Below are 144,179 nucleotides of genomic sequence, written 5' to 3' on the forward strand. Positions count from 1 at the left end.
AACTGATGCTTTCATAAAACAAGTGATAATAGAAAAAGAAATCCAAATAATACTTGAAAACAAACTTTAATGTTTAAAGTGTCAGACAGACAGATTTTCCATTGTTTCTGTCTTCCTGTCTGTCTCTCTATGTGTGTGTGTGTGTGTGTGTGTGTGTGTGTAAATGATTACATGACTGGTTTGGGTTTGGTTTGTTTAAAGAGTGTATTTTTTTTCTTGTGGGACCCTCAACGCAGGCCATGAGAATACCAGGCCGACATTGTTCCTACCACCACAATCCAATAACAGCAACAGTGATGATAATGATAATAATCATTTTTAAAAAGTTCAATGTTTACTTCATGAGCACAGAAAAACAAACTACTGCATGCGTATTTAAGTCATTGCAAAGTGGTTTCATCCATATCCTTGAACTCAAACGCTCTCTTTTAAAGTCATTCCTCCTTTGCTTGTTAGTCACACAGAGATAGGTGCAGATCCTCTAAGGAGGGTAGAGACCTCGTCAAGTTCTCCGCCCTGTTTTCTCTTCTTCATGGCCAACAATGTGATCATGGCATGGCCCTGCCTCAACCAACTTTCTGGATCTAAATGTAACAAAAGAACTAATCACAGATTTCAGGAGCATCATGCAGGGCAGGAGGTACACATGGTCCTAACACATAAGTACTTAGACGTGGTGTTTGATGCAGAACTCTAATTATCAGGGAACACAGACTATATGGTAAAGCAGGGATATCAAAGAATGCACCTGCTTAGGGAGCCGACTTCTTTTGGTGTCTGAATCAACCACATAATCATATAGACCCAGAAATGATAGAAACATCACCAGCAGGCTGAGTTTTCCTTTAAGTCATCTGTCCTGAGGCAGACAAAAGCAGCACCAATACAGGGCTTAACCTGATACAAGCTTATCTCGTGAGGGTAACACCACTGCGACGTGATAATGTTAATAAAGCAGCTTAACAGACTCTCCTCTTTAGAACAACTTTTAGCTGTAAAGTTCCTGCAAAAGGCAAGTAATAATAAATATCAGAGGCAAAATGAAGTAGAACACCTGAAGTCTTCACAAAATAAGTGATGCTCCATCCCTTTTTCCTGGAGAACAAAAGGCTTCCTGTGTGTGGTCGTAGTTTCTTTTGTCCCGTCTGATTGACAGACAGTTGTTTATTCATACAGTTGCAGTAGATTCTAATGACATTACTCCACAGAGCATGGAGGCAATGGGACAAATAACCAAGAGACAACCACACCCAGATAAAACATCTCTGCCTTTACAGGCTTTGGTAACTATCAACCATGGAGATGCAGAGTGATGTGTTGCCACAAGTCTGATGAGATTCATGTCAAAGATTTTTGCCCTTTTGAAAACAATCCTGCAGCTGGACAGATGTTATCTCGGCCGACAATCCAAAGCTTTGGTTTGGTGGCGGCTGTGTCCCGCTGAGCCCCCCCTGGTGGTGGAAGCTGTGCGCTGCAATGCATTACAACAGGTTGCTCCATTCTAGCACCTTTCACTTGGTGCTAAGTGATTAGAGCTTTGACAATCTCTATATGCTAAAACTATTTTATCAGCCAAATGATCACACAACCATGTGCTTTTTGGGCCCAATGCAGAAACCTGAACCCGACAGACGATTTGTAGGTACGTTGTTCATCTTTTGCCAGTTGTCCATCATGTTCCCACTGGTTTTTCCCACTTTCTTGTCCTTTAGAGGACAACTGCCTAGCAACAAACTTCTTTCTTTACATGTTGGCCTGGGCCTGTATTTATCAAACTGGTGGAAGTTGAAGAAATGTAAAACAAATCATTCACTTCACAAAATTCTGAATAGAAGCTATTCTTTCTCTTTGTATTTTTACCTACATGTAAGACAGGCTTCTTAAAAAGGTCTCTTAAGAGTAGCATTCATCTCTATATGTCTATAAAAAATGTGAAGCAAAACACATCATTGAGAATTGTTTCCGATGTGTTGCATCGCTTTGAGCTGCCTGCTCTAACTAATCTGACCAATCTGGCTTACTGTTCACTTTTAGCAAACAACTTCTGAGTTGGCTCTTTGAGAGCATTCTCATGTGTAATTCTTAGACATTTGATAAATACAGGCCCAGGGACTTCTAAACGGACCCATTCGTTTCCAGCCCTGAGGCTGGACAGCCTCCATTAGGATGTGTACATTCAGGCAGGTCTACACATCACTCTTTCCACCATCCCTTCAGTGTCAGCTGACATGACGATGTCCAGTCAGTAAACTCCTTCTGGTGGCAGACAGTTCGTACTGGACTTCATATTACCAGTCCTGATGCCTTGCCGAGTCCAGTGACTCGTGAGCTCCCAAGAACCCAGTCCGCATCATGTAAAACGAAGGCATGTGTGTATGTCAAAGATGACTGTACACTTCATAAACTCAACCTGCTTCTCTTCTCTCACCCAGCAGAATGACTGGTAGCACTCAGATGTTTATGTCCCGCACATCTGTGGGGGTGGTTGAGAGGTCCTGTCCCTCACTGATGTTCTTAGTTTCCATGGTAACTGGATGTGGCTGTTGTTGTGCCTGTCGGAGGCTGGTTTCCAGCAGTGACTCGATTTGTTCCTGACACGCCCTGAGACAGTCCTGAAGAGTGACGAGTTCAGAAAACCAATGTCAGAGATGGTTTCAGTTCAGTCAGTGTGAATGGAATGTGTGCTAATCTAGTCGTGGACAGATGTACCCACCGGGTCACTCCTGATGGTCTGTGCCAGCTGCTCTGTCAGTTTCTGAGACATTGTGGCACTGCCAACCATTCTCATCTGCAGGCCCTCCACTGCTGCCACCATGCTGCCCGCTGCTACCATGGACGGGGGGCTGGCTATGAATTTAACATCTGCAGAGCATCATAGTGGAACTTTGTGTTAATATGACACTTTTCAAATAGTTGATGACAACAAAAAACACTTAACAGTAACCAAAACATTCAGAACTCAAACTGGGGAGAGTTGTTTAAGGTACTCATGAGACATGAAATACGATCTAGGAAGTCCAGTTGGAGTAACAACTTTTACGTTGAAAGATGCCTAAACACTGCACACCCATTTGTAATACTCAGACAGGATTTTACATGTTGGCACATCTCTGGTCACAACAAACACCAGGAAAGCATTCATCATCACGGCAGGAATGTGCATCTGCAAAGCTCTGAAGTAGTAACTATGATGCCTTTTAGTTGATTTTTCATGTACTTTTGTTCGTTTGGAGTCAGATCACTGCTTTTTTGCCCCCCCCCCCCCCCGGAATCCTTTCTCTATAGAGGATGGGCCACTCTGCACCGGTTAACGGCCACTGATCAATGGCGAGTAGAGCAGTTGGGACAGCTCACCTGTCATCAGATCGACCAACTGGTCAGTACATGTCCTCCTGTCGGGACTGCCATCCTCTTACTTTGAATTATCTATTAAAACTAACTTATCAAGTCAAGTATCAATTATTCTAGCTTCTCTCTGCTGCTGCAGTGTTTACTGGTCGGCCTGCTGTAGTGTGCAGTATACTGCAGAAACAATGAACACTGGTTTTAACAAGTGCCTCCGTTTAAGTGACACCACCAGAGACAAATTTCACCCCCTTAAATAAAAAGACCGAGGCATACCTGTGGCACACAGCGCCACAAAAGTCTGAGCGTGCTTCCTGAGTATGGGCCTGTTCTCTCTCCTGACAGGCAGCTGCGACAGGAAGTGGTCAATGAAGTCGAGGGGGGTTACTGAAGCCAGGTCCCACTTGAGCTTGTTCAGAACCAGCAGCTCCATTTGCTGTGAGTGGATGAGGACAGAGAGAGGAACAGAAGGTCAGGTTCAAGTGGGATTCAAACCAACAGATGCAGGGATCAGCAACCATGGAGATGGAGGTTTTCTGTCTACTTGTGGGGATTTTGGCTTTAAGGTGGCAGTGGAGTAAAGGTCAAGGGGTCATCACAACCGTCTAGAATCCTCGCCTGGGGACCAAACATGGCCACACTGAACTTCATGATAACGCGGTGATTTTTTTCCCCCCTCAAGATACTTAGTCATGGCAGAAGGTGTTGGTCAAGGGGGATTTTAGCCTTGTGATGGGGCTAGAGGAAAAGGTCAGGAGGTTACCTAAAGTATTAGTACTCATCATCAAGGGACCATAAAATCCATAGCAGTCTCGTCGGTAGCCGTTGAGATCTCAACAAAAGTGCTCAGACTGACAGACATGCAGGCCCGACGCCCAACTAAGACAAAACGTTTCACACATGTGACCTCAGATCATAGCATCCACACTGAGACTGGACCGACTGTATTCTCTTATTCTAACATATTTGGTTCAAAGTGACTGGTACGTACAAAAAGTTTTGTCATTTTTCCAGTAGATCACCTCAGCCAGCAGCTGCAGACTGGCTATAATGAGACTTTGGTTAGTTCAGATCCAACACAATATTTGTTGATCACTCTGTAACGCAATCACACGAACCAATTAAGGCAGTGGTACACCAGCAGCTCCTGTGTTCTGGAGGTCAAATGACTTTTAGTGAATGTAGTCTGGTGTGTGTGCTGTTTGTGGTTAAACCAAAAGGATCTTCCAGGTCTCTCTCTGTAGGGATCCTTTCCATGATGCTGTCACACACTTAGAATAACACTCTGAGCCTGTCAGTGGATCAAACAAGCTCTTTTAGTACATCCCGGAGGATGACATCGCACAAGATTTTTTTGTGCCTAGCAGTCATTTCGAACCCAAAACAACACAAAAAAATAAAAAATAAAACTAGGGCCCAGATTTAAAAATACCAAATGATCTTTTAATACGATGGTTACTACAGAATGACCAACCAGTAGCTGAGCAGGTGCGATGGAGTTGTCTGAGTAGATGCAGAGTTTCTCAGCAGTGAGTGGGATTGTCTCCTTCAGTTTGGATGCTAGGAACATACAGGCAGCTCCCAGGAGCTGCAGATGGTTCTTCTTAGTGGGTTCCACTGACAGGAAGCGGTCCATGTAGTTCATAGCCAGAGGGAAAACCTCCTCCTCACACTTCTGCTCCTCACACACCTGCACAGACAAAACCACACAATATTGTCATTAAAGCCATTTTTCCATCAATGTCATGAGAAAGCTCACTGTTAGCACTGACAGTGAGCGTGTGAGTGTGTTTACATGCACATTAGTATTCCAGTTTTGAGCCTTAATCTGGTTCTGATGTTTCCATGGAGCATGAGGAACGTGGTTACTGATGTCTGATGCACATGATTCAGCAGCTTCCAGGTTTCTGATCACCTGTGTGCAGCTGAGTCTTGGTTTCCTACATCATGTTCTGTACCAACAAAGAATGTTCACAGACCTGGACAAGGCATTTACATGCCTCACTATCCTGCTTTCCATTGGTTGCATGTCCAAGATGAGGCTTACTTGGCCAGACATAACCGGCTCATGCACTCTTGTGCATGTAAATGCAAGCAGTTATATTAGTTTAGATTGATGCCAACTCAGTCTGTAGTGCCACGGCCATCCCCTGCCTCGTGTCAACTTCACTGTGAGAATGATGTCAGTAACTGTAGTAAACACTGGAGTCACTTTCCGTAAATACCCAGAGTTCAGGTAGCAGAAAGGAGAGAGAAAGAGAGGAGAGACCAAAGGGTCAGCCGTGTGCATCCCAACCATCTGGTTTCCATTAAAAACACAGCAAGGACATGGATCCGTTTTACTGCCACATCCGTTTGTGAACTTTGAGAATGTTTTAGATATAGTTTGGTTTGACACGGATCTGATCTCAGCTCTGAGAAATGGCACCAATAGTAAACACAGCACATCTGACACACTTAGTCTGTCACGACAAAAAGAAATTAAAATATTAACTTGTAAGACAATGAGCAAAACACAGGGAAGGTGACCAAGTTGAGAAAATTCACATTATTCCAGTAGTAAACTGATTTCTTTAGTTCAGGTGCATCTGTTAGCAGATGAGGCCAAACCCCAGAAGGTGACCTGAGATGCAGCTCTCTTTTCCAGTGATGGGCAGCAGCACAACATGTGCACTACGGACCGGAGTCAAGCTCACTGAGAACCACGTTCTATCAAACTCAATCCGGCATGTTGCTCCTAACTCCTGAGAGAAGCCCGAGAGAGAAGCCCGGAGAGAAGCCCGAGAGAAGCCCGAGAGAGAAGCCCGAGAGAAGCCCGAGAGAAGCCCGGAGAGAAGCCGGAGAGAAGCCCGAGAGAGAAGCCCGAGAGAAGCCCGGAGAGAAGCCCGAGAGAGAAGCCCGAGAGAAGCCCGAGAGAGAAGCCCGAGAGAAGCCCGGAGATAAGCCCGAGAGAGAAGCCCGAGAGAAGCCCCGAGAGAAGCCGGAGAGAGAAGCCCGAGAGAAGCCCGAGAGAAGCCCGGAGAGAAGCCCGGAGAGAAGCCCGAGAGAAGCCCGGAGAGAAGCCCGAGAGAGAAGCCCGAGAGAAGCCCGAGAGAGAAGCCCGAGAGAAGCCCGGAGATAAGCCCGAGAGAGAAGCCCGAGAGAAGCCCCGAGAGAAGCCGGAGAGAAGCCCGAGAGAAGCCCGAGAGAAGCCGGAGAGAAGCCCGAGAGAAGCCCCGAGAGAAGCCGGAGAGAAGCCCGAGAGAAGCCCGAGAGAAGCCGGAGAGAAGCCCGAGAGAAGCCCCGAGAGAAGCCGGAGAGAAGCCCGAGAGAAGCCGGAGAGAAGCCCGAGAGAAGCCCCGAGAGAAGCCGGAGAGAAGCCCGAGAGAAGCCCGAGAGAAGCCCGAGAGAAGCCCGAGAGAAGTCCGGAGAGAAGCCCGAGAGAGAAGCCCGAGAGAAGCCCGAGAGAAGCCGGAGAGAAGCCCGACAGAAGCCCGGAGAGAAGCCCGGAGAGAAGCCCCGCTCACCGCCCGCCGGTCAGAGCTCACTACCGGACATGTGACTTGTCTAAGTTTGGACCTGCTGAGCCCAAAGAACTAGAACTTGAATTCGGCATCCATTTGGTTCACCTTGAACACTGTGTGGACGCCAGAGACCGTGTGACCCCCCCCCCCCCCCCTGTCCTGAATGGACTTCCACTCACCTCCAGCATCCAGGTGGCCACGATCCTCCTCATGTACGGAGCCACTTCTCTCTGGACGCACTTGAAGTAGTTGGGAGCGGGGAGGTACCGGTCCTCTGCCCGCAGCAGAGCGCGCAGGACCCGGTCAGTGAGCAGGTTGGAGTCCCGGTGGGCCCTGCGGACGGCAGGCCCCCCCTCACAGCACAGCAACTGCGGCTCCATCAGTCTCAGAGCCCCCGCGTCCCTTCAGCCGGTTCCTTCGTGTCACTGGGGAGGGACGAGCTTAAAACAGGCTTCGTCTTATCCGCTCCACATTCTGAGTACAAGAGCGACTCCCAGTGTCTGCCCCCCCCCCTTTAGCCACTGTAGCTAGAATAAATGAAGTGTCTCCGTGATGTTAAAGGGTTAGTTCACTCCTTCTCCGCCGGGTTATCGGTTACTTTCTTCTGTAGCACAGGACAGTGAGGGAAGGCAGGACAAGGGGGGGTCACCGCTCCATCTACACACCACTGCTGCCGCTCGCTCCTTTATATCAGAAGACCGCGTCAAGTTAGCCTGCGACACATAGGAACACTTCCGGCTCAAACTTTCAAAATAAAACAACAGAATTTTACTTTTCGTTTAGTTTCCAGCATGGGTTTGTTTGTTCCAGTTAATCATTGTTTTTTTTAAACGTTTTGCTTTAGTTTAGTTTTTATTAGTTTCAGTATTCGTTTTAGTGATTTTCTAATCGGGGGGGGGGGGGGGGGGGGTTTACTTGTCAGGGGCAGATTTAAGAAGCTCACAGTTGGTTTTTCCATTCAAACTCAACGGTCAGTGAAGGCGGCTGCCCCCCAGGCATGCAGGCCTCCTCAGGCTGCTCGTGTCCACACGTCTGACCAAGCTGACAGAGACTCAAACTAACTACTCTTACTGCACCTTTGCATTTCACATTAGTTAGTTTTGGGGGAAAAAACACTACATCCTCTCATCCTTTCAGCTGGGTTTAGTTTAGTTACACCATCTGTGGTTCACCCACGTTGTATGTAAATGTATGACAACTAGTGGTGAATATGACATGAACGTGATATGAAGAAGTTTTGTCTCTTCTGTACCTTTTGTTCATCGAACTACAACATTTGTGCCTTATTTCAAGACAGAAAGGGATTCACTTCCGGTATTAGCGCTAGGCTTGGCTAACTTGATTCTGAACACACACACACACACACACACACACACACACGAAACACGCATGAAAACTCCAATTCAAAAAGCAGTCTTAGATTTCTTTTAAAAAACATCAATATTCTGGGTCATATGGTGGTTTAAGGGGCAGAAACTGTCTTTTAAGGAAGAACGGGACTTCACTTCCACTTCTAATTGTCCCAACGGAAAATGCTGTGGTGTCTTAAAGGAATAATCTCAAAGATTTATGACTCTTCAGTTTATGACTCCCTGAAGCTGAACTGTGGGGGTGTGATTGGGGGGGTTAGTTCAACAGATTGGATCAAGATTTGAAATGTGATCTTCCCAAAATGCACTACAACTTCGATACATGAACAGATTTATTTTACACTGACGTGTCTCCAGAAAATGTTCAACAGCTCAAAGTTATAAATGTAAAACAGACAAAAGTGCATTTGTTTTGGCCTACATACTGTTTGGAAAGACGTTCACTCTGTGATCCAGTGGGTTACCAGTAAACTATTTACACTGACCTCCTTGTATTACCTGTTAAACCATACTTGGGGAAATCTTTTTGAAACAGACTTCAAAACTCTGTTAATAATTCTGCAGTGGTCCTCCCATGTGGACATCACACATTTCAGCTCTTCTTCCTTCCTTCTTCCTTCCTTACACAGACTGTGGTTCACTTGTCCCTGGAAGGCATTGGTCGATTTTCTTCCTTTTTTCCCATCAGTTAGTAGTAGTTGTTATTTATTTGCTGTCATAGTCTGGTACAGTCAAGGTATGTACAAATAATTCCATTTTTATATATCGGTAGCGGATAATACAAATAAAAAATAAACTTACCGGTTGACCAAAAGTCAGTGAGTAAAAGAACATAAAGATGAACTTAACTTAGCAGCTGACCGACTGTATACTCAGGACCAATGTGTTTTGTGTTAAATGTTGTCTCTACAAAAGGACTACTGCAAACCCTCACTTTCTCTGACACTTTTCCTAATTTACTTTACCCATTTTCTATGACCTCTGGTAATAAATAGAAAGACTTAATGATCCACCTAATTTGCAGAATAAAACAAAGCATGTTTTTTAAGTAGTGAAACTTCTGATACTTTGCTACATCTCCTCTGGCTCGCAGCACTGGAGAAGGAGCACATAAAGACATGTAAAGCATCACCCGGCCCATGAATGGGATTGTGACTGCCTGGCTGACTCAGCCATGGTGTCAGACGTGTTTTAAGTCTTGTAGCACATAAAAAACACCACATGGACATGTTAACAAGATTAAAAACTTTCGCTGGACAGGGCCTTTAAATTATGGATACATCATATTGTATAAGTTAATTATATGCTTTGTGTATAAAATCAAACTAGGAACAATCTGTCTATCAGAGGAAAGAGTCTTGTGTGTGTGTGTGTGTGTGTGTGTGTGTGTGTGTGTGTGTGTCTCTTCACTATGATGACTTTTCTACCTCCAGACCACAAGGAAAGACCACAAAGGAGCCTCAGACTTCTCCTACTGAATCTTCTTTTAACTATAAAGGAATGAGTTTCTGTGTGTGTGTGTGTGTGTGTGTGTGTGTGTGTGTGTGTGTGTGTGTGTGTGTGTGTGTGTGTGTGTGTTTGCAATGATTCCTTTCAGAACGGCCATGCGCTCCAAGCAGCCAGTCCCCGAACAGGCACCGCACTAGTATCTGTTAAATAGATAAAGGTAGCGCAGTAGAGTATAGAACAGCATATACTGGAAATAGGCTGCTCAGGTAAATAACAAGTGCAGTCCTTGATTAAATATACTCAGTTTACTTTCCAGGAGTTCTCATCAGTATCAAATTCAGCTGCAGTGACGGAATGGTTCTTGTCTTTATGTCCAAGGCTTGCACCTTCAACTTCTGATCGGCCTGGAGAGTTTCATGCCAGTCTAAGATGTAGAGGTCATTGTTTGCAGGAAAAATGAATGAACATTTATTTCTGCAACCAGAGGGATCCAAACTAATTCGCCACACTTCATAACTTTATAGGAACCAAAACAGAACAGGATCAGTATTGAAACATTGTTGGTTCTGGTCTTTTTGTGGGATTTGTTGACAAAAAGACAAATATAGAATATCACAGCTGTGTCCTGTAAATATTACATTTTAAGAACGACAAGAAGCAAAGATTTGTTTTGCATTAAATGTGAATGCACCTCAGAAATGAATGTAAATGTCTGCCTGCGTATGCTAGTCCTGGCCTGTATGGACAATTCCTCTCACCCAGTGCATGCTGGGATATGTTCCAGTGACCCATGATCCTAACAAAGCTAGAAAAGGATAGAAAATGTACCTACTTTTACAGAGAACTGATCGTGGCTCTGCAGCGTGCAATGTACTTTTTACAGTTTTACGGTAACATCACTACCACGTCCCACTCCTTGTCTCACACGGAGCCTCACGTGGCCGGTGGAGACAGATGAATTGATTTCGGGGTGTAGATGGTCTTGGGAGCAAGACGGAGACAGAGGTCTATGTAGCCGTGTCTCTCTGTCTGTGTGTGTGACCCTTAACCCCGGTTTCTCAGGGTGGCCGGGTCCAGGGTCATACTCTGGACACTGCATACAATAGCAGTCTATAGATTCTATTGATTCGTCGTGATTGATCCCTCTTACAATGGCGGCTGATCTGTGGTGATCGGCTTCGCTAGCCTTCTGCTGTCGTCCATTAATGTCGACAGACCTGCACTCGGTGAAGACATTAGGATGGTTCCACAAGTGCTGTCTTTAGGAAATGAGCATCCAGGAAACATTTCTGTTTCTACCATTGTTATAATACTGTGACTGCACACTCGCTGATGTCATTTTGAAATAATTGCTTCATGGCTGTATCAAAGTTATGTAAAACACAAAAAGCTTATCTGTGCCTCTGATCCAATAAATCTGAATGGTCTGTACCACATTCCTCCTATTGGCTAAATAAACAGACATTCACAGATTTGCAAAAAATGCACATTATCATCAGAACAGGTGGAGGATGGGAGAAGCAGAGCTTAAGAGTGTGTGAAACCAGTAATAATGCTGAAGATGAATGTGGTGGCAGCTATAGAGATCACACAGAGGTCTCCATGCTGAAGATTCTAACCTTACCATCTTTCACTGGAGATAAATGACAAGAAATGGACGTGACAGACAGAGAGAGAGAGAAAGGGAGAGTAATGGTGAACGTTAACAGGCAGTTACTCTGTCACTGCTGCTGGCTCTTTTGAAGTGAGGCTGCCAATTTACATTTCTTTTTTTTTCCTGCAGACAACCATTCTCATCAAATTCATATGATTTACTTGCAAACGATGACAAATATTCATAGTTCCTCCTTTAATCTCCTGAAAGTTCTTTGCTGAATAGGACACTAAAAGTCCGCTCAGCAAGGTGTAGTGTCTCGACACAAGGATCCAATAAATGAAATGACAAATACATTTACAGTTATTATTTCTGATGAAATGAAATCAGTGACTGGTGTAAAGGACATATCATTTCATGGCAGGCTTACATCATGTTTCTTTGGGGGTGTCAACAAGGAGCGTCCATGCCACTGGCAGACATCATTGACTAGCAAATGTCTACACACAACACAGTGACTGCTGGGCAGATGAAACTATATGCTTCCTTCATGAGAACTGACTGTGGAAGCAAACTTACAACAGTAAGTAAAGAAAGAAGAGCGAAAAGAAAACTGAAACAAAATACAAATCAGTCGTTTCAGCAACCGAAGCGATGTGTTCACATTCAGCTGTCAGAACACTTTGGTGGCTGTAGTACTGATGATCACAGTGTTCTTAATATAAGTGACTTTGGGCTTGTTTTTCTTTAAAGTAGTTAACAAATATTGGTACTTTGCCGGTTGTATTTCATTGGAGTCAGTTCAACTACAGAGTTAAAAAGAAAAAAAATTTAAATCACAAGTTACAGGATTTTTTAATTGGTCACTTCTTGGCAACACTCAATACATCAGGAGAAAAGCCAAGTGACATTATAGAGTCTCAAAGTGCACTGAAGGAGGTCAGGGTGGACGGATGGGCCAACAAAACATCAGACTTTGCAGTTCAATTCCCATTCCCTCGTTCGAGTCAGCATGGGTTTCTCTTTATCACCATGAGTTACTTTTCAAAAGTGATTAACAACAGTTTTAGAAGAAACTGACAATTGAAAAATTTGCTACAACAGACAGAGTTCCACACATCCTACTATGTGCGTGTGTGGGTGTGTGTGGGTGTTGAGGGAAGGGAGGACGCTACCAGCAGCTCTCAAGTGCGTCAGCACCTTTTAAATACTTGAATGGCCTGGCATGGCACGGCTATCAAGTCTGGACACCAGGACAGAGAAGAGACCAGGGCCTCTTCCTAAAGAATCTGCCCTTCATCCCTCAGCACCAGCCCCCATCTCCTGTCCTAGCTGGGGGGGATGGTACTGTGCTGTGTTTCCACTGGGGGTTTAAAACTGAACAATTTATTGTGACATGTTGAAGAACAATTGGAAGCATGAAAATTTTTTTGTGGGGTTTTTTGTGATTTGTGTATTCATTTAAAATCAGAGGCAGTACCATTGCTGTGTCTGTATTAGTATTAGTATTAATGTGTGTTGTAAAACCTTGCACCAACTACTAGTTATCCATGTTTTGCAGATTTCTGTGAGTCGAACAGCCCTTTACAATGTGAGACGAAATATGCCTTAGAATCTAAAGCAAGGCTGGGTGCTGACGTCATGCTTAATCATTATCTACTACTATGAACTTTTTCATCTTTATACAAAAATGCTCTGTAATATGCCCAACAGTGCTTTAGTAATATGTTCTATTAGGTTAGGTTATTTTGTTAGCAGTCAGCATGATGATGATTCACTATTTTCACCTTAGATGCATGTTGAGGCTTCATTCACCTATAGACTTTAATACGCTGACACTAATTGCCTTTCTACAAAACAAGAAACTGAACAAATTGTAACTCAAACAACTTTGGAGAATGTGAGAGATGTATTTGTCTGTGGATGTAGAAAACCAAAGATGTGCTAGTATGGCAGATGAGGGATGTATTCATTTCATTCTCCTATATGATCAAAAGTGCCTGGCAGAAAACAAGTATGTGAAATGTCTAATCATTTATGCATGCCTTTAACACACCACTAAATCTTGACAAGTCTGCCACTGACCCTGAACCTAAATCAGTATCATCCATGTTTGAAATGGTACAATGTGAATGTAGCCAAGAAGAAAGAGTTGAAAGAAGAGAAAGAGATGGTTTCTCCATAAAAGCTTTCTAAACCGAGGGTACAAATACAATAGACCATAATGAAAAGATGGATAGAGTAATTGTCCTGTTAAGTGATCCGAAAAGACAGGGTAAGGAGGGGGTGGAGTGGACGTTGTGTGTGTGTGTGTGTGTGTGTGTGTGTGTGTGTGTGTGTGTGTGTGTGTGTGACACAGCACACTGAGGCCAAGGGTGCTAACAAGAGGAAAACCCCAAGACAATACACTCTTCAATGGGTGCCCCACACTCTGTCTCTACCCCCCAAAAGGCATACAGAAGTGGGGTTTGGATACCAGGGTGAACTGGTTGGAAAACCAGAGGAGTCCAGCAATCTGTACCAATGAAGTAGTGACTGTCTATAGCAATGCAATCCAGAGCCAATCAACCATGATTTCTACCACCTAGAAAGATAATGATTTGACTGATCTTGTCAGAGATGTAGTAACCGTGTTTATCAGTAAGGTTGTGATCGCTGAGGTGTTGAACTACATTATTTTGGGAGGTATTTCTAATGTTTTACAAACCCCATTTAAAACCATAAGGGGAAAAGAATATTAGACACGTTTAGTGTAATACACATTCAGTAATATGTCCCCAGTAATAAACATATAGTTGAATGAGCACATCAAATAATAAACATTATAACCATTCGTATTTACCGTGTAAAGTATTGTAGTAATTGGTGGAATGTGGCAACCTCACTGAAAAGAAGCCTGACAGGTCTAGAAACACAAACGGTCAGATAAGAGGGTAAACTTAGACTGGGTATGTGTTGTAAGTATGAAACAATTTATTGTAAGCAGCTCTAGACAGCTGGGAAGACTTAGACGCATAGGACCGATTTCCTACTGTGTTACTATTAATCGCTGTCCCTGGTGATTTTGCCTGGCTGGAGGAGACAGCCACACACTGTCTACTGATAAATGGTGCGCTTCACATGGGGGTTCATCACAGTGACACATCTTTGGGAATTTTCATCGTGGTCTGGATGAGACTTAGAAAAAAATACAAAGTGCAAAGAAGAGGAATTAAAAACGAAAGTTCACTCCAAGCCACTGTCAAAGTTAGGGTACATATCAGATTAAATGCAGAGGAAATCATCCAGGAACTGCTGCAAGAAAAATAAGTTTCAAAGATAGAAGTTCTTGTTAAATAGAGCCTGAAAAGCCACTTACCAGTGTCATCAAAATATTCAAAATAAGCCAGAGTTTTCAAGATCTCCTCCAATTTCTCTCCTGAAAAGTCTTTGAATGACATCAGCAGATGAATGGTGAGCTTCAGACACTGTTAAGCTCTCAAAAGTGTGATTGAATGGTTCAGGCAGTGTATTGTACGTTAGTCTGAGGTCACACACAAATTCCTTGCTTTATATCCAAAGTTTGCCTCCCTTTGCTGTGTCTTCTTTGGTCTGCTGCACCATTTTCAACTCAATGAACTGAAACGTGGATGAGTAATGTATTCCTCATGATCCCCAGCTTCTGGAATGGAGATGCTGTTGCTTTGACAAACCTCTGTTTATGATTTGATATCAAAAACTTTCCTTGTTGAATATAGGAGAAGAGGACTGGTTTTTAGTTACTTTTTTTATAACGGATCGACAGTTCAGCATGACTCTTGAACTTGCTGGGCCTCATTCCAACAGATTGAGCTGCTGACTATCATTCAGGGCTCACATTCACTGTGTAGTATGATCAGTGACCAAATCACTGAACTGGACCGTTCCCCTGCAGTGAAAGGATCTGAGACAGACTTCAGCAACCGTTCTTTTCATATTGCAGGTTTTACCACACATTGTTAACTGAACTGAGATGAACAGATTGTTTCACAGAGTGATTTATTTCATTTCCCTCAAATGAAAGATTCATTCTTTTGAACAAATGATTTGCCCTGACAAATTACTGCTGAGAACTTTAGCAAACACTTTAATTACTATAACAATTACTATGACAACTGCTACTACTATTACTACTGCCAATTCCAATGCTAAATTCAAACACTAAATTCAGTTTTCACGTCTTGTGACAAACTTGCATCGCGATCACTCACCTCTATCATGGAACGGGAGCTCTTTGTCTACCCTTCAAACAGCGACCCTTTCAAAGATCAGCTAACTCCTGAAGTTTCAGAGTCTCCTCGGACCTTCGCCCAGCACACATGGGGAAGATCGTGACTTCGGCATCCAAGAGAGGTCGCTCACTCCAAGACGCCTCTCTCCACCCCACTTGAGATCCAGGCACTCGAACTATAGGCAAAGCCTCCTGGACCCAAATACACCTCGCCAACATTCCAATCGTCACTCAACTCCAAACATTTCCCAGTGTACCGTCGCTCACCTGATGCAAGCACTCAATTAGTGCAACATTCCTTTTCACTGCTCTGACAATGAGGCCAAACTCTTCAAACTTCTAAACTTCTATTGAAACAACACTCTTCCTATCCATTCATTTCAAGCAGTTCTTGGCAACGCCGGTGACATCATGGAGCATTCCACAGCCGAAGAAACCCTGCCCTCCACATCAGCCCTCTCTGATGGCCAGGTCGTATCAAACCCTGCACAAGCCCTCCCTGTTTAAGAGCTTCCTCATCCCTCTGTTTCCCCTCACCCTTCACCTACCACCTGAGCACATGCATTCCTCTATCCCATCTTCTTTGACCACTTCAGCTGTGATTCCAACTACCATACCAGCCTTCTCATCCGCACAGACTGCGCCCACTACATCAGCCAAAAGCAGTGCCATCAGCCAAAACCCTACGTTTCCTTATGTTTCTTTTTTCCCCCTCCCTTTCCCTACCCTTACACCCGTCCTCCCCCGTGACCCACACGTTATTAATGTTGCCCCTACTCCTTAAATGCACCCCTCTTTCCTACAAATGTACCCAGTCGTCATAGTAGCCATTCTTTGGGGGCACGAATGGTCAAAACAGATCATCGCCACATTATCAACAAGGGACAATCACATTGTCTAGACATAATGCAGTTTGTGCAGAGGTTCACCCTGGTTTCAGCCCAGCACCAGTTCATTATCTGAGCCTTCCACATCCCAGATCACAAAAACTCAATTGCTGATTCATTGTCCCGCTTCAGACAGATGGCACCAGCCGCCGACCTCTGTCTGACTCTGGTCCCACCGTTTTCATCCACCATCTTTAACTGACTCCATAGCTAGATCAATTCTCCACCAATTCGCCTCAAAGCTTCCCACAGCCTTTCGTTCCCTTCCTACATCCTAACCCTCACCAGCTTCATCATATTTGCCCATTCAATTCTCACGACTAAACCTTCCACTGTTCGGGTGTACATCACCGGAATCAACTTCTTCATAATACTGTAATCAGGTGCACCATGTCCAGTCTTGTCTCACAGCCATATCAGCATGTTAATCAAAGGTCTTCGTGAGGCCGAACCACATCCTGCACCAAAGCGTTTGCCCCTCACATCGGACCTCCTCTCCTCCTAGAATCCATGTTCCTCCTGGCTTTGTTTGGTTTCCTGTGCTGCTCAGAGTTCACAACCTCAACCCTCGGCTATGATCCATCTTATTGCTTTCCATAGTGATGTATTGGGAGCAGCTGTAAACGGCTCTTTATCAGGTGAGCTGAGGAAGTTCATTGGACATACACTTGCCAAAACAACCACTCTCAAACTGAAACATATTATCATAAAACACTTTTGATGAAGCTCAAACCCACCTTTTAAGTTTGTCTCTGGCTGAGAGGTGCAAGAACACCTCTCAAGTTTTCACCTCGCATAGTTACAATGAGTGTCTCCCAACAGCATCCTGACATTTAAAGTCAAGTCTCATAGTGGTATACAGCATCTCAGCTGCTGCAGTCCCATGGCAAGGTTTTAACTTTATTGGGTTGCAGGTAGTTCAGTAATGCTGTACAATGTTTTTTTTCCTCTCCATCCATCCATCCATCCATTTTCTTCAACTTATTTGTGGCAGCAGACTAACCTAGATATTCCAGGTGTCATTCTTCCAAGCCTTCCAAGCACAGATGAGGTATATAATCCCTCCAGTGAGTTCTGGGTCTGCCTCCCAGTTGGATGTGCCAGGAAAACCTCCAAGGGAAGGCATCCTATGTCCAAACCACTTTGACTTGCAGAGGCTCGGCTCCGAGCTCTCTCCGGATGTCTGAGCTCTGTCCTTTTTACAGCTGAGTCACTGGAGTTGCCTCATGTTATTTGCTTTGATTTACCCATTTCATTTTGCATTTTCCTGGTCTGTTGTTCATGTGCTTTCAGAATCCATGGATTCTTCATGGAAGATCTGTAATAATCTTCCTACTGACATTCAGACAGCCTGACTCTGTTTAGGCATTTAAATCCAAACATAAAACTTGGTCTTTAATTATATTTTGCGACTACCTGTTACCATTATTCATCCAGCAGGTCACTTTCAGTCTAAGCCTGTAACTTATTTTCCATCTTTACCCTGCTTTTGAGATTGCTGTTAACTTTCTGAAAACCATTGCATTTCTCTAACCTACTGTTTGCTTGAGTCTCACAAGTACAGCATTCATTCTCTTAGATAATGTAAGGTTTCTGGTTCTTTCATGAAAAGCCAAAAGTACAAACCTGTGGACATAATGAATTTAAGGAGAGGAGTCAGCTGCAACATTCAAGCCCTGTATACTAATGTGACATTGTGCTCATTGGGCTCATATTTTTAGTATTCATCCCAAATGAATAATGAGCTCTGACAGGGACTAGTGACACTTAAAAAAGAAGAAGTTTTAAAATGTAGAAGTGATTGGAGAAAATAATGACACAATGTGATTGAGTGCATTAAAATCACCATCTTATCAGATAAGAAGTTACTGTGTAGTTATGTCATTACATACATGATTGTGCAACAGTCCATATGCACATGCGCCTTATCCATAATCCTTAAATAAACAACTGGATATCCTCATGGGATTAGCACTGAACAACATATGGTTCATATCCTGCTGGCAGACACACACACACACACACACACACACACACACACACACACACACACACACACACTGACACAAAGTCCATAACTGGCGTTAAGCACAGCCCTATTTTCCTTAACACTGATTCAACAAGCAGATGACTGGTTCCTCTTGGCCCACTTACAGAACAATAGATAGGCTAAAGGTCACATACACAAGACTGTGGGAAGAGAAGAGAGGACAGGGAGATGGTGAAGGACGGAGGGATGAATGAAGTGGGTGGGGAGGTACAGGATGGGAAGAGATGGGGTGTGAACTCAGCAAGGGCAAGCTGGTCTCACCAAATGGTGTATGAATAGCACACCTGTGTCTTAAGTAATTTTGTGTGTTATTACAACACATTTTGCTGACCTGTATTGGGCAGAGACAGCATTTATTTTACACGCAATAAGTAGAGAAAACAACATGAATGTAATGGCAAAGTGCCCATAGGCCTATAGTGAGTAGGTCGAGGTGAGTGAATGAGTCGAACCTAAGACTTTCACACAAGACTGGGAGTCATTTCCCACGTTAAAAGCAAAAGTCAACATTGAGCTATTGTAACTGACGTAACTTGCATCATGTAAGTGCAACTTCAATTGCATAACTAACGTGCTTAAGCACAACCGTCACCTGAAATTGTTTGTCAAGCAAGCTTTATTTTGAAAGTACAACTGAGCATTGCATATATGTTATTGCACACTTGATGTGTAATGAGAACATATAGTTTTGACACTTAAGCAAGACAAACGGTGTTAAAGGCAGGGTCTTATTTTAGACTTTTTAGACTTTAAACTTATTTTAGAAACATTCTTTGCATATTTGTTGAAATTCTCAAAACATCCTTGACAGCAATCAATAAATGAGATGGCTTGACAAAAAAGAAAATGAATACAAATACAAAAAAACAAGTAAAATGTCTGAGGCTATCACGGACCTGTAATAAGACCTGCCTGTCGACCTGAGTGCCTTCTGCTTGTACACTGGAGCATGAGTCCATGACTGGAGCTTCCCACATGGCTAGGCAGACTTTTTGCTACTTTCAAAATCAAGTCAATCTTGGTAGTTTCTTCAATGTGACAAACCAGCCTTACATACACCATCCCTTGATGATGCTGATATCAGTCATAATTGTCTGTAGATATTAATGGTCCAAATGTTTTAGTGACACCTCTAATACCACCATCAGGGCCAAAATGTGTTTAAAGAATGCCTGCATTTCCACAAACGTTGGTGTTTCATTCTACCCAGAGGTAAATAAATGGGGACATATGTTGATTGTGTTACATGTGCTTTCACCCTGGTCCTAAATGAGTCATCCTGATGTGCATGTGTTATGGATCTTCCATTTAGACTCCGACTTAGCCATCAATATTATCAAATAGATGTACAGCTTTTGTTTGTCTTTAGTGCAGTTAGCTGTGTTTGTTTGTTTCTCATGGCCAACGTAAGATATCAGAGATCTGTGTATAAATTGGACTGGTACTCAGTAATACTCAAATTGTACAAAGTACTCCTTTCATTCAAAGACAACATCTGTTGTGGTTGTAACTATCTATTCCTGGAACACAATCCCAGCTCTTCCAGTACAGTTTCCCTGCCCCTACTGTAGGCTTTGTTCAGTTTTCCGCAAATTTGATTTGAAGTAAAACTGAAAGAGGGCAAGATGGGCAAGAAGAATATACGCGTATGAGTGTCAGAGTGGGAGAAACAATGAGTACAGTATGCCTCACACAGGAAAACTGTCAGCATGTGTGCTCTGAACTTGTTAACTGCTGTATGTAACCTCAGTTCATAAAACAGCACTGTTGAGTCACTGCAGCTAGGGTGGGTTTGGTGTGTGCATGTGTGTGTGGGATAGACAGACTGAAGTTTAAATAGCAAACACACCTTAAACCTGCTGGTTTCTTAAGGCCAAGTAGGCAATCCATGTATGGAGTTCCTTTGATGCTTTTTGGTATCCATTTCTCCTGCTTTTTAACAAATTCTTGACTGACAGAAAACATACATTTTAGCCACACACATGCACGTGTGTGTGTTCAGTGTGTGAAAGAATAGTCTCCTCCAACTCAGATTTCTCCTTTATGAAAGATGTGTGAATGAGGATATAATGTAAAAGTGCTTTGACTAGAAAGGCGCTATACAAATACAAACCATTTACCATTTACCATAGCTGAATAAATGAGTAGAATGCAAACTGCAAATGATTCCGAGTTTGATAAGTATGACAATGATGTGAATAGTACAATGGCCTTCACAGTCACCAAATCTCCCCCAGACTGAATGCCTGTATTAGACTGTAGACAGCACTCTCAATCACCATTATCAAAACACCAAAAGAGAAAACATGTTGTAGAAACAACACTCTCCATCCCACACTTGGAGAATTTATGACGAGCACTGACGCTGTTCTGGAGGCTCGTGGTGGAACAACATCTTACTAAGACATTGTGTATTGTGGTTTTACTTTTATGTGTAAAATGTTATATTCATGTCAACTTTTCAGAAACCTTTAACTGTTCAGACTATTGCACAGTCTCATTTATGGTACATAAACAGACGTTCAGACCCAAAGCAAGGCCACTGACTGTCCATTAGATTGTAGATTAGATTGTAGATAATTGTTGATTTGGATGGTTTTTACTTTTTCGGGATATTTGATTTTCATGCATAAAACCTGAGCTTTTTTAAACCAGCTGTTGTGACATTTGCAGGCTCTGTGGCAGTTAAGTCAAAGGACTGCCAGACAATGTAGTATTGTACTTCTATTGAGTAGTTTGACTCAAGAGAATACACAATGAATATTGTGACTTATTGTCCCTATTATGGGTCAAAAACTCCAAAAGCACTTTATCATACAAGCCCCATGCCGCAACTTAGCGGTGCCCAAAACCACAAACACTATTATACAACCACCTTCACAGGTTGAGTAGTCACCGTGAAGCAAACTGTGTCGAATCAGTGGAGAGTACCACTTTCTGTTGCCTCCAATGAATGCCTCTCTATGAGTTGAGTCTCATGTATGACGGACCCAAGATGTAATGAACCAGAATTGTCATTTAAGCATGTCACACAGCTGTTTAGTCTTGTGGAGCGGCTCAGTAGCTAATGATTGCAGTGTTTTCTTTGTTCACCTGTGTGTGCTCTGCTCTCATCTCTTTGTTGCAGTAACACAGACGTGTGGGCCCGTGGAGCAGCTGAACAGAGGACAGAGAAGAAAGAGCCCATCAGCCCTTCTCATCTCACCACAGCCAATGACAATGATGCCAGCTGATGCCAGCTGCCTGCCTGGCTTGTAACCAGCCTGGCTTGTGGCATGTAATTTGGAGGAGAAGAAGTTTTATACTTGTCCACTGAACCATAGCTGGGTTTGCCTTCCTGAACAGAAGGCTCACTGCCTGTTAAATAATTTGTGTAACGTGTGTGTGTGTGTGTGTGTGTGTGTGTGTGTATATATATTTATTTTGGTGTTCTGAGCAGATGATACTGAACATTAATCATATGAAACAGATCTAGAATACTTAGACTGTAAATGCTACTTGCAACATACAGTGTATACAGGATGTTACAAACCAGACCCAGTGGTCTGTGCAGAAACAGCAAGCGAGGGCCAATGAATGTGGGCCATAAAAAAGAAAATAAGGGGGGCCAGGGCTGAACTATCAACACTCTGCATTTTTTCAAAATTATTCAAAATTCAAATTAGGTGCATTGGCAAAATTTACAAACCTTCAGCTGTGTTCAATGAACAACTCAAACAAGAGCAATTCAACACATCTAATATTACAGGTGGTTTCCCCACATTCACCACAATATGCCACATTTAATGACTGCTGCTGTCTCAAAATTATTCAACCCCCTGAAAAGAATCCCTCATAAGAGAACTCATTTGCAAATCAGGTGTTGTCTCAAGTACATCTGATATAACTAATGAAGCCCTTGATTAGTTACATAGGGTAGAACACAGCAAATACCCCGACTGGCTAGGAGTTTGTTCACAGTGACATTTGGTTGCATGTTAGAAATAAGGGTAAGTCAAGAGAATTGTCCAAAAGGGGCCAGGTGACCAAAAACCCTTGAGTGACTGCAGTCATCCTCCTCCTACACCGAGCTCTCTCTCACCTGGAGAAGGCTGGAAGCACTGTGAGGATCACTTCTGAGGGGCAAGCTGGAGAACAGCATGGAACAAGCAGGGAACGGTACTGGCGCCATTCCTCTTCACCCTCCACACTGCAGACTTCTCTTACAACTTGCACACCTGCCACCTGCCAAGGTTCTCAGATGATTCTGCCATCATTGGTCTCATCACCGATGGAGATGACAGGGAGTACAGAGAACTAACGCAGGACTTTGTGGACTGGTGCCAGAGGAACCACCTCCAGATTAACAAAAACCAAACAGAAAAACAAAAGGTGGTGGTGGATTTTGCGACGCACACGCGCCCCCCAGCACAGATGAGCATCCAGGGAATGGACATCAAGATGGTGGCATCTTGTAAGTACCTGGGTGGTCACCTAAACAATAAACTGGATTGCACTGACAACTCAAATGTATTTTATAAGAAAGGGCAGAGCAGACTCTACCTGCTCAGGAGGTTGAGGTCTTTTGGAGTGCTTAAGACCTTCTACGACTCTGTTGTGGCATCAGCCATCTTATATGGAGTGGTCTGCTGGGGGGGGGGGGCAGCTTCATAGCTGTGGACAGGAAGAGACTGGACAAGCTCATCAAGAAGGCCAGCTCTGTCCTGGGTTGCTCCCTCGAGGAGCGAGGAGCGATAGCGCAGGTCCTTCCTTCTGGCAGCTGTCAGACTTTACAACCAGCACTGCTCCCAGTAGACCACACTGCACCTAAACTGACAATAACAGCACTATAATGTACACCAACTGTGCAATATATTTATTCAGAGCAACCTCACTATGTGCAATATATTCATTAATCTTTTTACTTCACTTCACAATGTACAATACCTTGTAACATCTCCCAATATCTCCCACTTGTATACTATATTGTTTCTTCCTCTACCGTAGCTGTATCTCCTTGTGTCTGCTGCTATAATTGATAATTATTAAAATGAATGGGACTTTGTGTAAAGTCCACCTTGATTGGAGCACCACCTCGACAAACGAGGAAAAAGATAGCCAGTTTCATTCAGTCTCATAAAATAACTGAGCTAGCAATTTGGTATTATGATTAATGTGTGTGTGTGTGTGTGTGTGTGTGTGTGTGTGTGTGTGTGTGTGTGTGTGTGTGTGTCAGGGGTGTGTAAGTGTGACTAGGCAAGAGGAATGTGAGATGGAGGACCATAAAAGATGGGAGAACCCAAATAATGATTGCCAGACCCCCTGGTGTGTGGGTCAGAGGCAGACAAAGGAAAGCTGAGTGCTGTAGCTGTTAGCTCAGCTTTGTCTGTATGTGTGAGTGTGTAGGATAAAGGTACCAGGTTAGGAGAGAATGGTTAGTCTGTAGACCCTGTGTCTGTGTGAGCAACTGACCTCCACTTAACCCTTTAACGCCAAATGTATCATATTTGATACATGAGTTTTTGAGACCATCAGATCATCAGTGTGATATTTTTTGTTTTTTTGTATCTTATCTGTGTTTTATATGTTTTTGTTTGTTTAAGATGACCAAACTGTGAGCAATAAATTGCACAAAAATGCAGGATGTAGCAAAAACAATACAAATTAAGACTTTTTAAACTTAATTTTTTTTTTTTGTAATTTGTCAGAAGGTTCAATAAACACTCCAGTTTCAAAGAAATTTGAATTTTCTGGCAAGTTTTTCATGGTTCAGGCATTAAAGACTGGAGTCAGGGCATGGTCAGCCTACCTTAGCATAAACACTGAGCAGAGGGAAACAACTAGCCTGTCCTTTGAGACACACCAACACCTCTGAAGTAATGATTGTTTTATAGAAATGTAAAAATAGCACTTTGTGGCTTTAGTTGCAATACTGTGTTGTATTGTACTATTCAATGATGCAAAACAAGTTATCCATCTGTTGACTATGTCTGTGCAGCATCTCCAGCTTTGGTACAGGTTGCCAGATATGGTTGGTGAGCACAAGTCAAATTTCGTTTATAACGCCCAAAATCACAGATTCCAATTGCCTTAGGGGCTTTACAATCACCCTCCTGTACAGGCATAATGGTACCAAATCTGGGCTCTTACTGTGACTAGACTTGGAGAAGCTGCACAGTCACTGCACCCATTTGTTGTTCACCTAGAAATAGTTCCAGTTCATAACTCCCCATTAAACTACAAACTACATCCTTGTTTGCGCATGACTTAAATAAGCAAGACACAATATTTTAACTTAGAACAGAGCCAGGCTAGCTGTTTTCCCTGCTTCCCACCTTTATGCTAAGCTAGGCCAAACCTGGGTCCAGCTCTGTACACAGACATGAGATTGATATCGATCTTTCAATCTGACCCTCAGAAAGAAAGTAAATTAGTGTCCAAAATGTTTTACGCTATTCCATAATCCATTATCATAATGGATAACTGTAGAACAATGCAGTAATATCATATAACCATACTGGTTATTACAAAGTACAGACACAAGTACAGTTGACACTGAGGGCAAACCTGTGATTGGGCTGGCAAACATAGAATAGTGCATCAGTGATGCACACCAACTGGGTCTCCACTCCCTGCTGCCCCACAGCAGGTGCTGCCTTTGTCTCTCCCCCAAAGATCCCATATAGTAGACCCCATGCCCTCATCAACCTCACTCTGAGTGTGTTTGTCCTTGACTGTATCTATGAATATATCTTTGTGGCCGTCTGTTCAACTATGCTCTGCCTGTCTCTGTGTAATGATGTACTGCTCATTTGAGTCGAGCCATATGCCTAACTCAATAGGGTCAAATCTGCACAGTCACTGAGCACATAAACAACACAGGTCTGAGGGACAGAGACTGCATTCAACACAGTCAACTCCCCTGACACCACTAGTCTCTACAGACACCGTCTAGAATTTTTGATACATTCAGGATGTATTGATCCTATATTGGCAGATATCTTTAAAAGCACAGGCACAGAGGTTTGTACATTCCTGTTCACAGAAGCGGGATCCAGATGCATACCTTTAGGTCAACCATATGGTTCAACATAGTTTATGATTGTTACCAGTACAGCCTGAAATACAGGCACACGTTCAAGATTGAAATTACATAAAGAGCAGGGGGTTTGAAGAAAGAAAATTAGCCAAAAAACTACCCACATACACACTCTGGGCAGGACCAGTGTGGGTAATGTAAAGAAGCTCGCCGCCAGAGACATGAATGCAATCCGAGTGGAGCTTTATGGTTAAGTACAGAGAAACCTGTCTTTGCAGTTACCACCTCCACAAAGACCCATTGTAGAGTGATGGAGTTCTGGCAGCACTCCTCTTCTTCTGGGGGGAAGGTTGATACACCTCCAATATAGGGTGAGACTGAGGCATACAAGACAGTAGCATTAGCTTTACTCTCTACTACATCAAACACACTCTTATTATAGCTCACCTGTAAGTGCACACCTGTAATATGGAATATCCCAGTCTGTAAATACCTTTAGACATCTCAAAGAGGCTTGGAGTAGGGGGGGAACGGAGTGATTTGATCCTGTGGGAAAGCCCTTGTCTCTAGGCAACTATAAACAACATTGGTCATGTGACCACACATTTTTGAAGTCATCCATTTTACTCACCCTGCGATGAATAAGTGGTAAGCAGATTTTTGCTCAAAAGACAGTTTTTGAGTGGTGTCTGCACAGTTACAGACAAGTCAGAAAAGATTCATACTTGTTAGTGCTTTAGGAAGTCACAACAGTTCATTTTGAATGTGATTTGGTTGTGTCAATTTTAAATAGGCCTTGTTAAAGAAAACGACGAGATGGAGATGAAGACTAAACTGCGACTAGTAGAGTTTATGGTCATCTTCTCATTGTTTTCAAATATCTAAGCTAGTAATAGATGCACATCAAATGAGGGCATAATTACTTGCTGTTTTGGGTTCTTCTGAACACTCCTTAAAACTTCCTCTGTGAGACCCAGTAGGTTTAACGTTTTTGGTGGTTTTAGCTAATATTAATATTTTTAGAAAATGAAAATCTCCCTCTTGTCTTTGTGTGGCTCAGACGATGTCCTTTGTTTATTTGGAGGAGATTAGATACTCCGCAACCCACTCATACTGTCAATTTCTTTGATCTGGAGTCCCTTTATTGATTGTGTTAGCTGATGAGGTAATGGGTAACAGGCGTGCAGGTGTGTGTGGGAGTCAGGTTACAAGGGGTGGTGGGAACACTGGGGTTAGTGCAGAACAGCTGGGAGTGGCTGCATCTAAGTTGGTGCTGGGTAAGGAAAAAGGCAGACATAGAAAAAGAATTAGCAGAAGGCTGACACTGTGGCACAGAATTGTAATGGAAATTGGATAGTGGTGTATTTGACCTGTCATTGATTATCAGCACTTTAAACTGTACCCTGATAGATGGTGGACCATTCGATGGACGTGCCTCAGAGGCAAAGGGGGTCAGGGTACTGTCCAGTAGTGGAGGTACAGTAAGGTTACTGAGCTCTTGAAAAGGTACCTGAGATACTAGAAAACCTCATTTGGCCTTAGAGTGCTTTGAGGAGAGGTGACGCACTGAAGATGGGAAGTATGGGCTCATTGTTAAAACTACACAATTAGACATTAGCCCTCTTTCTTATTAACTTAATAATAACTTTCTCAACATGTCATGTCATCATCTTTTATGTGGCGCAATATGAAAATACAACAAAATTAAACTATTTAGTAAGAAACGAAACTCACCAATTATTGTTATTGCAGGATTTTTATTTTTATTTTGGCTTCAGCTGCCATTTGTAGAGTGGAGGTCTGATACTACTACAGACTGCTGAAAGGAATGGATCTGAGGGTGGGCACTGAACACGCTACATAGCTAGCATCAAATTCAGTGCTTTATGTACATTTGAATGAAGGGCCTTTGTGTGCATGTGCTTGTGTGTGTGTGTGTGTGTGTGTGTGGAGGAAAGGCACGGGAAAAAAATCAGCAGTCTATCACAATGCTGGAGGACATGCTTGATGAGACAGATTAATTTTATATGTCATTATTCAGCTGGTTGTGAAGCAGGCCATGCCACCTGCTGAGGCTAAACAAGCAGCAGCATCCTCTGACGCCAAGCACTCTCTTCTCACTCTCCAGAACACTTCTCCTTCGACATCGCCGCCACCACTAGCATCATCATCATCATCATCATCATCATCATCATCATCATCATCAATGTCTACGTCCAAATTCAAAAGGGTTTTAAAAACCCTGTCACACCAGCATTTTATTGCAAAATCAGTTATCAGTGAAATGACTGTGATCAGTTCAGAGGCAAAGTTAACTTTCTCATAAAGTTTGTGCTGTTGACAAGCAATATGTCTTGACAGAACAGAGCTGGGCTCAATTTTGTCACTAACCCCCCTATGAGTCCATAGTGCACTATATAGTGCACTCAAAAATTAAAAGCAGTACAAATAAATATTGCCTGTGGTGCATGAACCAGTAAATTATTTTCATGCTTTTCAGCCTGAGTAAGCAGAAAGTGAGCTGGCCCAGGTGGCCCAGGTCTCTTGCATGCATGCTGTCTGGGATGCTCCGTGCTCTGTGAGCCCAAGGAAGCTGAAAAATGTTTCCAGCATATGTGAGCCGCCCTCACTGGGAGGAATGCCATTGGTTTGTTTTAACCACCATTAAAGTTTTTTTTTAATAACACCGACAAAAGTTTAAGAATTATTTTCTTTCTCTGGATTTCTCTGAAAATGTGTCCTTCCATTTGTACTTTATTATGCAGATATATTTCTTTGTATTCCTCAGCATGTCAGCACGCTCTTTCTGTGTCACTTTTCACCCATATGATGCCTCAAAACATCCAGCTCAAGCATTCTGGTTTTCACATACCCATCATCTTTCTTTTTTTCTCAGCCCATTACCCCATGGTGCAAGCCAAGCTGTGCTGTCTCTTTGTTTCCCCTACGCTTCGATCGATCTGACATGGCCTGGCCTCCAGCAGCATAATGGCCATCAAGATACACAGGAACTCAGCACACACTGACTGGCTTAAACAATGCCAGCAACAATACCATCACATAAGGACAATACAGGCCAGACAGATTTCACTGAACAATGGTGTATACCGCAATGTGTGTGCAATGCGCGTGCCACACACACACACACACACACACACACACACACACACACATACACACACACACACAAAATTCTGCAATGAAGTAGGCCAAATGATGCTTTGTTCATCAGATTATAGATATTTGCATTTCACACATCATGGCTCTAATAATTGATTTACAGCTGAATATCAAAGTTGGAAGTCTTAAAAAAGTTTAGAAAAAAATAGACTTTAGAAGTAAGATTGGACTTTGCTGCCTTCTGATTGATGGATTTCAGCATTGTGATAGACAGTTGGATGAAGCTTCACAAACAAGTGTTGGGCAGCTATTGTACTTGCAAATAATGGTGAATGTGAGGCTAAACTTGTCTGACACTGTAGATGGCTGTTGATGGATGGATGAACCTACATCTTGCTGGATATTTTGTATGTTTAGATGTTAGCTGTTAGATGGTATTGTTGATGGATTCAAAGCTCTATCTTTTTTCTGGTCATTATTGTGAGTATACTTTATATTGCCACACATCAGATTTGGATAATATCCCTGGATTAATATTACAACAGAGGGCATAAAGGATTGTGTGGGATTACATCACAATGGAGCATCCTCATTTGCAGAGGCAGCCAGCATTCAGCACTTTGTCAATTGGGTAAGGTTCTTACGGTGACATCTAATCAGTGTAACAAAAACCTTCTGCAACTTGTTGATCACCCACTTTTTTGCATACTTGATGCAGCAGCCCATGCCCTTCCCATCATGTAGTTTTTGTGGAAATTAGATGTAAGGTGATTGTTTAACCCAAGAGCTAAGGATTACACATTCTCTCTCCCACCTGAGCCTGTGTGATCAGGAGAGCAAAGTCAAATATTAATCATAATACTAAATTGATAGTTTAGTATTTTATGAGACTGAATCAGTTAAATTGTTAAATCTTATCAATCTTTATCAAGTTGGTGCCCCAATCGAGGTCCCATTAATATAATTATTAATTATTTTTAATAAAGATTAATTATTTCTGATAGCCAAATTTATTGGTGCCCCAGAGTACTGAGCACAACACCTCCATGCCAGAACTCGAAGACCTACACCACTACTGACCCCAAAGCACAAGACAAGTCGGCTCCAATATACTCAAATCATATAAATAAGCCACAGAAGTTTTGGGATTCTGTTCTGTGGAGCGATGAAACAAAACTGGAACTTTTCAGGTCTATAGATCAGCGGTATGTCTGGAGGAGGAAGACTGAGGCAGACACTGAAAAGAACACCCTGTCTACAGTGAAGCATGGCGGTGGCTCAGTGATGCTCTGAGGCTGCTTTGCTTCTTCTGGTACTGGAAACCTGCAGTAATCAGGTCAATCAAGATGGATTCAATCAGTATCAGGAAATCCAGGAGAAAACATCAGGCTGTCTATGAGGAAGCTGAAGCTTTGGCGTCATTGGACCTTCCAACAGGACAATGAACCAAAGCAAACTGCAAATTCCACCAAGACTTGGCTTCAGAAATAGTCCTGGAAGATACTAGAGTGGCCGTCACAGTCACCTGACTTGAATCAGTATTTGTGCAGAGCTGTGTTTGTGTCCACCAGAAGATTGTAAACCCAGTATTCACCCTCTTTTAGCTCTGTTTTAGTCTCCACCAACACCTGAGAAAAACTTCTGTCTCTTTAGCTGCTAAATGCTCCACCGTGTTTACCAGCTGGTGCTGTTTGCTGCTGAGCATGTCATATACAATGAGTTTTTACAGAGGTTTGCCACTAAAAATACCTGCTGATGGAAACAGGGCCCAGAAGAGCAGAGTGTGAGGGCCAGAAAACCAAAACAACGAGCTAAAACGAGCTCTATTCTATTCTGTATAGTTTCACTTTCACTTACTTTGCACACTTCACCTCACACACTGTGACACTTTTCACAAATTTGTACTTTTCAATCTGTACTTTTTGTTTTAAAAAGGGACAGACTATTTAATTTAATTGTATTTTATTGTGTCTAAGTTTCTGTTCAATTTTGTATTTCAATATTTTGTATTGTTGTGACTTGACCTCTGTACCGCACTCTGGCACAACAATTTCCTCCGGGATAAATAAAGTCATTCTTATTCTTATTCTTAAAAGAAGTTAAGGTCATATTACATACAGTCATTTAATCTATTACACTATAATGCCCAACTTTGCCACCTGCCATTTCTTCTTCTCAGTGTGCCCCTGATGGATGCGCAGTGGATGCGCAGCTAGACCAATATGAAGACCGAAGGTCATCATGTCGTACTATCATGAAACAACACACAAAAAGAGTTTGTGGAGTGGTGCTGTGTTTACATTAACTTACGTTAACCACGTTCTTGTGAGCTTTCAACAGTCATCTGATTCCTTACAAGTCATGTAAACGACAAACCTAGTTTATGTAATCAGGGGAGGGGATTAGAGTTGCTTGATTTCCCCAGCAGTAAGAGGATCACAGTGGAAATGAGTCAGTCGCTTTCATTGTGTAATTTAATCCTCAACAGTTTGTAAGTGTATGTGATAACTGTCTTCTGGTTAAGTAGTATTATGAGTATTGTATGACTAAATACGGGGTACCTATGGAATACTTAACAGGTATTTAACTAGGTTAAAACTCTGGAAGACAATTCTGTGGAATAGGAAAAGCGTACCCTGCTCCACAGCACCTCCCATCTGATGAGCATGGGCCAGCAGCACGCACTTCATATGTGCAGGAAAATTAAGTTGGCAGCTTCCAACGATAGTGTTTGTGATCCCAATGCCATTATACTGTATAATGGCTGTTTTCTTTGCAAACATGTGGACCTGTAAAGCTCTTTCAGATGATAAACTGTGATTTGAGGCTCTAACGTTAGCTAGCCTTAGCTACTTAAACATGAGCTGCAATTAGCTGCAGCCTTTGGCTGATTAGCTAAACTCATGGTATATCTACAGATACAACCTGACAAACCACTGCAATACATTGGGATTTCACAGGAAAACGAATTTAGCAGTTTCAGCCATCCCTGTCATAATTATGATTCCAATGTCTTCTTTCAATCTTTATTTATAGAGCGCCAATTCATAACAGCATTATCTCAAGACTTTCCATAAAGCGCAGGTCTAGACCAAACTCTAATTAGAGAGAGACCCAACGATTCATGAATTCAACATTAAGGATTCAAGAATCCCCACATGAGCAGCATCAGATATTAGATTAGGACACAGTGGAGGAAGAACTCCCCTTTAACAGGAAGAAACCTGGAACAGAACCAGGCTCAGAGGGGGGGGCTTTCTGTCAGGGTCCATGTTGGGTGGAGGTTGGACAGAGAGAGAGAGAGACAACACAAACAGCAACCAACATACTAACAGCGACTATAGCACTGACAGGAGAACCAGGACCAGGATCCACAGGAACCAGAGAGAAAAGCACAGAAAGGCACCGGGGAAGATAGCAAGTTAGTGGCAGACATTCAGCGGACAAGAGACATAATGATGGAGAGGAAGATGCCGTTATAAAAGGTTACAGAAACTAGCCGCAGCCTTGGCTAACGTTACTGTTTGCAAGAGGATATACTATAAGCAACAGTCAACACCGGCAATTATTGCTTGCTTTCATGTACACAACATATGGATGTATTATAAGAGGTTGTATAATACATCCATGACACAACCTAACGACACTGCGACACATTTACATATTACAGGATAGTAGTAGTTAGTAGCTTTGTTAAAATTTTCTCTCTACCTGTGAAACTCATTGCCAATCTTGCGATATTGCTCTTTGCATTTATAGTTAACCTCTATAAAACCCATCGTCCTTTGTTTGGGTTGTTGGGTTGCTCCAATGCTGGAATAGCAACTTTTTCCCAGAAGGGACGTGCAAACTCAGGTTCCTGTGGATCCTGGTCCTGGTTTTCCTGCTGTGGTTCTCTGGCTTCATGAATCACTGCTGTGGAGCGTCGGCCACCAACCCTTTTTACTGATATTAGTCCTGTTATTCGTCATGTATTTCAATGCTACAATATTGCTAATTTATTAGTCGCATTCCTATTGTCAGTGCTATAGTTGCTGTTAGTATATCGGTTGCTGTTTGGTTTCTTCCTGTTAAAAGGGAGTGCTTCCTGCCACTGTTTCCTAATATAATATGTGATGCTGCTCATGTGGGGATTCTTGATTCCTTCATTTTTAATTCCTGAATTGTTGGGTTTCTCTCTTAATTAAAGAGTTTGGTCTAGACCCGCTCAACGCTATATAAATAAAGATTGATTGATCGATTGATTGATTGATTGATTGAAACAACTTTGTGTTCGTAGAACAGCCAATAGGAACACTCTCTCTGAGAGGATCTATGATTGGTCAAAGTGGTCTGTCATGGGCTACATTTTCTAAAGCCTGAAAACAGAGCGACTACTTGAATTACAATATGCTGAAAAGGAGATAACAAATGTTTGGTTAGGTATAAAATCAATTACACAGAAAGTACTTTAATTACCCAGTGTTGAGTACAGACCATAGATACAGAAACACAGAGACCTCTTTGGCAGCTGTTATACGTAACCACTATGCGTCTACGTGTCCGCCATATCTGCCATATTGGGACAGCAAGATCCATTAGTATGTGTATTGAGAGATGCAGACACGTGAGAACCTGAATATGATGTTGGTTATATGTTGCAATTAAATTCAGTTCCTGGTGAACGATCTTATCAGCTTTTTGCCATTTCTTGTCCCCTTTAGGGCCTGCATCCTTTCTGTCCAGGCCTGCCAAGATGTTCATCCACAGCACCAGCAGCCGCATTACATAGATTAAAACGACTGAAGGCAAACTTAATTGAAACTAAAATAACTGAAATTCACTATGTGTGTATAATAAATAGATACTAAACTATACTGAATAAAATGAGAATGACATATAAAACAAAAGTTATGTGTCATCGTTTATCTGTTAGCCTATGTATGTCCCATGTGAATGTAATGAGCACAAGATCAAGAGAACTGAGGTGCTGTCAATGTAGAAAATCAGAGCAATAACAGTAGACACTGGATCCGAGAATAACTGTAATGACAAGATAAGAAAACACTTTCAATATCACAGTCACCCACACTGTTTGTAAAGGGGCAGCTGCAGAGCAAAGGGGCTGTTTTTAGTAAAATAGAAAAGTTCTGATAAAGTCACTAAACATGACCTGCTCAGCACCAAACAGCAGAAAACCACAGTTAGAGACTAGCTAATGACCATTTTTCAGCAACTTGTGCTATAAGGAGAGTGAGTACTGGACTTAGATAACAAAACTCCAAATGAATGCTAATGTCTCTGTTGCTTGTGTATGAAACTGATTGCTAACATGTTTGCCAAAGTTCTTAAACCAAAACTATGACAAAAAGTACTTGGGGGGAGGGGAGCTCGCCAGCAAGCGAACAACATGGAACTGCAACCCTGTGGGCTCACCACCTGCAGGGGCCACTGTGTGGAGAGCCGGGTGAGAGGCCAAGGCAGGGTCCTGGACATGCAGACCCCCGGCATGGTATACTGGCTCTAGGGACATGGAACGTCACCTCTCTGACGAGGAAGGAGCCTGAGCTGGTGCGGGAGGCTGAGCGCTACCAGCTAGATATAGTTGGGCTTGCCTCCATGCACAGTGTCGGCTCTGGAACCAAACTCCTGGAGAGGGCCTGGATCCTTTTCCAGAGTTTCTCAGGGTGAGAGGCGCCAGGTGGGTGTGGGGATACTCACGAGTCCCTGGCTGAGCGCTGCTGTGTTAGGCCAAAGATCTATGATTGACTTTGTGGTCGTGTCATCAGATCTGCGAAGACGAGAGGTGCAGAGCTGTCAACTGATCACCACCTGGTGGTGAGTTGGATCAGATGGCGGGGGAGGTTACTGGTCAGACCTGGTAAACCTAAAAGTGTAGTGAGGGTGTGCTGGGAATGTCTGGGGAGGCTCCTGTCCGGTAGGTAGTCCAGGAAGAGCTTCTCGTTCATCCCAGGGGAGGTTGGGGACATGGAATCCGGTGGTGGATACCAGCAGTGAGGGAGGTCGTCAAGCTGAAGAAGGAAGCTTTTCGGGCCTGGCTGGCTCGGGGGTCTCCTGAAGCAGCAGATCGGTATCGGGGGGCCAGAAAGTTTGCAGCTTCAGTGGTTGCTGAGGCAAAAACCCGGATGTGGGAGGAGTTCGGGGAATTTCGGGTGGCCTCAAGGAAGTTCTGGCAAACCATTTGGTGACTCGGGAAGGGAAAGCAGTGCTTGGCCCAGGCTGTATTCAGAGAAGGGTCAGGGAGAACTGCTGACCCAGACTGGGGATACCGTCGGGCGGTGGAAAGAGCACTTCGAGGAACTCCTGAACCTGATCAACACATCCTCTGTGGAGGAGGCAGATTCTGAAGACTCAGGGGAAGCCTCGTCCATATCCCTGGCAGAGGTCGCCAAGGTAGTTAAGAAGCTGGTGGTCGACCTGAGATGCTGAAGGCTCTGGACATTGTTGGGCTGACGTGGCTGACACGCCTCTTCAGTGTCGCGTGGAGGTCAGGGACAGTACCTGTGGATTGTCAGACCGGGATGGTGGTCCCCATTATCAAAAAAGGGGACCAGAGGGTGTGCTCCAATTATCGGGGTATCACACTACTCAGCCTGCCCAGGAAAGTCTACTCCAGGGTGCTGGAAAAGAGGCTCCGCCCGATTGTCGAACCTTAGATTCAAGAAGAACAATGCGGAGTCCGCCCAAAGCCTCATCTATGGTCATGAGCTCTGGGTAATGACCGAAAGAATGAGATTGTGGATGCAAGCACCAGTCAGCGGGGCAGACCCAGAACCCACTGGAGGGATTACATCTCTCGGCTAGCCTGGGAACGCCTCGAGATCCCCCAGGGGGAGCTGGAAAGAGTTGCTTGGGAGAAGGGCATCTGGAGTACCCTGCTTGACCTGCTGCCACCGCAACCCGACCTCGGATAAGTGGAAATAATGGATGGATGGATGGATACATAATATTGAACATAACGCCAAACCATGGATAAACTGCCACATCATGAAGAAATGAAAGCTTTGCCAAATACCGATGTTGAAGTTATACTATTGATGTAGTAGAAGAATATATAAAAAGAAAAGAAAACATACAAAATTATATTATAAAAGAAACATACATGAGTCACAGCCCTGTGTAATAACTCCAGTGTTTGTACCATTTTCTTCACAATCAGCTGTGGGAAGGTGGCAGAAATACAACTGTATAATAGTTTATTAATTTATTAATTATATTCATAGCTGTATGTATTCATGCAACTTTTATTTTGAAGGCGAGGTGGCTGTGTTTACAGCTCTTGACTTCCCTGTTGGATAATGGAACAAGCTGATGATGATGCTATGGTTGAATTGCATTGTGTGTCTTCATTCTTTTCATTCAACCTACAGATGAGAGAGATGCCCCCTTACATTTAATGACAGTCCCTCTAGTGCCTCCCTCTGGATAAGCTTCACATCTTCTTCCACTGGTCCCTCTGTCTCAGCTTTGGTCCTGTGTTCCTGCTTCATTATGTGTGTGATACAGAGTGTTGGTGGCTCTTCCTAAGTAAATGAATGTAGAGGAAAAATGCAGCTGCTTTATTAGTTTCAGATACAGTGAGATGACACAATTCCAATTTCAGGGAAGCACCTGCTGCTCTGTGTGCACCATGTGGACATCTGGTCCATTCACCAAACGAGGACAGTTTATTGTCCTGGTTTGGTCTGTTTTACATCTCAATGGAGATCTCTCTTGTGCTGTTACTGTATGATAAGACTAGGTAATACTGTGTCCATTTTATATTTGATAACCTTCTCAATTTTAAGGACAGTGAATTATTGACTTATAAAGATGAAATTAGGCCATAAAATGACATATGGTTTGAAGGTTATTCAGGTGACTCAAAACAAGTTTGAGATGTTGGCACCACTGTCTCTCAAGCGTGATATCAGTGCTGATATACTGATTTTAATTGTTTTAACTGCTGTTAGAGGCCAGTAGAGACACTCTCCCTCCCTCTATCTTATCGAGTGTGTATGTATGTGCATTCAAACTTTCTTCCTCTGATAGATAAAAATTACTAACAGATCAGCTTGACAGTTAAACACACTCTTACAATCACACACACACACGCACTATAGACACACACACAAATGATGTAACCGCTCCACCTCCCCCTGTCTGAAACAACAGTCCACCAGAGAACCCAGAACCAGGGAATAAAGGTGGATATTAACTTAAAGATACAACAATCCTTACAATAAAGGAGGGCTTCCCCTCCTCCAGTCCAGTCCTCAACACTGAATTGGTCTGAGGGTCTGAAGGGCCTGAGTCCTGTCTGCTGTCAGAGTGACAGAGCAGCACTGTCACACACAGCAGGATCAAGTGCCCTTCTTGTCTGGCATGAAGGGGGTGTTGAGTGTTTAGGGTAAATACAGCACATGTGCATTTTGCACATCCTGTTTAGAACACATTTGAAATCCACACTCCAATAATTAATACTGTCGCATCCTTCTTTTTGTTATAAACCCTATAATATACTTCATTGAAGAGAGAATTTTAAAATGTCTTTGATAGACTTTCCTCATCTGCTGCACTAATCCATCCTCACACTGTCACCACCAGCTTCACCAGCTGAGAGGGAAGTCTGTGGATGACAGATACTGGTGAGAATCAACTCTAAATCTCAGAGAGACAGAGTAGACTGTCAGATATTTCTAATATCTCAATATCTATATCATTTCAAGCCTTTGCGTGTTCCTATGTTGCAACCATAAATCAATGTATATCCATGATCCTGTAGTTAAAATGATCCTCTGAATGAATGTTTTCATTCCATAATTCAGTGAACATAACCTACTTTAATATCCTCAGAAGACACAGCTGGCAGGTGTGCAGGTATAAAATCCTGGAGCATGTTGTCTGTAAATGACCAGGCCTGCTGTCCTTCTGAAGGGAAATATGAGAGTGATGTAAACTCCAGCAGTCCCATCAACCTTCCACAGTCCTAATAATGAGTTTCACATAGTTCTCTCCGTACAGTATGTATATACAGAAATATATGATGTGCCTTTATCTGCTGTGATTGAATAAAAGTCAGGCCCTCCTCTTTCCCTGGGACATTACAGCCTGGTCTCAGTCAGTGTCTGTCTGAAACTCTGAAAGTGTGGGAACCACAGGTAGGCATGTTTTGCTATCTGTTCATGGAAAGTACACAAAAGAAACAGGCCTCTAGATATTGGTGTGTTCCAGCTATGTGTTTGGAGATGTGCACTATAACATTATGTAAGGCAGTGGAACCATGAGCAGAGAGGCGGGGCAGTGGCTAGGCGCGCTGCTAGTGGCATCATAGGAACCGCCGAGCTAGGAGGGAGTGCATGCTGGCTGAATGCTGACTGCTTGGCTGCGTGAGTTTTTCGGAGGCACCAAGGCTGCAGTTAACGTGAACGGATTGGGGGCCTGCCGGGATTTCAGGCTGCGAAGGAGGAGCGTTTGGGCCCGTGCAAGCTTATTTTGAGGTGTGCATGTAATTGTATGTCTGTAATACACTTTGCGGATTTATTGGTTGGATTACTGAGTACTGTTTGTTTGAATGTTTTAGGGGGAGTTGGAGACCTTTGGTGTCAAAGTTCATGAACATTGACCTCAACACAACGTTTGTACAAATTTACGTCATCCTCATTGATTTTGGGCAGGGGTGGATAGTGATGCATTACAAGTAACACACATGAGTAAAAGTACGTTTTTTCTAAGGAAAGAATACTTTTCATGTTCCTCTTTTAACTGTACTTCTGCTCTTTATATTGTTGAACCAGTAATGTAGATTTCACTCTGCTGCACTTGCCGTTTATACTTTCGGTACAACTAGTCTGCTCTGAATGCATCAATCAATCAATCTTTATTTATATAGCGCCAATTCATAACAGCTGCCCCCCCGAACCCAAACTGGAAGGAGGTTCCACAGGAGAGGAGCCTGATAGCTGAAAGCTCTGGCTCCATCACTACTTTAGAGGACTTTAGGAACCACCAGTAGGCCTGCAGTCTGGGAGCACAGTGCTCTAGTGGGGTAGTACGGTACTATGAGTTCTTTAAGATATGATGGAGCCTGAACATTAAGAACCTTGTAGGTGAGGAGAAGGATTTTAAACTCTATTCTAGATTTTACTGGAAGCCAATGAAGAGAAGCCAGTACAGGAGAAACATGGTCTCTTCTCTTAGTTCTCATCAGAACACGAGCAGCAGCGTTCTGGACCAGCTGGAGAGTCTTTAAGGACTTGTTGGGGCAGCCTGATAATAATGAGTTACAATAGTCCAACCTAGAAGTGACAAATGTGTGGACTCATTTTTCTGAATCATCTATAGACAGGATGGACCTGATTTTAGTAATATTATGTAGATGGAAAAAGGCAGTCCTGGAAATCTGTTTAATGTGGGAGTTAAAGGACAAATCTTGATCAAAGAAAATGAGAATGTTAGTTTTGTAAGTGTTGTACTTCACTATACAGTGAATAGCACATGGTGAAACCGCATGTTTCTTTGTCTGTAAAACTATTAGACTCCTTTCCCCAATATCCCCCAGTTTCACAGATAGGTGTGAAATCAACCCCGCACCCAGCTCCACTGTCACCATTGGCCGTAAGGGACACATGATTTTACGACCGCAGGCCAACAAAACCAGTTCACCCCCACTGAACTTTCTCTTTTCTGCTCCCTCTTTTCCGGACGTCTCTCCTGAAGAGGAGAGACCAGCTCTCCTGATATCTCCTGAAGAGGAGAGAAGCTCAATTCAGCTAAGCTCTGCCTCAGTGTGGTCTGTCCAGAACAGCCACCTCCTTCATGGTAGCGACACAAGGACCTGCCTGAAGTAAGCAGATCAGCGCCAGCAGGCACGACCCAGAGTCTGCCAGCTGATAACCAGAACCAACAACAGGAGCACACCAGCAAGTTAGCACAGAGCTGCTAACTAACAGGAACAAAGGAGCGACCGGATTCCTCCAGCCTGCAACCACACAGCAATGGACAAGAACCACACCTTTCCTCCAGCAACAGGCTGAGAAAGCAGCATCCTCAAGGACACTTCTTCTACCCCTTTAAGGACTGGTAACAAACTCTAACTGGGCATAATTAGCATAGCATTACTGCATACATGGTTTACCCCTGTTAATGTATTGACTTGCTTTAATGTTCATTGAGTTTGATCATTGTGATGTGTTGTAGTTACTGTGCAGCCATTAAGTTTAGTTGATGTTAGCTTGGTCACACAGACACAGGGTCTACAAACTAACCATCCTGTCTTAACCTGCACCTTTATCTCTCTCACACACACAGTCTGCAACAGGCCACTGAGGGACAAAGCTAAGCTAACAGCACTTAGCTTCCTTTGTCTCCTTTGCCCCACACCCCAGGGGGTCTGGCCATCACCATTTGGGCTCTCCCCCCACCTTTGTGGGCCCATCCCACATTCCTCAGCCTTATCACACACACACACACACACACACACACACACACACACACACACACACACACACACACTCTTATTATGTGTTAGTTTAGTCATAGAGACTTAGTTAGATTGTTTGATTGATTTTGTTTCTGTAACAGCAGATGTCTTTAATACCTACTCTGCTTCAGCTGTACTTACAACCAAAGTACAAGTCCTTCACCTTAATGAGTAACAAATGATGTCCCTGAATTTTGCTCTGTTTTAATAAATGTTTTAATACCTGCTGTCTCCTTTAATGTTGTACAAGGGTGAACACTGCCAACCTCTACACTGTCAAGAACTCCAAAATCCTTCAGCTAGCTATCAATGTGGTAATTTTGGTAGTAATTATTAAATTAATTCCAAATTGATAGTTTAGTACTTTTATGAGACTAAATCAATTAGAACGGCTGTCTTTTCCTCGTTTTTCGAGGTGGTGCTTCAATCGAGGTGGACTTTATTCAAAGTTCATTTATTTTAATAATTATTAATTATCTTTGATAATTATTAATTATTTCTGATGCCCAAATTGAACATTACCACTTGTCAAAGCACAACATAAGTGAAGGTACGTTATGTACATTGCGTAACTTAAGTTACATTACATATTTGATGTAATTTAGTAGGTTACAAAAGCTCAGTCTTGACTTTTGGTTTCACATGGGACACACACAGGGCTCTCCTGGCTGATACTGATGCACAGGGAATTAATTGATTGCACACATTTCAGACATCATATTCAAGGTGTCTTCACTTGGCAGGTGCAACATTCTGGGGGGGAGGGGGGGAGGACATTAAAAGAATTTCAGGAGAGGAGAGGGAGATAAAGCAAAGGTGACAGGGGAGGCAAAAAGAGAAAGAGAAAAAAGACCTACAGGTTCCAGGCAGCTGGTGTAATTACAGAGCGGCAAGCACACAGAGGTTCTGAAGGGAAAGAAAAAACTAAAAGTTGCAGAAGTTGTAGTGCTGGTCTCCACCTCTTCCCTGCCTCTGTTCAGCCCTCAGCACCTGTCTGCCAGCTGGACAACCTGCCCTGGGAAGGTTCCCACTTCACTGCACTTCTGGAAGTTTACTCCCATCATTCTCAGAGGCCTTAAGTGATCCCCTTGCTCACTCTGTATACTTCAAGTTTAGTTTATTTTGTTTATTCTGGATTAGTATGTATTCTTTTTTGGATGTAATAGCTATAAACTACAAATAGCAGTTGCCAGAATCTTTACTTTGATTGATCAGCCAATGGAAGTAAATACTTCAATTCATCTTGCAATTCCAAGAACTCGACTTGTCACTAAAGGTGAATGGGCCTTTGCTGTTCGGGCCCTTCAACTCTGGAACTTCCTGCCTCAGACAGGCAAACTCAGTATCCTCTTTTGAATCTCTTCTTGAGACTCAGCTTTTTTTTTAACTGTTGTTGTCTGTTGTGCTTTTATGTGTATGTGTATATGAATATAGGCATATATACATATATATATTGTGTGTATATACTCTGTGGCCCAGAAGAAGAAGAGCCAGTGTATCAGGCTTTGGGCACACACACAGCACTTATTGTTGGTTCCTCTCTGTTAGAAAGGAACACAGGACATGAGCTTAAGTAAGCAAAAAAATTAGTAGTAGGTAAACATATTTTTTGTTTTGTAGGACACAGTGTGCACATGCGGTCTGTAGCAGACCTAAGCAGTAGTCGGATAATAGAATGTACAAAGGTAGAGTGTACCCAGTTGTCATGTTGTTCCCCTAAACGGGAGAAGGATGAAGAGTCAGCACGCAGCGTGGATACACAGAGTTACCAAGACTAGTGTGTCTTGTTGTGCATCTAAATGAGATGTTTAATACATTTAACACCAGATTCCCAGTAGAAATATGAATGTAACACAGTCTTAAATGCCAGGCAAGGAGGTGAGTGATCTCTACGGCAGGACCACGAGCTCTCCAGCAGCTGCCATAAACATTTTCTGAGTTAGAGCCAGAAACTTTCACCGACATATCGACAAAACATGTATCTTACTCTCATATAAACCATGGGTATCATGAGGAAAACCATTACTGGTGTTCGGTCCTAAATGTACAGTACTTAACACCTGAACAGTAACAGGAGAAGTATGAGGAGTCTTCACTCGTCTACATTAGGTGAGGAAGAGGAGTGCGATCCTCCCACTGGAGGTTTTACCAGCAGCTCAACAAACAGCTGGCCCTATCAGACTACAATCTGCATCTGCATTCTTCTTTCTATCACCAGCTGCAGTCTTAACGATGATAGTTACTTATACATCAAGTTACACGTGTTGAATATAGAATACCAAACTAGAACAAGAATGAAATTAGCTTTTCAAATGTTATACTCTTAACTGAAAAATAACCACTCACGTCTGTCGCATACTTCATACAGTATCTAAGTGATGACAACACCAGTGAAAGTTGTGGTTATTTTAGTAGAAAATGGCCTTAAGTTTCCAGAGATGGTTTGTGTTTGTGGGACACAGCGGAGGGCATCATTACCACTGCTGCCTCACCTCATAGAAGAAGACAGTCACAGAGCTGCTTGTAGCCTGGAGGTGAAAGGATGTCTGGGAAAGTCTGCAGCAGGAAGTGGACAGGGGTCATTCTCCTCTGGACTGTCATGAGGCCAAGTATCTATGTAAAAAACTATAAATAAGAAAACAATAGGGCAATGGTGCTGGATAAATATGGAATGATTCATGCCTTGGCTTATATTTGATAATGATGATGTAGATGATGTAAACTGTAGAAAGGACTTGTGTCTGGTTGTTTTGGTGTACTGAACTCTGTAGCGCCTCCCAGAGGGGAGAAGTTGGAACAGGTTGTGTCTGACTCCTTCACCGATAGCTGGTATGCTGTTGTAGGTCCTCTGGGTCTCAGGTGATCTCACGTGATCCACTGTATCCTATAAAACAGGGATGGGCTGCTGCAGGTGGAGCTGCTACTGCCCCCGTTAACCTTCTGTGAGTAGATGAAAATCAAAGAACAAATCACTTCTGACGTGTTAAGACAGCAGCAGACAGCCAGAGGGCGAAGCTCAGACAAAGGAACTGTTACTTGGAAGAGCTGGGAGAGCACTGTGACCAGTCAGACACCTGAGGCCAGCGTGCTGATGCTCTGAAACCTTTGTGCTGCCGCTTTCATATTTTGTACGACATCATGTGTGAGCTAAGAAGAAGTTCAAACTTTGCCTCTTGGGATGCAGTGCTTCATGTGGCTCTGAAGACGTCAGTCTGTCAGTCTGTCCACCACTTTACGCTTTAGGTTCAGACTCAGGGAAATAAGAATTCGTCCAATACTTAACGACCAAATACCTCAGAACCAAAGACACCAGTGACACTTAGGACCTCTTCTACTTTTTAACATAAACGTACCTGTCCTTTGAAACCTTGTGTCTGTGTGCTAAAACACAGCTCTTTTCATTAGCACATTCTAAAACCTATTTTTACTGGTCTGTATGTATTTTTTTCCTTCAGTCTGGAACAAGGCCGGGTAATCCAGCTGCAGAGGACAGGAAATGTACATATGAATATGTGTGGCTACTAGTCCAACTCATGGTCCAATAGAGCCCATGTACAGTGTATATCCAGTACCAGGCACCCTCTGTGATAATGGCATGAGCTGATGCAGTGTAATGCGGATCAGACCAGACTGTGGAGGTAAGAAAGACCTGAACCTGAACACAAATCTTTCCACACCAGTTGATCAACATTACCCAGAGCTCTCCAGCTGAGCCATGCCATAAAACTAGTACACCTGCTCAGCTTTTAAACATGATCCCAAGAGCAATGAAAGACATTTCATTAACACTTTTCATGTTTTATTATTGATCCATTCGTGTCTTTCCCATTCTTAATCCTTCTAGGCAACATCCCATCATTCATTCCCTTTTTTCCTTCTTCCTAATCAAACTGGCGTCTGTGATCATCCATGCTAAAACACTGTGAGGGGACCCAGACCTGGAACAATGGCAGCTCTGTTCTCTGTTAAAAGGCCTACAAACACTGGCTGGATTGTGCCTCACACAACTCCTGCTAATTGGAATCATCTTTAACAACAGACAACTGCACTGTATGAGACGCAAACAAAATGACCCTAAAATAAAATAAAAGTACAAGGAATAAATGACATGATAATATTATAGCGAGGTTGAGTCACGTTATTTGGTCATATTATTTCTGTTTCTGCCACAAAGATAACACTAATGTAAGCTACAACCTCTTTTCCAATATTAGATAGATAGATAGATAGATAGATAGATAGATAGATAGATAGATAGATAGATAGATACATAGATAGATAGATAGATAGATAGATAGATAGATAGATAGATAGATAGATAGATAGATACATAGATAGATACATAGATAGATACATAGATAGATAGATAGATAGATAGATAGACGCCTTGACAGTGACAGTTCATGAGGAGGAGTCATTGCTGTATACTGTAAAGTGGACGCCATGAGGGATGTTCAACAAAAGGTGTCTGCATGTGGCTTTAATGGGCATTTTTATTTTACACAACACATCAGGTGTAATTCATGGACAAGTGGATCAGAGGGTGAATATCTACTATCACACACACATTGCCTCTCCCTCCTCTCCCTCTCCCTCCTCTCCCTCCTCTCCCCCTGCCTCCTCTCCCTCTCCCTCCTCTCCCTCTCCCTCTTCTCCCTCCTCTCCCTCTGCCTCCTCTCCCTCTACCTCTTCTGCCTCCTCTCCCTCTGCCTCCCCTGCCTCTGCCTCTGCCTCATCCTTTCCAGTGAACGGAGTTCAAAACCAGCATAGTGCGATTACTGAGACCCACCGGCAGAGGTCACCCTCACACCGGAAAGCAGAGCAGGTAGTGACGTGTGACACGTCACTACGTTTCTGCAAATTTGGTCACAGCGGCTCGTTGGTCTAGGGGTATGATTCTCGCTTTGGGTGCGAGAGGTCCCGGGTTCAAATCCCGGACGAGCCCTCTGGTTCTTTTTCTTTTGGCCCTTTAGGCTGAGTAACTCTGTCCTCTATTAAAAGAAATCATGTAACATTACTCTTCTCTCAGGCTTTTGGTGTGTGTGGCTTAATTTAAAATTCCTGAACCCTGCTCTAAAGTATTTTTACTGTTGTGAGTTGCTCCATCTCAGATACACTCCACTGTTCCTCCCCCTCAGGACTAACTGCAGCCATAAACATGAAAATACTCCCCCACATTAACCCTTTCATGCATGAATTATGATAACCTCAGTCAAGTGTTTTTATTCATCTTTAGGCATGAAAACCAAGGTTTGAACTTATATTATTAGAAAGATATATTTACATGTCCACTCATGTGGACAGAATGCATTTTTGTAGAAATCAATCAATCTTTATTTATAGAGCACCAATTCATACCAGTGTTATCTCAAGACTCTTTCCATGAAGAGCAGGTCTAGACCAAAAAATTAAATTTAAAGAAATACAAAATAATATAATGTATGCATGCATAACCAAAACACCATTGAGGAATTCACCCTCTTGTATAGATTCCCAAGTCTCTCGCTCACAATCCATCGACTGTCAGCCACAGTGAGGTGCACTGCCCCAGCACTGATGGCTGGCTTCATGGAATTCCTTGTAATTCCTCCACTATCTTGTAGGCCTGTCAATTACGCTCTGCTCCTGCTCCGCTCTACAAACTATAAAGATGTACAACAACTTCAAGTTCCATTTTAAACACATAAACAATAAACATATTTTCCAGATCATATTGTAGTTGAAATATAGCCAGTGATGCATGATGTACACTTCAGTGGACATGTGATTAATCATAATTTCCTCCCAATCTAAAATCAATACTTGGAAAATTTTGCAATTGCATGACTCCTTAGATGTTACTTGATGTCCCCATATTTTTCTCACCTGCATGGTCTCTTTTTATAGAAGGTTTGAGTTCACTTGCAGTGGCTTCCCACTGGGTAGCAGTGGATGAGATGATGCAGTAGCATCCACTGTAGTGGCTGATGTGCAACTATGCCATCAAAACTCATGCAAGCTTTTGAAGAGCTGTACACTGTAGTGACCTCTATGCAAATCTAAATGGCAAATCTATCAACTCTCTCATCACACACTTCTACTGGAAAAATAAAAAAGCAAAAATTAAACTAGCTACTCTACAAGAAAGCAAATCACATGGTGGACTAGGCGCACCAAACCTCCCGTTCTACTTCCCAGCAAATCAAATACAATGCATAGCAAAATGGATTCATCAAACTGAGACCAATATCCCATGGATGGAACAACTATATTCTCAAAACATCACACCGTCAGATTTAACTTTCCTCAACACAACCGTCAAATAACATCCCTGTTGTAAGAATACTGTAATCTCCTGGTGGCAAGCATCAAGACTTGTAACTCTGCACCAACACCTTGTAAATACACTCCTATTTGGCATCACCCACAAAGCCACCTCTTCACTATTACACATGGCACCAAAAGATAGCACACACCTTAACCACCTTTTCCACAACAGCCACTTCATAGACTTCTCAGATCTCATACAGAAGCACGGATTTGGGAGGCACCAATGTTTTAGAGAAATAAATAAGAATATTGTTGCTAAGACACCCAATACAACTTATTTCCACGCACTCTGGGCTCACCATCCGGTTCACTCTTTATGGAATTCAGTATCAGAACAACTCTCCGCCATCTTGGACTGCAGAATCCGTCCTTCCCCACAGCTCTGCTTGCCGGCTCAGAGGTAGAGTGGGTCATCTCTTAATTGGAAGGTCAGCGGTTCGGTCTCCAGCTCCTATGAGTCAGCATGCTTGAAGTGTCCTTGGGCAAGACACTGAACCTTCAGTGTGTGAATGAGGATGTAATGCTTTGAGTAGAAGAAATGACTAGAAAGGTGCTGTACAAATACGGACCATTTACTAGTATACCAAACAAAGAACAAGAACAGCTTGCTTATTTCTCTAACTGTTCCCAAGAAAACAATTCTTCTAAAGTGGAAACCCCAAAAAATCAATCAACATTATCCATCGATCTCAGAGTACATACAGTATGGATGGATTTCGTACTGCACTATTGGTTTCATTATCAATGAATCAGGTTATTGTCTTGATGGCTTGATGATTTGTTTGTGTTTCCTGCAGTTCAAGGTGACATTCTCAGGTGTGTTGTTTGGTCTGACTGGCAGGACTAGACACAACTAACACACACACACACACACTCCTCACGGTGACATGCACACACACACTTACGTACACACACACACACACACTAACTCATCTACATAAACACACACATTTCCACACATTCATTCTATTTATTTATTTTCTTCTAATTTTCATTTCACTGTGCCTTATTATCAATCCCTACATCACAAACAAATAAGTGACAGAATCAAGGAAGGTCAATACTCCCTGGACAAACTCCCTCCAACATGGACTGGAAGTGTTCCAGTGCACGGCTCAGGGTAAGATATCTTGATGAACAATGGAAAAATAAAAAATAATAATACTAATAATAATAATGTTGCTGGGGGCCAGTTGGGGGACCCTCTTGCTCGCCCCCTGGTCTGGCCTCAGTCCTCATTACTGAATGTGGCCTTATGTCAATTATTACACCAGTTGTTCATACTTGATTTAATTATTCAGTACACACATATAATTACTATATTGCTATCACATTGTTGCTGTCGTTGAAGATGATAACGGTAACGCCACATTGATCATACTCTTTATTGATCTTTTATAACACACCTTCATCTAACCTACTATAATAATATCTACTCTCTATATATACTGCAGCTGCTTTATGTTTTTGTCTACAAGTCTGTCTATTATATTTCTGATTATTCACTGTTTTGTTTTTGTCACGTCATTTCACCAATTAAAAGAAAAAAAAAGTGGCCATGGAAAAAATGGAACTGTGAGACATAAACTAGACTAACTGCTCCAGTGGATCCTGCACATGCAGTTATCCTGCAGTTTGTGCTGCTGCTACAGAACATGTTGGCTTGCTATAACAGGACAAGAACAGCTGCATTCCATTTAGTTTTAGGTGTTCTGGTTCTGGTACTGTCCATATTGGGTTTTCCCTCCAAAGACAAGTCAGACTGTCTGCTGTGATGAACAAGACGTTACTGTTATTTACCAAAGACTGAACTACTGCTACTACATCTTGTTTTGCTGTGGTTACTACTGCTGTTGACTAACTAGAACTACATTACTATGTTAGCTTTGAGTTCAGTGCGGAGGTCTCCTGTTTCCTGTACAAAGTTCTAACAGACAAAGTCTCCAAAAGTAGTGCAGGAGGCCTTCAGAGAATCTTCAGCTATCAGGCTCCTCTCCTGTGGAACCTCCTTCCAGTTTGGGTTCGGGGGGCAGACACCCTCTCTACATTTAAGAGTAGACTAAAAACCTTCCTTTTTGACAAAGCATATATTTAAGGGCTGGATCAGGCCTTAGACCAGACCCTAGTTATGCTGCTCCAGGCTCAGACTGCCGGGGGACTCCTATGGTGCACTGAGCTCCTCTATTCTCTCTCCTCCTCTTCCTCTCCATCGTTATGTCTCATGTCAGTCAAATGTCTGCCTCTAACTTGCTATCTTCCCCGGAGCGTTTCTGTACTTTCTCATCTCTCAGGTTCCTGTGGATCCTGTGAATCCTGTGGGTCCTGGACCCGGTCCCGCTGATGTGGTTCTCTGGTTCCTGTGGATCCTGGTCCTGGTTCTGCTGATGTGGTTCTCTGGTTCCTGTGGATCCTGGTCCTGGTTCTGCTGATGTGGTTCCCTGGTTCCCTGGTTCCTATGGATCCTGGTCCTGGTCCCGCTGATGTGGTTCTCCATCAGCCAATGGATGTGCGTCTGTCCAAGGCTACAGCCTGTCCGTCCTTGGGAGCTGGATCTCTCCTTCACTGTGGTGCTCCTGGAGGTTTCTCTTTTCCCACTGGGTTTTTTGAGTTTTTCCTTCCCGAAGAAGGAGGGTCATAAAGGGCAGGTGATGCCTCGGACTGATCCACCGGACTGATCCATTGGCCTCATCGACTGCTGGACTCTTTATTAGATTGTTTGTTCGCTTACACTTGTTTATTTCAGTGAACTTTGTAAAGCACTGTGAGACACTCTGTTGTGATATTGGGCTATACAAAATAAATTGAATTGAATTGAATTGAGACACAACGATATTCCTTAAAATAGAACCTTTATTATATAAAAATGCTTTTGATACAAAAAATGTCACAAGTGTAAATTACACAAAGCATTTTAGCTGAGACAACAGAGAGAGGGTTTTAGGGTAGTTTTACTGACGCAGTGGTTTGAGACGGGGCCTACAGCCCTTTGTAGAAATGCGCTGCGCTGCTCAGGGAGTTCCCACTTACACACGTAGACACTAGTACAGCTATGAAGTCCATCTCCAGACAGTCACCAGACATCAGCTGTAGTGTCACCTGACAGGGCACAGATTGATCAGGCAGCAGCAACAAGCTTACTGCTGGTTCCAAAGGTTCCCCACCTCCAAAAGTGCTGTTAAACTTTTCTATCAGGAAACTGCAGTGTTGTGTAACTAGGCAAACACAGTAGGCACGATGGCTCACACGGACTGTTCCAGAGCACATTCACCTCTGCTTGGTGCTCAGGGCACTGGGGCTCACTGACAGATGGCACACGTCCCTGTCTGACCTCCTGTCTGTCTTTGGGGACAAACATGGCAGCAAGGCCAGCTGAGAGGAAGCTTGGTGTGTTTTCTGTTATCAAAAACTTGTTCCAGAAGACGAAGTGACAGTGTGCGCCAGGATTCCCTCTGACCCTAACACCTTTTCCCACCTGCAGAGTGTGACCTACAGTAAGGCTGATTAACACTGCTGGAACTCCACAAGCAGGTGAAAAGCCAAACATTCTCCTTCAAAAACACTCATTTATTTAATGGAAAATAAGAAAGATTTCTTTTCTTTTCTCCTGTGATAATAGAATGATAATAATAAGTGCTGGATAAACACAGTCTGTGTCCACTAAGCAGGCTGAATATACCCTACAGGATGTTCAGCACACGCCACAATGCAAAAATTGGACAGAATAAACTGTTTTGAACATGCTGATGAACATGCTGGGGTGGGGATGTTGTGGCGAGGTGGTGCCACAAGGAATTGTGGGACGGCATTATCTCCTTTCCTTTCATAAAGGGTGGTCCAGTGAAACACCTTTCTTTAGCATTTGTCATGGCTGCCACTCAGATACTCCAGGCTCATTTCACTGTCAGGAAACCTTCCTCTGCTAAAAAAGATTATTTGAGTGCAGCACAGGACTATGCACAGAAGACTTCATAGAAACGTGTCCTGTAGTTGTTTAGAAGGTCAAAGGTGAAGTATTAGTCATGTGATCACGTCAAACCTTTGGGTTTGGCTTTGCAGGGTGGAGGTTTCTGCAGGATGCTCCCCCACACTGTCCAATTAGCAGCAGCTTTACCTGATGAAGGTCTAGGGACCAAAATATTGTATCTTTATTAAAGTTTATTGCAAGTTGCAGGACAGTGAGCGGGAGCTCTCTCTTCTCTGGCCTATGGACCTCCGCAGAAAGTGAACATGTGCTCCAGCATATGTTCACTTTCTTGAAGGGGAAGCATTCAGACTTCACAGCAGGGTTCGCTGGTCTGGTTCACTGTACTGGAGGTGAGCAACTGCACAACTCAAGACCTCAGTATGCTTCATAACACTGGACACTGTCTTATCAAGCACTCTCTATACAGTGACTGGCCAGGTGAACGGAGGTGTGAAAGTAGGCAGAGTCATCGTGTCGAGACGACAAAATCACACAAAAGACACAGAGTTCTTAGAGTTCTTTGATGGAGGAAGAGTCATGTGAAGCATACTGAGACCTTCAGCTGATTTCGGGACCAGCTCTAAAATGTCTCAGCGGGAACTCTGTCAGCCTTTCACTTCCTGTTTCCAAAAAGGCTCCTTCAAACCAAACATAGTGACCAACACAGAAACATACATAATGATCTACACACAAACAGAAATACAAATAACAAGAATTGCTATAAGAATAATTTGTTATTAAGTGTAAAATAGCTTCACGATCTATTGTCAGTATGATAATGGTAATTTGGGCTTTCTGTGTAATTTGAAGTCATGGTAACTGATATAGTATGTACACAATAGCAGCAAACATACTTTTGGTAAATGGGACGATGAGGACAAAGTATATGTGATAGAAGAGTTTCAGATTCACAATGAAAAGCATTCACTTCTCACAGCTCGGTCACTGGCTTCATCACACATCTGTACAATAGCTTTATATGTTGATAGTCATTTGGTATGTTGTTGTCACATGGTGATTTCATGGGATAAAGAAGGGACTGTTGGCTGACTTGTCTTTGTCTCTGCTGATTGGGGAAAGCTGGACTGCTTCCAAAGGCCCCACACTCAGCTACAAAGAATTCCCAATTTGAAATGTGAGGGACACAATAACAATGTACAAAAGATTTCACACTTTGATCTTGGCCTTATTCCATCAATCCACTCATTCGTTCATACTTCTACATCTTCATTCAGTCATCTTTGAAAGTTGATCTAATTCCACTCCAGCCAATCATCCATCCATCATTCACTCACGCATACATCCACTCGTTTATCTGTGTTTGGTTTTTCTGTGGAGCGGTGGATCAGCCAGCATGAATAAAATCCTCTCTAATTTATTTTTGTTCATATCATTTTAACACTATATACAGTCCTGCCGCTGGTCTGCCAACAAGGACGCTGTGAGGAAGGAGAAGACAGATGGTGTGAAGCTCAGGTGGTCAGAGCGGTGGTCCATGCCTTGGCTTCAGTCTTAATGCATCATCTGTGGCACTGGTCTCAAGGTTTTCACACAACATCAGCGCCCACTGGTAACTCTCTAAGTTAGTGAGTTCATTGCACACATGGAGTTCAGGGGAAGGCAGGAGCAGCGTAAGGTGAGCATTCAGGCTCACATTTGGACAGACAGAATTTGAAGTTTTGTGATAAAGAAGTGGCCCAGCAAAGGAAGTTTTCTTCTTTGGATGGAATGAAAATGAAAGAGGGAGCTGCTGGCTGTATTCACTCATCATCTCCTTTTTGTGCTCCACAGCAAGGTAGGGGGAGCCTAAAACCTTCAACTCACCAGGAGTGAGCGAGTGTTAGAGCAGGACACGTGGAAGACAAAGAACTGATCAGATGACGGTCACCCTGAGAGCTCCAGGATGACTGGAATGATGAAATGACAAACGTGGGACGTAGGGAACTTGAGCAAGGCACATGGGCCTGACCAGCTGATCTAGAGCAGCACGTGTGAGCCAGTCGGGGCTGGAAGTTGGGGTGTGAGTTCTCTCCCTGGTGAAGTGAGCCAGGTCTTGTTGCGAGTGGACTTCATCCCTTCCTTCCTCACAGGGCTCCTGGGCTGTTGGAGGGTCACGAGGAGTCGGTGCAGGGCGAGGGAGGGGGTGGGCACAGGTGGAAGTACGAGCGCTCGGTGGAAGGGGACGGGGGGCAGCTCTCCTCTGCTGACAGGTACTGGGAGCGGGGGGTGGGGGGTGGAGGGTAAGGGTCCGAGTCTGAGTTAAGGTCCATGTAGTACTTGTTGTGTTTGCCGTGGCTCGCGGCCTTCCAGCGGCCCGCTGACGACACCGGCCCAGCAGGCGGATGGTGGGGGGTGTAGTCGCTGTCACAGACGTCAGTGCTGCAGGGAGTAGTGGGTGGGGCAGCACCACGGACTGGGTGGTAGGGTCTGAGCAGGAGAAGACACAGAACTATGTTAAATCAGGGTCCAGGTTCATCATCATATCATATTTCATCTACATCAGTGTGGCTTTAGAGCCAATCACAGAACCCCCCCAGCTGTTCCACTAGTATTTAACCATGTGACTGTTGTAGACAGCAGGAAACATCTGGTTCTTTTATTAACTGTGTACTTGCTTTTTATGCTGTTGCTGCTTGTGTCTGGCAAGACAAAGATACAAAGACAAATTGTGACCCTGATGGACAAAAAACCTCTCTTTCTATTCTCCATCCATTATCTATACTGTTTGTCCGCCAGGGTCGTGGGGGGGCTGGAGCCAATCCCAGCTGACTTTGGTGGGGTACGAGCGGCAGGGTACACCCTGGACCGATTGCCTGTCAATCACAGGGCCAGCACACAGACAGACAACCACTCACACACACACTCACGGGCAATTTAGAGTCACCAGTTAACCTGCATGTCATGTGACTGCAGAAGTATGACAGCTAGAACCCACCCATTACCCAACGGTCTGCACAACAAGCATGAGGCGCTATGGATTTAAAGTCAGCTGATCTTCTATATTTGTTCTTCTTATCAAATCAACCAAATCAAACCATGTTCAGACTTAAACGAACACTGAATGTGTGTGCAGCAAAGCCTGATATATCGTCTTCCGTTGGTGTCCAGAGCCACGGTGTTGCATGACATGTTCCTTCATCGCCATGAACACACACACTGTAGTTTATTTTGACTCACACACACATACACACACACCATCCTGCTGCTCCAAATACTCACTAGATCACCACATGTGGATTCATCTGCCACTCAAAATAGTCCCTTACAATTTCTCCCATTTGTTTGATAAAGACTACAGTGTGCAGCTGTTTGAGGACATTACTTTTAAAACTTTCTAAAAGTGAAACTATTTTTGTGAGGTGTTTTTAAAGATGAACATGTTCAGTATGAACTAAAGGACTTGGAGCTAAGAGCCACACAGAGGAAGTCAGACAGTGTTGAGAGACAAACTATATACTATATAATATGTGATGCTGCTCATGTGGGGATTCTTGAATCCTTAACCAACGCTGTTGGTTTTGGTCTTCTCCTGGGAACTGTAGACAATAAGAAAATATAGCAGACCATTCTTATCTTCTAATTATCGATAATGTACCATACTTATATCTTTGTACTGCTATTTCAACTAAGTTCTGGTGTCTTTGCTGCACTTTGCTGCTGAATACCAGCGAGGAGAGGCTGCTTGGCCAAGAAATGTCAGTTTCTTTTAGTGAATCTGCTGTAGTCATGTGCAGCCATTCTATCCTAATCATCTGAATAAGATCTCAGTCTTCAACAACTGCTTATACAGATATTTTAATAACCTTAATGCTATCATTAAGGTTCTTAAAATCATCTTATTCCACAGTGTTGTTTGACAGAGGGGAGACACACAAAGGAACCCAGCTGGAGTCAAACCAGCAATGGCTGTGGTTGACCATGTGGTCACATGGCATACGTTATAAGCACTCCAAGGCTGTTTTGATGGCTGCACCACTCCATTAAATAAAAATACGCTTCATGTTTGTGCACTGGGCGGCATGGAGTTGTGGTGTACAGTGCTGTCGCCTCACAGTGAGAGGGTTCCAGGTACTCAAGCTCCATCCCTCAGTCCAGAGACAGACATGCAGGTTATGTGGTGACTCTAAAAGGCCAGTAGGTGTGAATCTGAGTGTGAATGGTTGTCTGTAGGTAATTGTCAGTCCTGTGACCGGCTGGCAACGTGTGCCCCATGCCACCTGGAATTGGCTCCAGCCACCCCCACAGCTCCTCCAAGGGTAAGAGTATAGATAATGGGCTTCATTGGACGGATTCATGTTTGTGCATCATTTTTGCCATATTTCCACAAAAGTCAGCCGCACATTTTTGGATCTTTGAAAAATGTAGAATCTCCACCAAAATGTAAAGCTGCCTGAAATAAAGCAAAGTTGGACTGAAAAGCCTGAGTTTACACTGAGTGACCCAGCAGCGTGGAATAAGAGGTTAATAAAAGCAGGGGGAATAAAAGCCAATGATGTCGCTTACCGTTTACTTGTGAGATGAATATGGTGTATGTGAGACACGCATTATTTATTTTATTTATTATTATTAATATTATTATTGTAAGACTCTGGACTCACCTGGTGCAGTAATTTACCTCTGTGTAATAATTTGTAATAATAATTTTTAATACATCATTTTTTATACATACTTTATATATTTATATTTTACTTTGTGTTTGAAGTTTATTCTTATTCTTTTGGAGCTGTGTGTAACAAAAAGCAATTTCCCCCTGGGGATTATTAAAGTAATTCTGATTCTGATTCTGATTCTGATTGAGTGGTCTTACCTGTATGATCTGGTGGTGGAGGGACTATTGGAGGAGTAGAAGATCTCTGTGTTGTAGAGAGAGCGGTCAGTAGCCGGGGACGGAGGAGGGTTCAGGATCTACAAGTAGAAAATGTCTGTGTGTAATTCGACGGTGAAGAAGAAATGGCAAACAGTGTGTGTGTGTGTGTGTGTGTGTGTGTGTGGACCTGAGGGTAGAAGGCCCCCTTAGTAGATGATGAACTGCTGGATGAGGCTCCAGTCACATGGTTCCTGTCATAGAGAGGAGCCCCACTGCTGCTGCTGCCCATCAGGCTGACTGAACTCATCATAGACTTCCCACAGGAAATGCCTGCACACAGCATCATACGTTTTACAAATCCTACTTCCACATGGCTGATGTAGCACCACTGCTTCAGCATGTCTCATCTTACCTTGGAAGGTGCCATGCTGCGAGCTGCTGGGGGCAATGAAATTGAGGGGTACATGGGGCGTACCACTGATGTACTCATGTGGAAAGGTCCCACTAGGGCCCTTGTAGCGTCGACACACCACACGCTGGCAGACAAAATAAGCTCCCCCAATCACAAAGACAAGCAGGATGATGGCAATGACTGGACCGATGGTGTTAGGCCCAGTGTTAGGGATGCCACTGGAGGGAGGAGACACATACTCTACACGTGGAAAAGACGTAAGAAAGGAAAAGAGGAGTCAGGGACATGTTAAGGAAAGTAAAGGGAAAAGTACATAACCAGGAAAAGTACAAGGGTATTTCCAGTTCATACCACAGGCAAGCTCATCTGATCCGTCAGGACAGTCAGAGTAATTGTCACACTGTTGTTTCTTAGTGATGCACTGGTTATTACCACAGCGGAACTGGTTAGGAGTGCAGATGGCTGGAGGAGAAACAGAGTGTTAAATGAAGAGATGGAGATCAGTGTCTTGCTAAAGGTCCTCTATGGCAACGGTGGGATTTAGCTTTTAGTGTCAAAAGTAAAAGTTTTATTAGATTCTTTTCACTGATGATAACTGGTATCTTAATCCTGTGCCCTATTTTTACATTTCTGTGTTCGAAACCACACTCCAGGAGCTGCTGGTCCGTCCCTGCCTTGCTCGGTTAGTCTCTTTGTGTTATTGTGTCACTGATGTTTTTAAGGGTTAGTTCGGATCTAATACAGACCTTGTAACACACAGTTCCACAAACACACCAACTGATTGAGGCATCGGTATACCAGCAACTCTGAGTCATCTATGGAGGTGGAGTGGGATTTCTTCTGTTTTGGTTCATGCATTTGTTTATCAACTCTCTGATTAACATAAACATATCAGTACAATTTCATGATGTTGAATTTCAGATGAATCTATACAGAGAAAACACCCACTGTTGCTACTTGTAATAATGGACACGTCAGCCAGTGGCAGCTTTGGTCCACAATAATCCATTTACTACTTTGTCTTAGGAATACTGAGCTAATTAAAAACTCCTGTCACAGAACTGCTCGGTGGGTAGTGTAGCTGCTAAAAGCTGCACGTCAACTAAACTAATGCTAAGCTAAGTGTTTAGTCTGTAAGTTAGTTTAAACCTACTTTCACAGTCCTCCTCATCAGATTGATCAGCGCAGTCGGGTTGACCATTGCAGCGCCTCTGGGCATCAATGCAGCCTCCTCTGTCACACTGGAACTGGAAGGATGAGCAAACAGGGCAGTTCTCCTCATCGCTACTGTCATCACATTCAGGGAAGCCGTCACAGCGCCAGGCCATAGGAATACAGTCGATATCGCCCGTGGAGCAGGTGAACTGCTCTGTGGAGCAGGTGGGAGGCTCTGAGAGACAGAGAGAGGGGAGGCAACACATGTTGACAGTGTGGAGGAGGGGAGGAAAAGGAGACAAAGAAGCAGTGAGACATGGAGCATTGAATGTAGATGAAAGGAGTGACCACTGGATTGCAGGCAGCCACGGAGATCAGAGTTGTTAATGCATGGCATACAACCTGATTCTATGTTGTCTGTCTTATTAGTGCCTGTAGTCAATGATAAGGCCCATCAATTGTCCAGCATAGAAAATTACAGACCAATTGTCCTGGCTAGAGGACTTTCTTAAGCATTAGATCAAATCCCCTCGACAGGCTTCAAGAACACATAACAACCACAGACAATACATTTGAGCCTTGAGCCTTGTGTGTGTGAGTCCAGCCAGAATGAAGTTCGCCTGGTGAAATTTACTTGCGTTTTGTGGCCAAAGGCAGGTGTGAGTGGGATTTTAAATATGAATTGCAGAGCTAGCATGGCTAGCACACTAACAACAGCAATCCACAAAGTTGTTTACAAAATATTGTTTTATCATTGACATTTTACTGTCAGTGACCTCTGCCACTGTCCTCATGCCTACTACAGCCAAATGGCATCTTCTTCTCTGCTGTTTGTATTATTTCACCATCAAACAAACATCAGAGGTCAATGCCACCCCCTCCCTTAAACTAGCTGGATATTGCAGTGCCAAAGGTCCATCAGGTTGAATTGTGTGAAGAGCAGAAGGAAGTGAATTTCAGTGTGACTGGGTGTGGTTTGTTGTTCACCTCCACAGTGCAGCAGGTCCTGCAGTAACACCAGGTGCATGGGACAGGAGCAGCGAGGTGTGCCGTCACCCTTAGCAATGCAGATGTGAGAACAGCCCCCATTGTCACGGGAACAAGGGTGGGATGCTGGAGACAAGGAAAACAGTCAATAATAAAAAGGCACACAAAAACCCCCCACCTCAACAAAGCCCTGTTAATACAGTCTGCTGCAATGAACTTCTCAGTCTGGCAGTGATTATGCTGAAAACCAGAGTGTAATTCTAATTGTTTATACTCCTTATGAATGTTACCAAAATGAGGATGAATATCTTGACAAGCTTGCTTTTATAAGTACTATTATTAAAGAAAGTACTTATACATGCATATTTGTTGTGGGTGATACGAACGAGCTAGTAACTTTCTGTTTGGTCAGCATTTGATACAATTTTGTCAAGATAGCAAGTTGGTTCTTCCCAGAAAAGTGCTGCTGCCAGGAGATATCTATACATATACCAGTGAAGCATGGCATATAACATCTTGGCTGGATCATTGTATCTGTACAACCGATGCTCATGATTGCATAGAGAAAGTTGAGATCTTGTATGGTCTGACTAACAGATCACACACCTGGATGAGAGTCTTCCTGATATGATCAGTTATGACAAATAGGGAAATTAGATTGGTCAAGGCTTTCAGAAGATGACTTATGGCATTATATTTCACTGACTGAAAAGTAGTATTGATATACCATTTGATGCTATTTTGTGTGGAAACATAAACTGCAAGCACCAAAACCATAATAGAGGTCTCTGTATAACGTATGATAAAACTGTGAGCTGTCTAAATAATGACAAGAAATGATTCTGGAAAAAAAGGACTAAACAACATAACATCAAGCCAGGATGGAATAAATATGTGGCTGAACTTCATGGAGAGGCCAAAGAAGCTTTTAAAAACTGGGTTTTAACAGGAAAATGTAGTCATGGCCCAGGGTAGGAATATAAAGACTAGACAAATGCTAGTTTTAGCTTTATTAAAAGAAATGAGCAGACCATGACGGCAAACTCTATGGCCAAAAAGCTTCAGCAGGATAATGCTCAGGAATTCTGGAAAGAAGTTAAGGTTATCACTACCAGTAGTTTAATTGTGGAGAAAGCGTTACATGGATATTTCTAATTGTCTTTAGACTGTTGAATTATATGTCAGAGATGTTCCTAACTATGATGGCGTGGTTATTAAACCTGATGAAGTGAACTATGTCTTTGAGAAATGGGCAGTAAACAAAGCATGTGGTCGTGACCAAATTATCGCAGAACATTTGAAGTTTGGTAGCCATAGTTTCACTTGCTATGTGTTTTACAGGATTGTTAATGCATGGCATACAACCTGATTCTATGTTTCCTGTCTTATTAGTGCCTGTAGTCAATGATAAGGCCCATCAATTGTCCAGCATAGAAAATTACAGACCAATTGTCCTGGCTAGAGGACTTTCTTAAGCATTAGATCAAATCCCCTCGACAGGCTTCAAGAACACATAACAACCACAGACAATACATTTGGTTTTAAAAATAAGCATGGTATTTTGGATCTGTGTATAGATGCACTGAAGGAAGTTGTTAACAAGTATAGAAGGCTTAAAACAATATTTATGTGGTTTCTAGATGCTTCCTTTGACCGAATAAATCATGGAAAATTGTTTGTTAAACTACAAGAGTGAAGGGTCCTCCATACTATCAGCATCATATCAACATCAAACCATGCAAGTTAGAGGGGGTACAAGTATATCTGCACCCTTCTAGTGACTAATGGGGTTCCACAAGGTGGAATTCTGTCCCGTTCTTTTCGAGCTGTACATGGATGATCTTTCTAATAAGTTAAAAGAATGTAGGACTGGATGTATGGTGGGGGGATTGTAGGATTGTTAGAACTAAAGAGGATCAGAGAAATGTGGTGGAAAAAGTCAGATATTTAGGTCACATTATCAGGAACGATCTATGTGATGACAACGATGTGCTGCACCAGTGTTGTAATCTATATGCGCAAGCCAATAAGCTGCCACGCAAATTTCACATGTGTACAGGTGAGGTCAAAACTGCTCTTTTCACAGCCTACTGTGCGCCACTACACAGCACACTTGTGGTGCAGTTACGGTAAAGCAAGAATGAAAAAGCTTCAGGTGGCATTTCAGGATGCTGCTCATGCTCCCGAAATTGACAAGAGCAAGTCATATGTTTGTGACTAATGGACTGGGAATGGTCCCACTTTTCATGTTGTGTTAAAGAATTTTATTTACAAGTTTATGTTTATGTCAGTTTATAGATTAAAATGTTTTAATAATAACGACCTTCACTATATATCTATCTGTCATACCAAACTCCTGGGGATCGATCTCCTCCACAGCGTGGATGGAGGTCAGGTATGATATCCGTCCCTGTATGCGTGTGCGTCCATCTCCAGTCAGTTTGTCCACCCTCTCTATCATCTGCTGCTGCCGGTCAATCCAGTACAGATGATCTCCTAGAACGGTCAACCCCATTGGCTGGAGAATGTTGGAATCCTGGAGGACAATGCGATTGGCTCCTGGGGGTGATGGAGTGAGGTCATAAGAAAAGGAAAATAGTATATATGATGATATTTGAAAGAAATTATACACTGAGGGCATTTTACATTTTAAGAATAATTGTCAGAGCTCCACTCGTAGAAGAAGCACTCGTAAAACAGAATGACTCTTATGTGGACACGTACGTAACAGTAGGGGAGTCATTTGAGCAAATCTGACTAAATGCAATAAATGCTACAATAAATACCAGTTCTTTCTGTAATATTTTCTGACTGACAAAAGTAACGGCTGTATTCTGTCAGAGCATTGATCTCTATTTGGATTCCTCTGGCTGTGGTTGGATCAGCAACAGATGTCATTGAAGAGCCCATACACTGCACTTAGTAATGGTTAAAAAAGCAACAGGCATCCTTCAGTTATCACGTTAATCCCCGGTAGCTGATCTGAATGGGAGTGAAAAATGGCTGTTTGGAGTCGGCTCAACCCATCTGACCAAAAAAAGACAAAATTGTACTTGCAGTATCTGTTTCCGTCTGTACTCTTTGGTCTCAGTTCAACACAGAATATTAATCTGTGTGTGGGACGGCTTCAGTAAATGTCTGTTTTTGGTCACGATTTGAGTGTGGTTGTATGTGGCTATAAATAAACCAGGGGAGTCTGCTCTTTAACAAGGCTCCAAATAAATGAGGACAGTGTTTGAAGTGTAACAGACAGCTGGTGCTGTCTCCCGCAGTTACAAACTGGGTTCATCAGACCTGCTCCAAAGGTTGTTCACTGAATTCTTGTTGTGTTCTAACTGTTAGTAATTGTTGACATTGACGCTCTTAAAAACCCTTTAACCCTCATCCTACCAACGCATTTAGTAGACTAGGTCAACTGATCAACTATCCCACGAATGAACGACCATCACAGGAAAATGTTAGGTATATTTCTTCTCAAAACATTATCAGTTATATAATTAATAATTAAACTGACTATTAAAGTAATAAAACCACTAAACCTATTGTGTTGTAATTTGTATTTTGTGTTAAACCAAAAGTCTATACTTTAAAAGAGGTAGCCTGTGTCTGCTGTCTGCCCTGACACCCCCCATAGTGTGGGACACTTTAAATCAGGACCCATGGCATACATGAACTCAATAAATAGATCCATCTATTAAAACTACAGAGGCAGAATAGGATGCTTTTGACTGGAGTCCCCCAGAACCCCAATGCGTTGGTATTTTTAACAGAAACAGAAAACAATGATATGAAGTCATCAGGAACAAATTGACTGACAAAGTCCTGAAAAAAATGGAACAATAGAATTAAGTGAATCCATCAATCCATCCACCCATTATCTATAGAGGCGGGGTACACCCTGGACTGGTCGCCAGCCAACCACAGGGCCAACACGTACAGACAAACAACCACTCACGCTCACACTATCTATCACTATCCATCCATCCATCTATCCATCTGCAGTGGATATAAAAAGTCTCCACAGCCCTGTTAAAATGCCAGGTTTTTGTGATGTAAAAAATGAGACCAAGATAAATCATTTCAGAACTTTTTCCACTTTTAATGTGACCTAGAATCTGTACAACTCAACTAAAAACAAACTGAAATCTTCTAGTTTCAGGTGTGACCCCGTATGACTACGGTTGGAGTGACGCGGTGTCCTGGGTGTACTGTATAGGGGTGCGTGACTGAAACTCCCTCAACAGCCGTAATCTTTTCATGTTTTCTTATTGCAATATGATTATTTCTTTATGTGTAACATTAGACAGCTGAGTCACCTGTCATTTCCTGTCATGTTCTGTGTATCATCCATGTTTTGCATGTTTTACTCTCAATTCATTTCATTAAAATGTGTATCTACATACAAAGTATTACATTTCTTAATCTAAATAATTTGCATATGTGATAACTCACCTGTCAGGTCACTGCTCTCAATGCGTTTGAGGTCAGCGTCGACCCAGAACAGTTTTCCCAGTTTATTGTCCAGAGCCAGAGCTACTGGTCTGATCAGACCGGTGGTGAACAGAGACTCTCTCTCCGTCCCATCCAGGCTGGCTCCTTCGATCTTAGCTGAGCCCTCCTGCACTGTGGTGAAGTACATGTACCTGCAACGTGGGACACACACACACTTATGTAAGACATTGAGATTGCCTGGGAGTCACTGGAATACCATAGTACGATGACAGCTACACAGTTCTGGTCACTCACTGGATGGACTCATTTCCTTCCTACATACAGTACATCACATCTCAGTATGTGTATTTTGTGGATCCAGCTGAGGCCACCAAAGTGAGCTCACCCTTTCTCAGCGTTGACCACGATGGCCCGTGGCTTGTCTGTGTCGTCCTTCAGCACGACGCCCACGGTGTGTCCGTCCATCCTCTGGACGTTGATGGTGTTGGTTGTCTCACAAGTCCAGTAAATGTGGCGGCTGTAGGGGTCCAGGCTCAGGTCATGAAGCTGGTTGTCCGCTGGCTGAGCACTGCTGCTCGCTATCATGGAAGACTGGAGGCAAGCACAACGAGGCCAGAAGGTCAACATACGAGTCATTTTGATATCATTTGATCCAAGAGAGATGAAAACCACCTGACTGCTTCTTTAGTTTTGGTCTCTGTGAATTGAATCCACTGTGTGGGAGGAGGATCAGCCTGCTAGCCTTTAGTCCTCTGAGGGACAGTCTTTGTAGGCTGTGTCCTTCAAAGAAGGCTGGGACATAGCTAGGATGTGTTACTGGCCTGCAGCACAACACTGTTATAACTGAAAGTTTAGCAAACAACTGAGCACAAGCTTTTACCATGGCTCCATCGTCTCTGGCCCTGCGTATGTTCTGTCGTCCGTCCAGCCAGTACACCAGCCGGTCCAGTGGGTCATAGTTGACAGCTCGCACATTCCTCAGGACGTGGATGGGCAGGATAATGTCAGGACTCTGCTCTCCCAGAACCATCCTGCTGATACTGGCCTTCTGACTGAAGAGCAGGAAACTAGAGGGAGCTGCAGACAGAGGGGCAGATAGGATGGGGGGTGGATAAAGGAATGGACAGAGGGAGTCAGCTTGCTGAGTGAACAAAGCATTCTCTCTGCTGGCGAAAGGAAGGCTGAAGTTTGCTCAACGCATATTGTGAAATACAAAGAAAAACATGCTGGGGTCAACACCTAGAACACCAACACCAACACACACACAGGGAGAGAGATGTTATGGACATTTGAATACAGCAGTACTGCATTTTACTGCCTTGTATAAAAACACCTGAACAGACTTTTTGAAGGAAGGGGTGTTACTTTACTTGTTTCTTTCTGAATCCCAGCGGCTCTGTACTTACAGCTGCAGTTCCGTCCATCAGGGTTCAAAGTGTAGTGGGAAGCACAGCGGCACTGGGCACCAGCAGGCGTGGCCAGGCAGAGGTGGGCACAGTTGCCATTGTTATGGGAGCACTCGTTGGTGCCATCCTGACGGGAGGAGTGGAACACCAGGATGTCCAGCATCAGCTCCAGCTGGCCCTGAGGACACAGTGATGGGACAGCAATAAGACTCAGTATCTATGGACTGAATACGTTGTGACTGATCAAATGAATTAAACTTCCAAACTATTTTTTAATCTCCCCAAAGTTTTGGTGAAAATCTGGTTCAATACCTGCAGCACCACAGTGCGGTTGAGTCCACTGCGTTTGTCAGCCCGCTCAATGCTGCGCAGGTTAAAATCTGTCCAGTAGATAAAATCCCGGTACTGAGTCAGACCGAAGGGGTGAGGGAGGTCGTCTACTATGATCTCCCTCTGAAGGCCTGTGGAAAATAGGACAGCATGTGTACACCTGTTCAAGGGCTCTTCATCTTGCCATCAGGTACAACAATATCATCATCCAAGCATCGCGTGAAGCTTCATCGTAGGTTTGTGTTCAGATAAATGTAGATTAGGTGTGTACATCTTCGGAACTGAAACCAGCAATTGATGGGAGTCAAAAACATTCATTAGAATAACAGGTGCTGTCGTTTAGAGTTTGGAGTACAGACGGCCTTTTACAAAGTTTACAACTATGGAGCCAGAGCCACTATTGAGACTTGGCCTGACGGTGGCACTACAGCAAGGATAATAAGATATCGAAAAAATCTATATGTTTCCAACAGTCAACAGGCAACGTGTTGGCATTCTTTAGATTAGCTGATTTTATATAGCCAGAAATTGCTTGCTATTTCTGTAAACTCTGGTAGATAGTGTGGGTATTTTCTGGACAATATGCCACAGTCAGCAACTACTCTGTGGTTGTATAATAAAAACAAGTCATTCAACAACCATTTACTTGAATGGATTGATGATTGATGAATGGATTTTTGTGTATCACATATAGCAAATAAAACAATTGAGCACTCTTGTTCTGACAAAACGATCTCAACTCAATAGTAAGTTCTTCTCCTGTGCCTTGAGTAACTGTACATTTATCTCTAGTGTTCATAGAAGCCCAGCGAGCACTGCTGTACTACAAGCGGCTCGTAAAGTTTATTATTTAGCTGTGTTACATCTACAAAGAAGTATTACTCAGATACAGAAACCTGACAGAGTGTTTTGTGTGTGTGTGTCCAAACCTTGCATGTTGGTGCTTTCAATCATACATGTGTCCAGGTCAGTCCAGTAGAGTCGATGGTCGACATAGTCAATGGTCAGTCCGTTGGCCCGGCCCACTTTGTCCACCAAGGTTGTGATTGTGCTGCCGTCCATGTAAGCTCTGGCTATACGAGGTCGACCACCCCACTCCGTCCAGTACATGTAGCTGTGGCAACAAAACAGTGTTTCAGGCTGAGACACCCAAGCTATCTATCTCCGTATGTTACGGAGTTACCCAGGCCTGCTGTTTTCTGAAACTTTTTTTTTTTTTTTTAAATTGGATGATCTGCTCCAGAAGGGGAACCTGTTTCCACTTTGAAACCTTTGTTTTGTTAAGTTCTATGAATGAAGACAACTTTGTTTTTATTGTCTTTATAAATGTGCAAGCACGGGTATGTGATCATAAAATGACATCAGACGCCTACAGACAAGCTCGCTGACAGCTCTGGGCCATGACATCATCAAGACATCACTAAGAAGTGACGTGTTAGTGAATTTGACACGCTGGCACAGGTGCTTTACACACACACACACACACAGAGTGGAGTGGAGGTGGTTTGGCCGGGGATGAACAGTGATAGTGTCGCCCTTGTTAACAAACAGATTTAATAGCACCATCATCTCTCTTTCTCTCTCTCAGCTGGAGGATGTTGGAAAAGAGGCGGGACGCTGGCTGAAGTGCCTACAGTGCATACCAACACAATGACATCGCTCCACTCTCACTACCTCATACAGAATACACACGCTACATGAAGTCATTGGCACTGGCTCACACCCCTCAGAGACATGGACCTCCAGCAGAATACAGGTGTCTGATCCACAATCCGTTTGCAGCCTCAGCTTTGTTATACCATATTTCACACACTTGTGCAAGAAGGAGGTAGACCATTAAGAGCATGTACAACATATGTGAAAGGAGTCGAGGACCAAGCTGTGGATTTTGCACAAATGCGCAAATTCAGTCAATATGTCAACCATATTTAAAATGGTGTAGATCCCATCCTTACCCATTGGCTGGGTCCAGTGCTAGCGATCGTGGGTTGTCCAGTGAACGCGGGTTGTCGAGATCCTTACAGACGAGAACCTGCCGGTATTGGCCATCCAGCCGGGCCACCTCAATACGGTTAGTTCCTGTATCAGCCCAGTAGATGTTACGACCCATCCAGTCAACTGCCATGCCTTCTGGATAGTCCAATCCAAACTCTATGACATGTTCTAAAGAGCTGCCATTCATATATGCTCTGCTGATGGTCTGAGAGAAGCAAAAGGGGGGAGAGGAGAGTGAGTAACAAGAAAACAGGAAGAAAGAATCTCCATTCAACTTCAGAAGAAAACTCCAAATTAAGGTGTGTGCAACTTTTTTAATTAAAAAAAAAAAAAAGTCAACTGCGTTGGTTTGAAAGCATGTTACGGCGAAATGAAAGTGTTATTCATTGCCATACATTACTAGTTATGCTTTTTTTGTTGAGTTGATGAACACACAAGTTGATGTGTGTGTTCTCATTCATAGCATTCATTTCCATGTCTCACTATGGGATGCACCTCACTGCGTATTCCTTAGAAGCAGTTATTTCATGATGCCAATACTGACTGTCTGATGATCATAACATCTGTGTCAGGCAGGTACACCCACCCTTAAATAGCTCACACCATGACGCATCATCTATTCTAACACCTCTTGAGTGGAGAACAGCCTCTCTACTGTAACATTAGTAGATGACGTTGTTATCCAAAACACTGTACAAGTTCTTTTCTTCACCCTGGGAGTTTGGTAAAGTGCTGCGGTGTAAGGTGGTCAGTGCTCCGCTCCACTAACACTAGTTAGTCTCTGGGTCAAATTACTTCACTTTCCCCTGGCAAAGCCAATTATGAAGGTACTGAATCCAAAATGATTAAGGATAAGCAATAAATAATAAATAACAAAAATACTCCGGCAAGTGCACACTGTACATCATCCAGGTGCTGCACTGTGCTCTTGTGGCTGAGTTCCACTTTTTTTTTTTTAAATCTCATAAATCAAATTGTATTTGTGTTAGTGTTTAACTCAATCTGACACAATTTAAGTTCAAACTTTAAAATACTTGCTCCAGCCCAGCTCACCTTGGCCTGTATGTCTGTCCAGTATATTCTTCGTTCAGACACATCGAAGTCGAGAGCGGAGGCCTCTTTAATTCCTGTAAGAGGAATGGCCACATCATTGCTGTTGGTACCCAGAGAGATACTCCTGATGTTGTCCCTGAGGAGAAAAATAGAATGAAACAATAATGCTGTATTTTTTTAAATCATTTTCACAACCTTAACTATTCCTGTTTGAAGTCATCAAAAGGCAGCACAGCTGAGACTCAGAGCAGTCCAAGCTAGAGCAGTTTAGAAAACCAGTCAGACCGAGTCGAATCCTAACCCTGAAACAAACTCAAGACTGAGATGGTAAAAATGACTTTTTTAATAGAAACATAGAGGGATTGCTGCGTTTGCTGTGATTATCACTCTAAGAAAAAAACTCTGACGTCTGATATCTTTCCACACATTTCTGGATGTCATGATGACACACTCTGGAACAGCACTGAAGTATTACCTGCAGCTGTAAACAACAGAGCAGAGCTATGAAGAACAGAGCTCTGGTCTACTGTGAGAGCAGCCAATGACACTGAGCAGGAAAAGCAGAAAAAAAAGTCAACTGCTCGACTACAGACTGTAACATGATGTCTACAAAGGCTGCGTAGCACGAGCAGCACCTTTAGTCCTCCATCTGTGTCTCGCTGTGGCACTGAGACAAACTACTGAACGGTGCTACAGAAGCTTGAGGACAAGCTGTAGTAGTTGGAACCACTGGCTCAGACAAAGATAAGTTTGAGTCAAACACCTGCTGGACCAGGTCAAGCCTAACGTGACAAAAGAACTTTTTACTTTTGGCACTTTAAGTATATTTTGAGGTTAATACTCATGCACTGTTACTTAAGTAAGAGCATGGATGCAGAACTTTTACACTAGAACAGTGTGGTATTGTTACTTTTACTTAAATGAAAGATCAGAGCATTTCTTCCACCACTGAAGGGCGCAGTACAGCCACCTATGTCATTCACGTGTTTTGTGTCCTTGACTTTGTTCTTGTTGTTTGTCCTTTACATACATCTTTTCACACGTATATGGACTGCATGCAGGAATATGCACCATTAGCAGGTAACAGTGACAGTGGCGTGGATTGGGGAGCAGGCATACCTGTTGGTGAAGAGCAGGAAGGCCTCAGGCACCACACAGGTCTGCAGGTCTGAGAGGAGCTCCATCCCCATGGGACAGGCACAGCTGACAGCTTGGCGACACCAGAAACACAGATGGCTGCATCCGCCGTTATCCACTGCGCAGCCATTAGTGCCTGGACGCAGATCAAAGGAGGGAAGGTTTTAACATTCATTTCAAACTGCATTTTACATCTTATTCTTGCTTTCATTTTAGCTCAGCGTACTCTACTGCTGGCATCAGCTGAACCCATCCTCCTTACCATACGTCTCTGTTACTTTAGTGGCTTTCAGACCCATTAAATCTGGCAGCTGATCGATTATTATCTCTCGTACAGCCGTGGTTTTGTGGACCCTCTCAATGCTGCGTCTCTGCCAGTCAGTCCAGTAGATATAATCACCCAGCAGAGTAAAACCAAAGATATGAGGCAGCTTGTCCTCCAGCAGAATCTGTCTGTTGCTGCCGTCCACGTTGATCACCTGTGAGGGGGGGGACAGGATGGCAAAGAGGACACAGGGAAACTTTCAGAGCTTTTCCTCGGCCAGAGGGCATGTTAAAACATGTATACACTGCTCGCTTTGGTAGAATATAATACTTCACAGTTAGATTTTACTACTGTATGGAGAAGAAAAAATGAACCTGGAAAGATAAAACACCTCCTCTAACGTCCCAAAAGATCTGTTGTAACTGCTTCACTCAAACGTCTTGGGGCAATGCATCAAATCAAACCATAACTGCTACTCTACAGTTGACCCTGACCTTTGATCTTCCAGGAATAAATAGAAGAGACTATATGATACAGGGGTTATGGGTAAAGAGGCCGGGTGACTGGTGGAAAGGGAAGACAGGAGTTGGGGGAAACAGGATGGTGGGAGATACTGACTGATGAGGGAAAAGACAGAAAACAGGGACATCCAGAGGAAGTTATGTGTCCAAACGTGTCTAAAAATAACGTCTACAAAGCAGGACAAAATAATGGAAACGCCAGCTGAACAGTGAATTTAAAGGGGAATTCCAGCCATTTCAACATTAACATATTTCTTTTTCTGCCACAAGAGCCTCAAAGTAATGAAAATTAGAAGCTAAGAACTGCCATTAAAAGCCAATTAAGACAAAACACCAAAAATAAGACAAATAAAAATTAATGTAAACTACTTTGATCATAAATGTATTGCTTATGTAATTTTTCAAGTGATTGTCAAACATTTAACAGTTCCGGCTTCTTAGATGTGAAAATCTACTGGTTTTCTTAAATGGACATCTAACACAACCCTGTAACTGATTAGTTACATGTTACAACTACATTTGTACTGAACAGGAAAACCAACAACCACTTCAAAAATAGAATGGCTGAGAGCACTTGTTGGGACAAATGAGAATGTCCAGGACTTCATCAGTATTTTTGTAGGAATGTTTGTGTAAGAGGTCACCCAGAAGTAGCTAGAGTCAGCCCTTAGAAGACAAAAGGTGGACCAGAGGATTTCTGGCAGAAATGGATACAACGCACATAAGATGCAACAAAAATAAGGGTCACAATGCACACGGTGGAGCAGATCGATCCAAAACATGCAAGAAAGTCAATAACAACATTAATGCCCCACAACCATAGCTTCACTCACATACCAAACAGCACATAACAATGTCACAGTCATAGTGAAATGACACAAGTGGAGTTGTTCTAGCTGTTGTTTTTTAAATTATACATATATGCAAGTCCCAAATTGTAAAATACAATGGAAGCACAAGGAAGAAATCCATCAAGTTTGGGGGATTTCTTGGGATTCAGGACAGGTACTTTCTGTTTTTGTTTCATAAAAATGTATTCTAGAGATTTTTGTTAAATGTAAAATTCCCATGCTGACCCACAGATTACAGTAATCACAGGCAAAGCACAGTGAAACACACAACAAATATACACATGAATGCAGTTTCTCACCACCAGTCTCTCTACTCTGTATGTTTGTGTGTGTCCTCATATCAGTCACAAGGCATCTATTACTAGGCACTTATAATAAGAAAAATAATGTAGGCACCCCTGCCAACAAATCCGCCGCTGTGTTAGTGTGTATGTATGTGTGTGTGTGCATGTGTGTGTGTGTGTAAGCCTGTTTCTACGTGCAGAAATTGAAAGCTGCAATAGACAAGGCTGCAATTAGAATTTGTGTCCAGCCCTCCTCCTCACCGCCTGTGCTATTACTGGGCTGGCGTCGACTGAAATAGACACATGCTTTTATTTTTGACACATTCCAGTCATCTGCACCCTGTGTTAGGATGAGGGTGTGTGTTTGTGTGTGTGTGTCTGTCACACGCTGCCTTAAGTGCTTCAGTGTGTTATGCCAGAGATTTCACAAATGGGAGGAATTCTGTGGGACAGTTGGACACTAAATGTGCACAAGAGATACATGAACTGATTGGCTGGAGACTGTTCAGTGCAGTGTTTAGGAAGCCTGCAAGCTTTGGTATGAGGGAGCCAGGATTAAGATGCTAACAGGCTATTTTCCTTGAGAAAAGGATTCCCACACAGGGTGAAATCACAGTTGAGTTTATGAAACATAACAGCTGGTAGTCTTTTCATCTGCGGTCTGGGTCATGTAGTACAACTACTGGAGGGTATGAGGCCTTCAGACTGTTCAGACTAACACTAACAGAGCGCAGATGCTCTGGCAGCTTATCTGCTGCATCACAACACAACATCATCCAGCAACACGCTGTGTTTGCCACTCCAGTGCTTCTAAGCACACATTTCCACTGTGTCATTCTACTGCTTATTTTGTGATCATCGAGACAGAGGATACTCTATCTATCTATCTATCTATCTATCTATCTATCTATCTATCTATCTATCTATCTATCTATCTATCTATCTATCTATCCATCCTACCATTGACTGATCCTCAGGTTGAAGAATCAATGGACCACTCAGACTTTTTTTTGTTGATCTAGCTAGCTACCTAGCTACATCACTGAAAAACAGAGAGAGTAAAATGGCTTTAATTTTGCAGCCATCTACATTTCAGAAATGTTTACGTCTGTGTGGTTCAAGTGGACTCATTTGAGGTGACCAAATAGTACTATAAACCACTGTTTTTGGTTGGTAAAGAAAAAAATTCTTTACCAGCAAACTATTGTAACTTTTTCAATAAATAGTTTTCCTGCTTGCAATTCGGATTCGTCAAATTTTCAGTGCAGTGCAGTCTTGCAAGTGCTGAGCTTTACACAGGTATTCCACTCTTTCCCCAGGTTCCACCCAAAGACTGTGAAGAAGCTTTGGGTCTAGAAAAATGAAAGCCAATGCAGAAGTGCGTTAAACCTGAATTCTTCCTAATGGCCATTAGAAGGGGGACTCCACTGGTTGCAAAAAGAAGTCCTATTGTGTGGCAGAAAATGAGCCGACTTCTCATTTGATGTATTAGCTCAGTAAACATTTTCCTAATGAGTTTTTGGTCTCAGTCGCTAGTTTACGGTCTTCTTTAACACAGCACGATGTTCATTTAGTAAATTATGGTCCCATTTAGAGGAAAATACGGCACAAAACAGCTGCTCACAAACCAATGGGTTAAGTCACAGTGGCTACGTCCACCTCTTAAATACAGTCTATGGTACCACCCCATGCTGGACAGAGATCCCTCACTAGCTTACCACTAGCATTGCTCAGTGACACACAAAACCAAACCACTGATACAGCTACAGAGAACATGGTGACTTTCTAATACCCCCTGGACACTAATGAAATACTTTAAATGAGCTAATGTTATATTTTACAGACAAGTGATTTGGACGAGAGATGAAATCAAGATTTCAATGTTAAAAAGAATATTATTTTGATATTGAAATATATATCAGAATAAATGTATGCAAAGTTTCCTAAAAAATAATCAAATGAAAGTTTAAGACGGTGAAACTGGTTCCTTTGTTTGTTCCTTTCCTAGATGTATGATATGATCTAATTTTCACAATATGATTCCATCAAATAACAATGTACATAATAATCTGGAGTCCAGCCCTAATCAGAGACCTTTTTAAAATAATAAAATCATTTCAAATTATTTCAAAAGTGTTTACATTATTTATCTCTACTTTGTGCATTGAGATAGTAATACTATAGACAAAACAGAAGACTGAAATGGAAAGTAAAAGTGAGTATAATATAAGAAGAAGTTTGGGAGGAAAGCAGGAGACAAGGGAAATAGGAACAAAAAAGGATATAAAGTCACAGTCATGCAGTCTCCACTATGAGGATACTATTACAGAGACCATTTTATCCTTCAAACCAGAGCAAAACACAACTCAAAATACACTCCAATGTACTTCCACAGAAAACAGAAGGTACTGACAGAAAGAAGGAGGAGTTTGGTAACAGGTGGAACCGCTCCAGTGACAACCTCACAAAACATTTGCTCATGTCCCAAATATTTTCAATTGTCATCAAGTTTTAACTCTGCAGCTCACAATGTCATCCTGCTATGACCCAGAGCATAATATTTACAACAAAAAAGGCAGAAGAAGAATCAGTCTTGTGGCTGTGATGAACAGCAGTCCAGCTATCTATCTAGTGAATACTCATTTAAATATCCATTCAAAGTGTGGGGGTGAGCAAACAGAAAAAATAAACCATTCAATTTGATGGGCCTCTGATCCAAGGGAGGTTCCTGACCCCTCCACAAAAAACCTATTCATTTATCACTGTGACATAATTAGACATGGCCATCCCAGTGAAAAGATGGCAGAGAGGAGTCCCTTTCTCCGCCCTCCTCCTCTCTCGCTCGCTCTCCACCGGCTTTTTCAGGAAGAATTATGCACTGGGAGTGTGATTTCCACCCCCCCCCCACCCCCCCCGTCTTTTCCCATTTTGGATGTGAGAACATCTCATTTGTTGATGGACACGGGGAAAAAAACCCAAAAAGACAGAAAGAGAGCAAACAGAAAAGTAACAAAGGTCTCATCGGACACGCAGGGAGAGGTCAGACCGTCATAGGACAGTTCACATACGTTCACACACACGAGTTTCTCTGATTAACAGAGTGAAACCCAAACTTCAGGAGGAATATTCCTGTAGTCATTTAATAAAGTACATCATTTCAAGCTCTGGGGGGCTTCCCAAGATTCTGCTTCAATCATACTACCGAGTCAGACATTTACTGATTCAGAAAATCTCATTTTCACCTAAAGGCAACAATGTAGCAAGTATTGTTTGAAACTTTTAAAAAGATTTTTAATGTTATATATGTGCATACACTGCTCAAAAAACTTAAGGGAACACTTAAATCACACATCAGATCTCAATGAATTAAATATTCAAGTTCAAAATCTTTACTGTACTTCGACTGAGGGCTGGATTCAAAATCACACCAAAAATCAAAGTAAATTGAAATCACAGGCTGTTCCAACTTGCATGGATTTCATCAAGGCAACTCAAAATGTGACTCAGTAGTGTGTATGGCCCCCACATGCCTGTATGCACTCCCTACAACGTCATGGCATGCCCCTGATGAGATGGCAGGTGGTGTCCTGGGGGATCTCCTCCCAGGCCTGGACCAGGGCATCAGTGGCTCCTGTGGTGTTATGTGGCTGCGTCGGATGGACCGATACATAACGTCCCAGAGGTTCTCAATTGAATTCAGGTCTGGGGAACACGGGGAGCACTAAATGGCATCAATGCCTTCGTCATCCAGGAATTACACACACTCTGGAGCCTACACACTCTGGCCACATGAGGCCGGGCATTGTCCTGCACCAGGGCCCACTGCACCAGCATAACGTCTGACAATGGCTCTGAGGATTTCATCCATGTTGGCTAGCACGTGGAGGTCTGTGCGACCCTCCAAGGATATGCCTCCCCAGACCATCACTGACCCACTGTCCAACTGGTTGAAGGCAGCATAACGTTCACCACGGCTTCTTTCATGTCTGTCAAATGAGCTCAGTGTGAACCTGCTCTTATCTGTGAGGAGAACGCAGCACCAATGGCAGACCTGCCAACTCTGGTGTTCTCTAGAGGACGTAGGGCCCTCATGCCACCCTCATGGAGTCTTCTTCTGACTGTTTGGTCAGAAACATGCACACCAGTAGCCCACTGGAGGTCATTTCGTAGGGCTCTTTCATTTGCACCAGAACAGGTGAAAATGATTCACAGTCACTTATGCTTCGTAACTGGACGGACTGATATCCCTGAAGTTTAATTGACTTGATATTGATTGATATACTGTGATGATTAAGTATTCCCTTGATTTTTTTGAGCAGTATATTTTGAGTTTGAGCCAGGTTGGAGTCAGTCTGATTAGCCTGAGCTTTGAGCTGTGTAATGACCACAACAATACTTCACGGTAAAATCCTGACCTCGGCTCATTTCTCAATCTGCTTTATATCATAAATCATGGTAAATGGTCTGTATTTGTATAGCACCTTTCTAGTTTAGATTATATCATAAACAACTAATGCTGAAGATGAACAGAATAGTCATGTAGCTCCACTTAACTCCAGTAATATGTAGTAAGTACATAATAAGTTCTCTAGTAATCAAAAAACTTTACTGCTTCCACTGTCTGGAACGTTTTCACTTTTTAGGACACTGGTGACACTCATGAGCATATGTGATACAATCAGGGTTTTTCCATGGCGACACTACCAAGTTATACAACAACATGAAAACAATATGAGGTAAGTACGAAGTCAAAGAAAACCCAACCACTCACTGCATTGATGCATAGACAATGTATTTGCATAAAGCTCTATACAGCTGATTTCTAGTTTACAGCTCTAGTAGGTTGACCCTGGAGAAACTACCCAAAAGACATTTGGTCTATATTTCGTGGTTGTCATTTACCCTTCATATCAAATTTGATCAGTCAGGTTTTAGAGCGAACCATAGCACAGAGACAGCACTGGTGAAGGTTACAAACGACCTCCTTATGGCATCAGACAGAGGACGTCTCTCTGTCCTGGTCTTGTTAGACCTGAGTGCTGCGTTTGACACCATTGACCATCACATCCTGTTACAGAGACTGGAAGACTTCATTGGCATAAAAGGAACCACATTAAGCTGGTTTATGTCTTATTTATTGGATCGATTTCAGTTTGTACATGTTAACAATGTCCTCTGTCCACACTAAAGTTAGACATGGAGTTCCACAAGGTTCAGTGCTCGGACCGATATTATTTATCTTATATATGCTTCCTCTGGGTAATATTATCAGGAAACACTCATTAATTTCCACTGTTATGCAGATGATACCCAATTATACTTATCAATGAAGCCAGATGAATCCAATCAGTTGACTAAACTCCAAGTCTGCCTTAAGGACATAAAGTCCTGGATGAGCAGCAATTTCCTGCTGATAAACTCATTCAAAACAGAAGTTATTCTGGTTGGCCCCAAACACCTTAGAGACACATTTTCTAATAATATAGCTGCTCTGGATGGCATTACTCTGGCCTCCAGCTCCACTGTGAGGAATCTGGGAGTTATCTTTGATCAGGATTTGTATTTTACCTCCCACATAAAACATATTTCCAGAACTGCCTTTTTCCATCTATGTAATATTGCTAAAATCAGGTCCATCCTGTCTATAGATAATGCAGAAAAATTAGTCCACACATTTGTCACACTAGGTTGGACTATTGCAACTCCTTATTATCAGGCTGCCCCAATAAGTTGTTAAAGACTCTCCAGCTGGTCCAGAACACTGCTGCTCGTGTTCTGACGAGAACTAAGAGAAGAGACCATATTTCTCCTGTACTGGCTTCTCTTCATTGGCTTCCAGTAAAATCTAGAATAGAGTTTAAAATCCTTCTCCTCACCTACAAGGTTCTTAATGGTCAGGCTCCATCATATAGTACCGTACTACCCCACTAGAGCACTGTGCTCCCAGACTGCAGGCCTACTGGTGGTTCCTAAAGTCCTCTAAAGTAGTGATGGAGCCAGAGCTTTCAGCTATCAGGCTCCTCTCCTGTGGAACCTCCTTCCAGTTTGGGTTCGGGGGGTAGACACCCTCTCTACATTTAAGAGTAGGCTAAAAACCTTCCTTTGTGATCAAGCCTATAGTTAAGGGCTGGCTCAGGCTTTGGACCAGCCCCTAATTATGCTGCTATAAGCTTAGACTGCGGGGGGACTCCCAGGGTCCTGAAAATAAAGGTGTAAAAATAGTGATTAAAATATATTTAAGCTAGAGGTAAGAAATCATTTTGTTATTAGTAAAAACATTTAAAGACATTTTAAGGTTTTTCAGCGTCTTCCAAAATCCATCCATGGGACAGAGCAGAAACAAACACAACAGCTGTAGGCAAGTAGCTGCTATTGCCTGCTCACCACAACAGTGCTTACATCAGACCACAATATTAACATTCTAATGGGATACATAAGATAAACCACAACACACACACACACACACACACACACAAACACACACACAGATGTGAGCCAATGGCAGAGCTCCCAGAGGAAATGAGACATACAGCTACTGTCACTGTGGTCAAAAGGGACGGAGGAGCACAGCCAGCAGAGAGTCAGACACAGGCAAACAGGATGGAGGAGAGAGAGCTGGCAGGACACGGTGGAAACTCGGAGCAACAACAGGTGTTCTTCTGTTATTTCTCTAACCTGAGGGCTAGTCACACTATGGGCTCGATCTACTTCTGGAAACATGCCAAAGCAGTGTCAGAGGTGTAATCAGTCAGCATTTCATGAACAGGAACAACTCAAACCCTGTAAATGATGATTATTCTATATGATATTGGACAGAATATGGCAAGATTATGATCAAATATGTGGTCTAATACTACACTGTCCTATATATGATGAAGTTTGTCATGTTCACACGATCTGTATCATATACTGCACTCTGATACAAACCCCTGCAATCAGTACCTGCTCAAGCTTTTAATGTTATATTTTGTTGTCAGTGTCATCCTTACCTGCCGAAGGATGTTTTAAGTGTTACATAGGATAATATACCACCACATCAGAAACACCTGATAAGAGCAGTGGTGCTTTATTTTTCTATAACTGTACAAATTCAAGCGGATTATTTCAACTACATAGATGTTTTTTCTTTGGTTCCTGTGATTTTAGATAATATGATATTAAGTGGAAACTTCACCTAATCCATCCAGAAGATCAGGATGAGGAGAGATGAAGTTATTTTTAATAAACTGTATTGGAGCAGAGCGCGTCATGGAGGGGAAAAAAGACTTTGTTTTAGTGATTTAGTGATTTTTGCTTGCAAAGTAAAATTTGTGGTCTTGGTTAGCATGGTATGGATCGCTGGGATTTAATACGAGTATAGATTAATATACTTTTATATTCATTTTAGACTGGGTTTTTTTCCTGTTCAAGACACCTCCCAGGCTCTATAGTAAACACTGACACATTCCTATTGTTTTACTGTAAACCACAGTGCTCCAGGTATGTGACCTGTAAAAACAATACACTGTCATATTAAATAATCAACAGATAAAGAGAAAGTAACAGTTTTAGGAGCAGTGAGTGTTGCTTCTACAAATGAAGAGAAGCTTTCCAAATACTGTCCAGACCTCTCTACCACAGGAAAGCCCCACAATGACACTTCTCTGTCCCAAGATCTTACTGTCAAACATATCAGAATCACTTAATTAATAATTCAAATATAGCCCTACTTTAGGCTACATGTGCACTGTCTTGTGTAGGAAAATTATATTGGGGGAAAGAATTCAGCATTGGCTGATTCTCAATATTAAAAGTCTTGGAACTGGTTCAGAACCAAGAAAAGCTCAATGTTTACCCATGGAATGAAAATAATTTTACTCCAGTGCATTTGAAAATAATACACACACATGGTATAAACATACCATGTTAAATACTGTATAATATACAATCCACATAACATATACCAGTAGAGTGAGCTCAGTTTCACTCGTAAGAGCAAGATAGGAATCAGTTTTATGTATTCAACAAGCATCTCCAGTTTGTTGGTCAAACCAGTGAACAGAAAACGTAAGTTTGCTTGCTGCCCGTCAGTAGTTGGACCTTCTATGTGTGTGTTATGTGCCTGTCCTTAGCTGCCTGATCCATTCTTACCATTGCCAGTGTTTTAAAGAGAGGCTCCACCACTTGACAAAGCCGTCTCAAATCGTCTTTCACGGCCCTCACTGGGGATAATGCATCAGGGCAGCACAAAGACTTGCAGAGGTCAATGTCCACACAAAACTTCATTTCGATCTTTTATCCAATTGATCCAGTCAGCTATGCACCATTTGCCAGGAAGCCATCAAAGGCAGAGAAGAGTTGAGCAAAACCACTGATTTTCACTGTCACTTCAGGAAAAGCATTGAAACAAAAAAGACAAGTTTGTTGTGTTAACCTCTATGTGTACAAATGTGTTACATTTGTAGATTGAGAAATGTTCCTACATGCCTTTTTGCTATTTATGTTCTGATGTTATTCTGCACAGCACAAGTCCTGATGCAGTACATTCACACTATCATACAGCATCCTTCATATTCATAGTTATTGCAGCTTGGTAGTGTTACATAAACTTCAAAACTACTGGTTCACTGTTATCCTTGCCTTCCTTCGCTGAATTCTGTCATTTGTGACAACAGCCCATTTTAAGACGAGCTCAAGGTGATGTCTTCAAATGGCAACACAACCAAACGTGATGCAGATACAAACAACAATGAAATACAGAAACACTCTAATACAGTGAGGATTTAACAATCAAATTGTATAAGTTTAACTAATTTTAAGTTTTAACATTTTCATTGCATGGGGTGTACAGTCACACAGGTATTAGCAATTGTGATCTTCTTCGACATGTGGAATGTCACTAACACACTGACAAACTAGCACACACACACTGGAGACCTGGAGACTCGCCACAATTTAGCCTGATTTTAACAGACAAACTGATACCAATGGATATCAATGGATGCCTGAGGTTGTCTAGTTTCATATGATACCCATATCTCTATTCTAGCTTGGAAACTGAGCCCACTAGGGCTGTTATACAATTATGGAAACACTTGGGTTGACCAAGCACATAGATGGGCCCAGCCACAATAACACACAAGAACACACACTTGATATGAGCACAACTGGGAATGTTAATGTTTCAAAAGCTGCTGCAACTGACCTTGGGTTATCTGAAGATATTCTGCCGCTGAAGATATTGACCTCACCTGAGTGACAGAATGAGGGGGCATGTGCAGTGTGTGCACGAGCAGTGATTGACACTACCTTAGAGCCTCCCCCTACTTAGAGGAAGCTAATTTCACAGATGACCTGTCTCATGTTCTTCTCTCAGGATACAGTGACAGTTTTATAAAAGTTAAAAAACTGAAAGTTTAATTCCATTTCAAAATTACCTGCATGACTCAGATATTATTCAAGAAATCTACAAAACATTTAATGTATAGCAAGTGTACATGGTCTAAGGCCTAACATAGCCTGCATCATGAAGTAGGTCACTAGCCACAACCATGGCAACAGCTCCATTTTCAGTTTTTCTGTGTAACTTTCTGTATTGTGTTGTTTGAATTTACAACAAGTTTTCCATATTTGGTTCTGTTTTCTATATTTGCAATGTGTTTTGTTATGCTACATGTTTATGTATGATAAAATTTAAATAGTCAAGTAAAGTATGAGTGACTCAAAATTGTATTTAATACAATACTTGAGTAAATGTACTTGGTTACATTCCAGCACTGACATGTTTTTGTCTCATTGGGTATTGTACAGACTTCTCCCGTTCAGCTTAACGGTAACAGACACAGGACGTAGGCAAGGAGACAAGCTATTGAAACAAGTTACAGGGCCTTAAGCAGGGGAAATTCCACCATGCACACCTCCCTGCGCACCTCACACACACACAAACACACACACTTAAAAGCAGTTACCATATGGCTCGACAGTGTGATTGAATGGCACTATGCAAAAGCAATCTGCATAATCACAGCAAAAGCAGCCGTTTTGTGTGTGTGTGCAGAGAAAGCAACACATCAGTCAAAGCAGCTAACACTGCTCTCTCCCTCTCTCTCTCACACACACACACACTCCTATTCAAAAGGAGGGTGCCTGTGCGGTAACTTCAGAGGGTTTTTTTCCACAGACGAGGGGGTGGGGTGGGAGGTTGCAGAAGGGGAGTCAGATTTCCTTAAAAAAGAATTGAAAACAGAGCAAGATGGAAAGAGAGGGAGAGAGAGAGAGAGAGAGAGAGAGCATTCCTTCAGTGCTCTTGGACAAAGTCTTCAGCCTGCCTCAGTCATTTATCATTCTCTCTCTTCTCTCTTTGAAAAGGTAAAATGCTGGCCGCTGTTCAGTTTTCATTTGTTTGGCAGGCTCACTTTATACACACACACACACACACACACACAAAGTAGTGCTACAATTCAAATACCCAAGTATAATACACACCACATGTACACACCTCACATTAAACAATATGATGCATTAACGCTATTGAAATTCAGTTTGTCAGCTGATACTGATGACACAGCAGCAGTGCCTCCAACACGCTGCACCCATAACATATTAAACTAAACAATAAATAAACTAAATGAAAAATAAAGATCTGTAGATGAATAATTAAATAACTAAGATCATCTTCAGTCTCAGCACTACAGCGGGGGGTAACTGCTACCTGAGAAAATCCCATTTGAATTAACACATTTTCAATGAAGACGGTTTGCTGAAATAGAGGTTTGGTTGTATGCGACGTAGCATTGTAACAATGGTTCAGAATTGATTACACCATGTGTAAAGTGGGGATGAAAGGCCAAGCAGTGATCTGAGCAAATTTCAAGATCTTGCAAATAATCTAAGAATTGAATGAAATTGGATTCATTCTTCGGTTTTTGTGATCTAAAACTCCTCAGGATGGAAGGAACAAAGCATCCTGTGTGTGTACAACATAGATGAACTCTAAAAAACACTAACACACCATTAGTGGCTCTCCCTAGATTTACTGGCTTGAAAGACAGTGTGTTCTCTCTCCTGGTGACAGATTTGAATCTCAGTAACAGTAAGACCAGGTGTCAATGCTGTTAAGCTCTAGTTTTACTTTTTAATGTGTGTCATGATGCCATTTTTACCAACTTTTACACCTGGTGAAGAATAAGAGAAGGAAACAAAGGGAACTTTGAAGGTGTCGGCACAACATGGATATAAAAGGGTGAGCCTTTTGCTTAACAATGAGAGGGAAAGGTTCCAGTACTCTAATCTAATCTAATCTGCTCGATATGCATTCGAGAAACACATGAATACAACAAAGATTGAAGTGTGTAGATTCTTCTCAGATTATTGTACATGGTCTCTTGGGTCAAGCATCTCCCAAACTCAATTTTAGTGAGCACTAAATTAGTTTGAGGACTGATGATTATATTCACTAATCAGTCTTTTATGTTCTCAATTAATTGATGAAATATTTTAATTTATCTTCAAATAGCCTGACCCAATATCCAAAACATATTAAGTGTATTCAAATGTAAAACCAAGAGAAGCAGCACATTCTCAGTGTAGAGTCAAATCAATGCCAACAGTTCAGGTACCTCTGTGGCTTTGTATTCTTTTAGCTGTTTTTCCATCAAGCTGTTATGAAAATGATCTCCAGCACAAACCTTGATTTTATGGACAGATGTAAAAACGCACATTAGCTGTAATCTGTCTCCAGGACCTTGAGCCGCTAATACTGACTCTTATCATGGACACTACACATCCAATGTTATGCTTTATATCAACAGACATTTTAGGAAATATCTAGGTTTTGATTTTTGCACACTGAACTTGCCCTTTTTTCTTTAGACTGTGAACATTTGCACATTCTTTAGTCAATATTTTGTCATTTTAAACATCATTCATCTTAATATATTGAACATGTTATTAATTTTGAATTTCTGATTTAGATTTAGATGTCATTTATAATGTACTGGTCTCTCATTAAGATGTATACTTGGCCATGGGACATACCTTAAAATCTTATTGTGGATGTTCGGCCTGATCCTTCATGCATGTGTGTAATAAACACTGACCAAAATCAGACACGCACAAAGACACACACACACACACACACACACACACACACACACACACGAGAGACTCAAGGCAGACGCACAATGGAAATGTCTTCACACCCAGCAGCAATTTCTTTTCAGCAGAATAAAAACAAGGCTGAGACGTGAAAAAAGCCCTTTGAGGTTGGTCCTTTCACCCTGACAAAGAGAGACAGAGAGAGAGAGAGAGAGAGAGAGAGAGAGAGAGAGAGAGAGAGAGAGCAGCCACCTTTTTTCAATTGGTGAGTACTCAACCAGAAAGCTCAGGCATTCCCTTTTTTTGTTCTTGTCTCCTCTCCTCCACTCTATGCTGCTTTGGAAATATGTTAACACTAGTAAACTCGTCCAATTCTGCAGACACCACAACCAAAAATACAGTGATGACAACAATAACCTGACAAATCAGACACAAATGCTGAGGAGTAAGAAATGAAAAACAACATTAATCAAGGACTAGTAAGAAGTGGAAAAAATAAAAATATAGAGAAGGAAAGAGCAGATGAGGGACATGTAGTTGCTGTAATGTCGGAAAAAGAGATTAGTGTGCAACAGTGAGTGAGAGAAGGAGAAAGCTGAACACCTGTTTTAAAGGAGCTCTACAAGTCTTGGGGAGTGGGGGAAGGGAAATAAGAACAACAACTACCCCCCCTGCCAAGCCTCAGCTTGTTGTTCTCTGCTTCTCAAACTGGGCTGTGGAGGCCTCCTGGGCTAAGTCAAGCACCGCCAGCCAGTGAAGACAGAGATGCACTTAATTCTGCTTGTTGTAGGTCTTCTACCTTTTGAGCAAAAGGGAACACCACGGGCCTTTCTCTGTTTTCTCTGCTTATGTGGCAAATTCAAAAATATTTGCACCTTCCTATTTCATAGACCAACTGTCCATCGACGGACAGAAATAAAATGACCCTTCAGTCCACACACGAGCTTTAAACACGCTGGCCCCAGAACAAAATGGATGTGCATAAACAGCAGTAGCACAGATGACATAGAAAATTAATTAAAAAGAAAGAATAGACAAGGAGAAAACTTGTCAAACAAGGGCAACATGGGTTGGCAATTGTACAACATACATCACCCCCTGCCCTCAACAGGCTCTGATTCAACCTCAAACTTAAGTACCATGGAAACAGCTGCTGGACTTAATGTGCATTTGGACTGTTTTTCTCCAATTTTACTTCCTGAATTGGCTTCAACAATTTCCTCATCCAAATCATCAACTCTCTTAGACCCCTTAGATCCCTACTGGGCTACTTAAAGAAATTCTGCCCTTAATTAATACGTCCTTACTGGTTATAATAAATCAGTCTTTACTAACAGGCTACGTACCACAGTCCTTCAAAGTAGCATTAATTAAACCTCTTCTGAAAAAGCCTACTCTTGATTCAGGTGTATTAGCCAACTATAGACCTTTACCCAACCTTCCCTTTCTCTCCAAGATCCTGGAGAAAGTAGCAGCCAATCAACTGTGTAATTTTCTGAATACCAATAGTCTATTTGAAGATTTTCAGTCAGGATTTAGAGCAAACCATAGCACAGAGACAGCACTGGTGAAGGTTACAAACGACCTCCTTATGGCATCAGACAGAGGACGTCTCTCTGTCCTGGTCTTGTTAGATCTGAGTGCTGCTTTTGATACCATTGACCATCACATCCTGTTACAGAGACTGGAACAGTTCATTGGCATAAAAGGAACCACATTAAGTTGGTTTATGTCCTATTTATTAGATCGATTTCAGTTTGTACATGTCAAAATGAGTCTTCTGTCCACACTAAAGTTAGACATGGAGTTCCACAAGGTTCAGTGCTTGGACCGATATTATTTACCTTATATATGCTTCCTCTGGGTAATATTATCAGGAAACACTCCATTAATTTCCACTGTTATGCCGATGATACACAATTATACATATCAATGAAGCCAGATGAATCCAATCAGTTAACTAAACTTCAAATATGCCTTAAGGACATAAAGTCCTGGATGACCAGCAATTTCCTGCTTCTAAACTCAAAATTGAAGTTGCAACTCCTTATTATCAGACTGCCCCAATAAGTCCTTAAAGACTCTCCAGCTGGTCCAGAACGCTGCTGCTCGTGTACTGATGAGAATTAAGAGAAGAGATCTCAGAGATCATTATTCTCCCATACTGGCTTCTCATCAATGGCTTCCATAGCAAATGAGGTGTATTGGCAAAATTCGCAAACTTTAAGCTATGCTCAATGAACAACTCAAACAACAACACTTGAAATAGCTCAACACAACTAATATTACAGGTGCTTTCTCCAAATTCAACACAATATGCCACTTTTAATGACTACTGCAGTCTCAAACTTATTCAACCCCTTCTTGACAAGCATCTTTAGTACTTAGTAGAGCACCCGTTGCTGTTTTGACCAGCTACAAATGTGATGCATAGCCAGACACCAGGTCCTGACAGCGTTCCTGAGGAATCTGAGTGCATTCCTCATGGGCAACAGCCTCCACCTCTCTAGTGTTCTTGGGTTTGTGTGCTGCAACCACCTTCATCAAATCCCACCAGATATTTTCTATGAAATTCAAGTCAGGCGACTGTGACGGCCACTCTCGTATCTTCCAGGACTTTTTCTGAAGCCAAGCCTTGGTGGACATTGAGGTATGCTTGCTATCATTGTCTTGTTGGAAGGTCCAATGACGCCCAAGCTTCAGCTTCCTTACAGACAACATGACGTTTTCTCCAAGGATTTCCTGATACTTGATTGAATCCGTCTTCCCAACGCTGCAGGTGTCCAGCCACCGTCATGCTTCACAGTAGGCAGGGTGTTCTCTTCAGCGTCTGCCTCATTCTTCCTCCTCCAGACAGAGGAGGAACTGGAACTTTTTGGGTCTATAGATCAGAATCCCAAAACTGCTGTGGCTTATTTAAATACTTTCTAACATATTGGGGCTTGTGCTTTTGGGCCAGTTATGGTGTGCATCTTGGAGTTCGGGCATGGAGGCCTTCAACTGTTACTTTGCGTCTTACTGTAGAAACTGAAACCTCAGTGCCTGCTGCCGCAAAGTCTTGCTGCAGATCTTTTACTGTCACTGGAGGGTTTCTGTCCACCTCCCTCCTCAGAAATCTGGTGGCAGCTGTTAATATCTTCCTTTCTGCCACGTCCAGGTAGAGTAGCCAGTGATCCTTTAGCTTTGAACTTGTAAACTATGCTTCCAACAGTATCTCTAAGAACGTAGTGCCTTTGCTATCTTTTTGTATCCAAACGTAGTTGTGAACAAACCCCTGGCCAGTCCGGATACTTGATACTTGATGTATTCTGTCTGATACAACTAATGTGGCCCTTGATTAGTTGCATCAGATGTGCTTGAGACAACACCTGATTTGCAAATGAGTTCTCTTATGAGGGGTTCTATTCAGGGGGTTGAATCATTTTGAGACAGCTGTAGTCATTAAAAGTGGCATATTGTGTTGAATTTGGAGAAAGCACCTGTAATATTAGTTGTGTTGAGCTATTTCAAGTGTTGTTGTTTGAGTTGTTCATTGAGCATAGCTTAAAGTTTGTGAATTTTGCCAATACACCTGATTTACAAAGAGGGTTGAATAATTTTGAATGAATTTGTATACAAGATGGCTGCACAAAGCCCTACGCTATAGTTCTGAAGTAGTTTTATTGAAATGGCAAAGTGATTAAACACAAGGACGACAGCTGGCAGCGTGCACTCATTTCCTGGCATACTCCTAATTGTCACTTGCCAGGATGGAGTCATAGCAATCATGTCACAGCTTCAAAAGCAGTCACACAGTAAGAAGACCGTGTTTTTGAGATTGAATTGAATTCTAGACAGGTACACTGTATTTTCATAGCTTTCTCTTGTACAATACCTTAATTACATAATACACTAGATAATATAACACTGAGAGCTACTGGGAGCCACTTGGCAGAAGGATTTCTTTATGTTCATCTACTGCAGTGGCTGATGTCACTGATACGCAAAGAGGAAATACTGAATAGTGAAATCATCTGCTGCTGTTTGAAAAGAGACCTTTCAGATTCTTGGCTAATCAAAAGCATTTGGAGTCATGGGACCAGTGTTATGATGGACAAGTTCCCATGAGTTGGTTAGAAATACCAAAGTTAAACCATAGGACTCAAGGATGTATGTGAGAGCCATGCAGCCCCTTCTCTTCAGACATGGGGGTTTCTAATGCCATCTGAATGGTGTACAATTGACAGATGATATTACACATAATATTTTCTGCATGGGACTGGAAGCACTGAATCACTGCAGTTAAGCTGTCCATTATATATCAATTAAGCACTGTGGCAATTTCTGAAAAGATAATTATCTAACAGTTTTTCTGTTATAGCCCCTAAGTCACCCTCTTCCATTTGCCTCATCAGGTTAGAGTCAAATAAATAAATGACGTTCACTATTCAGCATTCCACACTTGGCAGTATGAACAATGGGTAAAATATGTATCTGTTAGTGGATAAAATGTACAACATTACGAGACCAGCACAGACCATACCGAACCAAACCAGAGCAAGGCAAGAAGACAGGCCAGACAACTCAGCCCAGACCAGATGACAACAGTCTGACACAATGGCACGCTAGTCTGTCCAGCTATTGCATAACTCCACATTGCCGTGGATCATTACTAAAACACACATGCATGAACACATGTGTAATTACTCCTCAATCTACCTCATCTTTTTCTGATTTCCTCTCTGTCCTGTCTTTCAGCTGTGTCCCAGCTGAGAAGAAGCTGCTGAAAGCATAAATAGATTTTGCATAGATCGCTATTAGACATACCTCAATCTTGTCAGTTTTTGCATCTCCCCAGTATAGTTTTCCTGCAGCATAATCTATAGCTAGTCCATTGGGCCAGCCCAGAGAGCTGTTGAGCAGAACCACTCGATCCATTCCATCCAGGTTGGCCCGCTCGATCTTAGGATGCTCCCCCCAGTCAGTCCAGTACATGTACCTGAGAGAGATAGAGGCAACAGGAGAAGATAGTGCTTACTTCCAATCACAGAGAAAACATCAATTTTGCATGTTTTCCCAGCTAACATGTAGATTATGTACTGTAGAGTCTATCCATTTTGAAGATTCTTGAATATAAAATGTGTATTTCACAGCTGTCAATAATTTCAGAACCTTCTAAAGAAGAAAGACAAACCTTATTAATAACATTATTAATAACACACACATACAACCAAACAACAGAAGGCATCAGTGGTAATAGATTTAGTAATCTGAAACCTCTGTCCAGAAGAGCACAATCATAGGAACAACTAAGATACTGCACAGAAGCCCAGGCCTATGGCCTATGGAGCTTGAGGAAGACACACCAAAGCAGAATCAGCATATGAAAAGATACACATACACACATATAGTCTGGAGACTAGAATCTCCTCGAACTCAGATTCCTCCTGAATGAATGATGTGTGAATGGGTGAATGGGGATGTGATGTAAAAGCGCTTTGAGTGGTTGAAATGACTAGAAACCGCTGTGCAGATACAGACCATTTACCATTTACTTTATCACCACTCATTTTTGTTTTTGTTTTCTTACACTCGCAATATCCTGTGCCATACACACATGCATATATGGTATTTTTTTTCTCTCATAGCATTTATTTTTCTATTTCGTTATATCCCTTGTTTCTACACTAATTCTTTAACCGACACTTTATTTCTGCACCTTTTCTGTCTCTTCTGTTGCTGTAACAAGTACATTTCCCTGGTGTGGGATAAATAAAGTCTCTCATATAAACATGCTAACACCTACCCATTGATGGGGTCCAGGACAATAGCTCTGGGTTCATCCAGGTTCTCAGAAATCAAAATTTTCCGTGAAGTTCCATTGAGTCTGGTAACCTGAAAGATCACAGGACACAATTCAGTATTAAAATACAATTTTTTTACACAATAGCATTGTTATAACCATCCAACCTGTTTATCCACAAGTAGTTTTCTTTCGGTTTTTCTTGTGCAGCATATTGCAACTACAACTTGGATTCTATTGTGCAATGACAAATACATGATCCTTGTACCTTGTTTTCTGTGTTAAGCTACACAGGGATAAACCAGTGAGTCATGGATGGGATGGGGTCATGGATGGATGGAACTACATCATGGCCAGGGTTTCTGTGATTGGTCAGACTACTGTACTGACTCAATCAGTGGTTTTAAAACTCCATAAACAAACTGATAAAACAATGTAAACGACATTCAAACCGTGGTCTCCCATAGCATAGACAGCCTTCCACCATAAACAGAACTCCAATGCAAAGTCTCAAATGTACCTCAATCCGGTCAGTGCCAGTGTCAGTCCAGTACAGGTTTCTGGCCACCCAGTCCACAGCAATGCCGTCTGGGTGGTTGATCTCTGTGGTAACCAGCACCATGGCATTACTGCCATCAATGTGGGATCGCCGGATAGCCCGAACTTCATCATCTGTCCAATAGACATAACCCTCAACCGGGTCATAGTCTATAGCTATGGCATGGCGAATGTCATCAACCTGCATGAACAAAGGAACAATGATGAATACATGAGAGTGGAACAGCACAGCGCTTATGTTAAATGTGGTGTGTGTGTGTGTGTGTGTGTTTACCTGCAGGACTATGTCAGTGAAGTCTGGCAGGTCAAGTGAGATTCTCCTCAGGTCAGTCCGTCGAGCCAGCAGCAAAACCTGCTCTGCTCCTATGGATACCAGACACATTTACTTTTTATTACTTGTTATTCCGAGCTGATTTGTAGCAGCAGTTATTTGCAGTCAAAAAGTGCTCACTGGAGGGTTTGTAACAGTTGTTTTAGCTCTGACAGAGCAGGTCTTACTTTGAGCCCATGGATGAACTCTAGCATAGTAGTGTACAGTCTTACAATACAACCCTAAAAGAACACTTAACACTTCCACAACATAACATTTATTTCTGCTTCTATGCTGACGTCTTTCACCTTTATGTCAAGTCCTGCAGCATGTACTGTTTATCAAACAGAGGTGTTGGATATGACACAGGTGATAAGATATTGTATGTCAATTAAGTTGGGGGACAAACGGAGACAGATTTGTCTTTTAAAGGACAACATTGAAGCAGCAGACCCCGAGATATCACGACTTTTAGTTTCTGGTAACGTGTCAAGACCGTGCCTGCCTGATTAATGCCCTTGTCCTTCAAACTCTTCAACAAGTCCAAGCAGTCACAGCTGTGTCTTCACACAAAAGACTGAGCTCTGAATTTTAGGTGTAATGCTGACCTTCCAATTGATACACAACTGACAAATGTTATTAATGCTCTATTTTGGGCAATTATTAGGCCATTCTTTCAAGAGCGCCACTTCCAGGGCAAAATCTTTGTAAATCCAACCCAACAACAGCCCAACAGTTTGAAAAGATACAATAATGGTTTGGTCTAGGAAAAGATAAGCTATGTTCCCCTTGTTGTCCCCACATTGCAGTGAAAAAAAATGGTTGGGGTTTGTTTGGAGGTAGGAAATGACATATATATACATACTGTATTGGTGCAATACAAATAACTACATAGGTGGCACTGAATATATAAATACTTGATGAAATAACATGAAGTTAATTATGTAAGGTCATGTAATCAAAAATGAGTCATTATAAAATAGGTTAAGTCTGCTAAAAACTTCAGAAAATCCCAAAAATAAAATCAGTCATTTCCGTGAGGGATTTTTACTGATTTTCTTGGTTCTTGGCTCCCAGCATCCTGTAAACATTTCCAGCTTAAGACAAAACTAAGCAACATTTTTTTGTTTTTTGTTCAGTTCTTACAAAAATATCACATTTTGTTTTCCTTGTTTCTTGTAGTTAGCTGTGAAGCCAAAGCACTGATAGGCCCTGTGATGTTCTTTCTGTAATTCAAATATGATTGTATTGCCTGATTGCACTAACAAACTTTAGTCATTCATTTGTATATCATGTGAAAAGACAGTAAGTCACACAAGCAACACAATCTCAGTCTAGATGACTAAGCACATAGTTCAAGGTCTGCTTACTTCTGATCGGAATTTTTTACAGCCAGGAGAAATATCCTTCAGCAGAAACCATTATCATATCCTGAAATTGTCTGAGGAAATGATGACCTAAACACTGGCTAAAATTACACCAACATTAAAACCAAGTTCCACTGACTAAATCTTTGAGTACCTCAAACATTACAGTCAGAACTGTGGCCAGGGAGCCACTGTTTTTTCAATCATTCTTTTTTTTGTTCTTTTTGTCAATCAATCACTCAATCAATCTTTATTTATATAACACCAATTCATAACAGCGTTATCTCAAGACTCTTTCCAAAAAGAGCAGGTCTCCCCACATGAGCAGCATCAGATATGATATTAGGCAACAGTGGCAGGAAGAACTCCCCTTTAACAGGAAGAAACCTGGAACAGAGGTGGATTGAGTGGAGGTTGGACAGAGAGAGTGAGTATATATTTTTGCATATGTTTTTACATTTTTCATGCTGTCCTTATTGTGTGCGTCATTCCATGATAACATGTATTTTACACCGTTAAATACTGATTGCATCAAAGGCAACAGATACATTTACTTAAAATATCTTAACATAGAGGGAAGTCTGGACAAATGCTATAAACTTGACAAACAGCAGTCAATTTCCGTCCCAATGGAAAAATGTTACATTTCTCCAAAGCTTGTAGATATCAGTGCAGATGTCAAAGCAGCATCTAGCAGATCCAAGTCTGTGTTTTGGTATCTGGATTAGAGCCCAGAGTTCTTAAAACTCAAATATTCTGGGACATTTAGGTCTTCAACTGCTTACAACTCATAGACACCTGAAATGTGATTTAATCTTCATTGTATTTCATAGCCTTTTCATGTGTTTTATAAAATCTTAATCTGAAAAGTAACTTAAGCTGTGAAACATATGTAGTGGAGTAAAAAGGACAATACTTCTCATTGACATATAGTGGAGTAAATGCATGAAGTAGCATAAACTGTAAATACTCAAGTAAAATAAAAGTACCTAAAAACTGTTCTTGAGTACATACTTGAGTAAAAGTAGCCTGAGTATAGCCTGATAATAATGTCCTTACAGATGAATAAAGTCAGAAAAAGTAATTCCAAAAACATCCCTCTATTTGTAGTGAGAAACATTTTCACTACAGCTCAAGCCAAGCTCTACTATTATCACTTTGCTTGCCTCCTCCTTGCTCCATCCAGACTGGAGCAAAAGGCTGAGCTGTCCTGAGGGATCCTCCACTGTTTGGCTGTTGGTTCAGATTTAAAAGGAGCCAAACTCACCTCATGGGAGACAATTAACTGTTTTTTCTTTGTCTCTCACACCTCTGGCTCTGAAGAGCTCACACTTAAAGCAGTTCAAAGTTTCTCTCTCTCTCTATTCCCATATCTGCCTTATCTTTCTTTCTTGTATTTGTCTCACGCTTCAAATCTATTTACTTGAATCTTAAGACAAAGACTTAATAGCAGACAAATACAGACATGGTTAGTATATCCTTAAAAATCTGCGTTTTTATAAAAACCTACCAAGACAAAAAATTTGTAAATACATTTTGTTCTTTGTAATTTAGTACAATGTACAATACATGGTACATCATAATATCTAAAAAATGTCAGATAGCACACATGTCAAAAACACATGGTTCTGCAAATCATGTAAATCTTTCTTCTCTCATTCCTGCTGCACCTTCACAACCAATCAATATCTGGCATCACTGAGCCTTGACACCAAACAGATCTGACGCTGAAAGTTCTTCCATCGTTACCTAAATGACTGAGGCGAGGGGGGATAAATGAAGGGAGGGAGTGAAAAGGATGGAGGGAAAGCATCTGTGATTCCACTCGTCTTCGCTTGACTTCATTCGGAGACACTTCAAGACCCCTGACAGTCTCTCTCTCTCTCTCTCTCTCTCTCTCAAACACACACACACACACACACACACACACACTGCTGCCAGTGCAATAACAAACGCCTTCAATTTAACCAGCCAAGCAAAACAAATTAGAAGCACGGACACAAAGACAGACACACACACACACACACACACACACACAATAGAGCATTGTTGTTTTTTGTGTCAACAGTGGCTAACTGATTGGTTGGCATGCTTCATTCAGATTAAATACATTCACATAACACAAGCGAACAGACACAGACGCTCTCTCACATTGTTGAGTTTTTGCAAAATAAGGCTCTATTGTTTTAGCATCGTGGGAATCAACATGGCGGCTGGTCAGTTAATGTCCCACTCTGCTAGCAGAGTCATTTTCACTTGTTTTAAAGCTGATACACTCCATGCTACCAAAGACAATAGTAATGGAGGTCAGCAACAGCAAATACTAAATACTAATCCACTGCCAGGGCGGGGTCTCCATAGGATGTATCAAATCTGACTCCAGTCCCCCGTGTGCTTTGTGATGTGATTATCAAAGCCATTTGAGGTGCACTTTTCAATATTTGAAAGTCATCAACTTGCTTGACAAAAACATCTTAACTCACAGTCCACTTGCTAACTTTCTCTGGAGTTTGCTCACTTGTCATGGGGAGAGCTCAGTTGTTGATTGATCTAATTATAGAAAGTTCCATATGGTGGGAGATACCGAGTGGACTAATTACTGGTTCATTTATCAAGAAGAAACCTTCATGTTATTATTAGAGAAGACAGAGACAGTTTTTACAGGCAGCCCAATTAACGTTCACAACCAACAATGTAAAAAATGAGAGGCGTAGCAGAAGAAACAAAACACTGATTAAATGTATCTGACACACTGAAAGAGAACAGCTCCTGGCGTTTTCATGAGATACATTAGAACTAATAAATAATTCAATAATTATAAGTGGGAAATGTTTATATGATATGAGGTAGGTTTAACTGTGAGATTGACTGAGATGGAAGTGATGCCACTGATTGTATCATGTGCTTTCCAAAGCAGTGACTATACTGATTCTGAAGAAAAAACTGTTGGCAGTTGACCTCTCTCAGATTTTCAGCTTTTTCCTGAGGGATGACCAGAGGATTTAGTTTGTGGTCCAACTGGTGTAAATAAGTTCCATACCTGGTTTGCATGTCTTTCCATTTGATTGAAGCTGGACTCCAGTTGGGCAGGCGCAGCTGTAGAAGGGCTTGACCGGAGACAGTAGGCAGAGATGACTGCAGCCGCCATTATCATCACTACAGGGAGTCTGGACTGCAGGGGCAAAAAAAGCAAGAATGGAGAATAGACAAGGAGAAGATATGATTGACCGTGTGGTAGAGGTGCTGCAGGACCATATTCAGTGAGCTTTTAAAATGCTCAATCCATTGCCAGGGCTGAGTCTCTGCTGTTATGTGTCTGATATTTATCAATCATCACAGATGACATTACTCACTCCAGCTGGAATACATCAGTGTAATGGTTTGGTATACTGATGGTAAATGGTAAATGGTCTGTACTTGTATAAAGCCTTTGTAGTCATTTTGACCACCCAAAGCGCTTAAACACTACACATTCTCACATCATTTATGCAGGGGGAATCTAAGTTAGAGGAGGTTTTTTTCCCCCCACACACTCACACACTGAAGCTATGCTTCAGGAGCAAGTCAGGGTTCAGTGCCTTGCCCAAGACACCTCGACATGTGGACTGTAGGAGCCAGGGATTGAACTGCGAGCTTTTGATTTACATTACTGTCCTTTACATACGCAAAGATTTCACTTACTGTAAGGCTGTCGATAGGGCTCCAGGACTTGGATGTCCATAGGAGAGTAAATCCCACTCAGGATCTCTCTGGTTTTGTCCCCACTGTGTTTGTTACAGGCATGGATGGAGCGGGTCTGCCAGTCGGTCCAGTATAAGGTCTCCTCAGACAGAGTTAGTGCAAAAGGATGGGTCAGGGTGCCTTCCACCACGGTTTCACTACAGGACAAAATCAAAGGTTTTTTAGAATGAAAAAGAATGAGCGTTTTCTATCACACAATGCTCTGGTATGGATGTGGACTGAAAAATTATGAAATTTGTGATATTCAACACATTATGTATTTCAAAGTGATATTTAGTCAAGAAAAGATTTAATGCTATACGGCTTTACATGAGCATACCATTCTGAAATACATGCAACTTGTTCCACTGATTAAAGTAACACTTCTATCAAGCGTCTCTCTTCTATTAAGTTATATTCAGAACCATGAATACCATGTGACATTAATGATTTTAAACTGAACAGCACTTGGATTATTTCTCTAGTTCTAGTTCTCTCACCAGATTAAGAGCCTATATTCGTCAAAAACACAAATGATCATGGGTGTGAGCAAACACTTTTTGAAAGTTTGAAGGCCAGACCAGTAGTCAGCTTTAACACCCAACATGGCTCTTTAGTTTGCTTTAAGAGAAGGCAGGAATATCGTGCCAAAACCAACGTTGCAACCTCAGCCCGGCCAGTTAACTCATCTTTGGCTTTGTATTGTCTGAACACCCTGAAATGCTGTACTAATACCAAGTAACTTTTTTTGAAAAGTCCTTTTTTCATTGGACAACAAAGTTCTAAGATGTTAAAATTTGTCCAAAAAAAAACAGTTGGACAAAAACTTTGCCTGAACAAAAGTGGCGACATTTTGCTTTAAATCAATCAATCCATATTTATATAACGCCAATTCATAACAAACTTTAAGACACTATGCCTGAGTGTGAGCTGCTGACACTGTTAACAGTATTGGCCTCATCGACTGCTGGACTCTTTATTAGACTGTTAGTTCGCTTACACTTCTTGTTTATTTCAGTGAACTTTGTAAAGCACTGTGAGACAACTCTGTTGTGATATTGGGCTATACAAAATAAATTGAATTGAATTGAATTGAACTGAATTGAATTGAATTGAATTGAACATTGAGTGTACCCAGCCCTCCACCCACCTTGGCACAGGCCGGTTCACTGGAGGCAGACACAAAACACATAGACCTGAATAATGGATCTAGCAATGAAAACTGCATTGTTTCCATCAAAAATAGATCTTTAATCTTCAGCGGGGACGCTCCTGAAATGCACCACAATGCGCCTGGTGGGACTAGAGTGGGTGCAATCAGCTCTACTAAGGTTAGTACTGAGCTTGTTTCTTTTATGTGTACAAACCCAAATTATGATGGTACAACCAAGTGCCAAATCACAATAAATCCATCGATGCCACATTTCAGTACCTGAGAATGCATCTGGGTGAGAGAGTGAGCTGGAATATGAGTTAGAGAGAAAGAGAGTGAGACTACGTCACCACTGCAGCTTCTTAAATAAAAGGAATAAATAACACAATGTTCTCAACATGTTTCCAAACAACAATGTTGAAATTGTGAAGTTTGGACTTTTACAACCAAAATTACATTTTTCTTATTACACAGAGAGTAAAGTACCATAAAAAGGTACCACTGGGTACTGGTACAGCTGCCGGTTTAAATAATAAATAAAATGAATAGCACCTGAACCTCATTGTTGCATTTGCACTGTTGCTGGCTTTTTGCTAGAAGAAGAGCATGAATGTCTGAAGCTCTATTATTGACTTCTTAGCTGCAATGTTCATTAAGCCCCCCAAATCAAAGGTGTTAGACGACTTGAACAACAAACAGAAGGTTTGAAGTTAAAAAGGGGTCAAGTGAAGTATGGCCTGATGGAGGCACTAGAGGAAAGGTTAGAAAACCATTAGGAATCCTCCTCTGGGGACAATGAAAGCCTAGACCACATTGCAAGGCAATGTGATCGATGGTTTTACCTCAACAGCCTAGGTTTAAGTTCTGTAACCACTTCATTATTAAAACAGTACATTTAGAAGCTTGTGCAGCCTTGGCAAAGGTATGCTCTCTTTCTACCCTTAGGGTCAAACAGAAACAAAAAGCATGAAGGCTACAGAGGTGTGTACGAGCAAGTGATTTGATCAGGAGAGAGCGGTTAAAACACACTTTAGATTCACTCACTGCATTAGGAAAACACTAACACACTTAGGCATAGGATCAAAGGCTTGCATTCAGAATATCAACAAACCAGAAACCAGCTTTCATCAATCATCATTTTTAGTCCTGTGTGTGTGCTGTAAAAGCAGAGGTGCCTGCCAGCCATGGTTAAGGGAAAAAAACGAAAGAGCAAATTTAACCAACTCCAGATTTCAAAGCTCTGCTCGGTGTGTGTGTGTGTGTGTGTGTGTGTGTGTGAGTGAGTGTGTGTGTGCAAATTTGTAAGCAAATGGGCAAATCGCTCAAGCGGTCAGGTACGTTCAGATTAAAGCATGCATATGTACATGTCTGCTCTGTTCTATGATTGTTAGTGCAACAGAATATCATATGTTGCTAACTGGAGCTAACACTGGAAGCACTGTGAGGATCACTTTTTTCGTGATCCTTTCTCCAGTGCTTTCAACACGATCCAACCTTCCCTGCTCACGGTGAAGCTGGAGAGAGCGGGGGTCAGTGCCCAGCTGGCTGTATGGGTCACTGACTACCTCACGGACAGCCCCCAGTATGTGAGACTGCAGAACAAACCCTATTTTGGCTGCCTGATGAGTGCTGTGGTTACATAAAAATACTGTGTTGTGCAGCTTCAAGCATTAAGAAGGAGAGCTAGTATATACAATATCATACTTGCAGAGGTGCTGCCACCATAGGGACAGAGTGGCTGGCTGAGTTTACCATGATTTCCCAACAGCATCAAACATTTTGGTTTGGATCTCATCCAACCTCTACACCATATTGTAAATATTGTAACAACTATAAAAAATTAACTGCAGGTAACGTTATGTTACACTAGCAGGTTTAGTTTAGTTTCCAAGAGAACAGCTGCCGTTCAATTCATGTCTGACTCATGCAGACTAGTGAAATGGGCTAAAATCATGTATGATACTCAGTACATTTAATCCCAACTTTTCAGACTTCTGTTCTAGTAGGCTTTTTCTCACATCTGAGCCTGGGTCTGTTCGAGGTTTCTTCCTGTTATAGAGGAGTTCTTCCTCCACTGTTTCCTAATATAATATCTGATGCTGCTCATGTGGGGATTCTTGAATCCTTAATGTTGAATAGAAACTTAAACAAAATATGGCGAAGCCTACACACACACCATGTTCATTTACTGATCCAATACATGCTTCATTTTACATTTGACATATTTATGTAATATATCAACATTACATATGAATAACTACAGGAAAACAACCAAATGTAAGGGAACTTCACTGTTGTACATATTATGTACATTCAATCACCAAAATGACGGAAAAGAGCGGACGGGTGGGCCAGTGCAAATTTACAAGGGACCAGTAAAACTGATCTACTGACCAAATGGGCCAGTGGGGAACAAATATTATGTCAAACCCTGCTCAGATCTCTATCCTACACAGCTTTCATGGAAAAACAACACGTATAGACTTTGTGATCCAGACTTCAACTATTTAGAAATGGTCAATAATAGTTATTTCAAAAATGGTTTGGGCTTTGGTGGAATAATACCAGTTATATGTGCTTAAGTGCGCTATGACATCTTTGGCCAAATCATTTTCCGTCTTTTATTCAGCTTTTTCAATATTTAACCTTCGTTTTGTTTTTGTTTGGAAACTTTCATTGGAAGTGAACGTTCAAGAGAATGATGGAGAAAGGCTGGATGGATAAAGATAGAAAATGATAAGTTGGGGAGGGAGAAGGCTTATAGATGGACTAATGGAGAGAAGGACAAAAGGAAAGAGAGATGCACTGGGAGTGTGTGTGGAGCTGTGTGTGTTTTGACTGGGGCCTCAATACCACAACTCTGTTTGTGTTGGATAACTCTCTCATACTTTCTCTCTATATTTTTCCTTCATTCTGTCTGTACAGCTTTTTTTTCTGTGTTTTTCCTCCCCCCTCTTCCCTGTTGGAGAGCAGTTGCACGGGGTGAAAACTCAAAGAATTTTCTGCTGATCTGAAGTTTCAATAGCAGATAGAGAGCTGGTGTTTTGTCCTGTAACAGTTCTTGGTGCTAGAATTTTAAGGAGTCCATTTTATTTCAACTTCAATGAAATAGGCCATAATAGCATGATAGCTCATCAGTGTTGTGCATGAATGCGCTAAAAGGGCATGTTGAGTGAACATGCTCATGATTTTGGATACCGATGAGCTAAACGTATCCATTTGAAACTAATGAATGTGAACGTGAGCATCATTAACCTCATACCACAAGAGTCAGCTCACACGCTGTGTTTTCATGGCCCCCTGCATGCTGGCATGGCCAGTGCTACTGGCAATTCAGAGGCAGCGACAATACTGTGCCGCCACATACAATAATGTGCTCTCTCTTTCCTTTTTTACACAAATTGTGCCTCCAGGTCTCCAGGAAAACACAAGTCAGAACGTCAACCACACTGACACTGAATTTGAAAGGACACATTGAGTTGAAGTATCAAACAGTTAAACAGACAAAATTGTGACTGTGTGCAAAAAGTGAATGAGGATCGCAAGAAATCATTAGGAAAAGGTCAGACTGCGAGCCAACAGCCACAATCTCCCAAGAAAGAGTGTCCGGTATGAAGAGCTGGACAGCACCGGGCCCGGACATGATCCAGACCTGCTGGCTGAAGAAACTAACCCCACTCCATGCATGCCTGACAGCACGGATGAACCAACTACTGATGGATGTGACTCTACATGGATGACATCAAGCTGTATCCACCCAACACAGACCCCTACAGAAGCCGCCCACATTGAGCCTGGGTCTGTTCCAGGTTTCTTCCTGTTAAAGGGGAGTTCTTCCTCCACTGTTTCCTAATCTAATATCTGATGCTGCTCATGTGGGAATTCTTGAATCCTTAATGTTGAATTCATGAATCGTTGGGTCTCTCTCTAATTAAAGAGTTTGGTCTAGACCTGCTCTTTATGGAAAGACTCTGGAGATAATGCTGTTATGAATTGGCGCTCTATAAATAAAGATTGATTGATTGATTGATTGATTGACTGTACACATCACCTGTGTCTACAACAACAACACTGGAATGTCATGACTCGATGTGTGTGTGTGAAGTGTGGTCAGATGGTATCGAAGAGAGGGACGAAGATCAAAACCAGAAGGCAGCATTGCAGATGTTCAGGACAGCTACAAATACCTTAGGATCCCCCAGGCTAATGGGAACCATGAGGAGGTTGCAAGGAAGTCAGCCACAGTCAATTACTTACACAAAGTAAGGCTGAAAAGTCCTGAAAGTCCTGAAAAGTTGGCTGAATGGGAAGAACAAAGTCTGAGCCATCAACATGTACACCTTGCCAGTCCTCAGATACCCCGCTGGTATAATAAGCTGACCCAAGGAGGGGATAGAGGCCACTGATGTCAAGACAAGAAAGCCCCTCACAAAGCATGGAGGGTTTCATCCCAAGTCCAGCACCCTGAGACTGTACACTAAGTGGAGTGAGGGAGGCAGAGAGCTGGTGAGCGTGAGAGCCACGGTCCAGGACGAAACAGCCAAGATCAGAAAATCCATCAGGAGGATGGCCCCTGAAGGTGAGCTACTGAGTGAAAACCTCAGGTAGCAGGAACCTGATAATGCAGAAGAGAAGGATGAACCTTCCTGGAGGGACAAGCCCCTACACAGCATGTACCACCAACAGATAGAAGAAGTGGCTGGAAAAGGCTGGGTTAAAACACAGCACAGATCTAATCATGGCAGCACTAGAGCAGGCACTTAATACAAGATCAATAGACGCTGGGGTCTACCACACCAGACAGGACCCCAGGTGCAGGCTGTGCAAAGATGTTCCTGAAACAAGCCAGCACATAATAGCACGGTGTAAGATGTAGTGCGAAAGGGAGTGAGGCAGTGAGAAAGGGATTTTTCTTTTTTGGGGGGGATTTATGTGATTATACTTGTACATATATAAGGCACCTAAACATTTGCTGATCTGTCTAAGTTGTTAAGAAAATGTTACGACACTCCCTCTGCTCTCTGCTCTGCCAGTGCTGCTTCCTTCTGCACTCTGAGTCAAGTCGTCAGGGGGAGGATATTTTATCTCATCTCACCACCATCTCTCTTACTGGCTTAACCCTTTATGGGGCACTCATTGAAATACTTAGAAATTCAAAATTTCAACCTTTTTTACTTTTGTGAGTTTTTCAAAAAAAATTTAATGTTATGGTGAAAATCAAGGTCAGTGAAGTCACCATAAATGGTTTCTTGGCGGTCTGTCGTGTAGCCTGATTGTCGCTGATTGGCTTGGAGAAATCTTGTAGTTCTACTGCCTCATGGTGAGGTAAGGGGGGGCAATTTGAACCCCCACTTAAGTTACCAAATATGGTCCCTTGCCCGATAAAGGGTTAAAGGTATGCTGCTGGAAGAAAAAGGGTCTGAGATGATCTATACTGCTGGGCCGTATTCTCATATCATTCAACTTTTTTATGTGAATTGGCTGACTGAACTGTCTCTAAAAATACTCTCCGCTCTCCAAATTTGAGTTCATTTGTGATTTAAGATATTTAAGATTAAAAAGTAACTATTGAAAATAATCTTATGGAGCTTTTTGTCCATAATATGTTGTATGAATCAAATATAAGCATACAGCCAGCGCCATATAAGTTAGTACAGGTCTACTGTGTTCCAGGAGACTATAAAACTCCCATACATACAAACATCAGTTCCATACCGTGCTGATCCATCCAGGTTAGTTCTGTGAATGAAGCTGAGTTTGGCATCGGCCCAGTACAACTTCTTTTCGATCAGATCGATAGTCAGACCGTTGGGCCAGTATATGTCCTCATCCACTATAATTTTCCTGTTAGAGACAGAGGTCCACAAAATGATCTTACTACTGCACTGGTGATACTATACTATAAAAACATTATTGTGAATACAGAAGTTGGGCTTGCTTAAGTGTTATATTGTACAGTTCCAGTACCTGTGGCTGCCGTCCATGCCAGCACGCTCTATTCTGGGCTGCTCTCCCCAGTCTGTCCAGTACATGTAGCTGGAGCAAAAAACAGAAAAGAAATCTGTCAATAAAACAAACACAGGGCCACATCACAATTTGGAGATACGCATCTGACCACTACTGTTGAGATGATCACTTGAATAGAATGAAAACTCTGGATCCTAAAATTTCAGGGTACTCTTCTCCTCTTAGCTATCTGATGCCTTCCTCTTATAAGAGACTCACTTTAATGCTTCCACTAACTACAGCAAACTAAGCCTGGCTAATACTAACACTTTAAAATTGTTTTTAAAGTGCAGTGGTTTTTCTTTTTTTTTTTTTTATCCTTTTGCCTTACTTTCTTCTGTTATTTCACAAAATCTATCCATCTCATATGATTTTGTTTTCCTCCCCAAATATTTCTCTCTCCATTTCTGTTTTTCATCAATTTGGTGGATATTCCAATATAATATTCACAGTAAAATGACTAACACTCTCTCTGATCTGGTTGAGTTCACATTAAAATGAAGTGAAGTACAATAAGCCTGTCTGTCACACAACCGATGGTTATTGGTTTAAATGCTTCTTATTAAATGCTGTGGACATGTGTGTGCTGAGCACACTGAAAGATAGAGCTGGAGACACAGTTTCAGAATTATGGACAGATCGGCATTCTTTTGGCCAGCAATGTAGAAGTAACAGAGCAGGAAACTAGAAAGAGAGAAGAGAGAAATAGAAAGGAGGTGATACGGAGACAAAGCATCGTCTTTTTGTTCTTCTGGTATAATTTGATCTGTTTGACTCATTCCTGTGCAAATGTGAACTACTGCCTGGAACTAAACTGAATGAAACTTTTTCAACTTCATCTGAATTGACTACATTTGGCTTGATCTAATTTGATTCACTTTGTTTGAACAAGGTTGAAGTTAATTTGACTGACTTGGGCTGAATTTGCTTGGATTCACATTATGTACACTAATTTAAAGAACAACAACCTGAATCTAATTTGCATAGTTTTGGTCTCTATTCCTATTGTCACATTTTACTTACCAACTACTAGTCATACTACTACTACTAGACATAGTAGAAGGTCTTTTTGGGCTATAATATCTTATGTTAACATTCACAATATGATGCTGGGTAGAGAGAAGCCCATCACTGTTCACTTACAGTATGACCAACAGATGTGCCAACAACCAAAATCATGCACACACCCTGTGGTTACCATAATCCATGTGAATATTAGCTGTACACATCTGTAATCTGACCAATCCTGGAGCTAGCATGGTATTCAGACTATTCAAGACAACTAATTACTGTATGATAGACCCATAACGCCTGAGCAATACAGGGAAAAAAACTTTTTCCAGTGCATCAGTGCATTTAGCTTATGCTAAACTAATGAGGCCAGTTGACTCATTGAACGTATGGTTTAAGTGCAGTGTCTTCAAACATCAGGCTCTGCTTGATTGAATTGCTTAAGATGATGCGACATTTCTGCAAATACTGTAATTATTTAGTAGATGGGTGCACCACGCACAGACCGTCCTAATTCTCTCATCATCAGTTTCTGATGCTACTCAGCCTGGTGGAACCGTTTCTTGAGTTTGTTTAGTCCTCTCTGCTTCTGAGGACAGTGACACTATAACAAAGGTGGGAGTGTCTGGTGAGTGACCCAAAAGAAACCTCACACAGCCTCCACATCTGTCCTCTGATGTGAATTCAGAATAATTCTGGACATGTGTTACTTTTAAAACCTTGTTTTTCTATGTGATTTTTCTATCATTCATATTAACACTGGTGGCAGGGTTCAAATACATTACGATCAAACTGTCTTAAGAACAGTGTGTGTTACCGTTGAGCAGGGTTGAGGGCGATAGCTCTGGGCTGGTCCAAGTCCATCCAGAACAGAACCTTCCTGGAGGTGCCATCCAGGTTGGCCACCTCAATCCGATTGGTCTCTGAGTCTGTCCAGTAGAGCTTTCTACCCAACCAGTCACAGGCCAGCCCATCAGGACTGTCCAGCCCTGAAACCACCACAGTCTGGCCAGTTCCCAAAGCCTCTTTTAGGGCTGCAAACACAAAACATACTGAGTGTGAAACGGTAACAGGAAGGAAGATGCATTCTTCATTAAACCACTTCACTTCTGCCCGACACACATGTTCTGTTGGTGTTTGAGAGAAAACCTTCACTAAGCTGCAGAATAAACACAGAAACTGTTTGCTGTCTTACAGTTGGATGACTGATTCCAGTATGTCTGTTTGATGGCCTCCTCACTGACATCTGTCCAAAATATCAGGCCCTCAGAGTACAGGAAGTCCACCGCTGCTGCGTCCTCCAGCTCACTAACCACGATGGCCGACTCACCACGCACACCCTCTGCATCTACTAATCGTACGTCACGTCGGTTGGCAAAGAGGAGGAGAGGTGACCCTGGAAAAAAGATCATAAAGATATTCTAAGTAACATTTAAAACACTATATTGAAGCCCAAGTACAGTTTTTACCTCAATGACAATAGATAGTGATACATGCCCAAATTCCTGCAACTGTGTTTGTAACTCACTTATGATAGTCCTTGAATGCTGATGACTGTACGAATAGTTAAACTCATCTGTCACCTGCAGCCAGCTGAGTGTTTGTCCAACCCGTCAATACCACAATAGCTTCATTATGGATTATTGCTGAGTGATCCATTTCTAGCACTGGTTATTTAGTTTAGTGTTGCAAAGGTGCTTATATTGAATAAATTATGCAAACGTATTAGTCTGTTAGAAGAAGTAACTGAATCACATTGCTCTTGCTTCCACAATATTTGACATGAAAAACTATGCTTTTTGGAATTCAGTTTGTAAAGAGGTAATACATTTGCTCAAACTCAGAGAGGTTATGCAGTCTGTCTATTCATCCTGGTGTCTTTGTAATCCCACCAACATTGACTTAATAATTGTCTTTCAGGGGGAAAATGTTGCATAGCCCTTTCATGGATGTGGCAAAGAGTTTTAACATATGTGACTCCTGTTTGAGAAACATCAAAGCGTAAGCCTCTCATGCATGTGGTCTCCATGTTGCCCGGACGCTGCCATTGTCCACCATGGCCCCCTGGTCCACAGTGGGGCCAACATGCTCCAGCACACGGTTGGACTCGGGTGTGTATCCCCACCAATGGGACATTTAGAGTAGTGGGGTTTTGGAATAATGGTCTGTCAGAGCAATGGCAGCCACCATGCTTTTGAAAAGGAGTTTGTATGGAAGTATTAATGAATTAAAGGGTCACTCCACCAATTTTACATTTGGAAATTAGTTTACTCGCCATTTGGGAATACTGTGTTTTGAAGCTTGACCCACAATAGGGACCAAAATTAGGATAACTCAGCATGTGCAAGAGCAATTCTAAAATATCTCATAATTCAGAATCATAAAGAGACTGAAAATCCACTAACCACTACATCATGTATCAACTTCACAACCAAAATTTCTAAAGTCAGAATGAAATACAAGCTTACTACGTCTTGAACTGAGCTGATTTTTCCCTTTGAATTACCATTGCCCTGTCTACCACCAATTTTCAAATCATGACTTCTACACAGCCACAGTGCCACACTCAAGTTCACAGCTAATCATCATCATGTTTTGGCAAAATAAAGAGCTACTCATTGGAGCAAGGCCCGACCAAAAACAATTCTGCCATCTGGCAACAGTGAGGCCATCAAAAAAGAAAAACAGCAAGGACTGAGACTAAAATACCTTTTGTTTGAACAAATAGGTTTTACTTTCTGTCTTCTATTGCTTCATACATTATCAGATGAAAAAACACAAGTTGGACAACATATTTAGGATATGTTTATGTTTAAACCACGACAGGTATTAAAGTATGTGTGTCTCAGGGTCCAGTACGTGTGTGTGTGTGTGTGTGTGTGTGTGTGTGTGTGTGTGTGTGTGTGTGTGTGTGTGTGTGTGTGTGTGTGTGTGTGTGTGTGTGTGTGCATGTGTATAGCTCAGTAAGTCAGAGATGTTATCCTCCCACTGGTGGAGGGAGGCAATAGTTGTCTCAGCAGCTGCCACAGTGCTGTGACAGCTTGTGGTTTTGGCCTGGCAGGGTGGCAGAGCTGCTCCAGTGTGGCTTGGCACCACCATTCCTACTGTAATCCCACAGCATTAAGACACACTGCCTCTGTCAGTACGGGTGCTGTCCTTAAACTACAAAGAGACACTACATAATAATTATTTCAAATGAATAATTAATCAATCATTCATTTAATAATAAAACTGATTCTGTGACTGACATCAGTGTGGATATGAACTCAGAACTAGTTTGTTTACAATCTGCATAAGCATTCTTGTATGATCCCAACCAATAATAGTTGATGCAGAAAAGTGTTCTGGCATCCATCTAAGTAAGGAACAGATGCACATTGATTAACAGAACTGTTGTGGCTCTTTCTCATTAGTATTCTTTGAAGGTGAAGGTGAGTCACATCAATGAGTTACAGAGCCTTTAAAACACTTTACACAGGACATATACTCACGTGGTGGCACTGGACGCTGAAGGTACTTATTTAATGTGTGTAAAATAATGTGCAGCTACAATCAGTAAACTATCAGTAAATTAAGTCCCATATTTCAAATCTGTAGTAGTGATGGCACACACCTTCTGTTTTTTATAAGGTAATTGTTGTGTGGCATAACATTCATGCTTTTACATGCAGAAATAATATGGCACTCCAAAGTCCATTGACCTACGACTTATGTCTTCATCCGTCACCGGTCTTATGGGTGTACACTAGGGGTGTACATCTATCCCTTATGTGCCGATCTGATACAAGTCTAGATACATGAGCTAGGATACGAATCAGGGACAATAAATAACGATACGATTCGATTCAGTGCAATTCAATTTGATGCAATCTGAATCTATTTGTATGAAAAAAATGGAAAAATCATTTCAGAATAACATGTCGTGTGCATAACCCTTCAGAACATTGACATTCATAAAATTTGCAAAACTTAACTAATAAAGAAAACAAAACTGAAAACTAATATGGCACATATTAGAGAAATCTCTAAAATCTATAATCTATAAAAAAGATGAAAACAAAATACTTTTGGACAGATCTTCATGTTTTCAGGTAGTAGAGCAATAACCATCTGTATTAAGTTAAAATAATTATTAACATTAATTAATATTAATCAATGGCATTTCAAGGATTTCTCATAATGTCACAAGTGTTGCAGCCAAGTCATGTGGACTCAAGTGGAGGTTGAGTAACACCAAGGTAACTGTATCCCCCCTTCTTGTTTTTCACTCATTAGTTTCCTTTTTGTAGTTACTCTCCTGTGAAAATATTAATGTATCCTTCCTCTCTCACACATGCACATGCAGATCCATTTTCTTTTACCACACTACATTGATGTGAAATATATCACACACACACGTGCCTTTGCTTGTCAGGATTCTTTTTAAGGAAAATGAATTGATCAACATGACCATGGTGCAGTAAACTTGTGGCTGGTATAAAGAGGAAAGAACTTTGTTCTTTACTGAAGTATAAAATACGTTTGCCAGGGAAGTGTCTACTTGGTATGTTATACCTCGGCTCTGGAGTACTTATCACGTCATCACTTTCAAGTACACTGTAAGGTCTTAACCTCCTTAACAATACTGCAGACTATAGATGCTGTGATTATCTTGGACCTCGCCGAGATGTGCTTTGTTGTGGCTGAAAGAAGTTTTTTGACTTGTGTGTTCTTGCTTGTGCTAGCTGTGCAAGCAAGGGCGCCGTTATGATGGTTTGATGAATGGTGGAATAACCGGTGATATTCCTGTGCATGAGACAGATGTGTCCAACATTTGTCAAGTGATGAAATAAACACTCCAATGACTTTGCTTTTCTATCACATTAATTTGCCGATGTCTTTCGAGACATTGCTATTACATGGAGTTAGTTTAAAGCAAGAACGATAGACAGTGGCATTGTGGGTGACTGTGTCGACGCCTGTTCAAAACACTGCTAACGGCACTAAGTCTGTAACTAAATGTTCTTGTCGTCATCTTGATATTTGTATCAAGTGTCGTTACTGATCTGATGGATGTGGGAAGGTTTCTACCTTCATCCAGCCTGTAAGGGAAACATCCAGTCAGAGGAATGTGTGACAAGTTAGCTGTGTTCACTTGTCACACATCTGTTCCTACAATAGGTCATGTTTGTGATTAAAGGCTACAACATATTCAAGTGTAGTTAACATGTCACCACTTTGTGGGTTTTGGGGGGGGGTTTGGACAAGGATAGTCAGGGACAGAGGAAACACTAGACCTCCTCACTATGAATATACACACCACTCTATCACCCGCTGTCTGGTCACATAGAAACTAGAGAACAGGCCATGCTGGAGTCAGACTGTCAGTCACTACGAGCACTAACTGGTAAACGCTTCACAATAATAACACCTGAATGCATCTGAAATGTGACTGAGCTGTGGTATTAAACCGTATACTGGAACCATACTGCTGGTCCACTTCATGTCTCTGTCACTGGGGCTTATAATCCTGACTGGTCAGTAATCCTGTATTGCAGAAACACTTGCTGCAGTTCTGTAGTGACAGCAGCCTGATTTCATTCGACAGAAATGTTCCTCTCTGGTAAGAGTTGTGCTTGTTTCAGTGAAGCTTGACACATCTTCTTGGCTTGATCATTGTGTACACAGCAGATGCTCATGCCTCTCTGAACAATGAAGAGATACTATGGGATGGAGACTTCTGATCTTACACCAACCGTTATGTCTTTAAAAGTTTAGAACGTACCTGTTCTGACTGTTATTAGTAATGATTGTGTAGCCTACAGGGAAGCTGGCCTGGGCACATCTAACTTAGGAGGAGATTAACAACATGTCTTTCAGCCATAACTGACATCTTGTTAAATAACAGCCTATTCATCTGCCTGTGGATGCTCTCATGTGATTTAATATGAACCATGAAAACCCAAATCATGGTAATGAACAATACAGTGCCAGCTCTTAATCACTCACATAAGGACATGGTGCATAGCATTAAACCTGGAAGGCCTAAACGAGGCCAATTGCTTGGAGATAAAAAACTTACCATTACATCAAGATTAAAACATGCTCTTTGTTTTATTGAAGGAAATGAAAACACAATGAGCTGTGATTCACTTGGTAGGAAGCAGCAGAATAATAACCATTATTATTCCTAGAAAGAGGTCAGAGCTGTGAAAAACTGTAAAAGTTCCTCACCATCCAGCACTGAGGGTGCATGTGGTCCTTCCAGATTCACCCAGTCACCTCTGTATTGTTACTGTATTGAACTGCTCTCACTACTGATGGCTCATTGTGGTTTCCAAAGATTCAATAAGGTTGTTGCTTCAGATTCAGTAGAACTATATCTCTCAGTGTCTAATTGCTCCCACTGTCCAACCTACTCAAAAACCAACAAAGTTCTAACATGTTTACCAAGCTTATAAAGCCTATTGCACTCCTGCTGTTTAGTTTTCTACACCAGTGCTTAACAGTTGTCCAATTTGTCCTTATTTGTAAAATGAGAGACTCAGTCTGACGTCTGATTCAGAGGACAGAGTGTGCTGAATACTACAGAATTTGATGCTGAGATACACGTTTGGAGACTCAGACTGTGTTTAACTTGTAGGCTGCATAAGTACGAACATATCACAATTCACCACGGCACAACTGTTAAACCGTACTGTTGTACTTAATCGCTGTTCTACACACTTTACAAATGGCCAATTTAGGGTCCAATTTTGTCCAATTTTCCACCCTTCTTCAAAAATCCAAATGTCTTCCAAACTTTAGATTTTAGATTTGACACGGAGCTCCCTGAGTGGTGTGTATCAAAATGGCGTGAGTCATATGCTGTGGCCTTCAGAGTCACAAGAGCCACCAATATTACAATTTGGAGCAACGTTTTGGACAGCGCTGTCCAACATCAATACACTTTGCAAAGAATGCTGCACATCTTTCCAGTAGAGTCCCTCACACCATATGATGAGGAACACTAAAGCTAACTAAAATAGGGCTCCAACAGTCAGTCCATTATTTTGAAAATCCATTGTCTTACTTAAAGTAATTTTCCAAACAAAAATTGTATTTTAAAAAATGGTTCCAGGCTCTGAAATGTGAGCATGTACGGTAACTTACAGTACAGTCAACTGAATGTCTTTGGGTTTTGGGCCTGTCAGTCAGACAAAACAAAATGCTAGAATAGAGAATAATAATCAGCAGATAAATCAATAACAATTAATCTGAGTAATCACTCAATAAAATATTCCTATCAACCAGAAGGTATAACTATCTTACTACATAGGAGGCACAGGGGTAAGAGACCATCTACTGAGCTAAATTACCACGGTAACACAGTAGCAGCACTATGACAACACAGAATGCAGCTTTAAAAACCTCTTATCAACGGTCCTGTCCAACTGTCCACGGGAGCTGACGCAGATCAAAATAAAGGACAAAAAAAGGACATGAGGAGAAGAAACAGAGAGAAGGGCAGACCACACACTGAGGGCCTTTGAAGGTCACCTTTGGCCGTACACAGACACTGCAGTGAGAACTAGCGTGAGCCAACCTCCACAGCCCAGCTGAGGCTCCCTGGCGACAGGTGTAGAATAAGTATGCAATAAATGGAACTGTTAAAAAGAGCTAATGTGAAGGGTCAGCCAGACAGGTGCCACTGGGTAGGGGACATATCCTAGATCCATTCAGGTATGCAGCTTGCAACATAAATACAATGGCAATTTACCATATTTGATTTTTTAGGTCATACATCTGTAAAAATCATTTCATTAAATATGCAAACACATCTGACTCTGTCTGATGCCTCATCCTCTGTAGTAATCTTCTGCACGTGTCAACATATCCAGCAGTCATCAAGTCACAGAGGGACATCTGACATCTGGTGGCATAATCGTTCAACCTCTGTGAGGAATAGAAGTCCTCTGTGGGGTTGAGGAACGGAAGTGACCCCTCCTGGGGAGAGCTGTGAGTTGTGGTGATGGTTGAGTTTGAGTGATAAAAAACATGTTTGAATTTGAAAGATGTGGTCAATGAACGCACTTTTGCCATTTAGTCACACTGACTAAAGTGACCTCAGCTACTTCTTAATAATGTAACCAATTGTAAAAAACACAGATGAGAGTTTGACCCAAATGAAACATTATAGATAGAAAATATATATACACATTGTTAAGCTGAACCAACATATATTATGAAACACTAAAATGTTGTTCATTTAATTGTTGAGATTAGAAAGAGGGAAAGAGGAAATGTTTGTGTAGACAAATCACTGCACCTGGTGTTAGTTTGGAAATGGGATTAACAATCAAAGTAGACAGTGGGACACTAAGAGAGTGTGTGTGTGTGAGTGTGTGCGTGTGTTTGGGGGGGGGGGTCATACTGAGGTGGCAGCATGAAAAGAAAAAGGGTCCCAGAAGAAGTTTCTAAAGCGTATGCAATGCACTGCTGCACCCCTTTCTGTGGGAGCACACACACACACACACACACACACTACTTAGTTCTCCTGTTTTGTTGTGCTTGGAGAAAGTTAGCAGGCTTCCTCGCTTTACATGTTAACAGAGCCCATGTTAACAGAACCCTCTGTGTGAGTGTGTATGTGTGTGTTGGGGGGGGGCAGAGAAATCAAGGTTAGACTGCCACGGACTTCCTCTCTCTCCTCTCTCTATCCTTCCTTCGTCCATTTCTTCATCCTTTGTCTGCCTCCTCCCCACTGCTCCTCCTTTCCTATTTTCTCTTTTACCTCTCTTCTCCCAGCTATTTTTCGTTCATTTGTTTTTTTTTTCCTCTCGGCCCTCCTTTTTGCTCTCTCCCTATCCTCCCTCCATCAGGTTTGTATGAAATCCAAACAGCACAGAACCTCCTCGAGTTTCACACCAGAGCAACACAAACAGGAAAAGATATCAATCTCTTCCTTACATTCCTCCTCCGTGCTGTCACCAGATCTCCTCTCCTGACCTTCAGCCCCTCAGATTTCCCTTCTAGCCAACTCTTTTCCTTTCCCTGCTGCCACAACTTTACCAACTAACATTCTTGTCCATCACCATATTTCTTCAATCAGTTGGGCCAATGTAAGACTGTATTTTAAACAGGCAGAGTTCTATTACTGCTTGAACATCGCCACTAAAAGTTGTGAAAATAGGGCAGCTTGAGAAAAATACAAATGAAAAGCAACTATAGTGTGTCATTCTGTTTATTCTATTTCATAAGACATACTCCTAAAGAAAGAATGGAAATACTAAAAAGTGATCTGGTGAAAAGCATTTGCAGTTGCTCTGATCACAGCCAGCCTACGTTGGGTCTTGCCCTGTTTTGTTGAGTGTCGAGTGTGCCTCCATCCAAACAAAGGAACAGACTCAGAGTACGAAGCCTGAATGCAGCAAATGCAGTGGCCCATATAGTGCAGGCTAATGGGGAGGAGTGTGGAAATCACCTATTGGCCGGTCTCAGCAGTGGAAAGAGAAAATCCCCAGGGTTCCCAGGGCAAAGAGTTTTTTTGGGTGGCCCACCCAAATAGATTAGCCCCCACCCAAAAAGAAAAATGTTTCTTTTCACAAGTCAGTGGAGCTGGGAATCGACCCTCAACACCCTGTTTCTACTACTGACTTCACACATGAAAACGCTGGCTTCAGTTCAATAAAAAAGAAAACAGGTTTTTATTCTCAAAGTAAGTAAGTCAAAAATTATTTGCTTACGTATTGTTAGAGAACCTCACGTGTTCTCCATGGTATTGACACATTTAAAGTGAATACGTGTGACTGGGACAGAACCAGTAAATGGAATCCAGTTTTCAGGATCAGAAAAGAAAAATGGAGAAATACGTTTCTCTGTGGTCCCAGCCCAAAGGACACTGGGTATTCTTCTCAACCAATCAGTGTCTTTGAGACTTTGAATATCAGCCCCTTTGTCAGCCTTAGAAAGCTCTGCTTACACTTCCTCTGCAACACGTCTGTGCTAAAGCATTATGTCAGCATGGTGAATAAAGTGCTGTAGTTTAACAATTGGCAAAAACAGCATAATCCAATTATTCTGTCCAAATCGTGACACACAGATCTCAAGTTAATCCTCACTAAAATCAGGGAGAGAGGTAACGCATGCCCAAATAAACAAAGATTTCAAATTAAGCCAGAGTGCGTGAAAGCAGAACAGAGCACTTCAGAGTGGGGCCCTGATAACTGTGTTCAGCAGCAACATCTAACAGAAACTCTCAGCTTGCCAAACTACCAAAGCTGAACATGTAACAGCATCACTGAGCATGTGCAGTGACATCTGCCTGACACTGAGCTATCCAGAGACTAATATAAGACTGAGATTTAACCACAAGCAGCTGTGTCCTTTAATACTCTCAACAAACACAATTTCCCTTTGCCCATCACTCACCCGTCTCTCCTCAGGTCCCTGTCCACCTCAACAGGTTGACCATGTTCGTACCAGGAGTCACATCTGGGTTTTACACTCATCCCGGTTTGGGTTGGGTGTTAGTCTTCAACTTCAAGAGATAATGGTGGTGATGGTCAAACCATGACCATGAAAGTTTATTCCCTGACAACTGAACAAACTCCAGCAGCTGAGAAAGACCATCTCATGTGGGTGAAAGCTTCGAAAAAAGCCAGTAAGTGGACTTTGAGTTTGGATTGTGAATCCTGTTTGGCAGCAAATAGCTTGAGAAGTTTTCTTTTTGACCTCCATTTTTTTGCATCAAAAGACAGGTAAAGAATCACAAGATTTAACTTTTTTTTTGCACTGCGATCAAAATCAAAATTACAGTTTGGAATCAATTGCACTCGTATTGTTGCCATCACAGTGCCTGAGCTTCAGAGTTTTGGTGCAGCTTTTTGCACTACCTTGGTTTAAGGTATGTAAAGGGTATGTAAAGCTGCTTAATGCATCAGTGTTACAAATAAGAACTGAATGAAATATAGTTTCATTCTATAACTTTCCCAGTTTGGAATATGAGTCAATATTCAATATTAACTTTCCCTATTTTTCAAAACTCAATTCTACACCAACTATTGAGGTTAGATACCATGTTGATACAAAAATCTTATTTTCTATACATCAACTATTCAAATATATTACCTCTTATCCTTTTGTAAAATATTGTTACCCACTAAAATATTGCTCAATTTCTCCCATGCAATTAAAATAAATGAAGATAAAAGGCACCCTGGAAATGAAGGTGTTTGCCCCCTTAAACCCACACACACTCACAGCTGAGGAGACAAGCCTGTCAGTATATGAAAGTTACGTGACGTGTCAAAAATCAGGAGAAATGGAATTCAACACTTCTCTTCTTTGAGACACGTTTGTATCCAGTATATGACCTATCCCTGTGCAGTGCTCTAGGACCTGGGACTATGGGAAATGTGCAGACAATATTAACGCTCAGTTCAATAATACATTCAGAATATGAGCAAGTTCAAACAAGCAGGTCTTTTGGTTTTCTTCAGGCAATCAGTAATATACACAATCCCCTCAAGTTTCGACTTTGAGTAACTGCTGCAGCTATTAAACATCCAACTGACCCTTTAGTTTTTGCTCATTTTATGTAAGAAAACTTGAAGAAAGACAATTCAAGAGAAAGAGAAAATTCAAAATCCCAGTGTCATTTCTTAACGGCACTAATAAATATTAATAAAACAGAGCCTTGGAAGAGAGCTTTTCTCAGGTTTGTTGTGTCTATTGTCTGCATTAAGACAGTCAGCGGTGTCAGCAGCCAGAGAGGGACGAGCTGTTAAAGATTTTAGACGGAAATTACTTTAGAAGAGGACAGTTAGGCCCACTTCATGTTTTCTGAAAGACACAAAAGAATAAGAGATGACACTAGAGGAGCAGAGGACCAGATGGGGAACCATGACGTGGCTTTGGCTAAGACTCATTTGCCAAAATGACGTTTCACTGGACACACATCTCAGCTAAAACAACCTGGAAATGCTTGTGTGAAGTTTCACACCAAAATAACGTAATACAGATTAGGCAGCATAGTATAGACATATTCTGAGTTTCATTTATGAAAAAAAATCACCATTAGCCCCTTTTCCACCGCAGAACACACTTCCAGCGTTCCACACTGCCTTTCCAGTGTGGCTGCAAACTTGTTTATTTCATTTCTACAAGCTTCACTTCGTTTGTGTTTTCATCATTTGGAAAATGGAGCAAAAGAAGAGAAGCTGCGAGAAGTGGACGGATGACGAGGTCCAGGCTCTTTAGAGCGTATTTGCAGAGGAAGAAATTCAGTGGGACTTTGAGTCGGTGACTCGAAACGACCGAGTCTGTGGAAGAATAGCTGACCAGCTGGTGGAGCTAAATGTAGGGAAGAGAAGAAACTTAAGCAACATTATAAGAAGCTGAAGGACCACAACAGTAGTTTCTGTTACCACTCCCCCACACGTCATTAGCCTGATTTGAATAAATGTTCTGGAACTTTGAGGTGCAGTGGAAACGCAGACCACAGAGATTACCAGGAATTCTTTTACCCAGGTAAATAAATTCCTGGTAATAAAAATTCCTGAAAATATTGATGGAAAAGGGGCTATTGACAGAGTGACCCAAAGACTTTCATCACACACACACACACACACACACAGAGCTGTGATGTTTGTCTGACATTTAACTGACACTACTTTGGTGTTTTTGGCCCGTGGGTGTGAAGTGTGTGTGCATGTGGTTACCTCAGTGCCAAAGTAAAGCCAGTCACTTCAGCTGATGGAGTATTATTTAACCCCGCTGGCAGCAGCTGAAGGTGTGTTCTCTGCTCACTGATGAAGTCAGACTTGTGCATGAACTGACTACTGTATTTCATTGTCAACAAACAGATAAATAGCCCTAATTCTTACAATAAAATGAGCCGTGACACTTGTCTGCATGTTGTTATGGCAGTAATGTGTGCATAAAGTTCCCGGTGTTCTGATGAGGCTGTACACAGTTCACTATTGTCATTGTAAACACTTGCTTTTGTAAATCATTTCTGGGATCGACCCTTGGCCCTTATGAAGTCAGACTGATTAGTGGCATGCTTTGGCTGGAGTAAAAGTGAGGTACAGGTTACTTTGAGTAAATATATGCTGTTGCATTTCATATACTTTTGCCAGTGTTATTTATTGGTTATGATACTGTTATAGTCCATAGTTGTTGTTAGAGACACCAAAAACCTCAACACTTGCACAGATTAGTTGCATCACTGTTCTGTGCAGAGCGTTTGACACCTTCAGAATTGCAATAAATGCATTTTGTAAGCAGTACTTTTCCTTCTATCGGTATAGTCCATTGTAAATCTTGACCGCAATCACTCACATCAGACGCCTGTCCATTTTCAAACAGCCCTGGTAATTCTGACAAACTAAATATGAAATGCATCCACAGCTGAAGCTAATATGAGACCCTGAGAAACAGGTAACAGGACTGTGTGGGCTCACCTACACTTTCTACATTAGCTTCACTAAAATCCTGAACAAACCTTGCTCCCCATACAAAACAATCTGTAAAACAGTAAATGATCTCAATAAAATGTTCAAAACCACGAGGAGATATCTGCTCTGTGAATAAGTAAAAGAGCTGACCATCATTCAGCGCCAGCTCGCACTGCTGTGCAGCTTTTTTAATGGAACATTCCATCATTTAATCATTCCGAGATAAATTATTTTTACTACCACTTCACAACAACACTGCCGTCTATTTGAATTCTAACCTGTGGGACTCAAAGACCTCAGCAGGAAGCAGACTCAGCAGAATCTTTAGTGGAGATGTGAGTGGACAGGGCCGGCCAGTGGAGCGTAAGCCATCACTGCTGCTGTCCACTGGGAAAACTACTGACAAACTTCAAGGAATTCAGGGTCCAAGTAAAGATTATCATCACCAGATGTGGGGCAGAGGTTAGCACAGGTCTGCATCTTTCATGGATCACTGAGGTGCAGTGCAGTAGGTGCACACGGCGATCACCACAGTAACTGTGAAGCTTTGGTTGAAAGATGCAGGCGGACAAACAGGAGCTGGCCTTGGACCTGGTGTAACGCCGATCGCGCTGAGCTCCGCCTCACAGGGGCACTTTCACGGTAGATGGTGAGGGGAGCAGACGAGGCGAGGAGAAAGTAAGGCTCGTAAAGATGCACGCACAGGCAGGGAGAACATCTCTAACGTGTCCGCCAGCTCTTTCTGTCCCAAAGCACACTGCGGCTTCTCTGCCACCATCCCAGCCCTGAGTCTGCCTGACACCCGACACCGAGCAGGAATGGCTGCAGCAGCCGAGGCCCGACGGAGCAGCCTCCAAACTTCATTCCTGCTCCGACCGACACACAAACCCAGAAAGTAGAGCTGCTGCACCAAGCACGGGGACACTTTCCCTCCTGGGGGGGGGGGGGTCATCCTCAGCGTGTCCCACTTCAACGCAAACTTTCCACACTTTGATTGCAACTATTGTGTCGTTGTACCCTTGGGACATAAGAACTTCTACTCTCACACACGGACTGGGAGCCAGCCCGCGGCTGGGGTTCGTCTCTCCGTGTGGACATTAGACAGAGAGGCACCAGACACAACAGCACAGTAACTACTATGTTCTTAGCATTCCCCCCCCTCACCCCCGAAGGCTCCGTCCTCCCAGAGAATCCATGTTGTGAACAAAAAGTCAACGTACCGTCAACCGCCGACAGCAGGCAGCTCGGCAGCAGAAAGAGCAGCAGCAGACCGCCCATTTCCAGTCCTCGGTGCTTCAGACCCATAGCTCCCGCTCCATGTTCCGATTTCTGCTCCTCAGTAAACTTCGACGTCCACTTTTCCGTGTGTTCACGCACACAGCCGGGTGGACAGGTGTGTGTGTCTGTGTGTCTCTGCGTGTGTGTGTGTGTATGTGTGTATGTGTGTGTGTGTGTGTGTGTGTGTGCTCCTGTGGGTCCCTCCACACCACACTTTTCCCCACTTCAGGCGCTCGCGCTACTTTATACTTTGGATTGTCGAGCTCGCGCACGGAGAGAGAGTGCAGCCGGACGTGGTGTGACGTCATCCGACACGAGGAAACAAGACCTCTGTTCGGTCGTCTCACGGCTTTTGTTAACGTTACGGCGTCCACGTGACGGCCCCTGTCCGCGGTGAGACTCGGCAGACCTGGGGAGGACTGGAGCAGCTGCTGGCAGCAAACAGGAGAGTGAGGCTAACGCAGAGAAGCTACTGACTGGCTCCAGAACTGACAGGACACAATGGAGCCAGATCGACGATACTGACACAAAGCACATGTGGAAAAGCATTCAGATCTCCTAACCAACTAAAAGTGGCCATACCCCAGTGTAAAATACTCTGTTCCGAGTCCTGCCTAAAGTAAAACTACTTTAATAGTAGCATCCTAATATCAATCAAAGCATCACAATGCATACTGCATACTTGATCATCCATCACGTTAATGCTGCAGCTGGTGAAGGTGGAGCTCATTGTTCTTTCATGCACCGATCACTGATCGGGGCTGTTTTGTGTCCACAGCAAGTCTTCTTTCACACACTGTCTGAAATACACATATAGGTGTTTTATTTTATTTTATTATTGTATTTACTCCACCTGTGTCTGGATTTCTCCTTCATTCTGATCTTTAAAGGCTGTTTTCTCTGTTTTTTCTCTGAGCCGCTTCAGCACCACTGACGTTCCAAATGTTCCACTTTCATTCCTCTCTGTATTCTGGGGGGTTTTCAGAACTTATTATTCCTAAAAATGGCAAATTTGATTTACGGAGTGATGACAAAAGATATCCAAAATGTCCACGGTAATAATCTTACGCTCTAATATGTGTAATATGTGTATTATCAAAATAAATGATAATAATAATGATAATCAATGAGAATCATTTTGAACTACAGTTTCTACCCTGTTCACCTGTGGTGTCCCTTGATGACTTTCTATACTGCCGTGTAGTTTACACTATAATAATACATCATCATTTATTATTTTTGAGCTCATTACTTAAGTTTATATTAAGGGATATTTACTAAGGGTTGACCTGTCAAGGGATTTGTGTCAGTAAGCATCAATATCCAACAGAAGTCTGAATATAATCACAATCCAAGGAGAGCAACATTTTCTACAGGCCTCAAGCTGTCAAGAATAACTTGCTCAGTATCAAAGCAGCAGATTTATAGAAGTAAGCTGTATGCACATATGTCCTATGGCCTGCCTCATATATGTTGTTCCAAAGTCATTATTAACATTAACAGCACTGGATGAGGCATCAGACAGAGGCTTCCCCGGGTGGATTAGAGAGGACGGGGGTGTGATGTGGATGAGAGCTGGGAGACAAGTGTTGTTGATTGTGAGTTGATTCAGAGATGTGTACGTATAAATGCAGAACACAGGGTTGTATTTCTATATCCGTAGTTTTCCTATGCAAGTACACTATATGGCCAAAAGTCACCTGACAGACAAAACGGCCTGGCTTACAATCGGCCATCTAATTCCTCCCAAAGGTGTTTATTGGGGTGGAAGTCAGGCCTCCATGCAGGCCAATCAAGGTCCTCTACACCACACTTGTCTAACCATGTCTTTATGGACCTCACTTTGTGCACTGGAACCAAGGGGCCATTATTCATCCTCCACCAAACTTTACAGGAGCCGCGATGCATTCTGGTGAGCAGTGGTCTTCTGACATCTGTCAAACCCAGATTCATCCATCAGACTGCCACATAGTGAAACATGATTCATCAATCCAAAGAACATGTTTCTACTGCTCCAGAGTCAAGTTGCGTCATGCTTTACACCCGTTCAGCTGACGCTTGACATTGCACACTGTGATGTGAGGCTTGTGTGCAGCTGCTCAGTCATGAAAACCCACTTCATGAAGCTTCTGACATACAGTTTGTGCTCTGATGTTGCCCCCAGAGGCAGTTTAGAACTCTTCAATGAGGGATGCGACATATGATAGGTGATTTTTACGCAGTATGTGCTTCAGCAATCATTTTCCCCACTCTGTGAGTTTGCTTGGTCTTCCTTTTTGTAGCAGAGCTGCTGTTGCTCCACTTTCACTTCACAATAATAGCACATACAGTTGATTGTGCCAGATCTAGTGGGGTAGAATTTTCACAAACTGAATGGTGCATTTATGGTGCGAATGTGAGTGGTTGTCTGTCTCATTGTGTTGGCCCTGTGGTTGGCTGGTGACCAGTCCAGGGTGACCTCGCCTCTTGCCCAAAGTCAGCTGAGATTGCCTTCAGCTCCCTGATGGCTAAACGGTAAAGATAATGTATAGATGTCTGATTTCTGTGATAAATACTGCAAGGAAGTACAATCCATGCAGAAATGAAGTTACTTTATTTTTGTTGTATTGGCATTTTGGTTTATGATAATTTAAAGATATTCTAGTGACACTAATTGTAACGCTGCCTGTTAGTGATTTTTAAGTACATTATAGAATGTGTTCTGGTATACAAATTAATCCTGAGATTGAAGCACTCTGGATTTGAGATGAACTGTTTTGCTGAGCTGTATGTCAGGAAAGAGAACTGTGTGAAGAATTTTGAAAAAGTCAGCTCGAAATAAAGAACTGTAAATCAGCAACTGTAAAAAAGTCTAAGTTGGGGACCCATCAACTCACTTTTGAAGACTCTTATTTTAGAGAGTTCAGATGTTAGAGCCCAGACTGTCAAACAGTGTAACATCAATGTGTTAGATGATGCCAGAGAAAAGATCAAGGCTCTGCTTTGCAGCTTGTCTTTATTTGAACCACCTGTAGGTATTGGAAGGTTGTCTTGTTTCATATGTGTTGAGTATTAACTGGCATCACTCAGCAACCAGCTCAGACTGTTACAATTATGTGGGAGCTTTTCTGTTTGTGTAAGGTTGCTGAAAATCCTAAATCAGCTTTCTTAGTTTGTTTATATTTTGGCTTTGTTAATATGACAAGATAAAACCACCCTGACACAGTTTCATCTGTGTGCATACCGTGCAAACCTGTGGCCTTGTTGTTATGTGGCAGCACTTTGAGTGGCTGAAAAGACTGTAAAGGTGCTTTACAAATACAGTCCATTGTGATTTTAGTTAAATATTGATAATATTGAATATGATAATGAATATTTAATAAAATTTATTTCATTATTCACCCAAGACCATGATCATTTCCAAACCTTGACCAAATGCTGTGAGAGCCCAAACAGAACCATAAGAAATACTATCATGCTTTAGGTGTAACTCCAGATTGTAAGCATAAATATTGTAAAACATCGTAAATAAATGAAATATCAATCAATCAATCAATCAATCAATCTTTATTTATATAGCGCCAATTCACAACAGCCTTATCTCAAGACTCTTTCCATAAAGAGCAGGTCTAGACCAAACTCTTTAATTAGAGAGAGACCCAACGATTCAAGAATTCATCATTAAGGATTCAAGAATCCCCACATGAGCAGCATCAGATATTAGATTAGGACACAGTGGAGGAAGAACTCCCCTTTAACAGGAAGAAACCTGGAACAGACCCAGGCTCAGAGGTGGGGGGGGGCTTTCTGTCAGGGTCCATGTTGGGTGGAGGTTGGACAGAGAGAGAGAGAGAGAGAGAGAGAGAGAGAGAGAGAGAGAGACAACACAAACAGCAACCAACATACTAACAGCAGCTATAGCACTGACAATAGGAGTGTGACTAATAAATTAGCAATAGGTAGCACTGAAAAACATGATGAGTGGCTGATGATCCTCAGCAGTGATCCATGAAGCCAGAGAACCACAGCAAGAGAACCAGGACCAGGATCCACAGGAACCAGAGAACCACAGCAGGAGAACCAGGACCAGGATCCACAGGAACCAGAGAACCACAGCAGGACCAGGACCAGGATCCACAGGAACCTGAGAACCACAGCAGGAGAACCAGGACCAGGATCCACAGGAACCAGAGGGATGAGAAAAGCACAGAAAGGCTCCGGGGAAGATAGCAAGTTAGTAACAGACATTAAAGAGACATGAAGCATCAGGATGGAGAGGAAGAGGAGGAGAGAGGAGCCCAGTGCATCATGGGAGTCCCCCGGCAGTCTAAGCCTATAGCAGCATAACTAGGCGCTGGTCCAAGGCCTGAGCCAGACCTAAACTATAGGCTTTATCACAAAGGAAGGATTTTAGTCTACTCTTAAATGTAGAGAGGGTGTCTGCCCCCCGAACCCAGACTGGAAATATGTCCTGTATGAACATTTTGCCACTTGGCAGATGCCTTCATTAAAAAACATTCGTATCACTGTGTTAATAAAAAAGAAATATAATTTCTAGGGGTCAGATCTGGGGCTGTTGTTAATGGTTCTGGTTTGGCCCCGTAGGTCCAATTAAAGGAATAGTTCAGCATATTGGAAACTCTATTTCACATTCTACCTGAGAGTTGTGAGAATATTAATATCAGTTTTATGTATGTGTGTGTTGAAGCGCCCTATGGCTGAGGGGTGATGGGGTCCAAACTGACCTTTGTTGCATGTTATTCCCCATCTCTCTTTCTCCCATCGTCTCTCTGCTGTCAACTTGTAAATAATAGCACAAAATGCCACCAAATTTTTTTACTGTGTGTGAAGTACTGAGCTCATTTTACTCTCGTAAGCAAATGAGGAACACACACTGAAAGCCAGGCCTTATTACCCCACATCAGCGTAGGACCTCACTAATGCTTTTGTGTCTCAATGGGTGTAAGTCCCTGCAGCCAGGTTCAACATCTGCTGGAAGGCCTGAAACCACAAGTTTTAGCTGCACATTAATGACCATTAGTGGGGATATTGCTCAGGCATCCCTATTCTGTTGACCATGTTCATTTCAATTCAGTGTTTGTGAAGTAAGCAGTTTTCTTTCTCAATCTTTGTAGCATAAAGCCTGGGGACTGAGCATTTTATGTAACAGCTTGACAGGTTTGCTTGACTGTAAATCTGGGCTGCACTGTTCTTCAGGGCAGTACATAACAATAAATCTTCAATAACATATTCCAAGAATACACAGCATATCAGCAGAACATCTTGAATAATGAGGATGAGTTATTTGGTCAATATTTTACAATGGACACCACAGTGGTAAGACAATTGGATGAACTTCATGTCTTCAAAACAAAAATGGAAGTACACTATTGCTTGCACACTGAAACGGAGATGAAACAGCCCAGATCTCTGCCTTCACACACCTAAAGCCCAGCCAATCCTGGCATTACTCCTCTCCTTTCTGGATGCCTTGTTTCCTTGCTCCAACTGGCCACCACTCTAAAGGCTCTGTAAACTCAAAGCACATGTTCTCCTCCTCTGCCTCTCCATGTAGATGTGAGAGAGGCAGGCAGCTATTCCACACACTGTAGAATATGAAGTACAGAGCAGGTATTATTGATCTGGCAGCAGTAGTAGTAAAAGCTTTGGCTGTAGTAGCACTGGTAGCAGTGGTACCAGCACCTCTCAGTGTGGGAAGTATTCAGGCTCTTTAAAAGTAGGAATACCACGGTGTAAAAACACCATGAAGTCCAGCCTTTAACATCTTACTGATGTTGACGTACAGAAGTATTATCAGTGTAATGAACAGCTATCAAAAGTAAAAGTAGATACCCCCGTAGGTTATCCATCACGACCTCGTACTTTAGTGTTACGTTTCTGTTACTTATCTTATCACTGTTGCCCTGAACAGACCATAGCATACCCCTTCTATTCATTCTGCTTCTATGCTCTCAGCCTGGCCCTGGAATGCTGTAATGAAACATATTTTCTTTCTCCAGTCACCTGCAACCCACAGCCGGCGGCCCCACTTTGATCTACACACTGCTCTCTACAAATATCAAAACGATCTCTGCATTGGTCTGCATTCTTTGCTCTATAAAGACTCAGGATTAAGAGTAATATAGCTGAGTGTAACAAATACCTTTCTTTTTCTCTGTGGATAACAAGGAACAGGTGAGGCTCCCAGAAGTCTGAGGCCACAGTGAGGAGAACTCTGTACAAATAGAACTGTTTCTCATATATAGCTCAGCCACAAAGACTATTCAGAAACACCTGCATTAAGACACTTAACAGTGTTAAAGAATACATACTTCAGTCCAATTTCTAACAACTGAATATAAGGTTGAAGCTTTGGAGAATTGAATGCAGAATTCAGAGTGCAGTGGATGCTTTTCATTGTTCCTTTCCTACCATGTTTTAGTATATGTATATGCGTGTGTTTCCAAAAATATAAAACATACAAGCTAATTTCTAGAAATTGTAACTAACCCTAACTTAAAAGTCTTGCATTAGGTGAGCTGAGAATCACCAGGCCTTAACACGTAAATCAGAGTTTTTCCAACATAAAATAAGCTAGAGTGACACAGAAGAAGTTAAAAAACTGTTGCACAAATGTTAAATAAAGGTTGCTTCATCTGAACTTAATGTTTAAGCCTGTCAGGCTATTTTTTCAGGAATAAACAACAGTTACATTATTACCTTATGCTTAAGTATTATGATAAACAATTGTCAGTTTACACATTAAGAAATAATATTAGCATTCATTTAGAACTGTGTCCATCTGATGAATGTACATTCAACATTTAGTATAATACTTAGCTCTGTTTTCTTAAACTGCTATATGCTCCACAATATTCACCAGCTAGTCTGTAACTGTGTCTGCTGTTTAATGCTGCGACGGTAGTGTATGGTATGTATATCTGGCCCTTTACACTGAAAACAGCTGGAAAATTTAACCAAAATAATATCGCTGTTTTTTGTTTTGTTTTTTTGAGTCATCATGGTTTTCATTTTTACAATGAATACCCTGAAAGATTTGGTGTCTCACTATATACCAAGCAGTCTGACAGTCCAACAGTAGAGGTGGGAGAGATGGATGGATGTTAAAAGGTTCAAAGAAAAGTAGAGCTGAAATATCATTTGCATATCTGTATCCTTCTTAAACAGGCCCTTCGTACAACATAGTCTGTCAGTTTGAGAAGATAGTTAGTGCCATTTGATTGACAGGGCTGAGACGGATTATGTATGCATATGAGATGGCTTTATTTGTTGGAGTTTGTACTAATACGTAATTGTGTGACATGATCCATCCATCCATCAGGACATTCCAGATGTCTTACTTGTGAACAACACTTTCCAGATCCTTCCGAATCCCAAGGTGTTCCCAGTCCAGAAAAGATATAAAAGGGAGAGCGAGCAGTCCACCATGGCCTTAAACATAGAAGTACTGACTCTCATCCTGACCATTTCACACTCAGCTGTAAACCACCCCAGTGCCTGCTGGAAGTCACGACCTGAGGAAGCCAATATGACAACATCATCTGCAAAAGTGGACGCGGTCCTCTCCTCAGTCCTGGCCATAAATATCACAAACAGAATCAGTGACAGAAACAGCCTTGGTCCAGGGAACCAACACCTGCTGAAAATGTAGAGAATGGAGTGGTGGGTGGTGGTTCACATTTCTTAAAAAAACAGGACTGAAGGGTGTGTTCCAGTTCTTGGAGTATCACACTGCTCAGCTTCTCTGGGAAAGTTTACTCCTGGATGCTGGAAAGGATGCTCCAGTTGTTGAATGCCACGGATTCCAATCTGGCCATGGAACAGTGGTCCAGATCTTTACTCTCACTGGGTTGTTGCAGGGGTCATGGGAGTTTGCCCATCCAAACTAGATATGTTTTGTTGACTTGCAGAAGAGTTAGGACTCTGTCCTTTTGTGCGGATAACTCTTGGAGTAAGGGGTACCATTGCTACGAGCCCTCCCTCATTTACACAGCTCTCCCTGTTGTATAACTGAAATGAGACCTGTGTCTGCATTCTCAGCACAAAGTCAAACATGTTCTCAGTGGGTGTTGGACTCTGCCAAGGCTGTCCCTTGGCACCAATTCTGTGTGGCATGAGGTCACTTGGACTTCATGACTTTTCCAGGTATCAAAAACTTTGATTCCTGAAACTCTTTGGGCCAATTATATATTTACAGATTATGGGAATATCAAAATCCTCAGAATATTGTTCACTCTGTCTAACACTTCCTGTGATGTGATGTATTTTGCAACCTCTAGAACTGCAGAACTGCAAACTTTTAAATCCTGTGTTATTGTCCCCTTGTGCTTTGTCAACTGCTTGGTTGGATGATAGGAATGGAGATTTAGGGAACAAACAAGCATATCTGGTATGGTGCCATTCTCATCAGGTGCTGGCAGTGCCTCCTATGGAACAATAATTTATCTGCCTGAACCATCTGGGCTAGTCAACTTTGGAGCAAACCTACTAATGAGAACTTGGATGAAGCCTGTGGTTTTCTAGTTTTAGGATAGTCTTTCTGGGCGCTGGGTCAATATGTCATCTGTCAGCTGTTCTTAAATCAGCACTGTTCTTTGTACAGAGGTCAGACAGGCTACAGTCATGATGAAACTGGTACTTCTCTCAGGGTTTAAAATTAAAAAATGAAAATAGGGCCAATATTTTGTTTTCATTTCAGTCGTTATTTGTATTATTGCGTGTTTTTTTTCTTTGTTGTTTTTTCTGTGAGACGTCTCTGGAGCTCTTGCGCCACCATCCACATTTCAGTGACTTTTTCCAGCTGCATCTCCTTCACTTATGCATTGTGTTCCACAGTGGCCAATAGAAGAGTGGAACTGGTGACCCTTTATAATAAGAGTGCAAATCATATACTTAACTAATGCTCGACTAATGCATGACTAGTGATGATTTAATACATGAATTAATGCAAGATGTATATGATGATTTTATGTGATTAGGTCACACAAAATAATCAATTAAGTAATGTTAATTCACATTTACCAAATAGGCTGGATTCCCCTTAAAGAAGGACCATGCCTTTGAGAATTGGTACTGCTCTGCTTACAAACTGTCAGCTACATACATTTTATTATGTGGTCCAGTGGTAGTATTGACACATGAACAACCTGCTGGGTGGAATAGAGTGTTTTTTTATATGATTATATTTGTGTTCTTCTTGAACCAAACTCATCTAATAGGTATGAACTGAACAATTATAATTTTGGTTTTAGTGCCTTCTCTACCGAGCAAGTACCAATCCCCACTGTGTCAGCGTTAAACCCAGGCTACTCAACTCCACACTGCTGACCAATCTCTGCGTGAAGTAGGTGTGAATGCCAGATTGTTACGGAAAGCTGCAGAAATTGTTTGACACAGAAGCTGTTTGACCAGTTCTGAGGAAGTGTACTATCATCTTAAAAACCACCTAATAAAATGATTAATATTAGAAACTTGTTTAATGTTTAGGATTAATTCAGTCTAATGAAGCTAAATGGAACTAAAATGTTGGCAGGTTACATCTATGAGAAGATTAGAACCTTTGAGCTTTACTTTGATGCTAATGAACCGCACACGATCGCACACCACTGATGCTCACAATACTTAAAAGATATCATAGATGACAGAGACCACCTCAAACCTGCAATAATACAAATATAGCCCATCTCAGCCACCTGAGGGCAGGGAAGCTGGAACATCCATACTATGCCCTATACTATCACAAAAAAAAGGTACGGGGTTGTAACAGTGTAGTTTGGTGCCTGTTTGAAGAGATATTTTCACACTGAAAAGTTGAGACAAGTTAAACTTGGCACTCGCTGAGGTACCACAATCGTTGATTGGACCTCCAGTGAACAACCATTGAAAACAAGTGAAAAAATGCCCTGTGGAGCTTTGGAAAAGCATCAGCCTCTCAGTGAAATACAGTAATCGCATTATTGAATTTCATCTGTTTCACAAGACATGCCTGAAGACGAGGCAACCTGAAACAGGCCTTTGAAGCCAGAAAGTTGTGTTCTCACAGCTTTCACACTTAATGGCTCCCATGTTTCCCTCTTAAAACTTTTGTTTTCCCTGAACCTGAAAAGCCCTCCTGCTGTGTGAATGTTTGTGTGTGGTTCAGCTGTCTGCTTGGGTGTGCTCGTGATGTGTTTGGGTGCACGTGGGTGCACATTAAGGACTAATTCATGTCTACAGCATATATGAGTACATATCAGCAATATTGTCCAAATGGCAACTTTTCAGGAACTAGGATATATAGTCTGGTTTCTAACCCATCAGGCTTTAGACTTTGTTCACTACCTTCTGATTTCACAACCAGCAAAGAAGGTAATGTTTTCTCAACCCACAGAGGTAGTAACATGGAGATATTAGATTGATATTGCAAAAGCCAATGAGAAAGATGCACCCAATATTTTCTAAGAGAATATTGTCAAAACTGTTTGAATTCCACTTATTGTAATGTTATGATAATGCCCTACTAACTAATGTAATCTGGGAATCGCATTACAACAACAAAGTGAGACAGATCGGTTGTAGACAAGCAGTTTATCGAGATAATGGAGGAAAAACTGAAAATAGATGCACCTGATATGTCTCTAATGAATTGCTTAATTGAACAGGAAAACCGTATGTGCACAATTACAGTGAGTGCAACTGATCAAACCATAGCACAGAGACAGCACTGGTGAACTTACTTTATATATGCTTCCCCTGGGTAATATTATCAGGAAGCACTCCATTAATTTCCACTGTTGTGCAGATGATACCCAATTATATTTATCAATAAAGCCAGATGAATCCAATCAGTTGGCTAGACTTCAAGTCTGCCTTAAGGACATAAAGTCCTGGATAAGCAGTAATTTTCTGTTGCTAAACTCAGATAAAACTGAGAGCAGAGCTTTCAGCCATCAGGCTCCTCTCCTGTGGAATCTCCTTCCAGTTTGGGTTTGGGGGGCAGACACCCTCTCTACATTTAAGAGTAGTAGTAGTGTTAAGCCGCCCACATTGAGCCTGGGTCTGTTCGAGGTTTCTTCCCGTTAAAGGGGAGTTCTTCCTGCCACTGTTTCTCATATAATATCTGATGCTGCTCATGTGGGAATTCTTGAATCCTTAATGTTGAATTCCTGAATCGTTGGGTCTCTCTCTAATTAAAGAGTTTGGTCTAGACCTGCTCTTTATGTAAAGCATCTTGAGATAACGCTGTTATGAATTGGCGGTTTATAAATAAAGATTGATTGATTGATTGAATTGGCATAGCTCCAAGGAAATACTTTGGAAGAAAGAGACTCATCACAGACCTCTCTTCCCCCCCATGGCTCCACCATCCCAACTCTTCATTTAAAGCACTCTGCTGGTTTTTGATAAACAATTACAAGCTCCCATATGTCATCCATCTCTTTGACGACTTTCTCACTGTCTCACCTCAATTCAATTCTCCCCTAGTGTATGGTCTCAACACTGGGGTTCCTAGGCATCATTCACGACTCCCTTTTACTCAAAGCATCCCTGTCTACTGCGAAAATCAATTGTATTTCTCCACTCATTTCAAATTTCAACCGACCCCAAAGCTAGATCAATTGGTTACCACGGGGGTGCCCAAACTTTTTTCCCTGAGGGCCACATACAGAAAAACATACAAAGGGCTGGGCCACTCACTAGAAGTGAGCTATATTGCTAACTTTAATCCACTAGAGTTGATGTATATCGCCTCACCTCTAGTGGATTAAAGTTGGCAAAATCAATCAAATGTAGGTAAATTCTGCTTGATAACTGAATATGATTCAAGAAAAAAAACAGCCTTTCCATTAGTGGGCTTTCATTTGTTAGTTGTGGTACAAGCTGGTCTTTGCCTTGTAGGCTTTTGTTCAGGTGATCAGTGAGATCCACTAAAAATGACAACCACAGAGGGTCACTGAGCTCATGAAGAGGTCCACAGAGCCACGACTTAGTCAGCATCAGAGAGGGAAGCTTGAAATAGTCTGTGCTAGAGCCCTGGTGCCCGAATTAACAGCCTTACCTCCACTTTCTTGCCCCTCGGAAGACACCGTAGATTCCTTTGCGCTCGCCTGTCCCAGCTGGAGCCCCATCCGTCGTACCTCCACACAGCTCGTCCCATTTAAGTCCCATCATGCCAACTGAACCTAGCACAGCTTCAAAAACATCCTCACCCGTCGTGGTGCTCTTTAGACTGCTAACATTAAGCAGCTCCTCTGTAATACAAAAGTGATCTTCATTAGTTGTTAGCTGTGCTCTCATCGCACACCGCGTCTGAAACTTTCTACACTCACTTGCTCTTTTACGTTTCCTTAATTCTGCCATTTTGGGTCACCTGTAGCAAATTTCTTCTTCATTACTCATTTTATAGAGAAGCTGCCTCGTTCAGGACAGTTACTCCACCTAGCGGTGAGACTAAGAAGTACAATACAGTCCAGCGCAGGTTCCATGTGTGGGCCGTATTACAATACATTTCTAGAATTTCCTGCGGGCCGATGAAAATTGGACCACGGGCTGCAGTTGGCCCGCGGGCCGTAGTTTGGACACCCCTGGGTTACCACTTCCCAAGATGTCATCCTACCCCAATCCCAACAGCGTTGCATCATGCATGGTCTCATCCTATTTGACCGGATAGAACTGCTTCAACGGCTTTCCTTCCCTTCGCTTGACATCCTGACCCTCACCAGCTTCATCACATTTGCCCTCTCAGTTCTCAGGATTAAATCTTAAACTATTCAAGTCTACATCAGCGGAATCAACTTCTTCGTAAAACTGTCAGATGCACCATGTCCAGCCTTGTCTCACACCCATATCAGCATGCAGGGCCGGCTCTAGGCATAGGCCATATAGGCGGTCGCCTAGAGCGCCAGCTGCTGGAGGGGCGCTGCAGGTAATAGTTTGCATCCCCGAGTGGCGCCCCCCGTCCGTCCGCCGCTGTTGAGACGCACGCGCACCCCCCCCCCCCGTCCTACACCATGGAAGGGGCGCGGGACGAGTGATCGGTGCGCATCTCGCCTAGGGCACCATTATGGCTACAGCCGGCTCTGTCAGCATGTTAATCAAAGGTCTTCATAAAGCCGAACTGAATCCTGCACCAAAGCATTTGCTCCTCACATCAGACCTCCTTTCTTGCTGCATCAGAACTCTCTGCACAGGATATTTGTCTCTTTTCATTGACAAAGTCCTGGAATTCATGTTCCTCCTGGCTTCCTTCGGCTTCCTGCCTTGCTCAGAGTTTGCCAGTTCTACCCTCCACTATGATGCGTCTCACACACCTCTATCAGATATTTCCATTGATTCCGTCGTCTTTCACCTTAAACACAACAAGACTAACCAGTCAGGTGCTCCTGAACCCATCTACCGCCACCTAGAGGGCTGCAAAATACTTTCAGTTTTGCACCTGTGGGCCATGAGGGCCGCGGGACCACATAGGTTATCAATTGAAGGCACCAGAGATAATACTGTTATCCATGAGACGCTCAGTTACAATACAGCTACAGAGTCAGTTGTTTAACACGCTCCAATAAGCAGAAGAAGACACTCAGCCAGCCGCTAGCCTGTAGCGAAAGTTATGGAGAAGTATTTAAAATTAAAAAATTAAGACAAAAGCCCTCATATCTGGAATCGCAGCTTCTGGAAATTTCCACCAATAGCACTTTGCAGTGGGGCAAACTGGACCTGGGCTCCTTCTGGGTTGCTGTCTCAAAGGAGTATCCATATTTAGCACTGGGGACTGTGAAACTCCTGCTCCCATTCACGACTACATACCTGTGTGAATCAGGATTCTCCATTGTGGCCACAACTAAGACCAAAGCCCGAAACAGACTCAGAGCAACACTGGAGGCTACTCTGACAGTAAGCCTTTCCCCCATTCCACCCAGACTGGATCTGATCGTGTCTGAGAGGCAGGCCCAAGTGTCTCATTAAGAGTGTTATTGTTCATTGTTCATATCACAGACATGAAAAGCAACTTCTGGTTCTGCCAAGCAAAAATGAAGACTACTGAAGCAATTGTCAAAATCATTCGCAGATTATAAGGCTATATTTTCATTTGCACTTTATTTAAATTTTATTTACAGTTTATTTATTTATTTAATTTGAAACTTTTATTATTTTGAATGTATTTATTTTATCACCACATAATTTTATTTATCAAATGTCCAATTTTTCTCATCAGTTTTTTTTGAGAGTCCCTCCTTTTTTGCTGTAGTAAAATCTAATTATTAGTTATTTTTGTGTTAATAAGCCTGACTTGAGCCTTTAAATTTGTTCTTGTAGCTATCAGGGCTATGCACTGGACCAGGTAGGACTCAAAAACAAGACACCGGAAACTCTCCGACAGATGAACACTTTAATAAGGACAGGCAGGCAAACAATACTTACGGACTATGACAATGACAATGACAAAATACTTTCCAAGAACTCGATACAAAGGTTTCTAATGGCTTAGCAAGATACAAGTGGCAACATGAGCGCTCGACAGGACAAGACAATCTGGCACGGGACACAGGGAGACGCAGACAATTTATACACAAGGTAATGGGGAACAAGTGGAAACAATCAGGGCAGGGCAGACAATCACAAGGGCGGGAAACACACAAGGGCAGGAAGTCATCAGCCTGAAACGAGAGGAGAGTTTAGTTTTCAAAATAAAACAGGAAGTGAGAGACAAGACTAAACACAAGTGAACTTAGACAAATTAACAAACACGACGAGACATAACAGTAGCAGCTTGATTTGTTCCATGAATTGTTAGCCTGTTCGCCGTGTTGTTGTATGTGCAGGTTTACATGCACATGATAAATAAATGTCTTTGTGATGATCACATTGTATCATGTCATTTATTTGACAAGGTTTTAGTTTGTTAAAGATCTTCTTTACAAGACGATAAGAAGAGACAGCCCAGAGTCTCGACACCCCGGTTCCATCCTGTCTTCATGCTGCCAGCTGACATGAAACATCTACATATTCTGTCCAACAGACCATGACTTCAATTCTTTCCCATTTCTTGGAAATGTGTGTAAGTTGTAAGTGTGTGTAGGCGTGTTTGTGTTTGTGTTTGTGTGTGTATGTGTAGCTGTTTGTCTGTGTGGGTGTGTGTGTGTGTGTGTGTGAAGATGTGTGTGGGTGTGCAAATGTGTGTAGATGTGTCTAAGTACCTGTAGGCGTTTATAGGTGTGTGTAGGTGCATTTAGATACGTGAAGGTGCACGTGTGTATGTGTAGATGTTTGCAGGTGTGCATGGGTGTGTATATGTGTGTGTAGATGTGTGTAGGTGCGTCTGGATGCATGTAGGTGTGTGAAGATGTGTGTAGGTATATGTAGGTGTGTGTAGATGCATTTAGATGTGTGTAGGCGTGTGTTTCTGACTCCTTTAATCATCTTGTGACCCCTCAGTCACATATTGGGAATACTTTGGGGGTCATGGCCCCAATGCTGGTAAGCTTAGGTCTGAATGCTAATACAATCTAAGTGATCCTTACACATATTGTACATGTAAGCTGTATACATTCTATTTATATTTGATCTCATTTAAATCATTTGTTAGTTAATTTGTTACTAGTGATTATGATGTGATTTAAGGTCTTTAAGGGTTTAGTCAGAGATGTCAGTTAAAGTTTTGCTGGTAAAAACAGTTGATGTAGGCTAAAGTGGAAGCATTCAACTAAGTTAAGATGATTTCATAGATGGATTTCCTCTCTAATCAACAATTCTATAACAAACATGACAAATGTAAAGATATGAAATTAAAAAAAGAAGTCCTGTCATATGTTTCCTGGCAAGGGTGCTGCCATCTACTATAGCCTGTGACTTAATAGGGTTGGTTGGATTGGATACTGATACAACAAATACACCAATAGAGACAGTGAGGGACAATCTGACTTATCACAGGCTCAACAGGTTGTTCAAATTCGTCTTCCTCCTTGTCTAAATGAGCGTGTCTTAACGGCATCAGTGCAACCAATCAACTCTGTTACGTAGGCAATGGTGTCACCCCAAAATGGCGGCTTGCAAGCGAGATAGCTAGGTAGAAATTCTGCAAATAAATTTGTCATATCTGTGATTTTAACAACTTTTTTAAATCAGATTTTAGTCAAGGTGATTCTCCTAATATGTATGGACACTGAGTGCCAAAACATGCCCATTATATGTCCTTTTTCAGGGTTTAAATGCTAGACTGTACTAAAGTTTAGTTGAGGTGAAAGTGCTGAAAACAGTTGAACTGTTAGTTGACATGTAATCACTGAAATCAGTTTAACTGTCATCTCAAGAATAAAGTTTGATTAAGGGATTCCAGTGTAGCTAAGGAGCCTGTGCACAAAGCCTGTGTGTCTCTGCCTCCTTGATTATTGTAAGACATGACTCACATCAACTGCCAAATAAAAAAAACCCTAAAACTCTGGGAAACAACACTTTCTAACCAAATAAAAACATCCATACCAAACACACTTAAAACATTAGTGCAGGACATCAAATTATTCTGATAAGAACATGGACAATAAAAGACTGGGCCCTGTTCACAGATGAGATCTCTGAATTCTTCTAATGGGTTGAATTCAAATCAAAAACCCTTGGAAGTTTGTGAAATAGTCACAAAATTTAATCCATTGATTCATGTCCGTGGATACAAATTTATGATATATATCAAAAGGTATATCAGGAGTTTATCACCACAATCAGAATGGATTTGAACAGTGGAGATCAATGAGGAGAAGGTGAAGCTACAGATCTGGGATACAGCAGGGCAGGAGTCCACATACTACAGGGGAACACATGGGGTCATAGTGGTATATGACGTCACGAGGGCTGAGTCCTTTGTCAATGTCAAACAGTGGCTGCATGAAATCAACCAGAACTGTGATGATGTGTACTTAAAATGGGAAACAAAAATGATGACCCCAACCCCAAAGTGGTCGAGACAACTGAGACACAGACATTTTCAGAGCAGATGGGAATCAACCTGTTTGAGACGAGTGCAAAAGAGAACATCAATGTTGACGAGATGTTCAGCTGCATCATAGAGCTAGTGCTAAGAGCAAAGAAGGAGGTGCTAGCCAAGCAGCTGCTGCAACAGTGCATTCAGAGGAACGAGCCAGTGTCATTAATGCTGTACAGGCACACAGTAAACCCTCTTCAGAGTCTGTGGTTGTTGGGGGTCCAGTGCAGGCAGAATTCTCAACAGATGAGATTGATCCTGGGTATCTTCCATTTGTGTCTGATGGTTATGTTTCATTGGTTGGAACCTGTGAAGATCTTAAGAGATCCAGGGGCACTGGATTAATTTATTTTTGGTTACCTTCCTCTCATGAGTCGGACAATGGTACTAGTGCTGCAGTACGAGGAATGGGGCTGCTCCACAGCATAGACTAACATTGTCTTCAGAGCTGCTAGAGGATGGAGCTGAGAGTGTCGCCTTGTTTTCAATTCAGTTCAATTCAATTCAATTTATTTGTATAGCCCAATATCACAACAGAGTTGTCTCAGTGCTTTACAAAGTTCACTGAAATAAACAAGTGTAAGCGAACAAACAATCTAATAAAGAGTCCAGCAGTCGATGAGACCAATGGATCGGTCCGGTGGACCAGTCCGAGGCATCACCTGCCCTTTATGACCCTCCTTCTTCGGGAAGGAAAAACTCAAAAAACCCAGTGGGAAAAGAGAAACCTCTGGGAGCACCACAATGAAGGAGAGATCCAGCTCCCAAGGACGGACAGGCTGTAGCCTAGGACAGACGCACATCCATTGGCTGATGGAGAAACACATCAGCGGGACCAGGACCAGGATCCATAGGAACCAGGGAACCACATCAGCAGAACCAGGACCACGATCCACAGGAACCAGAGAACCACATCAGCGGGACCAGGACCAGGACCCTTCCTATCCACCTGGGTGTGGCTTCCAGAAAGAATAAAGGATAAAAGCTCTGCCTTTCTTGCTGAGTTCTCTCAGCAAGGCCGACATCAACCAGCACAGCCATTCTCCTCCTTGTTTGGTTTGCTGCACAAATCCAACATCCACTACACACATTTCCTCCGATTCATACACTGCTGACACAACTGATTTCTGTCCATCTTCCACACCCCACCTCTTTATCATTAAGTTGAGCCACTTGTTTTAAATAATATTATTGTTTGATAGCCTTAGCTGAGTGCTGTTTCCCTTCTTGCTATCAGCCAGGTATTAACAAATGACGCTAAACACATTTGTGTCATCAGATTCTAAATAGGCTATTTAATTTTTAAATGGATGAAAATTTATTTTATCCATATTTTACCCATATTTGTTTCTGGTCCTGCATGATCACAATAACTCACTAGAGGGCATCAGGGCAAAAATGGCATTTAATTTAGATGTCTCCCCATCTCCTCACGGGCGCAGCTGTTGTTTTTGTTTCTGCTCACATGTCCACACACCCATACTCGCACGTATGGCTGATTACTGACTTTTTAAATTCTTTTTCTTTTCGCTCACATTTTGTTAATAAACCCTGTGTGATCACTTGTAACCTAGCCTGGTCTCCCGTCCTGCGTGACGTTGAAGTAGTTGTAGTGTGCGTCTCGTTTTATGAATGAGTTACGCAACTGGTTGTTGGGAGAGATAGACAAGTGAGGTTAGTGTCTGTTGGTTGTTTTTGGTTAGTGTGAGCGGTTTTTGATTAAATAAGAAGTCAGATGGAGTTTTGATGGTGTGTTTTGTTCCAAACTAGTGCTTGTGGCACTGAGTTCTGGTGGTCTTACGTACATGGCTGTAGTAAATTACCATTTGTCTGTCAGTGATTAGACTTAAAACTGGGTTCCCTTGGAATTCATTTGGGGGGTTGTTAATGTGGTCATGGCTGGAGCAGTTAGTTATGGGAGGGTGTTACGGCCCATGGCCTTTTGTGTTAGTGTTTCACCCTGTCTCCTCCTGCATGTTATGGAGCACCGCCTGTGATCCAGAGACGTGACTGTTTGGACTGCGGCCCGTCCACACCTGGTTCTCTCTCCCCCACACCCGGATGCCATTGGCTGACTGACCAACCAATGAGGGAGCGTCTCAACACCGCGCGCTCCTTTAAAAGAGACCGGAACCAGCAGTCTGGGCAGCTGTTGTTTGATTATGTGTTAGCAGACGTGGTGTCTGTTGCTCTTCGATAAACAGCTTGCCTCTCCGTGTATATCCAGTTCCTTTGTTAAAACCCGTCGATCCTGCGAGGACTGGGCTTAGACATAGCTACCTTTTTGTTTGTGTGTTGGTAGCTTCGTGTAAACGCTGTTTAGCGTCAAGGGTGCTACTCCCCTGTATTTTTGTTATTAGCTCAGAGTAGGAAGTCTTTTGTTTCTTTTACTTTTGAGTGGTGTCCGAATTTAGTTAGTTTAGTAAACTCAGGTTGAGTCCTCTTTTGGTTCTGATTTGTTATTTTGTTTGAGTAGCAGCCAACCGCCCTCCTCCTTTTTCGTCTGTCATTGTTTGTCTGGCACTCTAAACCACGATAGTTTGTAATAAAACAACTGTGAGCTGACCTTTCTTGTACACCTGGTCCTTTATGTTTACGCCTCTTTACCCCTACCGAGCCGGGGCGTAACAGAGGGTTACCATTTTTTATGGTTGTATGGTTGCTGCCGGGCTTGCGGGCTGCAGTGTGTAAATACCCATAACAAGTAGCACCTGAAGACTAAGGGGAGCTTAGTTAGATTTTGCATAGGCAGTTAGAGGGACGGGTGTTTTTGGCCATGCGTTGGTGCTGTGCAGCTCAGTGGGCTGCAGGTAGAGATAGTAGTTTGGTTTTGATGCATCAGTTTGGACAGTTGTGTTTTGGGCAGGTGAGTTAATTTGTAAAACAATGGCATTGGTGGTGGATGACTTTTGGTGGATGACTTTTTGAGAGGTCCATCAGAGGAGTCACTGGAGCGCAGCACGGAGCGTCCTGACCGATCGGAAGAACGGACACCTCTTGTTGTGAGCGTTAAAAAACATAACATTAAACATAAACACCCTTGAATTGAACTATATGAGTGTTGTGTGCTGGGGAACCCACGGGTAGAGGTCTCGTTGCTACAGTGGCGCCCAAGTTCCCAGCCCAAGTGAACTGGAAAAAAAAAAGGGGGAAAGAAATGACGGACCGACAGGAGGACCAGCCAGCCCAGCCCTTGGCCATGCTGGCCCAAATGTTGGGGCAAATGGCCCAGATGAGCTAGGAACAGGCGGCAGCCCAGCGGCAGCATATGGAAATGCTCCAGGCTCAGGTGGAGCGGCAGACCGTGGTCCTGGACAACCTGCTGGGCCAGTCACGTGCGGCCTTGCCACAGGGATCCCCCTCCTCCCCGCTCTCCGGTCTCACCCTGCACAGGATGACAGCGGAGGATGATCCCCAAATGTTTTTGGGGATGTTTGAAGCCATGGCCGGAGGCAGAATGGGCGGTGCGCCTCCTGCCGCTGCTCTTGGGGGGATGCGCAGACGGCGGCGCTCAGCCTACCGGCGGGGGACCAGCTCCTCTACAAGAGCCTAAAGAAAGCGGTGCTGGACAGGACGGGCTGCTCGTCGGAGGACCACCGGCGACGCTTCCGGGGGTCTCAGCTTGGCGATGGGAACGCCCCTACGCGTATGCGCTGCAACTCCAGGATGCGGCAACGAGATGGCTGCAACTGGGGGAGACCGCCAAGGAAGCGCAGATGGTGGAGACCATCGCGCTGGAACAATTCATTGAGGGGCTCCCGGCAAGGACTGCGGCATGGGTTCGCTGCCACCGCCCTGCCAAACGAGAGACCGCCGTCACGCTGGCCGAGGATCACTTGGCCGTGCATCCCAGGAGCCAGGGGGACAGCCGGACACCGATGGCGGAACGACCCACCCCAGCCCCCGGCAGGAGGAGCTTCGCCCCACCGGCACAGCAGGGAGACTCAGCCAGCTCCACCGCGCCGCCAACCAGCAGCGCCACCCCGCGGCTCTCCCCTCCACGGGTCCTCTCCCGCCCACAGAGAGTCCCTCAGACGCTAGGGCAGGAGTGCTGGCGGTGCGGGCGGCCCGGGCACTTCCGCTCAGAGTGTCCTTTGATGGAGGTGGGCCAGACGATCCGGGTCGCCGGTCCGCCAGCACCCTTCCCCGGTCCAGGTGAGACGTACCGCGTTCCGGTAAGGATCCAGCAGGGTATACACGAGGCTATGGTGGATTCGGGTTGCACGCAGTCCATGATTCACCAGAACCTGGTTCGGCCCGGGGCTTTGGTGGAGGCAAGGTGGGTGGATATCAGGTGTGTGCATGGGGATATTCACCGCTATCCCATTCACCGCTATCCCAAACTCTACCGGACGTTACAAACATCAACTAGGTGGGAGGTTTGGTTGGGATTCAAATCCTGGGGTCTCATTGGAAGAAGTTGTTTGGAAGAACCAAAACAACAGAAAACGTTTTCTAACGAGAAACTTACTAAAAATGCATCTGCTTGATAATTCTAGCACATTGTACTCACAGACAAATAGTTTCCAAGGCACAAGCGTGTAGAAAAACACTCAGCCGCAACATGAATCCAGCACTGTCTTGCATGTCTGCTCAACTGAATAATGTGACTGTCTGACTGCTGGATTACCGTTAGCTAGTAGATGGCAGTGTGGCACACACTAAGGATCAAATAAAAAAAAAAAGTTTTTTAACTATTTTTTAACTATCACTTATTGTGAGTGCTTTTTAACTTATTTAATTAATTTATGTTTCAAAATACTGACATCAAAGGCAGCACACTCCCCGCTCGATATAATACTATTATATCACTATAAACATAACCAAACTTATAGGGCAATGTCCTCACAGCGACATACTTAAGAGTCACTCAGTCTCTGAAAGAAGGACCACAGTCTCTGAAACTGGTCTCAGGAAAACTTTGGCTGTCCCATCCTTCACAGTCCGCACCTCCATCTTGCGGACCCTCTTGTCACTGCTTGGCAAAACTTCAACAACCAGTCCTATTGGCCACTCATTTCTGTGGGCCTGGCTGTCGTTCAGCAAGACAACATTTCCTTCTTTGACGTTCAGCTCGTCTTTTGTCCACTTCCTGCGGCAACGAAATGCAGGTTGCATTTAACCAGAAGTGCACAAGCAGTAGCTATAAAAGGGAAAGGTTATACAGTATGTACAGCAGTGCAATGGGAATGGTCAGGAGGCTGAGCTCAGCAGGGAGACAGCAGATGGAAAGAAACTGTTCCTAAACTTGGTGGTTTTAGTCTGGAGGCTCCTGTAGTGTCTCGCAGAGGGCAGGAGGGCAAACAGTCTGTGTGTTGGGTGGCAGGAGTCTTTACTGATGTTTTTTGCTTTCCTGAGACAAACGCTTCTTGTAGATGTCGCCGAGCAGTTTTAACCACCTTCTGCAGCACCTTCCGGTCCGACACAGAGAAGTTCTCATACCAAACTATAATGCAGTTGGTTAGGATGCTCTTGATGGTGCAGTGGTAGAAGTTCACCAGGATGTCTGAAGAAAGGTGGTTCCTCAGGAAAAAGAGGCGCTGGTAAGCCTTCTTAACCAGGTTGGAGCAGTTAGTCGTCCAGGTAAGGTCCTGTGAGATGTGGATCCCCAGGAATTTGAACCTGGTCACACGCTCCACCGCCGCACCGTTGATATGGATGGGTGTGTGTGTGTCAGCATTCCTCCTGAAGTCCATGATGAGGTCCTTGGTCTTCTTGGTGTTGAGCAGCAGGTTGTTCTCGTCACACCACGCAGCCAGGCGGTCCACCTCCTCCCTGTAGGCCGACTCATCGTTATCCTTGATGAGGCCAATCACTGTGGTGTCATCTGCAAACTTAATGATGGTGTTGGCACCATGTGCAGGTCTGCAGTCGTGAGTGAAGAGGGAGTAGAGGAACGGACTCATCACACAGCCTTGTGGTACACCGGTGTTTAGGGCGAGGGTAGAGGAGTGGTGGTGGTCTGACCTGACATGTTGGGGTCTATTGGTCAGGAAGTCCAGCAACCAGTTGCAGATGGATGCACCGATGCCCAGGTCTATGAGTTTGGTGATTAACTCACAGACCAGAGGGGATGACTGAACTGAAGTCTATGAACAGCATTCTGGCATATGTATTGACATCGTCCAGGTGTGAGAGGACAGAGTCCTGGTTGTCCTTCTGAAATCGAGCATAGAAGTCGTTGAGCTCATTGAGAAAGGAAATATTACAGGATGGGGGGGGGGGGGTTGATGGGCTTGTAGTCACTGATGAGGATTGGAGTTGGAGAAGTGTTCCTCAACCCTCTGTTTGTAGCAGTGCTTGGCTTTCTTGATGCCTCGCTTCAGATCAGCCCTGGCTGGGATGTAGCCCTTTGACCACATCAGCCACGCGTGAGTGCAAGCCCTCAACGATTCTTCTGGATATCTGAAGAGGGGGCATGTTAGGGTCATTCAGGAGCAGCAGAGACCCACTCTACCGATGAGCTGAGCGCGAGGGACGAACCCGCTGCTCTAGATGATCTTATTGGATTGACTTTCTGTCTGGATGGCCAATTGAGGTCTCACTCCCAGCTGCAGAGTTTCCTTCCAACTCCGGACCGCACCCTTCTCCCTCTACTTCCGGATACCCTGACGCCTGGTGTCTCTATGCCCGTGACGCTTGTTCCACGAGCTACCCAGGAACCCATGCAGTTGGGAAGGACCAGACTGACTGAGGAAGAATGCCGCAGATGCTTGAGTTCTGGTGAGTGCCTCTACTGCGGTCAACTCGGACATTTTCGCTCGTCGTGCCCGGTGCGGCCAAAAGACCGGGCCCACCAGTAAATGTGGCCGTACTGGCGGGCCATGCTGCGTCTGACGGGATCGGACCTCACAGGTTTCTAATCCCGGCTACTCTCTGTGCCCAATCTTGGAATCTTTCCCTGGCAGCGTTGGTGGACTCGGGAGCTGAGGAGAACTTTTTGGATGCACAAATGGCAAAACAGGCTGGTTTCGCCACAGAGGCCCTGGAATGTCCCTGGAACACCCAGGCCATTGACAGTAGGAGTTTAGGACGGGTAACACATCGCACATTGCCCATTACACTGGTGTTATCTGGGAACCATCGGGAAACAATTCAATTTCTGCTCATTTCCACCCCTAATACCCGGGGCAAGATATTAAATTGGAGCTCACAATGTCATGAGTCTTGTCTGCAGTCTGCTCTTCCGCCAGCAGATGGGGTACTTACCTCGTCCCCATCCTCTCCTGACTTCCCCGATCTATCTGGAGTTCCTGAGGACTACCTGGATCTCGCGGAGGTTTTTAGTAAGAGTAAGGCGCTTTCGCTTCCACCTCACTGCCCATATGACTATGCTATATTGATTTGGTTCCAGGAGCAACATTACCTTCCAGCCGCCTATATAATCTGTCCCGACCTGAGCAGGGGTCCATGGAAAGATACATCAACGATTCTCTGGCTGCTGGTATTATTCGCCCCTCTACATCCGTTCTCGGGGTGGGTTTTTTCTTCGTGGAAAAGAAGGATTCATCCCTGCATCGATTTCCGGGGGTTGAACGACTTAACTATCAAGAACAAATACCCTCTTCTCCCCATTGACTCTGCTTTCACCCCACTACAGGGCGCCACCATCTTCCCCAAACTGGATTTACTTGGTGTGAATACGTGAGGGTGACGAGTGGAAGACGGCGTTCAATACCCCCTGGGCCATTTCGAATACCTTGTAATGCCCTTTGGGTTGACTAATGCCCCCACCGTTTTTCAAGCTCTCATCAATGATGTTCTGAGGGATTTCCTCTACCGGCTTGTGTTCGTCTGTCTCGATGACATTCTGATTTTTTCCCAGACACTCCAGGAACATCGGGAACACGTCCGGTCGGTTCTCCAGAGACTACTTGAGAACAAGCTCTACGTCAAAGCCGAGAAATGTACGTTCCATGCCCCCCAAGTGACCTTCCTCGGATTCGTCATAGAGAGTGGTCAGGTGAGAGCAGACCCAGGAAAGGTTAAGGCGGTGGCAGACTGGCCTACGCCCGCTAACCGCAAGCAGTTACAGAGGTTTTTGGGATTCGCTAACTTCTACAGGAGATTTATCAGGAAATTCAGTCTGGTGGTTGCTCCTTTAACCTCTCTCACCTCCCCTTCTCGCCAGTTTTCATTCTCTCTCCCAGAGAAGGGGTCCAGATCTCCGCCTTCACCCATGCGCCTACTTTTCCCACTGTCTCTCACCCGCAGAGCGTAATTATGATGTGGGCAACAGGGAGCTGCTGGCGGTAAAGTTGGCTCTAGAGGAATGGAGACACTGGTTGGAGGGGGCGGCTCTCCCATTCGTTTTTTGGACGGACCACAAAAATTTCTCTTACATCCAGAGTGCTAAATGACTTAACTTGCGCCAAGCCCGCTGGGCACTTTTCTTCAGCCGTTTCATTTTCACCCTCTCTTACAGACCCGGCTCATGGAATGTGAAACCAGACGCTTTCTCCTGCCAGTTCTGTTCCGAGGAGTCCAACCAAGTTCCGGAGAACATCCTTCCAGCCTCCCAGGCTATTGCCGCCATAACCTGGGACATTGAGACCGCGGTCCGTCAAGCGCAGATCCAGCAGCTGGATCCTGGTGGAGGTCCTCCTGACCGTCTATTTGTCCCTGATGTCATCCGTTCACAGGTCCTGTTTTGGGTCCACGCTTCCAAATTCACCTGCCATCCAGGGATAAAGTGGACCTTATGCCTGGCAAAGGGACACTTTTGATGGCCCACCATGGACCAAGACACCAGGGAGTACGTTCTCGCTTGCACTGTCTGCGCTAGAGGGAAGAACACCCATACACAGCCCACTGGTATGCTTCGGCCACTCCCTGTCTCGGCCGGCCCTGGTCCCACATCGCCCTAGATTTCGTCACAGGTTTGCCCTCTTCCTTGAACCACACTGTCATACTTACCATAGTGGATCGTTTTTCCAAGTCTGCCCATTTTGTAGCCCTGCCCAAACTTCCATCCGCCAGAGAGACCACTGACCTCCTCACCACCCATGTAGTTCGCCTCCACGGGATTCCCAAGGATATTGTCTCCGACCAAGGTCCCCAGTTTATATTTAATGGTGTCACCAAAAAAAACCTGACCGCTGAGTCAATGTATGAATGGGCTCTATAGTATTTCACCTCGTCAGATCAGCGACAGTCATCCAATCGCTCACTGCTTCTGCATTTCAAACAGACTTTTAGAACAACTTTTAACAGTACTCACCTGACAAAACGACAGATAATTTAGAAACACATAATGCTGAACCAGTAACTCACCATGGTATCCAAAGCAAAACACAGCAGTCTTACAGACACATGACAAAAGAGCCACCTACTGCCTACTTTACCAGTGTAAAGCTCAGCTGCTATTAGCTGAGCAGTATCAAGAGCAGATAGCTCAGCTGCAGAATAGCTACCAAGCTGTACAGCAACCTAACTGACATTTTTGCCAAAGAGGCATCTGACTCGGATATGTCCTCAGAGAGCCCAGACGCCGTCTTGCATCAACTGCGTCTGGGCTTCAGAGACTTGATCCTCGGTCGAGTGGCCAAGCTACTCCAGTCAATTCAAGGGCAATATCTAGGAGACCAATATCTAGGAGACCCTCCATCGCCCCGCTCAATTGACCCAAGTGTCCTTCCCCTCGGGAGCATACACCAATCTATCCTTAGCAGCACAACCTTGCACTTTTCCCCACTGTGGAGGTGTGGGCTGGTTTTGAGCTCAGCTGCAACAGGGAGAGTTGCAGGGCTGGCCCAGGAGATGGCGCGGGAGAGAGGTAAGTAACACCAGCGCACCTGGGAACAGGTGGAGTAAATTGCCTCTCTCCCTTTTTAAGCAGTAGCACGCCGGGACCTGGAGGGAGGAGGAGACACATGGCCAAGAGAGCCGGCAGAGCGAGAGCCACAAGGGAGGACCGCACATTTTGATTAGCGTTGGACTTTGTGTTGGATTTGGAAATAAACTGTTTGAGTTGGAACCGCGGTCTGGTGGCTGAGTCTGTGAGTGCTGGAGAACCTACGGAGACAAGGTCTTGTGTTACACTGGCGCCCAATTGCCCAGCACTTCAACGATGACAGACCGGCAGGAGGAGCAAACTACCCAGCCACTGACGATGCTGGCCCAGATGCTGGGGCAGATGGTCCGCATGAGCCAGGAGCAGGCAGCGATGCACCGGCAGCACCTGGAAATGCTCCAGGCCCAGGCAGAGCGACAGACCAGCGTCCTGGAGAGCCTGCTAGCCCAGTTGGAGGCTGCATCGCCGCGGGGTGAATGCCAGTTGGTTAACCAACCTGCCATACCCAGAGCGCCATTGCGCCCATTACCCCTGATGGAGGTCCGATTTGAGCGCATGGCATTGGCATGGACCTCATCGGGCCATTTAACCGGAGCGCACGTGGCTATTGCTTTGTGTTGGTCCTGATGGATTACGCAACGCGATACCCGGAAACAGTGCAGCTGCGCACCATCTCTGCAAAGAGTGTGGCGCAGGCACTGTTTCAAATAATCTCCCGAGTGGGGATCCCGAAAGAGATCCTCACTGACCAGGGCACCTCGTTCATGTCACGGACAGTGAGAG

General features: G+C 42.8%; 2 protein-coding genes, 1 long non-coding RNA gene and 1 other non-coding gene across 4 annotated transcripts; 1 reads left to right on the forward strand and 3 right to left on the reverse strand.

The window, feature by feature from the left end:
• Positions 1–2,450: 2,450 nt before the first annotated feature.
• Positions 2,451–7,228, reverse strand: LOC139201607 (G1/S-specific cyclin-D1-like). The gene is made up of 5 exons (XM_070830972.1): positions 7,028–7,228; positions 4,820–5,035; positions 3,622–3,781; positions 2,714–2,862; positions 2,451–2,612 (listed from the first exon to the last, which is right to left on the reverse strand). Exons 1-5 carry the CDS (start codon positions 7,226–7,228, stop codon positions 2,451–2,453), a joined length of 888 nt encoding a protein of 295 aa, XP_070687073.1.
• Positions 7,229–44,919: 37,691 nt separating this feature from the next.
• Positions 44,920–44,991, forward strand: trnap-ugg (transfer RNA proline (anticodon UGG)). Its single transcript has one exon. It is a non-coding gene; the product is annotated as a tRNA-Pro (tRNA).
• Positions 44,992–49,187: 4,196 nt separating this feature from the next.
• On the reverse strand, positions 49,188–51,837 carry LOC139201873 (uncharacterized). Its single transcript, XR_011584330.1, has 2 exons — positions 49,669–51,837; positions 49,188–49,635 (listed from the first exon to the last, which is right to left on the reverse strand). It is a non-coding gene; the product is annotated as an uncharacterized lncRNA (long non-coding RNA).
• A 476-nt stretch (positions 51,838–52,313) lies between these two features.
• Positions 52,314–116,798, reverse strand: lrp5 (low density lipoprotein receptor-related protein 5). Its single transcript, XM_070831296.1, has 29 exons — positions 116,595–116,798; positions 103,152–103,352; positions 102,774–102,990; positions 100,907–100,975; positions 100,655–100,783; positions 93,748–93,944; positions 93,107–93,238; positions 88,664–88,752; positions 88,352–88,570; positions 87,835–87,923; positions 86,856–87,027; positions 68,316–68,532; positions 68,036–68,189; positions 66,917–67,052; positions 65,824–66,068; positions 64,798–64,982; positions 63,851–63,999; positions 63,539–63,716; positions 63,013–63,209; positions 62,518–62,723; positions 62,133–62,323; positions 60,030–60,239; positions 57,681–57,806; positions 56,692–56,928; positions 55,890–56,000; positions 55,539–55,778; positions 55,314–55,456; positions 55,127–55,224; positions 52,314–52,746 (listed from the first exon to the last, which is right to left on the reverse strand). The coding sequence occupies exons 1-29, from the start codon at positions 116,677–116,679 to the stop codon at positions 52,431–52,433; spliced, it is 4,938 nt and encodes a 1,645-aa protein (XP_070687397.1). The 5' UTR covers positions 116,680–116,798; the 3' UTR covers positions 52,314–52,430.
• Positions 116,799–144,179: the final 27,381 nt, after the last annotated feature.

The sequence above is a fragment of the Pempheris klunzingeri genome, chromosome 5, assembly GCF_042242105.1.
Source record: "Pempheris klunzingeri isolate RE-2024b chromosome 5, fPemKlu1.hap1, whole genome shotgun sequence".
NCBI lineage: Eukaryota > Metazoa > Chordata > Actinopteri > Acropomatiformes > Pempheridae > Pempheris > Pempheris klunzingeri.

Coding starts and splice junctions, on each gene's coding strand:
- lrp5 (XM_070831296.1), bottom strand. CDS start 116,679: ATGGGTCTGAAGCACCGAGGACTGGAAATGGGCGGTCTGCTGCTGCTC. Junction 63,717..63,850: donor ACCGCACTGTGGTGCTGCAG/GTATTGAACCAG, acceptor CTGTGTCCTCAG/GGCCAGCTGGAGCTGATGCT. Junction 55,457..55,538: donor GCAGCATGGCACCTTCCAAG/GTAAGATGAGAC, acceptor TGCTGTGTGCAG/GCATTTCCTGTGGGAAGTCT.
- LOC139201607 (XM_070830972.1), bottom strand. CDS start 7,228: ATGGAGCCGCAGTTGCTGTGCTGTGAGGGGGGGCCTGCCGTCCGCAGG. Junction 5,036..7,027: donor TGGCCACCTGGATGCTGGAG/GTGAGTGGAAGT, acceptor TTGTCTGTGCAG/GTGTGTGAGGAGCAGAAGTG. Junction 2,863..3,621: donor TGTGGCGCTGTGTGCCACAG/GTATGCCTCGGT, acceptor GATGCTCTGCAG/ATGTTAAATTCATAGCCAGC.